Source organism: Ictalurus furcatus, chromosome 7 (genome assembly GCF_023375685.1).
Source record: "Ictalurus furcatus strain D&B chromosome 7, Billie_1.0, whole genome shotgun sequence".
Taxonomy (NCBI): Eukaryota; Metazoa; Chordata; class Actinopteri; order Siluriformes; family Ictaluridae; genus Ictalurus; species Ictalurus furcatus.
This window is the reverse complement of record NC_071261.1, coordinates 25,482,156-25,599,075: the sequence shown is the minus strand read 5'-3', so window position 1 is coordinate 25,599,075 and position 116,920 is coordinate 25,482,156. Positions and strand designations below refer to the sequence as shown.

The 116,920-nt window shown below is 38.5% G+C and overlaps 7 protein-coding genes and 2 long non-coding RNA genes across 10 annotated transcripts in view; 6 read left to right on the top strand and 3 right to left on the bottom strand.

The window, feature by feature from the left end:
• The window catches only part of LOC128610711 (butyrophilin subfamily 1 member A1-like), a 16,965-nt gene extending 1,078 nt beyond the window's left edge, over positions 1 to 15,887 (top strand). Inside the window, exons 2-6 of the mRNA XM_053630130.1 lie at positions 1 to 9; positions 2,252 to 2,278; positions 14,639 to 14,778; positions 15,061 to 15,087; positions 15,816 to 15,887. The exon at positions 1 to 9 is cut by the window's left edge and continues 93 nt beyond it. Coding sequence (XP_053486105.1) covers positions 1 to 9; positions 2,252 to 2,278; positions 14,639 to 14,778; positions 15,061 to 15,087; positions 15,816 to 15,887 — 275 coding nt within the window. The remainder of the gene's footprint in view (positions 10 to 2,251; positions 2,279 to 14,638; positions 14,779 to 15,060; positions 15,088 to 15,815) is intronic.
• A 3,719-nt stretch (positions 15,888 to 19,606) lies between these two features.
• Positions 19,607 to 20,675, top strand: LOC128610277 (E3 ubiquitin-protein ligase TRIM39-like; the record flags this gene model as incomplete). The annotated part of the gene is made up of 1 exon (XM_053629508.1): positions 19,607 to 20,675. A coding segment is annotated over one exon (594 nt), but the record flags the coding sequence as incomplete, so codon positions are not given.
• Positions 20,676 to 39,520: 18,845 nt separating this feature from the next.
• On the top strand, positions 39,521 to 57,696 carry LOC128610259 (butyrophilin subfamily 1 member A1). Of its 2 annotated transcripts, XM_053629461.1 has the most exons (10): positions 39,521 to 39,615; positions 39,736 to 39,795; positions 51,241 to 51,600; positions 54,067 to 54,345; positions 54,610 to 54,720; positions 55,975 to 56,007; positions 56,465 to 56,491; positions 56,822 to 56,845; positions 56,988 to 57,014; positions 57,138 to 57,696. In XM_053629461.1, the coding sequence occupies exons 2-10, from the start codon at positions 39,738 to 39,740 to the stop codon at positions 57,677 to 57,679; spliced, it is 1,461 nt and encodes a 486-aa protein (XP_053485436.1). In that variant the 5' UTR covers positions 39,521 to 39,615; positions 39,736 to 39,737; the 3' UTR covers positions 57,680 to 57,696. The 2 variants fall into 2 exon arrangements, with proteins under 2 accessions (XP_053485436.1, XP_053485437.1); XM_053629462.1 differs by lacking the exon at positions 56,988 to 57,014.
• LOC128610279 (uncharacterized) lies at positions 45,427 to 49,073 on the top strand. The gene is made up of 3 exons (XR_008386326.1): positions 45,427 to 45,536; positions 46,950 to 47,295; positions 48,560 to 49,073. It is a non-coding gene; the product is annotated as an uncharacterized LOC128610279 (long non-coding RNA).
• A 10,172-nt stretch (positions 57,697 to 67,868) lies between the features above and the next one.
• On the top strand, positions 67,869 to 82,219 carry LOC128610262 (butyrophilin subfamily 1 member A1). The gene is made up of 10 exons (XM_053629468.1): positions 67,869 to 67,927; positions 69,567 to 69,878; positions 71,764 to 72,042; positions 72,194 to 72,301; positions 72,580 to 72,606; positions 75,443 to 75,469; positions 75,561 to 79,277; positions 79,373 to 79,659; positions 79,743 to 79,893; positions 81,743 to 82,219. The coding sequence occupies exons 1-7, from the start codon at positions 67,870 to 67,872 to the stop codon at positions 76,103 to 76,105; spliced, it is 1,356 nt and encodes a 451-aa protein (XP_053485443.1). The 5' UTR covers position 67,869; the 3' UTR covers positions 76,106 to 79,277; positions 79,373 to 79,659; positions 79,743 to 79,893; positions 81,743 to 82,219.
• On the bottom strand, positions 68,186 to 69,463 carry LOC128610281 (uncharacterized). Its single transcript, XR_008386328.1, has 2 exons — positions 69,083 to 69,463; positions 68,186 to 68,973 (listed from the first exon to the last, which is right to left on the bottom strand). It is a non-coding gene; the product is annotated as an uncharacterized LOC128610281 (long non-coding RNA).
• On the bottom strand, positions 80,372 to 85,685 carry LOC128610710 (ciliated left-right organizer metallopeptidase). Its single transcript, XM_053630129.1, has 11 exons — positions 85,262 to 85,685; positions 84,580 to 84,673; positions 84,250 to 84,301; positions 84,022 to 84,171; positions 82,909 to 83,034; positions 82,733 to 82,817; positions 82,450 to 82,592; positions 82,174 to 82,357; positions 81,765 to 81,837; positions 81,200 to 81,389; positions 80,372 to 81,005 (listed from the first exon to the last, which is right to left on the bottom strand). The coding sequence occupies exons 1-11, from the start codon at positions 85,683 to 85,685 to the stop codon at positions 80,808 to 80,810; spliced, it is 1,719 nt and encodes a 572-aa protein (XP_053486104.1). The 3' UTR covers positions 80,372 to 80,807.
• Positions 85,686 to 87,724: 2,039 nt separating this feature from the next.
• On the bottom strand, positions 87,725 to 97,530 carry lrp10 (low density lipoprotein receptor-related protein 10). Its single transcript, XM_053629438.1, has 10 exons — positions 97,420 to 97,530; positions 96,678 to 96,882; positions 95,299 to 95,331; positions 94,617 to 94,752; positions 93,596 to 93,786; positions 93,015 to 93,493; positions 91,099 to 91,526; positions 90,375 to 90,569; positions 90,061 to 90,190; positions 87,725 to 89,908 (listed from the first exon to the last, which is right to left on the bottom strand). Exons 2-10 carry the CDS (start codon positions 96,724 to 96,726, stop codon positions 89,258 to 89,260), a joined length of 2,292 nt encoding a protein of 763 aa, XP_053485413.1. The 5' UTR covers positions 96,727 to 96,882; positions 97,420 to 97,530; the 3' UTR covers positions 87,725 to 89,257.
• A 3,377-nt stretch (positions 97,531 to 100,907) lies between these two features.
• Positions 100,908 to 113,621, top strand: mmp14a (matrix metallopeptidase 14a (membrane-inserted)). The gene is made up of 10 exons (XM_053629449.1): positions 100,908 to 101,411; positions 108,456 to 108,604; positions 108,791 to 108,913; positions 109,039 to 109,343; positions 109,443 to 109,604; positions 109,985 to 110,124; positions 110,307 to 110,445; positions 110,532 to 110,682; positions 110,904 to 111,019; positions 111,687 to 113,621. The coding sequence occupies exons 1-10, from the start codon at positions 101,334 to 101,336 to the stop codon at positions 112,013 to 112,015; spliced, it is 1,692 nt and encodes a 563-aa protein (XP_053485424.1). The 5' UTR covers positions 100,908 to 101,333; the 3' UTR covers positions 112,016 to 113,621.
• The last annotated feature ends 3,299 nt before the right edge of the window (positions 113,622 to 116,920 follow it).

The window sequence follows — 116,920 nt, the reverse complement described above, 5'->3', positions numbered from 1 at the left end:
ACAAGAAAGGTAATCTTTAAATCATCTTCCTTCATAATATCTCCAGCTTAAATTATATTGAAGTTTATACCATAGCTTTAGTCCACAGTTTCCCAACTCTGGTCCTGGAGATCCCCATGTCCTACACATTTTAGTGTTTTTCCTGCTAATCAGGGGTGAATGAATAGTGCTACATTAACAGTTCTACATCAGTTAGTTCCAGTCCACTAATGCACTGGGACATTTCACTGTTTGTATCACTCCACTTGTCTGTGTTTGCTACATAATAAAACAGTTCTATCAATAGTCCGTCACATTGAAACAGTTACTGCACTTACTACGACCTGTCAGTTAGTCTGTGTGTTACTATGGCAACACACCACTCAGTCCAGCTGTGGCTTCTTTGGGAACTATTTTCGTTGATGGCACTTTTTTATTGTGTCTGAAATGTCAGTTGATTGATATGTATTTCTAATTTTAAAAAACTGTCTAAAATCATAATCACACGATGATCATGCTGTTGTAAAGAATATACGGCACTCTGCGTGTAGCTGAAACTAGGAAACCATATGTTAAGTGATTATCTATTTACTGTTACTGTGCATAAAGTAGGTAGTTGGTACTGTGTCATATTCATTTATTTTATGATATTCGGTCATATTCAGCAGTAGTAAGGCACCGTATGATATTAAATGTGAATTTTGCTGAGCTGACATTAACACTGACTCAGTAATGATTATCAAACCCTCCCCTCAGTACTCATGACTTACAGACACAATGTAAGATGGTGAAGGTTCATGAGAAAGTGTAGATCAGGGCAAAGGGCAGAATTTACAGCTCCTTCTCATGTTTACTCAAACTAATAATGCCAAATTACACACACATCAGGTTTATACAGATTTGAACATTTATTGGGAAGTACACAAGGAGTAAGAAGATTAGAAATGCAAACACATCAGTCACAATATATTATATCACTTATTGTGAAATTTATTTATTTATTTATTTATTTATTTATTTATTAAACCAGTTTATCTGTTTTGTCCTCAGAGCTTCAAAGGCAGAAGCAAAAAGCAGGTAACAATTAACTTTTTGTCCTCTTAAAATCATACTATTTAAATAAATGGAGTAAATTAAACAGACGATATGACTCTGATCAAATATAATCACAAAGATAACTGCGAGGTTGTTAGACTGTTTGTGCGTCTTTAACTCAGAGACACAATTTAACATGGTGATGCTTTACAAGAAGGTGTAGATCGGGGCAGAGGGCAGAAATTACAGCTCCTTCTCATGTTTGTTTAAATAAATGCTTTTAAATTATGGGCAGCTCAAGTCATGTATCCAGATTTGGACAACAGGAAGTAAACAGAACGGAGTGTTGTGGAGTGAAATCAGAGTCAGCAAAACCTCATCCTGAATTTGTCATGCTTGTAAAAATAACGTGTAAATGTGATGTTATTGAAAATTGACAATTTGAATCTTTAATTTAAAAGTATTGGTTTTGAATTAAACTATATGAAATTCGAGTATTAATATTTTCAATTTAAAAAATATCGGGTGATAAAAATTCATGTTAAAAAGTTCAATGTTCAAAAATTCAGGAAAAAATAATCAGGTAGTAAAACTAATTCAGGTTCAAACAATTCTACCAGAGAAAACATCTGGTGTGTTGTGATTGGTCAGGACTGAGTTAAATGAGTTGGCTCATTTGCTCTTTTTCTGAGAATCCCAGATGTTTTCTCTGGATTTTTGACTTCTTGAAATTTTTTATCTTTTAAACAGCTTTTTATTACCTGGATTTTTTTAAACTAAATATTAAAAACCTGAATTTCAGATGGATTTAATTCAGAATAATTACATTCAGATATCTTAAGATTCACACTGACAATTTTCAGAAACCACATTTACACATTTCTTTTTAGGCATTACACATTCAGGTTCAGGTTCTGCTGGCTCTGATTTCACTCCATAGAGGGTTCTGTTAGAAGAGTAGAGATATAAACACATCACTCACAATACATTAAATTACTTTTTTTTCTATATCAGTCATAACTGAGCTGTAACATCATGTTCCACTTTGTGAAGTGTGCTCAATCATTTAACAAATAAATAACATCAGAGAACAATTACATTTCATAACTGCAATCTGATTTGTGTTGTCCATTTACCTTATCACTATATTACATTGCTAAATCTATTTATACTTTAATTTATATAGAATTTACACACAGTACTCAAAACAATTTTATCTGTTATCTTTTAGCCTCAGAGCTTCAGAAGGAGAAGGAAAATGCAGGTGAGAATGAACTTTTTGTTCTTTAAAATTTTAGTGATTATTTAATTGGAGCAAACTTAACAGACAATATCACCCTGTTAAAATGTAATCATAAAGGTAATTGGGACATTTATTAGATTGTTTGGACCTCTTTAACTTAGAGACACAATTTAACATGGTGAAGGTTCACAAGATTGGGGCAGATCGGGGCAGAGGGCAGAAATTACAGCTCCTTCTCATGTTTATTTAAATGAATGCTACTAAATTATGGGCAGCTCTGGTCATATATCCAGATTTGTACAACAGGAAGTAAAGAGGAAGAAGGCTTATGGAGTGAAATCAGAGTCAGAAGAACTCAAACCTGAATTTGTAATGTTTGCACAAATTATTTGTGTAAATGTGATGTTATTGAAAATTGTCAAAGTGAATCTAAATATCCATCCATCCATGTTCTGTACTGCTTATCCTTACTGGGTTGCGGGGAACCTAGAGCCTATCCTAGGGATCATGGGGCGGGGGACACCCTGGACCGGGTGCCAGTCCATCACAGGGCACAATCACACACATACACATGGACGCTTTTCAACTTAATAAATAGCCTACAATGCATGTCTTTGGACTCCGGGAGGAAACCACAGTACCCAGAGGAAACCCCCGATGAAGCACGTGGAGAACATGCAAACTCTGCACACACAGGACCACAGCAAGAATCAAACCCTGAACCCTGGAGGTGTAAGGCTAACGTGCTAACCACTAAGCCACCGTGCCCCTGAAGCTAAATATATTTGAATGTATTGGTTTTGAATTAAACTATGTGAAATTCAGGTTTTGAAAATTTAGATAAAAAAAATCAGATAATAAAAATTCATGTTAAAAAATTCAAGGTATCAAAAATTCAGGAAAAAATAAACAGGTAGTAAAACTAATTCAGGTTCAAACAGTCAAAAATTCAGAGAAAACATCTGGTGTGTTGTGATTGGTCAGGACTGAGTTTGATTAGAGTCTGGCTCATTTGCTCTTTCTGAGTATCCCAGATGTTTTCTCTGGATTTTTGACTTCTTGAAATTTTTAATACCTGTTTTTTATTTTAACTCCAATTACTGAAATCTTGAATCTTTTAAACAGCTTTTTATTACCTGAATTTATTAAACTAAATATTAAAAACCTGAATTTCAGAATAATATATTCAAATAACTTAAGATTCACACTGATAATTTGTCAATACCCACATTTACACATTTCTTTTTAAGCATTAGACATTCAGGTTCAGGTTCTGCTGATTCTGATTTCACTCCATAGAGGGTTCTGTAAGAAGAGTAGGGATACAAACACATCACTCACAATACATTATAATAAATATATATATATATATATATATATATATATATATATATATATATATATATATATATATGTATGTATGTATGTATGTATGTATGTATGTATGTATGTATGTAACTGACCTGTAACATCATGTTCCACTTTGTGAAGTGTACGCAATTATTTAACAAATAAATAACATCAGAGAACAATTACATTTCATAACTGTAATCTGATTTGTGTTGTCCATTTACCTTATCACTATATTACACTGCTTAATCTATTTATACTTTAATTTATATAGAATTTACACAAAATACTCAAGACAGTTTGATCTGTTTTAGCCTCAGAGCTTCAGATGGAGAAGGAATACGCAGGTGAGAATGAACTTTTTGTGGTTTTAAAATCATGCTGAATATTTTAATTGGAGGAGGCAATATCACCTTGTTGAAATGTAAGATAATAAAGCACTGTCTACACCAGGGGTGTCCAATCTTATCCGGAAAGGGCCAGTGTGAGTGCAGGTTTTCATTCCAACCGAGCAGAAGCCACACCCGAGTCTATTGAAAGCCAAGATCAACTGATTAAACAGGTGGAATCAGGTGTGGCTCCGGCTTGGTTGGAATGAAAACCTGCACCCACACCGGCCCTTCCGGATAAGATTGGACACCCCTGGTCTACACAGTCTAGACCAGTGTTTCCCAACCCTGGTGTGCTGTCTGGACCGGGTGCCAGTCCATCACAGGGCACAATCACACACATACACATGGACGCTTTTCAACTTAATAAATAGCCTACAATGCATGTCTTTGGACTCAGGAAGGAAACTGCAGTACCCAGAGGAAACCCCCGAAGCATGTGGAGAACATGCAAACTCTGCACACACAGGACCACAGCGAGAATAAAACCCTTACTCTTTGAGTTGCTTTCACATTGTGGACAACTCGGTGGGAAACACTGCTGTCTCCCTTGTTTTATGGAGACTTTGGGTGTGTGTTGGGGGGGGTTAGGGGGAGGTCCCACTTTGGCTCTAATTGGCTATTTATATTCCTATGGTTTACTTTATTTAAATGGTTAGTAGTAATATGGATCCCAGCATAGCTGGGGCAGGCACGCCTTTAAGATTTATTAGTTGGAACGTCAGAGGTATGGATAATCCTGTCAAGAAATCTAAGGTTTTTACACATTTGAAACGTTTAAACTCCAATATAGTATTTTTACAGGAGACGCACCTACGTATTAAAAATCATCAAAGGTTACACTGCCCTTGGGTGAGTCAAGTCTTCCACTCGAACTTTAATTCAAATGCAAGAGGGGTCGCTATTTTAATTGACAAAAGGTTAAAGTTTTCGTCCACTAACGTTATCGTTAATGCGAACGGTAGATATATTATAGTTGCTGGTACTCTAATGCAAAGACAGGTATTATTGGTAAATGTATACGCCCCAAACTTTGATGATGTGGAATTTGCTAATAGATTGTTGAGCAATCTCCCTTTCTTAAATACTCACCCGTTGATTTTCGGTGGAGATTTAAACTGTGTAATTGACCCAAACTTAGATCGGTCTAATCCCCGTACTCTGAATCAATCTGCAATGTCTAAAACATTTTCCGATTTTATGTGTCAGAATGGTCTCGTTGATCCCTGGAGATCCCGTAACCCCTTTCTTAAAAAGTTTTCTTTCTTCTCCCAGGTGCATCATTCCTATTCGAGGATTGATTATTTTTTTTATAGACAGCACTCTTGATTCTTGTGTAGTTTCTTCTGACTATTTGGGAATTGTAATTTCTGACCATGTGCCTCTACAATTAGATATTCATCTTTCTATTTATAAACGTAGCCCACCGCATTGGAGATTTAATTCTCTTCTCTTGGCAGACAGTGGATTCTGTGAGTTCATTTCTACTTCTATTGATGACTTTCTTTTCTTCAATCAGAATGACTCCACCTCTTATTCATTGTTATGGGAGACACTTAAATCCTATATTAGAGGGCAGATCATTTCTTATTCTGCTCGCTGTAATAAAAAACGCACTGCTAGGGTTAATGAACTTACATCTGCGATCAGTAACCTCGATCAAAGATGTGCATTGAACCCCTCTCCAGAACTTCTTAAACAGCGTCTTGACTTGCAGGCAGAATTTAATCTTATTTCGACTAAAGAGGCGGAATGCTTATTGTTACGTACTCGTGGTTCATATTATGAACATGGCGACAAACCGAGTCGTTTACTGGCACATCTGCTACGGCGACAGGCCAATTCCTGTCTCATACCTAGTATAAAAAACACTTATAATATTGTCACTACAGATCCCATGGAAATTAATGCTACTTTTAAATCGTTTTACTTTTCGCTTTATAAGTCCGAATTTCCAACAGACAATACTAAAGTGAATGCATTTCTTCAAAATCTTTGTAACCCTGTTATTGATTCGAATACTGCTATGCAACTGGACTCCCCACTCTCTCTTGAAGAAATTTTAATTTCAGTTAAACTATGCAATCTAACAAAGCTCCTGGCCCGGATGGGTTTCCAATTGAATTTTTTAAAACGTTTATTGGAAAATTAGCTCCATTGCTTTTGGCTATGTTCAACGAATCTTTGGAATGTGGGTCTTTGCCTCCAACGTTGACACAGGCCACGATAGCTCTGCTTCTTAAGGAGGGTAAGGATCCATCCTCCTGCGGTTCTTATAGACCGCTGTCTCTGCTTAATACAGATGTAAAGGTGTTGGCGAAAGTAATGGCATCTCGTTTAGAGAATGTACTCCCTTATATTATATTTGAAGAGCAGAACGGTTTTATAAAGGGACGTCAATTGTTTTTTAATACCCGTACACTCTTTAATATAATTTATTCAAAGCATTCGTTTGTGCTCCCTGAGATTGTGATTTCATTAGATGCTGAAAAAGCATTTGATGGGGTTGAGTGGGAGTATTTGTTTGCAGTCTTGAGGAAGTTCGGATTTGGGGATAAGTTTATTTCTTGGATTAGCCTCCTTTACTCATCCCCTAATGCCAGGGTTCAGACAAACGATATTTATTCGGATTATTTTGCTCTCGGACGAGGGTGTCGTCAAGGTTGTCCTTTATCCCCTCTGCTTTTTGCTGTTGCTATCGAGCCGCTGTCTATTGCACTAAAATCTTCTCCCTTGTTTAAAGGAATAGTTCGAAACGGTGTAGAATACAAATTGTTGCTATATGCTGATGATTTGTTATTGTATGTAACCGATCCTATTGCCTCTATGCCAGCTGTCTTGGGTGTTCTGGAGTCCTTCGGTGTTGTCTCTGGTTATAAATTAAATTTAGATAAAAGCGACTGTTTTCCTGTCAATACTGCAGCATTTTCTCTCCAACAGTCACATTTACCGTTTCGATCTAGTCAGTCAGGTTTTAAATACCCAGGTATCAACGTGACACGTTCTTTATCTAATCTTTTATCAGCTAACTTCACTCCCCTTATCTCAAAGGTTAAATCTAACATTCAGAGTTGGGGTAACTTACCCCTTTCTCTAATTGGCAGGATCAATGTCATCAAAATGAATATATTACCGAAGTTTCGTTTCTTGTTCCAGCAAGTGCCTCTTTCTCTGCCAAAATCATTCTTCGATTCATTAGATAAGATAATTAGTACGTTTATTTGGGGAGGGAAGCCACCAAGGGTTAGTAAATCTTTATTGCAGAAATGTAGACTTAGTGGAGGACTTGCATTACCCAATTTTCAGTTCTATTACTGGGCTGCGCACATTCATAAACTTTGCTACTGGGTTAAATCTCCTGGATCTTCTTGGTCTAAATTGGAACTATCTTCTTGTAGGGAATCCTCTTTACCTGCTTTGCTTTACTCCTCGTTACCTACAAAACTCTCCCTATATACTGATAATCTAGTTGTCCTCAACACACTTATGACTTGGTATCAATTTAGATGGCGCTTTAAATTTGTAGGTGCATCCTCTTTGGGTCCTTTAGTCAACAACCATCTATTTCTTCCATCGTGTTTGGACTCCACATTTTCAGTATGGTATGAGAAGGGTATTAAACAAGTAAGAGATTTGTATGCTGATGGTGTGTTTGATAGCTTTGCCAATCTGGCATCCACTTATGACCTCCCTGTGACGCATTTTTTTCGGTATTTTCAAATTCGGAATTTCGTTTCTAGATGTTTTCCTGATTTCCCCTCTGCGCCTCCTGAACAGGTTTGGGAAAGCTTGTTTTCAAACAATCCGCATCAGAGAGGAATGATTTCTAGGATTTATGATTTTATTCTGGCGCTAGGTAGTGAGTCGAGTAACAAAATTAGGAATGCGTGGGAAACAGAGTTAGGAGTACAGATAATTTAGGAGTGTTGGGAACGTGCTATAGGGAGGGTACAGTCTACCACTTCTTGTGCTCGTCTTGGACTTATACAGTTCAAAGTTTTAAATAGAGTCCATCTGTCCAAGTCGAGACTTTCTGTGATGTATCCGGACGTAGAGGACAAGTGTGATAAATGCCATGCCTCTCCCTGCCATCTTGGCCATATGTTTTTCTTCTGCCCTGATCTATATGGTTTTTGGTCTGGTTTTTTTACCATCATGTCCACTATTCTCAAGGTAGATTTAAAACCTTGCCCATTGATTGCTGTATTTGGGATTCCTGATGACTCAGTTCCATTGAGCTCGATACAAAAGGATGTTATTGCTTTCACATCCCTTATAGCAAGACTACTGTTGCATTGGAAGTCTGCTAAATACCCATCTATCTTCCAGTGGCTAAAGGACGTGATGTTTTTTCTAAAACTCGAGAAAATAAGGTATACGATGAAGGGTTGTACAGAAAAGTTTTTTTTTTTTTATAAATGGCATCCCTTTATATATATTTGGGAGGGGAGGAGAGAAGAGAATAAAACCCTGAACCCTGGAGGTGTAAGGCTAACATGCTAACCACTAAGCCACCATGCCCCTGAATCTAAATATATTTGAATGTATTGGTTTTGAATTAAACTATGTGAAATTCAGGTTTTGAAAATTTAGATTAAAAAATCAGATAATAAAAATTCATGTTAAAAAATTCAAGGTATCAAAAATTCAGGAAAAAATAAACAGGTAGTAAAACTAATTCAGGTTCAAACAGTTAAAAATTCAGAGGAAATATCTGGTGTGTTGTGATTGGTCAGGACTGAGTTTGATTAGAGTCTGGCTCATTTGCTCTTTCTGAGTATCCCAAATGTTTTCTCTGGATTTTTGACTTGTTTAAATTTTTACTAAATATTTTTTAAACCCCAATTTCAGAAACCTTGAATTTTTTTAACTAGCTTGATTTTTTTATTACCTGATTTTCTTAACCTAAATGTTCAATACCTGCATTTCACCTGGTTTCATTCAGAACCAATATATTCAAATATCTTAAAATTCACACTGATAATTTGTCAAGAACCACATTTACACATTTCTTTTCAAGCATTACACATTCAGGTTCAGGTTCTGCTGGCTCTGATTTCACTCCGTAGAGGGTTCTGTTAGAAGAGTAGAGATATAAACACATCACTCACAATACAGTAAATTACTTGTTTTCTATATCACTCATAACTGACCTGTAACATCATGTTCCACTTTGTGAAGTGTGCTCAATCATTTAACAAATAAATAACATCAGAGAACAATTACATTTCATAACTGCAATCTGATTTGTGTTGTCCATTTACCGTATCACTATATTACATTGCTAAATCTATTTATACTTTAATTTATATAGAATTTACACACAATACTCAAAACAATTTTATCTGTTATCTTTTAGCCTCAGAGCTTCAGAAGGAGAAGGAAAATGCAGGTGAGAATGAACTTTTTGTTCTTTAAAGTTTTAGTGATTATTTAATTGGAGCAAACTTAACTGACAATATCACCCTGTTAAAATGTAATCATAAAGGTAATTGGGACATTTATTAGATTGTTTGGACCTCTTTAACTTAGAGACACAATTTAACATGGTGAAGGTTCACAAGATTGGGGCAGATCGGGGCAGAGGGCAGAAATTACAGCTCCTTCTCATGTTTATTTAAATGAATGCTACTAAATTATGGGCAGTTCTGGTCATGTATCCAGATTTGTACAACAGGAAGTAAAGAGGAAGAAGGCTTATGGAGTGAAATCAGAGTCAGAAGAACTCAAACCTGAATTTGTAATGTTTGTACAAATTATTTGTTTAAATGTGATGTTATTGAAAATTGTCAAAGTGAATCTAAATATCCATCCGTCCATGTTCTGTACTGCTTATCCTTACTGGGTTGCGGGGAACCTAGAGCCTATCCTAGGGATCATGGGGCGGGGGACACCCTGGACCGGGTGCCAGTCCATCACAGGGCACAATCACACACATACACATGGACGCTTTTCAACTTAATAAATAGCCTACAATGCATGTCTTTGGACTCCGGGAGGAAACCGCAGTACCCAGAGGAAACCCCCGATGAAGCACGTGGAGAACATGCAAACTCTGCACACACAGGACCACAGCAAGAATCAAACCCTGAACCCTGGAGGTGTAAGGCTAACGTGCTAACCACTAAGCCACCATGCCCCTGAATCTAAATATATTTGAATGTATTGGTTTTGAATTAAACTATGTGAAATTCAGGTTTTGAAAATTTAGATAAAAAAAATCAGATAATAAAAATTCATGTTAAAAAATTCAAGGTATCAAAAATTCAGGAAAAAATAAACAGGTAGTAAAACTAATTCAGGTTCAAACAGTCAAAAATTCAGAGAAAACATCTGGTGTGTTGTGATTGGTCAGGACTGAGTTTGATTAGAGTCTGGCTCATTTGCTCTTTCTGAGTATCCCAGATGTTTTCTCTGGATTTTTGACTTCTTGAAATTTTTAATACCTGTTTTTTATTTTAACTCCAATTACTGAAATCTTGAATCTTTTAAACAGCTTTTTATTACCTGAATTTATTAAACTAAATATTAAAAACCTGAATTTCAGAATAATATATTCAAATAACTTAAGATTCACACTGATAATTTGTCAATACCCACATTTACACATTTCTTTTTAAGCATTAGACATTCAGGTTCAGGTTCTGCTGATTCTGATTTCACTCCATAGAGGGTTCTGTAAGAAGAGTAGGGATACAAACACATCACTCACAATACATTATAATAAATATATATATATATATATATATGTATGTATGTATGTATGTATGTATGTATGTATGTATGTATGTATGTAACTGACCTGTAACATCATGTTCCACTTTGTGAAGTGTACGCAATCATTTAACAAATAAATAACATCAGAGAAAAATTACATTTCATAACTGCAATCTGATTTGTGTTGTCCATTTACCGTATCACTATATTACACTGCTTAATCTATTTATACTTTAGTTTATATAGAATTTACACAAAATCCTCAAAACAGTTTGATCTGTTTTAGCCTCAGAGCTTCAGAAGGAGAAGGAATACGCAGGTGAGAATGAACTTTTTGTGGTTTTAAAATCATGCTGAATATTTTATTTGGAGGAGGCAATATCACCTTGTTGAAATGTAAGATAATAAAGCACTGTCTACACCAGGGGTGTCCAATCTTATACGGAAAGGGCCGGTGTGAGTGCAGGTTTTCATTCCAACCGAGCAGAAGCCACACCCGAGTCTATTGAAAGCCAAGATCAACTGATTAAACAGGTGGAATCAGGTGTGGCTCCAGCTTGGTTGGAATGAAAACCTGCACCCACACCGGCCCTTCCGGATAAGATTGGACACCCCTGGTCTACACAGTCTAGACCAGTGTTTCCCAACCCTGGTGTGCTGTCTGATGAGAGCAGGAGTATAGTGCAAAAAGCCTTCAAACATTTCTAAAATGCTAAAATGTGTATAAAACATTTAATATATATGATAAATATCTGATGTCTGAAATAATAACACAGACACAGAAATAATAAGACAGACAAACACACGCATAACAATAATAATAAAAATTATATATAAAAAAAAATTGCCTCCCCCTCCACCCCTTTGCTGACCCGTCAGCAGCACTTTAACATCAGTATGCGTAACGTATGCGTGTGTTTTATCATAATAATTAGCGTGTGACGATGTGTGTGTAGTGCAAAAGAATATGGACAGTATTCTTTAAAGAAAAGCTCCAGATGCTTCTGAACCATCAACTTCATCCCCATTTAGATAAAAAAAAAAGCCTTGTTTATGCTGTATCCTCGCTCCACACTGCGAGCCTCCACTGATTGCGCACGCACCTCCCCAAACGTACGAGACATTTATACTTGACGCGCTCGCCGTTATAATGTGTTTGTTGTTGATGTTTGTTTTCAGTACGTCACTAAAACCCACAGTATGAAAAAAGAGCAAAGAATCATATAAGAATTATATAAAACACAGTAAACCTTGAGTTTATCACTTGTCTCATTACAACAAAATATAGCTATAAATATGAGACCATCTATAAAACTAAATTGAACAACCTCGATTTTTTTTTATTATTATTCATTTCATTAAAATTTTTATTAAACCTGGACCTTTGCTTTCATTAAATAGACTTATTATTTATTGTAGGTTTATTTTGTAAATGTTAGCAATTATTGTAGACATAAGCAAAATGTGTGAGCTTCCTGCAAATGTTATTGCTCACTAGAGATGCACCGATGTATCGGACAATAATTGGTATTGACCGAAAAAGACAGTTTTTCAAGATATTTGCCATCGTCCAATGTTTAAAAACATCCGATGATTAGGGCCGATTATATCCTGTCAATCAAAAGAGGGCAGGAAAACACATGGAGTTTGTGCTGTGTGTAAAGATGATGTCTCTTGTGTGGAATGGTGACAAAACTGCAGTCTGTAAGCTCTGCACTGCTAAAATTTTACACTGGACGTTGCAGCAGTGAAGCGGGAGTTTCAGCATCGAGTGAATTATTTTTTTATTTTATTTTTTTGCCGAGCTGCTTTTGTTTGTGGTGAGTGAATGTGAAGCCTAACAGGAGTTTTTTTTTTAGAATTCAGACAATTAATTCTGCTAATATGAATTAATAACATTTAATAAGTTAAGAAATCTTACTTTAATCTTCAGAATTTAGTTCATGTGTTAATGTTAATTTGAGTAATGTGTTTTCTGTTTATGAGACCAGTTAGTGTGAAACAACTTGTTGAAATGGAGTGAATAAAGTTTTTATTTGCATTTCTGACTGTATATTGTAAAGATACTGATGAATGAAAACATGGTGCACCCCCAAAAAACTTTCAGCTTTGGCTTTATTTCAACAGTATGTACAAAGCAAATCGAAATCACAATTTTTAAAAACGTTTCCATGAATTTTGTGCCATCTGGCTATCTCTATGGTCCCGCATGGATGGATCGTAGAGATGCCTGTACAATCGTACCTTTTGGCAAGAGTTGAAGTCATTCCTTTTCGGATGTGGCGCCGTGTGGTAAGTTACAAAAAATACCGTGCAAACCGAATGAGGCCTTTTGCACTCAACGTGCTCGACCGCCCACTCCGCGATGACATCATTTTTGCCATGCTCCCTCGTGCTATTGCGGACGTGTCGCGTATAAACCAGGTTTAACTCTGTCTAGCATTAGTATTTGTGTAGGGTGGCACAAATCTTTTACAATTTTCAAAGGGTGCCCTGACTGAAAAAAGGTTGGGAAACACTTGTGTGGACACAAAAAGAAATGCTGTGTGTGTGTGTGTGTGTGTGTGTGTGTGTGTGTGTGTGTGTGTGTGTGTGTGTGTGGTCTGAAATGAATTACAGTAAATACACATGAATTGCTGTTATGAATTAACATCTTTACATGTGACATTAGCTCTAATATACACTGCATGGCCAAAAGTATGTGGACACCCCTCCTAATTACTGAGTTCACGTGTTTCAGTCACACTCATTACTAACAGGTGAATAAAATCAAGCACGTAGCTTTACAATCTCCTTAGACAATCACTTCCAGTAGAATGGACTAAAGAGCTCAATGACTTTAAACGTGGTACAGTCAGTGTGTCATCTTTACCACACGTCAGTTTCTGAAATTTCTGCCCCCTTAGATCTGCCTTGTTAACTGTAAAGATTCGTTCACACTAGAGAGTGACAGGCAACAATTCACATTCTATATACACATGACACAGATGATTTCAATATCAGTGACAGCACAACAAGCAACATGCGAGCTGAGATTTTCTCAACTTCATGTAAATTAGGTATGATGTAGCTCAGTGGTTAAGACACTGGATTACTGATTGGAAGATGATGAGTTCAAACCCCAACACCATCAAGCTGCCAATGTAGGGCCTTTGAGCAAGGCCCTTAACTAACCCTCAACTGCTCAGCTGTATAAATGAGATAAATGTAAGCCGCTCTGGATAAGGGCATCTACCAAAGCCATAAATGTAAATGACATGGTAAATCCAAACGATTGCTCAAATCGTTCCTTGAATTAATTGTATGGTGCACATGAAACAACATTTAGTTCCTACCTACAAAGTAGGTAGTATCATGTACTGCTTAACTAAAAAATGAAATAAAACTCATAACCATGGTTTCATTGTATCCTGTCATATATGACTTCTCATTAAACCTGTATAGAGACATTACAAAGAAAAATAGCTAGTACAGTTAGCTTGTGCTACTAATAGCTAATACGAATACGTTATGTAACGAACATCAAACAACAGATTTTTCACACGTTTTCCACTTTAATAAAATGTTACAATTCAAAGTGCATTTTAAAGATAAATAAATAACATACTGTAGTTAACTGTGTGCTGTAAGCTACATTTTGGTCATGACTCTCACTGGAGCTGAATGGACGGTACACACCCACACGCAACAGCAGCAGCACTCGCTCCACGCCCACAAGAGACAAACTACAAGTGACATGAGCGACATGTCGTGTGCGAGTGTGAACATGGTGTGAGTGCTGTTATTGTGAAATGGAAGTGTTTATGAGCAACAACAGCTCAGCCATGAAGTGTTGGTCCACACAAACTCTCAGAACAGGGCCGCTGAGTGCTGAAGCTCGTAGTGCGTAAAAATCACCTTTCCTCTGTTGTATCACTCACTACAGAGATCCAAACTGCCAATGGAAGCAACATCAGCACAAGAAGTGTGCATCAGGAGCTTCATGAAATAGGTTTCCATGGCCAAGCAGCTGCACACAAGCCTAAGATCACTATGTGCAATGCCAACTCCATATTAATGCCCATGGTTTTGGAATGAGATTTCCAACAAGCTCATATAGGTGTGATGGTCAGGTGTCCGCATACTTTTGTCCATATAGTGTATATAATATTATACATACGACCTCATGCATGTGTTAAACGCCACATTTCTACTGTCTATAAAATGTATTATAGAAACAAAGTTAAATAAAGTCAACTTGTTGGTTTTATTCAACACACAACTCACACAATGGAGAATAATAAGTGTATTAAACATTAGCCTACAAGTATGTTTAATCTCTAATATGAACTTTTTTTCTCTTTTTAGAGCTGCAGAGACAGAGAGTGGAATACGGTAATTACATCTGAGTTTGTGACACTTTAAGGACTTAAAATTTGAGTTTTACTATTTACACGAGGTTAAAGTGCACATACTCTTTAATAATGAGTATTTTTTATACCCCTGAGTTTTACCATGTGTAAATAACAGCACTCAGAATTCATTGTGCTCCTGCCATCAGCAGTTACATTATCAGTGAAGATGAGTGAGCCAGTACCTGAGGCAGTCGTACAGGACCATGTTTTACAGATGAGGTGGTATGCTTTGGATCTTGTCCAGTCCCTTTTCACCTCCACACTCTGCTCTTGCCATCGCTCTAATACAAGTTCATCTTGGTCTTATCTGTCCACAAGACCTTTTTCCAGAACTCTGCAGGCTCCTTTAAGTACTTTTTAGTAAACTATCCTGTCCATCCTGTTTTTGTGGAGAACTAATGGTCTGCATCTTACAATGTAGCCTCTGTATTTCTGTTCATGAAGTCTTCTGCAGACATTATTCACTGACAAATCCACACCTGCCTCCTGAAGCGTGTTTCTGATCTGTCAGACAGGTGTATGAGGATTTTTCTTCATTATGGTGAGAATCTTCTGTTATCAGCTGTGGAGATCTTCTTTGGCCTACCAGACCCTTTATAGTTACTAAGCTCACCCGTTCTCTCTTTCTTCTTAATAATGTTCCACACAGTTGATATTTTTGTAAGCCTAAAGTTTGGCAGATGTCTCTGTTTTATTCTTGTCTCTCAGCCTTATAATGTGTCCTTGACTTTCACCGGCACTCTGGTCCTCATGTTGATGAACAGTAAAAGAAGACTCTAAAGGTGACCAAAAGCCTGGAATAAAGACTAGATGCTGAAATCTCTCTCATACCTGCACTAATGAAGCAATTAAACACACCTGAATAATCACGAACACCTGTGAAGCTCAATGTCCCAAATATTATGATACCATGAAATGGAGGCTGTGTATAAAAAGTATTGTAATTTCTACATGTTCAGAAATGTATAAAAATACACTTTATTAAAATCTGAGGATGTGCACTTTAACCACATGTGATATGTTTGAGTACAAATTTAAAACAGATGCAAATTTTAAAAAATGCCTTTATGGACGGAGCGGTATATATTTAGGAAGAGGAACAGATTCTTAGATTTATATTTCTCTCCTTTCTTTACATTTCTCTATTTTTAGGCAAAAAAAAAATCTACTGATGGCAATAAATTTGTTTTTGGTGTTTTAAATATTGATTTATTTTTTATTTGGTTTATGGGGGCAAGGGGGATTAGTGATTAGCACGTTTACCTCACATCTCCGGGGTTGGGGGTTCAAATCCCACCTTTGCCCTGTGTGCACATGTTCTCCCTGCGCTTCAGGGGTTTCCTCCCCTAGTCCAAACACATGTGTTTTGGGCTGACTGGCGTTTCCAAATTGTCTGTAGTGTGTGTGATTGTGCCCTGCAGTGGGTTGGCCCCCGTCCAGGGCGTCCCCTGCTTTTTGCCCCGCTATCCCGGGGACAGACTCCAGGCTCCCTGCGACCCTGTGTAGGATAAGCGGTATAGAAAATGGGTGGATGGATTTAGTTTGTGCTTTTGGTCTGTGGGGTAAATATGATTCAAATATTAATTATTTTATTATGTTTTGTTGAACTAATTGTATTTTGATAAATTCATATAAAATATTGATTCATGTTTCACAGAGTTTATAAAGAGGAAGAAGTTTGCAGGTAAGAACAATTTTATCTTCAGTACAGTTACATCAGAGTCTCTGCTGTATTTGTGTGTGTGTGTGTGTGTGTGTGTGTGTGTGTGCGCGCGCGCGCGCGCGCGCCTAACCTCAGGCACTAAAAAAAAATCTGTCTCTTACAGTTTTTTTCACGTAAAAGATTCAGCGCGCTCTCTCACACACACACTCACACACACACTCACACACACACTCACACGTCATAACGGAAACATTCAGATAAGGAAATGCAAAGGCAGTCATTTCTAACCTATGTCAAAATAAAAGTATCCAGCACAGAACAAAAATGTTTCCATCATTAAAATTCTGAGGAATTCTGATAGATTTTAAAATTGACTAATCAGTTTAGTCTGTTAGCTGTTGTATAAACATATACAAACGTTACATTTTCTTAATCTTTTTTTAAAATGGGATTTTCCTTTATTTATTTATTTATTTATTTATTATTAATCCATTAGTAAATGATTGATTGTTTATTTTGCAGTGATTATTTTCTTTAAGGAGTGTGTAAGTGTATAGTGTTGTGGTCTTTCACTGCCATCTAGCGGACAAATAATAGAACAACTTCATAAAACTTTACAATTTTCTCTGTCGAGATGAAAACTCCTCACTACTGGATAATATCCATCATTTACATTAAAAACAGAGAAACACGAAACAAACACAAACCCCGAGAGGAACTGAGAAAAATGTGTTTAAATGACTTTAAAACGATGGGAGAAATTAAATCTGATAATAAATGTAAATTTCTATCAGGTGAAACCATACACACCTGTGACTGTAAGTAAAGAGCTACAGTAAGTACAGACTGTAAATAAATTCACTGGCGTCCTGCTGCTTATTGATTAAACCTGATGATTTGATTTTGAAAAAGACCAGAAAACAAAACAGTAAATAGTATGATTGACATAAACATAGAGGAGAAATGATTTTATTTAAAGTGCTGGTAGAAGATCGGGTGTAGAGGAGAAGATATTTAAGTAAACGTTACACTAGCTACTTTTATTTTGGAGTGAGTTTGAAAATGTCTCTGTTCTGTTTCTTTATCGAAATTTTCTCATGAAGTGAGAAGCTCTGTGTGTCTGTGTATGGGAGTGAAAAACTGACATACAGTCATAATATTGAAATATATAATGTTGTAAACCACAGATCTGTATTTGTTTATTTAATTAATTGTTTATTTAAATTAAAATGCTTGAAATTCAAGTTTTATTTTTTTCAGTGTTCATGTAACTGGTTGTACGCTGTGTTGTGTCTTTTATTTTATCCCAAAAAAAATAAATAAATAAAAAAATAGGCAGACTGCAACTGGGTCAACTCTTCATTTATTCTGATGACACAAACAAGCAGTCTCCCTGAGTGAATCGCCCTTAAACTGTGCTCTATAAAATAAACATAATGTGTGATGGTCACATGTTGAAACAAAATACAAAAAAATCAATCAAAAAGCAGGCTAAAACAACAAAAATAATCACACAGATAAATAAAACAACACTATACACACAAATTAAAATGGGTATATATGTATATAAATGATAATTAAATAAAGATGAAACAAGATTATTGAGAACTCAAAATTAAATTTACCTTGGAGGAGCCAAAACAGGAAATTACACAGACCAGTGACATCATGACAATTAAAAGGGAAAGTACTCACACAAGTAGACAGCTACATCAGAAACACATTCCCTTTTGTGTAATTCTACACATTAAATGTATGGAATATTTTCCATACCCGTTACATTAAAGATTACTGTTTTAAAATCGGGTTTAAATTCAGATTGAATAATTCAGTTGTCAGATATTCAGAAGTCTGTATTCAGGTCGATAATTTCAGAGCTCAAATTCAACCCGGAAATAACTGAAGTTGAACATCCGAGTTACTCAGGGTTCGGCAAAGGCAATCGAGCTCCTACCATTAAACCCCTCCCCCTCTCGGGAGCGCGCCTGTATCACTATAGCAACAGAACACTGCGAAAGCAATCGTGGATTTGAATCAGATTAATAAATAAAAGTGTTTTATAACTATCGTGTTATTTCTTTATCCGGAGTCTGCAGCGGGAGTGTGGGGGAATTAGCGAGTTATAACGGAGCATATCTGTTTATCTGTTTATACTTTTTATTTATTGATATCTGTTTATACTTTTTATTTATTCATTCAGAGGAGAGAGGAAGGAGAGAAACAGATTAACATCAACTCATTATAGATCAGACTCATTTATCCTGTGGAGATCAGACATTTTAACAAGCTTCACTTGTGAAAATGAAAGATTATAATGTTAGTAAAACATTGTGTGGAAATAATGTATTATTGTGAAAGAATGATGTGTTACAGCATGTATGTGGAAAAGTGATGAGTATAAAACTCTTTGCCTGTCAGAGGTGAATGTTGTTGTTGTGCTGAATAAAGAAGTCGGAGAGATTTATAATCATGCAGTTAAAAAGAATTTAAAAATGCAGTTTGTCTCCATCATGGACTTTAGAGTCAGGTGTTTTCTTCCAAAAACTAAAACTTACCAGATATTTATCACTAGAGACTCGCTGAACTTATTTTCTCCATCAGGATCAAGTTTTTCCTCAAATGTTTTTCTCTCATCTTCTGTGACTCTTCCTATGTTTTTCCTGAAGCACAAAAATTTCAGAAGGAAAACATTTTATATTTCTCATCTTTGACAGGCTCCTACCATCAACTGTACAAGTTTTCTCTTTACAAGAGATCATTTAAAAATGTTTCATTATTTAATCTTCTACAAATCCTCTTATAAATCCTAATGAATCTGATCCACTGATGATGACTTCATATTTTTTACCTGCAAACTCACATCTCACTCTGTGTGTTTCTCTCAGTGGATGTGACTCCGGATCCTGATACAGCTCATCCCAATCTCATCCTGTCTGCGGATGGAAAACAAGTGACACATGGAGACACACGACAGAATCTCCCTGATACACCACAGAGGTTTAATAAACATGTTTCTGTTCTGGGAAAGCAGAGTTTCTCCTCAGGGAGATTTTATTATGAGGTGCAGGTCAGAGGGAAAACTGAGTGGGATCTCGGAGTCGCCACAGAGTCCATTAACAGGAAAGGAGACATTATACCGATTCCTCAGGGTGGGTTCTGGACTGTGGGGCTGATTGAGAATTGTTATGTGGCATTTGCTGATCCCCCTGTCCGCCTCACACTGAGAGAGAAGGTGGAGAAGGTGGGGGTGTTTGTGGATTATGAGGAGGGTCTGGTCTCCTTTTATGATGTGAAGTCCAGCTGTCATATCTACTCTTTCACTGGTCAGTCTTTCACTGAGAAACTCTATCCTTACTTCAGTCCTGATTTAAATTATAGTGGTAAAAATTCAGCACCACTGATCATCACTCCTGTATTTAACACTGAATGAATTTTCACCTCACAGATTTAATCATTTATTAAATGGTGAGAATAAATTTTTTTTTTTCTGGTAAATTTTAGAAATGCAAATTTCCTTTTAAAGTGCTGTACAGTTTATTTCAATACCTGGGGTTTGTGTTTTGCATAAACAAATAATTTTAATCCTACAGTCTGTTTTTTACATGTTATGATTGTGGAATTTTGTAACTACAAATCAAATATGAATAAAGATCAGTTACAGTTCACACTGAGTTTTACTGCAGAATTTAATATGATCAAAAAAATGTATGAAATTCAGCTGCTGATGTCTGTGTAGATAAAACCGAACACCACTGTGCTTCTCCTTCAAACTTCATCAAACACAAACACAATCACATTCATCTTTTATTTAGAAATAAACATGTCAGTGTTATTGTGTTCTTAAGAAAGAAATGAATGAATGAATCAGCATGAATATAACATAACTAACAAGCTACTATAACATTGGGGTGTCTGATCGTGAAGTGGTAAAATGAGGATATCCATTTTATTCCTTATTACACATGTAACAAAGAATAAAATTCCTTATTGTAGGAAGTGAGCTATTTTTTAGCTATCTTTCAGTGTATTCATCCCTTCTTTCCTCAATCTTTAAAACTGATATAGGCAGAAGACATGGTCTTGCCAATTTATAAATATTGAAAATAACATATTTTATATTTTAAGAATAGGAAATGTTACTACAATTAGTAAGACTTCATACATATTATACCTGTGTCACGTGTAACACTATAGCTGTGATCAGCAGCAGTGTCCTCTATGTGTATAGGTCCAGGGGTGCATCGTGGTGCAGGTCCCTCCTAATTTTGACCACAGAGATGGTGTGAATAACATCTGGTCTCAGCCTAGTCTTGGCCTTTTTGGTCCTGACAAACTGATCTGCCTCAAAATGTGTCCTAGTCCTGGGGGGTTCACATAAATTAAGCATTCTGCCGGCATTTTAGCATATGGATTTTTAGAAAAACATAATTAATTAGCAAAAAGTACAAAACAAAACTTTCTTAGCCATAACTTCATGCAGCGTTTTGGGGGCCTTTGGTAGCTCAGGGTACAAGGCAATTGCCGACCTTTGCCTAACGGTAAGTCCGCCTCAGTTCCTGGGTTGGATGCTTTTATTTTGACATGGGATGGAAATGACAGCCTTTGCATTTCCTCAACTGAATGTTTTCGTTATAACGAGTGAGAGAGAGAGAGAAATGTTATGCAGGTTTATATCTGATAATGAGGTGAGGTTACATTTAGTACTGTTAATTTTCTTCTTAATTTGACCTCAGTTCTTAGTGAATGTTATTAATTGGATGATTGGATGTGTACATGTATTTGGATTTATTTATGTATTTATTTTTGCATAATCATTTGTGAAATTTTTCATTTTGTGAATTTACTTAATTCTGTTTGACAGTCTTGTTAATGCTGACATTCCTGTTATGTGAATAAAACTTTGGAACAACTGATTTATTGTTACACTGTGTTCATGTGTCATGGAAATAGCGGAAAAGGGACGAGACTATGCCCATCAGCCAATGCACCTCACCTGTCCATGTCACATGACTGTCTGCACCTGCTCTCAATTTCACACTCATTACTGTGCACCAATATAAGCCCCATTCTGTCACTGCATCCCTGCCAAGTAATTGCGCAGTTTCTGGTGTGTTCTGTCATTACAAAGCCTTGTTTCCCGTATTGCTATTCTGGGTTTTTGTACTTTGGATACTTTGATATCCTGTTTACTGATCACCTGACCCTTTGCCTGTCTTGACTTTAAGTCTGCCTTACGTATTGGATTTGTTTGCTGGACTTTATATATATATTAAAGCTGCTTACACTGCATTTGCATCAAATTTGGCCTATGATCAGACAATCTGTAATGCAGTAAGCAGCATTAGCAGCCAGAGACAGAACAGCTACAATCGCACTGGGATTTTTTTGTCAGGACAAAGTGACCGTCGTGTTTAAAAGTGTCGTCTCATCACCCTCACATGAAACCCCACACTGAGAGGTGTTGTCTTGTCTAATACAGACTGTGTAACTAACACTCTCCCTCAACAAACACATTCTGAGTTACAATCTTTTTGTGATTGTAGGAACTTTCACCTGGACACACATAATTCCTGTACTGTCTCCAATATCAACACCACCTTCTACACTGTTTCTCATGATGAACACCGTTACACAGGTCAATAAATACAGGACTTTTATACATTGTATTTATTTGGTATCTTCCTAAGGGGTCTCTGTCTTACCACAGGCTGAAAAGAAAATATCATTTATACTAATTATTTTTGTTGGAGAAAAAATTATTTTTTGCCTATTCATATGCCAATAATACTAAAATATTATTCAAAAAGAAACTTTAGATGCCAATATTAACTAAAAAAAGTAGCTCCTGCCTGATTCTCCACACTGATTCTCTAACAGTAAAAGTGTAAACTCAGAGGAAAGGTGAAAGTTAATCAGTTCATTTAAATACATTAATCCTGGGATTTTGGGAGACAAAATCAGTTTTCCTTCACTTTATCATAAAATCAATAGTTAACACTTAATCACTAAAATTAATACTTGCATTGTGAGATTAAAGCCATTATTGGATTTCTACAAATTCTAAGGACATAGGGATGTCAGTGCAGTTACTGGATTATTCACTGTTTGTGTACCATTATTCTGATTTCTATTAGAAACTCTGAAAGCCGAAACATCACAAACTTAACAGCCCAGAAAAGGACGGAGGTTTGTGTCATTTCTAACCATAAAGAAAACATTCATCTGCCTGTGTGTCTGGAAAAATGTCAAAGTTTTAATTTTAGGAGACATTCTTCTTCATTCAGGTGTTTCATAAGAAAAGGTAGAAAAGCTCATGAAGCTGAGTCAGACACCTCAGTAACACCGGTATCTTGGAGAGGACAATTTTCCAGATTCAGTTCTTTAACTTGAGCTTTAACTACAATATTCTCCAACATTAAGAATTACTAGCATTTAAAATCGAGAGGAAAATAGCTCTCTCTCTCTCACGCTCTCTCTCTCTCTCTCTCTCTCTCTTTGTGTGTGTGTGTTCATTTTATAAGACAAAATCAAGACTCCTTTATTTTTTAATATGATTATACTGATTTGTATTTGCATTATGTTATTGAAGTACTTGTATGAAATAAATGAAATACCTAAAAACCTGTTAAACTCCTGAAGGTGTTCACATGCAGGTGGTTCAGCAATTACATTAAATTGACTTTTATATTCACACTAAGAAAATACACTAATATTTACTTTAGTTCATGTACAGGATGTTCTTGCCTGATGTGTAACTCCTGCCACAGCCACAGACAGAGAACATACACTTTCTAATCATTTTCTCCACCTCCGTCTCCTCTGACCCCAGATTTAGTGCTCGAGTTGAAGAGGGATGCGAGATGGCATCACCCTTGTTGAAAAAAATGACAAAAAGCATCCACTCTGTCAAACCACCATCTCCCTTACCATCCCCTGTAGATTAATAGTGTTGTGTATTATGTAAAGCCTATATTAAAATATTAAATATTAAAATTCTCAACTTATTATAATTTATAAACTATAAATATTTGTTCAGCAATGGCTCAGTGATGGTTCAGTGTTTAAAGGTTCTGGATTACTGGTCAGGACTTCAAGCTACCACTGTTGGGCTCTTTGGCAAGGCCTTAACCCTCAATTGCTCAGTTGTATAAATGAAATAAATGTAAGTCGCCCTGGATAAGGGCGTCTGCCAAATGCCATAAATGTAATGTAATGTAAATAATGCCAATTGTCCAATCTGAGTGACTCTGAGGGACTGAGAGAGAGAGAGGATGTGTTCTATTGAGAAATGGTCACTCTATTCCCTTCGAACTCTTTACCATTCACTGTGAGAGCTTTGGAGCTCTGAAAAGTGTGGGGCTCAAAAATGTAATTCATTTGGAATTCACTTTTAGAGTAGTTTTTATTAAAATATTCTGATTAGAATGACTTTATAGCATCATGATAATGATTCGACTATAAAACCTTCACAGTGCCTCAAATACATTGTTCAGGTCATTTGGTATGCAAGGAGAGAGAGAGAGAGAGAGAGAGAGAGAGAGCGAGAGAGAGTGTGATTGAAAGAGTGAGAGACTTTTGACTTTTAAGACACCTTTAATGTATTCAATTTTGGTATATTTACATTTTTTAAATAATTATTTTAATTTTAAAAAAGAAAAAAGAAAGAACCCCCTCAGACCCTCCACCCACACCCTCAACCCAGAAACCCCAACCCTTTCAGTTCTACTACAAGTCCATTGTAGTCATATACAGTGAGGGAAAAAAGTATTTGATCCCCTGCTGATTTTGTACGTTTGCCCACTGACAAAGAAATGATCATTCTATAATTTTAATGTTAGATTTATTTGAACAGTGAGAGACAGAATAACAACAAAAAAATCCAGAAATACGCATGTCAAAAATGTTATAAATTGATTTGCATTTTAATGAGGGAAATAAGTATTTGACCCCCTCTCAATCAGAAAGATTTCTGTCTCCCAGGTGTCTTTTATACAGGTAACGAGCTGAGATTAGGAGCACACTCTTAAAGGGAGTGCTCCTAATCTCAGCTTGTTACCTGTATAAAAGATACCTGTCCACAGAAGCAATCAATCAATCAGATTCCAAACTCTCCACCATGGCCAAGACCAAAGAGCTCTCCAAGGATGTCAGGGACAAGACTGTAGACCTACACAAGTCTGGAATGGGCTACAAGACCATTGCCAAGCAGCTTGGTGAGAAGGTGACAACAGTTGGTGCGATTATTCGAAATGGAAGAAACACAAATGAACTGTCAATCTCCCTCGGCCTGGGGCTCCATGCAAGATCTCACCTCGTGGAGTTGCAATGATCATGAGAACAGTGAGGAATCAGCCCAGAACTACACGGGAGGATCTTGTCAATGATCTCAAGGCAGCTGGGACCATAGTCACCAAGAAAACAATTGGTAACACACTACGCCGTGAAGGACTGAAATCCTGCATCGCCGCAAGGTCCCCCTGCTCAAGAAAGCACATATACATGCCCGTCTGAAGTTTGCCAATGAATATCTGAATGATTCAGAGGACAACTGGGTGAAAGTGTTGTGGTCAGATGAGACCAAAATAGAGCTCTTTGGCATCAACTCAACTCGCCGTGTTTGGAGGAGGAGGAATGCTGCCTATGACCCCAAGAACACCATCCCCACCGTCAAACATGGAGGTGGAAACATTATGCTTTGGGGGTGTTTTTCTGCTAAGGGGACAGGACAACTTCACTGCATCAAAGGGACGATGGACGGGGCCATGTACCATCAAATCTTGGGTGAGAACCTCCTTCCCTCAGCCAGGGCATTGAAAATGGGTCGTGGATGGGTATTCCAGCATGACAATGACCCAAAACACACGGCCAAGGCAACTAAGGAGTGGCTCAAGAAGAAGCACATTAAGGTCCTGGAGTGGCCTAGCCAGTCTCCAGACCTTAATCCCATAGAAAATCTGTGGAGGGAGCTGAAGGTTCGAGTTGCCAAATGTCAGCCTCGAAACCTTAATGACTTGGTGAAGATCTGCAAAGAGGAGTGGGACAAAATCCCTCCTGAGATGTGTGCAAACCTGGTGGCCAACTACAAGAAACGTCTGACCTCTGTGATTGCCAACAAGGGTTTTGCCACCAAGTACTAAGTCATGTTTTGCAGAGGGGTCAAATACTTATTTCCCTCATTAAAATGCAAATCAATTTATAACATTTTTGACGTGTTTTTCTGGAATTTTTTGTTGTTATTCTGTCTCTCACTGTTCAAAAAAATCTACCATTAAAATTATAGAATGATCATTTCTTTGTCAGTGGGCAAACGTACAAAATCAGCAGGGGATCAAATACTTTTTTCCCTCACTGTAGTGTGCAAAAGTCCACAGTGCTGTTTATATTAAGGCTTTTCTTGCGGCTAATGTCCTTTTTCTCAGTCTGAACCGTCTCCGTGGTGACAGCACACCAAGGGTCTCACTTTTTATTGCTTGTTGTGTAGATTGAATTAATTTTTTTTCTGTCCGAGAAGTAGTTAGTCAGCAAGACGTTACGTTTTCCTTTTGTTAGTTCTAAAAAACAGTTTAACTCTTCTGTGGTGTACAGTTCTTCAGGTTGTTCTGAAAAATTTGTAGTAGGTGGGTTACCTGATCTTGCTTCACTCTCCTCCTCTCTCCTTGCTTCTGATGCCCACATCCTCAGTCCAAAGTGTCTCTTTGGTGACAGCACGTTCAGATTTTCACCTGTTGTTGTGTGCTGTGCAGATTTTATGGATTTTTCCCTGTCCGGGAAGTAGTTTTTTAGTAAGACACCACTTTGTCCTAAAGTCTGCTCCAAAAACCAGTTTAGCTGTTCTGCGGTTTAAAATTGTTCTGGCTCTACTCTACTCTCTTCTTCTCTACTAGCTCCTGCGCCGCACTCTGGGCCCGAGTCCTCCTGCATTGTACTGCGGCTCTTTGTACGATTCCTCCACCTTGTCCATCTTCTCTCCTGTTGTTTTCAGCTCAGCTGTCGCATGGGCACGGGTGTCAGTGCTATCGCTGGGTGCTGTGTCTGATTCGGTGTTGTTGTTTTGTTCTTTACGGACCTCTTCTAGCTGTGACCTCTGTGTCAATGCCCCCATCTGCCCCAGGCTCCTGTTCTCCGGTGTTCTCCCGCTGGTTGTCACCCCGGCGCACCCCGGCTGCACCGCTCTGCATGGGCAGCTCAGCCGTTTATGCCCGATTTCCCCACACTCGAAACATCTCAGGCGTTCGGTGGTGGCAACGACAGTGTAGCTGCTGTCACCGACTTTACACTTAAAGTTGACATCCAGTGTTTGGTCGCGGTTGTTAATAAACATATACACCTGTTTCCGGAAAGACCGGACGTGTTTCACCGCGGGGTTCTTACAACCGAGCGGAATATCCGTCATGGGGCTGGCGAACTTTCCGAAGTGGGCCAGCTCCTTCATTATCAGCTCGTCTTTAATGAAAGGGGGCACGTTAGAGACCCGCGTCGCAGGGGCAGAAAGAGGGATAACAAGTAGCATGACATATTTTAGCCATATTCCTTTTTCGATTAGCGTTTTGGCGGCTCTCTCTTTTTTTTTTCAGGAAAACTACTACAGCTTTGTTCATTCGGGAGGCAGAGTAGATGTTCTCGCACCTGACCTGCTCTCCCACCGCTAGCAGAATCTCCATTCTCCGGTACACACCTGACACCATGGCGGAGAGACAGCATCTCCCCTCCGGCCTCAGAGGCCATGGCGTCCCGCTCCCTCTCACCCACTCTCAACTTTTACCGGTCATTGATACTCACATAACCTACACATTCAATAAATTACATTAATGAAAAGAAAAAGAAAACAAACTCGCATAAAAGACGCCAAACTGCTCTCACACACCACGTTCACTCCTCTACCGCGCATGCACAGAGAGAGAGAGACTTGACTTTACAATCTTTTATTTTTAACAAAAGGTCACATTATACACATTAAAGTCAAATGTGACTCAATATAAAATTAATAAATATTTAGAGAGCATTAAAAAAACCATAAATATATAGGTAATAAATTAGGTAAATAAAATAAATCAGCACAACAAAAGGCTAGTCGTTAAGAACATTATCAGCCTAATGCTGGTGTAAAACAAAGTTCTCCCTCCACTACAGAACACAGAGCCTCCTCGCAACACCACACTGCCTTGAACATCTCCAAGTCTCCCATACTATTGTAAAAGTTAAAATCGATCAGAATCCGTGATTTGATCAGTCTAGAGAGAATTTTTCTGGCATCGCAGTCTGTGTTCTGTGCCACTTTGTTTTTCCTGCTTAGGTATATCGACATTTTTGCCTGACCAAAGATAAAATTGATCAGCTGACACTTAAACCTGTTCTTTCTGACGTATTTAAAACCCAAGATAAAAATCTGAAAAGTAAAATCCACATAAAATGACCTCAGGTTGTTTTTTAAAAACACAAACAATGGCTGCAACCTGGAGCAATGTATAAAAGCATAAAAAACAGTCTCTCTCTGTGAACAGAATGGACATTCCTGTGTGACCTCAGGGTTTAAAACGGAGATAAAAGAATTCACAGAAACAATTCCATGTAAAATCCTCCATTGGAGGTCAGCAAATTTTTTAGTTAAGGGTGGTTTGTAAAGTGCCCTCCACTCTGGTTTAACATCATCATTAAAACCCAGTACAGCTCGCCATGGGGTGTCCACTCTCCCATTCAGTTTTTTCTTATTTAAAACTTTCACGCAGGCTTTGTAAAGGAGCTTGCCAGTCACTGTCTCAATGTTCATGTCACTGTTGAACTCCAGGAGGGGGCCACCACACCCATCTAGATCTGGAGCGATGCCCAGCTGGGGAAAAGGTTCCTCCTCTGTAGGTCTAGTCTTGCTTGTTTCATTGTCCATTAGCTGAGCACGCTCCTCTGACATTAGGGTGGACCTCCAGCAATGTAGGAGCTTGTTCACAACACGTAGGGACCGTAGTCCTAGGCGCGCTGTTAAGTCCTCAGCCCGTGACAGGTCCGTTCCTGTGATGTTCACCAGCTGCCGGAGTGTCACAATCCCCGATGAGACCAGAACTCTGGATAATGATGGGGTGGTCACACCAGAGATATCTAATCTCCCACCATTCACCAGGGGTTCCTCCAGCAGCCAGTATGGTGTTCTGCACCCCTTGATTTGTTTTTTAAAAAAGTCCATATTTTAAAAAGCCCACGATAAAAAACTGGTAATCCAACAAGGTCTAACGTTTTTGTGTCCATTAAAAACAAAGTTCTGTCTAATCCCAGTCCTCCTACTGTGTGTAACAGCCTATAAGCTGCTGCTCTCCATACCAATCTCTCAGGTCCAGTGAGGAGTCTCTGGATAAACTGGAGTCGGAAGGTTGCAGTTCTGCTGGCTATGTGGACCAGCCCCTGCCCCCCCTCCTCCTTGGGCAGGTGAAGGACACTTTGAGGGATCCAGTGTTGTTTGTCCCAGAAGAAGTCCACTAGCAGGGCCTGGATGTTCGAGAGCAGGTTTGGTGGCGGATCCACACATGCCAGCTTGTGCCACAGGGTTGATGCTGCCAGGTTGTTGATGACCAGCGTGCGTCCCCTGTAAGACCAACCACTTCCACCTGCTCAACCTGCCCTTCACCTTCGCAAAGACACCTTCCCAATTCTTATTTAAAAACTCAGTGCTGCCTAGATAAACACCCAAGTACTTAAAACCACCCTTTTTCCACACCAAACCAGCTGGTAATGTGGGCTGCCCACCACCCCACTCTCCAACTAAAATGGCTTCACTTTTGGCCCAGTTGACCTTGGCAGATGATAAAATCTCAAAATCTTTTAAAACATCAATTAAAATATTCACATCAGTTTGTGTTCCCAGCATTATGACTAAGTCATCTGCATATGCTGAGAGACACAGAGAAGCGCTGGATTGAGATATCTTAAAACCAGAAAGTTGATTTCTCAGTTTACATAAAAGAGGTTCAAACGCTAGGGTATACAGCATGCCTGACAGAGAACAGCCTTGTCTAATACCTCTGTAGACTCTAAAAGGGGCACACAAACCACCATTAACCTTCAGTACACTCTCAATTTCACTGTACAAAGTCTTGATCATGGCTATGAAACCTGGGTTGAAACCAAAGGTTTCCAGCACCTTCCACAAGTATTCATGTTCAACCCGGTCAAAAGCCTTTTCCTGATCTAGAAAAATAAGGCCAGTCTTTAATCCCAATAGCCTGGAGACGTCCAAAATGTCACGAATTAAATGTATATTATCAAATATAGACCTGCCGGGCACACAGTACGTCTGGTCAAGGTGAGTGATGTGCTCCATTACCTTAGTCAGTCTTGAAGCTAGTGCTTTTGAGAGCAGTTTGTAGTCAGTGCACAACAGTGAGACCGGGCGCCAGTTCTTCAAATGCGTCAGGTCTCCCTTTTTGGGCAGGAGGGTCAGGACGGCTCTCCTGCAGCTCAATGGGAGTTCACCTCCCTTCACACTGCCTAGCAACACTTCTAGCACATCCTGCCCTATAACTGTCCAGAAGGCTTTGTAGAACTCTACAGGGAGACCGTCTATGCCTGGCGCCCTTCCATTCTCCATCCCTTGGAGAGCTTCATAGAGCTCTGCTAGAGTTAGCTCTATGTCCAGATCGCTGGCCACATGCTCTGGGAGTTTTGGCAGGTCTTTAAGGAAGCTCTCTTCCACTGTCTGTGCCCCTGACTGCTCACTGCTGTACAGCTTCGAGTAGAAGCTAACTGTCTGCTTGCGAATTTCAGCGGGATCTGACAGAAGATCTCCTGATTCTGTTCGCACAGCATGTATGAATCTTTTCTGTCCATTCTTCTGCTCTAGACCAAAAAAGAACTTAGATGGAGCATCCATCTCATTCATGCTTTTAAAGCGTGAGCGGACCAGCGCCCCCTGTGCTGTGATGCCCAACAGGCCATTCATTATAGCTTTTTTACTTTTGAGGGCTTCAATCTGCCCTCGATCTCCTGTGGTCTCCAAACACTGGAGTTCCACTATTCCAGTCTCCAGAGCTTTCAGAGATCTGACAATGTCTCTTGTGACATTAAGAGTGTACTGTTGACAAAATGCTTTAATTTGAGCTTTGGCCACATCCCACCACTGTTGTATAGAACTAAAAGCCATCTTTTCATATTTAAAAACATTCCAGAAATAAATAAAAGATTCTCTAAAATTAGTATCCTCTAAAAGTGCAGTATTAAAATGCCAGTAAGCACTTTTTGGTTTTACATTTTCTTTACTGACAATACACTGCACCATACTGTGATCAGAGAGGCCTACTGGAACAATAAAACATTTAGTAAAAAGTGTCAGCTGATGTTTAAAACCATAAAAGCGATCTAGTCTTGCCAGGGAGAGTGTGTTGTCTATGGAGTGGGCCCACGTGTACTGCCTCTGGTTTCTATTTAAGTTTCTCCAAATATCAATCAGTTCGTGAGCCTCCATCATCTCCCACAGGCGCTTACGGGAGGCTACATGAGGTTCTGTGTGGTTCCTGTCCAAGTTATCTGTTGCGCAGTTAAAATCCCCACCCAGAATTAAAATATCGGCAGTGTTGCAGTCAGCAATGACATTGTCTAGTTTATTTAACAAAACCATTCTCTCCACTGCACTGGTGGGAGCGTACACACAAATAAAAACAAAGCTCTCATTCTCATAGATAGCTCTTACTTTTAAAAGCCTCCCATTTAAAACCTCAACTACTGTATAAGAACTGGGAGTAAAATTGCGAGCAAACAGTAGGGCAACCCCACCACTAATTGATGTATTGTGACTTAAAATTGCCAGCCCACCCCACTCCTTCATCCAGCTAGTAGCATTGTTAACATTACTATGTGTTTCTTGCAACATCGCTACATCAATACGCTTCTGCTTTAGTAACTCATATAGTTTTACACGTTTTTCGTGTTCTCTTGCCCCGTTAACGTTTACACTTGCAATACGAATCCCAGTCATAAGAACAAGGTGTAGATAAAACAAGCAGATGATAAAACCCATTTTAATATAAAACACACCAAACACTCTACTGGTCATCATCAGAAGTTTCTTTGCTGACTTTAGTAATTAATTTCTTCAGACGATAGATCTCAGTGTCAATAAAAGCTCCTTCTCTTCTAAAATGTTTGACATCATGGATAAACTGCTTCAGATCTGGGAAGTGCTCTTCTACTACAACGTTCTTTTGCCATTTAGTATTCCGTAAGAACTCCTTAATGTTCTCAGCACGGTATACAACTTCTCGCTTTTCTTCCTGAGAGCCAAAGTTAAAAACAGAATCTGACATGTAATCATCACTGTCTGTTTCTTTTTCGTCTACTTTAGTGTCTCTTTTGGCCTGTTTGCTCCCTTGTCCCTTACCTCGTTTTTTCCGCTTGTTCGGTACTTTAAACATGGGTTCGTCCTCCATCTCCACGTCTCCCCCATCCCCCGGCGTAGTGTCTGGTGCTTCTGAGCGACTGCTCTGCACCCCTGTACCTGCCTCTGCCAGCGCAGGTATCTCCAGCTCTGCACCAGAATCCACTGCGTCTTTATCGGTCAAACAAGGATTCTCTAGTTCAGGCAAGCAGGACTTCTCTGGAGCCACTTCAGTCAAGCAGGGCTTCTCTGGGGTTGGTATATCCTTCATGGGTTCCTGGGCTACAGGCTGAGATTGAGGTTCGCTCTCACTAGGCTCTGGTGCAGTAGCAACTCCGGGGCTTTCAGCAGCGGGCTGAGCTGCAGCCGCAGGGGGAACGGCTCCAGAAGGCCCAGCTACTTCCTGCCCCGGTCGCTCAGAAACACCAGGGTCACTCTGTCTCTCAGGACAGGCCTGGACAAGATGTCCTATTTTGCCACATTTAAAACATTTTATGTCTGTGTCTGTAGATACAAAAATGCTGTAGCCATAGCCTTCTACACTGAATTTAAACACTAGGTTCAATTCCTCTACACCATCTTTCAGAATCATAAAAACCATTCTTCTAAAAGACACCAAGTGCTTAACTAGTGGGGACTTACAGCCAAGGGGGATTTTCTTTATGGGGGAGACCAACCGCCCGTATCTAGACAGTTCTTTGGTTATTATCTCATCGGAGATGAAGGGAGGGACATTAGACAGTATAACCTTTTTGGATGGGGAACTTAGGGAAGAGACCATCGTAAGCTCATTATTAAGTACAATTCCTTTCTGGACTAGCTTGTTTGCCCTATCAACGTCATTCACAAAGACTACAATTGCATTGTTCATGCGGGAGGCAGAGACAATGTTCTCATGTCCCACCACTTCTCCTATCGCTAACACACACTCCTCCACACTCGCCCTGCACGCCACCCTCACACCGTGCCGGCGAGTCAAACTCTCACACAGCCGCGTGTTTGGAGCCGCCATGCTCCTCCACCGCGACACGCACACGCACACACACACACACACACACACTTACTCGCTTTCACACTCGTTCACACACACACACACACACACACACACACACACACAAATAATTGATCCGAGATGTTTACACGGAAAAAAAATTGCATCAAATGCCGAAAAAAGCTGGCGAAACGCCAACCGCTCTCACACGCTCAACACGCCACACTCGCTCCACTACCGCGCATGCGCAGAGAGAGAGAGAGAGCGAGAGAGAGAGAGAGAGAGAGAGAGAGAGCGAGAGAGACTTTTTACAATACACAGAGTTGGGTGTAACACGTTACTGTAATCTAATGACTTTTTCTGGTAACACGGTAATGTAACGCATTACATTTTAAATTTACGTAATTTGATTACAGTTACTGATATCAATAAAATTACATCACTTGCGTTACAAATTTATTGTTAGGAAAACAATATTAAGTAAAATGCATTTAATTTTAAATAAACCACCTCTGCCAGAGGAGTAACCTGGCCTGGGCATTAGAGGCTGTAACCCAGAAGATTTTTTCTTTAGCCCTGAATAATTCTCCACTTGGAGCGGTTTGTCACTACGTAACTGAACGTCAGTAAAAGAAGCTGGCGGTGTTGTAATTTTATACTTTCAGTGAACGGAGGTGAGACCAATCAGACAGGGTTTACAGGAAAATACGTTGAAACACTCGTGTCTTATTCGCTGACTGTCTCTCAATTCTGCCAAACGCTAGCTCACAGTCAGTTAGTGTGAGGGGAAAATGGAAATACACCGATTTATATTTAACAGTAAAGGGGTTGAAACTGAAACAGTAACATCCTCTCATGCTGAGCAGGAAAACAAGGTGTGTAAATGTCTGTATGAGTTTGTGAATATGTATAAGTTATGTGAACATGATATGAGAAGAGCATAAGGAAAGATAATGTATTTTGCATGGCACTGTAGCAGCTAAACCCATACAATAATAGCTTAGCTGTGCCTCCCCTTGGCTAGCGACACCAAACTAGTCTAGTTAGAAAAGTTTTATATTTTATGGGTCTGGTAGTCCTACAAACAGTGACAACACCCGAGGCAAGTTTTATGATAAATCCAACTTTTTCTGATCGAGTCATACATCGATGCACGCTAGAATTACTGAAAGAACTATGAGTTTCACTTTGTAGTGTATTTTTGTAGTTTTGATTGGTTTTGAAAGTAACATGAAAGTAAAGTAATTAGTAATCTGATTACTTTTTACATGCAGTAATCAATAATGTAATCAGATTACAATTTTAAAGTAGTAATTACTCATCTGTCACAGTCACTGATGGCAGGAAAATCAGTCCAATCGAGTAACAATACAATCAATCAAGTTAAACAGTAAGTTAGAGATACATGAAGGAGCTGCATCTTTCTGTTCAAGTGTTGATTTGAACCTGGCTGATGCTGTTTTACTCGTTTTTTCTTTAAAAATTTAGAAATGTCCATTTGAAATATTTCGATTGTCTTCATGCACACCTGCAAACTGTCTATCTGAGACAGTCGAGATAATCCAGTCCAAAAGTCAAGTTTAAAGTATGTAACATCTTTTTTTTGATGGTTGGCTAGTTTACAGGTCGGTTACTTTCCAGCTCTTCCACTGGAGTTGAATTTAGAGCGTTAACTAACATTTTTTCAACACTAAGAATCCCCACTTATTATATGGTGAGGTCTGACATTAAGCAGCAGAACAGCTTTGCACTGTTGAAGCCATTGTTTCCCTGCATTCCATACAGCAAGGGTCCCCCGTGTGTGTGTGTGTTTGTGTGTGTGTGTGTGTGTGTGTGTGTGTGTGTTTTAAGAGGAATTCTATGGCAGGTATATAGCTGTTAATGAGGTGTGTTTACAGTTTAGGATATTGGTTAGTTATTTTCTCCTGAACATGATGTCAGTTCTTAGTGAATGTTCTTAATATTTGGTAAATGTTCAGTAAGGTTTGTTTTGTGATTGGATGTGTAGATGGATTTGAATAATTTTTTTGTATTTTTACATAATCATATATGAAATTGATTTACTGTTATAAGGCAATGATTACAGTTATTTTAATATGTGGAGTAATCAATCATAACAAAAGAATCTCAGTTTATAATAATTTCTGTTCAACTGAACAAAGCCTCAGTGATAAAACTTCCAGGATTTTAACTCAGTCAAATTATTAACAGTATCTGTGTTTACATTACCTGTGATCTGCAGGCACTGATGATGGCTGCAACACAGAGAATTTTGTGGAAATTGGTTTGATTTGATCAGTTTAGACCTGCATCTCTTCATAGACCTGCAGTTTTAATATGGAGGATGCACTGACATACACTGATCAGCCATGACATGACATTTTATCATGGTGTGTGAAATGTTTCAGAAATCTGCAAATAAATGCAGACCATTCCACAAATGCCACATAATGCATAAATACACAGAGCGATTTAGAAAAAAAGAAAAACATTTTCAGTGGTTTCTCCATCCATCCATCCATCCATCTTCTATACCGCTTTATCCTTTTCAGGGTCACGGGGAACCTGGAGCCCATCCCAGGGAGCATCGTGCGCAAGGCGGGGTACACCCTGCACAGGGTGCCAATCCATCGCAGGGCACAATCACATACACATTCACACACCCATTCATACACTACGGACATTTTGGACATGCCAATCAACCTACCATGCATGTCTTTGGACCGGGGGAGGAAACCGGAGTACCCGGAGGAAACCCCCGCAGCACGGGGAGAACATGCAAACTCCCATTGGTTTCTCAGAAATTACTAATTACATACACTATTTTCTCTAAACACTGCACAAACAAGCTTCTAAACAAAATGTCCATGTTTTCAAAACAGTCACACAGCCACCTAAACCCATGATACAGAAATCCAGATGTTAAGTAACATTCTGATTGTGTTTACACAAATCACAAACATATCTCTGCCTTTTCTCCAAAGACAACAAACAAAACATCGCTTTAAGTTCAAAATTCATTCAATTTGCAATATTTATGGATTCACATAACATTCACATTTACAGTCTGATGTACACTGGGTTATTAACACACAACAAAGCACCTCCAAGTTCCTTAATTGCTCACACAGGAGTCGGCATGTGCTGTGTATATAAGAGGGTCAGGTGTGAAAGCTCTGAAACTGGCATATGTTACAGTAAATAATGGAGGTACTTAGACAAAGTGGAAGAAGACTAGTGAGAGGTAGAGGAGTCGAGAGAGAAAGAGGAGTAGAGAGGGAGAGAGGAGAGAGGAGGAGATAGAGGACAGGCAGTAGGAAGAGAGAAGAGGAGGAGGAAGAAGAGTATACAGAGGAAGAGTACACAGAAGAAGGATATTAAATGAGATGAGAGCCGCCCTAACTGACCATGATCTCAATCACATTGTCTCTCTGAGAGAAGCTGGACAAAGAGTTCAGTCTGTTGTAAACAAATCTACTGTTGCTTTAATCATTTGCCCATTCCAGTGAGAAAACAGGTAAGTGCTCTGTGCTTACTACATTTCTGTATATCTCTGGGTATTATGGCATGAAGTAGGATGTAATGATGGTCCAATCCAGTTTGTCATCCAAATGCACCCCCAGCTGCTTGCATGTTCTCACTACCTCCACATCCTCTCCATCAGTGGTGACAGGTGGGGTCTGGACCAACTACAGCCCACCTTGGACCACTCCTGGACAACCCAGGAAAATGCTGAGATTGGCATGCAAACCACGGAATTGGGTGGATGCCCAGTGCAGGATATTTTGCTTACAACCTACATTGGCAATGCTAGCTCACAAATTCAAATGATAAAATCAATTAAGCTATCTGACTTATTCTTTAGATAAATAAAACAGTCGAACTCATGAAGACTGGATTCAGACGGAGAAGGTTTATTAGCAGTCAGCAAGATAGCAAATAAACCATACTGGTACCAGGGATACACGCCACATGGAGATGTAGCCTGCACCGAGGTTCTGTTGGTTACAATGTTCTTTATATTGACTTCAGGCATGGCACCATATTCCATGTTCCCCGTCTTGTACATCCAATCACAATCTTCCACACGTATCCCAATCACGTAATTTCCCATTATCTCTAAGAGACCTTAGGTTTAGTTTATACAGTAGGGTCTATTATCTTTTCTAGCAGTTAGTTCCTTATCTACTTTTTAGCTATTTCTACCACGATTAAGCAACAGACATGCCAGGCATGAGTGAACATTCTAATGCTTATCTGAACGGTACAATTGTTCCTATTTTTAGTTGGCTGTTTCCTCTATCTTTGCTCCTTGTCTTATCCTTGGTAGGGTCAGACTTGTGCTTGTAATTTATTTTTTATATTTTATTCGTTCTTCTGACATATGGTCAAATATCAGCCCTGGGCCTTCCGAGGCGAACCCTGGACCTCCCAAGAGGGTTGATTCAAACAAATCCACTATGACATTTTCCCACTTTTCTCCAGATGTTCCTCTCTTTTGCACCTAAGTGCATTGCAAACTTTACAATGGCCTTTGTGTTAATAATAATAATGTGCCCAATACACATACTGTGACACTTTATTCTGTGAAAGCAAAGAGTAATGTTTCTTTTTTTATTAATGTTAAATGTTAGTAACCTAAATTTCCTCTCTGAGTGTGTGTGAATGTTTCACTTGTGCCTGGGTACTTCCCGCTTCAACAGTCCATCTGTCAGAACTTCCTTGTTCTCGTGCTGGTGTGCTGTTACACAAATACCACATTGTCTAGTGTCAAAAACCAGCTGTCTTTAGGGTTTAAGATTTCACTTGACTCTTCAGTATTAATTATCTATATTTTATTCAGTAGGTTATATACTTTGATATCTTATGTTATCCCAAATTTCCTACACCAGCTTCTGTCTCCAGGGATGTAGGGAGGTGTTTTACATTGGGGTGCTGGGTTTATATTAATGTGCTCCTTTTTATATGTTATCATTTCTATAGTAACAGCGCATGCACCAGGATTTGCCCCACATAATCTAAGACTAGTGTATAATCACTGACATGGTGAAGTTTTCAGTTAGGAGACATTTATTTAACATTTATAGAAGGAGTGTCAGTGCTTTGTAACAGTAACAGTCAGTAAGTTTCCAGACACGGGTGTTAGTTCCTGTTATCACTGTTATCCTGTTATCACAAAAAGCATGATGTGATTAATAAATTAAACACTGTAATCAGCTAATCAATGTGGAATAAGAGGAATGTTATCTCTGACATACAATATCAAAATGACTCCAAATACTCTTTTTAAAATTTGCTATTTGTTTATCTATATATTATTATTCATGCATTTTCAGGTAAAGGAATCCTGAATGTAAGCTCTTTATTTTGAAGAACGTCTTTGTTTGACGTTCTTTGAACTATATTTGATTTGCTGTGTTGTGTTATGGACACGTGTGGGGGCGGACTTTGTGATGTTGGGTGGACTGTTGGCAGGTCTGAATGATGGTCAGGGTAAGACCATCAAGAAAAAGGACAAAAAGAACAAACTGTTCCACAGCATGAGCTCCGATACGGCCATGAAGAAGCACACAGAAGGAGTAGCAGAGTACAAGTGAGAGAAAGACTGGCAGAGTACTGAGTACAGGAGAGAAAAATCAGGATGTAGTCATTACACCATGTTTTAACATGTGTAATGTTATCAGACAGGATATCAGGCATAATGCAGTACAGATATATTCTATTATTCCTGTTGTCTTGGATACCAGTTCCTGAAAATGATTTTCAGTCCTGACTAAGAGCAGCTCTTGTTTTAATAGATATAGTGTAGAAAACAAAACAACACTCACATAATTGGTCACACCAGAGTGTAATTTTGTTATCTAGAATAAGTTGTGTTCTACTTTAAAGTTGTGATGTTTTTGTGTCCAGAGAGTTATGTAAGTTTAGTGGTGTTATAAAAGATGTTTTCGAGAGAACTCTCACAGCTTTTCCTGCAGCAGAGAAATTCACCTGATTAGCCATCATATAAAGACTTAACTGTACAGTTTGGTTTGAAAATGACTTAAGGATTTTATATATATATATATATATATATATATATATATACACACACACACATACACACACACACACACACACACACACACACACACACACACACACACATATATATATATATATATATATATATATATATATATATATATATATATATATTAATTAGTAGTGTTCCTCAAATTTAATTCTCAAGAACATATTCAAGATGGATTGAATGATTGTTTTAGGTTCAGCATTTTAAATTTGCACCTTTGTAACTTCATCTGAAATTAGTCACCTCAAAGACACTGCCTCCATTTTTAGCATGTTTCCTTAAAAAAAAAAAAACAAAGTTTTAGTTCCTCATTTAGAACGAGGCTACACAGCTTACATAAACGAAAGTACACTAAACTGAAATTGTGAACCTTTTGACAGACATTTTAGTGTCTTCTTACTCAGAAAATTATAACTTTAAAAAGGAGTGAGTATTTAGATTTTTTGGTAGAATATATGTGCATTAAATTGTGCACCTAGAGTAATTCATAAAATGTTATTTATCTTGTAAAACAGACTGAAGCAATAACGATAAACTGTCTTTCAGGGATGATGTTTTTCTGTGTGACTCTCCTGATTCTCTTCAGCTTCATGAAATTTCAATCAGGTATGGAGAAAAACTATTCCCTCTGTGTGTGTGTGTGTGTGTGTGTGTGTGTGTGTGTGTGTGTGTGTGTGTCTTTACTGTGAATTCAAAGGTTGTGATGTTTTTGTGCCCAGAGTTCTGTAAGTTTTAAAGAGTTATAAAAGCTGTTTTTGAGAGAACTGATCTCTGAGACCTGTTTCACAAAGCGAATTGAAGAAACTCTCTGCAGTGTCAGAGTTAGAGTAAGTTTTGAGTTGACAAAACCAAGCAAATCAAACCGGGTTAATTAACCCTCTTACCCAGTATGGCCAAAAAACTGGCTTACCCATCTTTGATCTATTCTCGTAAGGACGATATACCGGCTTGGTCGTCTATGCCAAATCCCCGTAAGGCCGATATAGAGGATTTACAGTGTAAACGTTATCCCCGTAAGGCCGGTGTACCGGCATTACTCTGCTATGATTCCTTACTTATTTAATTATTATTTTTTAACCCGGAAGGTTGATGACGTCATGACGTCACGACGTGATTACGTTATTACGCCGGCATTACGATGAAGATCCAAGCGTGAATATTGGTGTAATAGTAGAAGTGAACTAAAAACGCCAAAGCGAAAAGCTAATCATGTTCCAGCTAAAGTCACACCTACAGTGAACACAGGTACATCTAAAACAGTAAAAAAAATAAATAATAAAACATACACAGTCACACAGGCGAGAGCGAGGATTCTAGATACTGACAGCAGTGAAAGTTCAGGTGATGTTGAAACCGAAACTGATAGAGACGCAAACTCTCCTGATTCAGACCCTGATAAGTCTTCATCTTCAGCATCAACCAGTGCGACTGACACTGCAGGGGTCTGGAGTCATAACAGGACCATTTCTGTGCATTCGTGAAAACACTACCTGCTGGTCTGATTATCACCAGAAACTTGACTTTTGGCGCTAAAATGCATTTATTTATTTATTTATTATTTACTTGAATTTATTCAAAGGCATTGACCACGCTGATGCTGGTATGGTACTTCTAAATGAGTAGAAGGATTTTAGCGAGCATTTTTCGTCATTTCTCTAGTTAAGAATTGTGCTCTAAGTGGAGTAAAAACACTGAACTGCTTAATTTTCAAAGTAATATTACACAAATACATTATTATAAGTTGTTTCAAGGCCTAAAAATGTTCAAATTAAAATGTTGATTTTGGGGCCAATTTTGGCCTGGGAACTCAGGGTTGGCGTGCTGTTTCTATGGGGAATATAGGGTTGTGGGACATAATACTGTGGGAACTAAGGGGTAAGAGGGTTAAGCTTAACAGGTTTCATGATTCTGGTTATCAACTTTCTCAGTCAACCCAAGTTGAATTTAAACCTACGCTAACCACAAAAATCACACCGTTGTGACTGCCAAAGCTTGGGAATATTGCTGATTGTGTAAATGCCTAAGTTTACTTTACAGGCTCACAATAAGAATAAACAGATTGAAAACTTATAACCCCAACACATTTCATGTACTAACCCCATTTCCATAAAAGTTGGGATTTTTTCTAAAATGCAATAACAACAAAAATCTGTGATTTGTCAAGTCTTTTGAAACTTTAATTAAATGACAAAAGTACAAAGAAAATATATTCAATATTTTCACTGACCAACTTAATTTTTTGTAAATATGAACACATTTAGAATTTGATGCCTTCAACACACTCAATAAAGAACACCCTTCCTTTTAATTACACTTTTTAATTGTTTGGGAACTAAGAATACTAATTGTTGCAGATTTGCAACTGGAACAGCCATGCTGTTGTAGCATGTGCAGAATGAGGCCTGGAATTGTACTGCAGAAATATCCATGGACTTCCTGGGAAAAGACTTCCTGGGAAAAGCCATGGGCACTGATGCACTCCCATACCATCACAGATGCTGGCATTTGCACCTTTCACTTCTTACAGTCTGGTTGGTCTTTTCCCACTTTGGCACGGAGAGCTTGATGTCGGTTTTTCCCAAAATCAAACTGAAACGTGGACTCATCTGACCACAGCACACGTTTCCACTGGCTTTCAGTCCATCTGAGGTGAGCTCTGGCCCAGAGAACTCAGTGGCATTTCTGCATAGAGTTGATGTGTGGCTTCCTCCTTGCGTAATAGCATTTTGGGTTGCACTTTTGGATGCAGCGGCGGACTGTGTTAAGTGACAATGGTTTTCTGAAGTACTCCCAAGCCCATGTGGTTATATTTACACAGTAACTTGACAATTTCTCAGGCAGTGCCTCCTGAGGGCTCAAAGGTCACGCACATTCAACAGTGGTTTCCGGCCTTGCCATTTACACAATGAGATTTCTCTGGATTTCCTGAATCTTTTCACAATATTATACACTGTAGATTTTTGACAGACCTAAATTATTTGCAATCTTGCGTTTAGCAATGTTCTTTTTGAACTGACTGACAATTCTCTCATGAAGTGGTGAGCCTCAACCCATCCATACTTGCAAAGACTGAGTTTTTGGTGGCTGCTCCTTTTATGCCCAGTTCTGATACCCTCTCCTCTTACCAATTAACCTGATCCTCCAAAAATGGTGTTACTTGAATATTCTATAAACTTTCTGTCTTATTTTGCCTCTAGCCCATCTTTTTTTTAGTGTTGAAGGAATCATATTCTAAATTTGTTTATGCTTACAAAATACAATCAATATCATGATGTTTGGGCTTGGCCATGTCTAGTGGTCGGATGTTATACACAGCAGCTAAAAAAATTAAAAATCTTCATAAAAATGTTAGTTAACATGAAAAGCAATTGGATATTAAGACTTTTGTGTATTTTTTCATAAATCTTCTCAATGAAAAATGAAATATATTTAATCCTCTGCAGTTTGGTTCTCAAATTAATTGATGCATTGTTAAAGATGTTTATAAATTTTTACTGAAATACAAAACAAATACACTGATTATAGCTCAAGTGCAGTGTCACAATATGAAGTGATTTTGATGTTGACTTGAGCTGATATGTTAGCTAAAAAATATATACAAAAAATTGGGGTTACGCATGTAACCCTGTTCCCTGAACGAGACGTTGCATTTAGCATAACAGTATGGGAAGCGCCTTGTGCGCATGACCGGTATCTGAAGTTTGTGTAAAATCATGCCTCTACTTATAGGTATGACAGAGCTATGCAACGTCTCGTTCCCTTCTCAGGGAACAGGGTTACATGTGTAACCCCGACGTTCCCTTTCAAAGGTACGGCCTGTTCAAAAAGACCCAAGACCGAGGGTCACTGCAAGACACTCGAGCCCGGGGTGGAATGAATATCCACGGATAGCCAGAGCAGTGGACGTAAGTACAGAGAGCCCTTACTGGACACAGCAGGTGCATCCTCTCTTGTTCCAGTGTGAGGAACAGAGGAGGGCAGAAAGCCTGCATCACCACAGGGTGGGCAGCCGATGTAGGCACTTTAGGAATATAATCCGGCGTAGGCCTTGGCTAATCCAGGTTCAAAGTCAAGACAAGAAGGGGCAACAGAGAGAGCTTGTAGACCTCCCACTCGCTTGAGAGATGTCAGGGCCGGTAGAAGAGCTACCTTTAGAGTCAGAAGCTTCTCAGAGGCTGACTTTAAGGGCTCAAATGGGGCCCCTGACAGACCTTCCAAGACCACAGAAAGGTCCCAGGAAGGTATGCGCGGCCTGCAGATGCGCCACAGCCGCCTGACACCACGCATGAACTTCGAAGTTAGAGGATGTTGCCCCACAGAGGCTCCATCAACCGGGGCATGGCTAGCCGAAACAGCGGCCAAGTAACCCTGATTGTAGAAGGAGACAACCCTGCTGAGAAATGTTCTTGTAAAAACTCCAGGACTGTAGCTATTGCGCAGTTCACTGGATCTAGCTGACGTTCCTTACATCACAAGACAAAAAGCCGCCACTTGAGCATATACAATTTCCTTGTGGATGGTGCTCTAGCGTTTAACATGGTCTCTACAACCTCAGTTGTGAGACCAGAATCTATGAGCTGGTGCCCCTCAGGGGTCAGACCCACAGTTTCCATAGTTCTGGCCGAGGGTGATAAATCAGCCCTCCGGCTTGAGACAGTAGATCCCTGCGGATGGGAATCTCCCAAGGAGTACAGTTAGTTTAGTACCCGGATGCCCTGGAGTCGCAAGGGAGCCAGAGCAGCATCCATGCACTTTGTGAAGGTGCGAGGGGATAAAGCTAGCCCGAAGGGAAGAACCCGAATTTGGTATGTGTTGTCTCCAAATGCAAACCTCAGGATCTTCCTGTGTCTGGGCAATATTTCTATGTGGAAATATGCATCTTTCAGATCTATCATCACAAACCAGTCCTCGAACTGAATCTGTGGCACGATAAGTTTGAGCGTCAGCATCTTGAACCTGTATGTCCGAAGAGTATGGTTCAGATGACGCAGATCTAAAATTGGCCGCATACTCCCATCTTTTTTGCGGACCAGGAAATAACAGCTGTAAAAACCTCCCTCCCTTAGGGAACGGGGTACATGTTCTATGGCCCCATTGTCCAAAAGGGAACTTACTTCCTTCGCTAACATCAGGCTCTGGTCTGTGCTGACTACTGTGGTGAGCACACCTCTGAACCGGGGGGGGTGGTCGAGCTATAAACTGGTCCCGGTAACCCTTTTCTATGGTAGACAGAACCCATGGAGACACATTTGGCAGTAGTTTCCACGCTGCCCAATGGTCTTTTAGTGACATTAACTATTCCACATTTTACTGGAGGGAAAGCATCAGATTTTCATTGCCCTGTGACAGCTCGCTGACCAGAGAACACTGAAAACTTGGGGACCGCCTTGGCTAGGGGAGGCCTTACAGTAGCACTGGGGGCTACCTACCCTAACAACCTCATGTCCCCTGATACGTCCCTTCACGGCCCCTCAGGACCGCTCTTCTTTGCCTGCTTGGCCTTTATGACCATTCTCAGATCAGGCCTAGTAGCAGACCGCGACTGTGGCTGCCCGGTTCCCCTGGCTTTCTGCGGGGGTTGGAGGGCTGCCATACTCACCTTCTGTGTCTCCCTCGCACTAGTGCTGGCCCAGGCTTCACTCGTGGATGCCAGGGTGAGCTCGAGACAACAGGGAAGGAACTGGCTTTTTTGAATTCCGCCATATGTCGAACTCACTCAGCAGGTCTGCTTGGTAGGCCTGCAACACTGTCATTGTCTGCAGTGACCCACAAGCAAGACTACTACCTCATAGGCCATGCCCACCATTGCCACGGTGGCCTTACACAGTGGTTTGGATGGCAGAGCCAGCCCCCCTAATTACCTGCCATCGATGGAGAGAGGTAGCTCGCAAGCGCCTCCTCCATCTTCAGCATAGTTAAATAGCCATGCCGTTCATTCCCCACAATGACCGAATAATCCAACATTGTGGGTTTATAAATATGGCTTATGCATGGTTTTCCCCCAGAAGCCTGATATTTTGTCATGCACTTCTGGAAGAAAGGGGAGTTTCTGCAGTGTGAGGGATTTACTTTCACTGGGGAGAAAAAGGCTCATCCAGCCTTAGTAATCACTTCAAGCAGCTCTTTATATGCTGCTCTCCGTTTTTAACACATCCTTCTGGCTCCTCGGAGTCAGAGAGGAATTGTTACTATTATTTTTGTGTGTGTGGTTTTTTTTTTCCCCCTTTTGGACTTTCCATAGCGGAAGGAGGAGTCGCGACGCGAGCTCCAAAATCCAGCGGAGAGACGAACCCGGAAGACAGAGCAAGAGATAGAGCAGCGCTCATCAGCGCTGATTAAAGCAAAGAGTAATGTTTCTTTTAATTAATGTTAAATGTTAGTAACCTAAATTTCCTCTGTGTGTCTGTGTGAATGTTTCACGTGTGCCTGGGTACTTTCCACTTCAACAGTCCGTCTGCCAGAACTTCCTCAATCTCATGCTGGTGTGCTCTTACACAACCACATTTTCTCGTGTCAACTATCGGAACTTCCTTGTTCTCGTGCTGTTGTGTTCTTATGCAACTACCACACTGTCTAGTTTTAAAAACCAGCTGTCTTTAGGGTTTAAAATTTCACTTGACTCTTCACTATTAATTATTTATATTTTATTCATTAGTTTATATACTTTATATTTTATTTTATCCCAAATGTCCTATACTTTTGAATAGGCTCACTGTCTGAGCTTGCCAGTGGAGTGTTTTGGAACAAGATTCAAGATTTCTATTTGTCATATACACAATTATATACAGTGGTGCTTGAAAGCTTAAGATCCTTTAGAATTTTCTATATAGCTGCATAAATGTGACCTAAAATATAATCTGATTTTCACACAAGTCCTAAAAGCAGACAAAGAGAACCCAATTAAACAAATGAGACAAAATATTATAGTCATTTGAATTATTTTTTCCCCTCAAAAATCTGCAGAAAATCTGCGTTCTAAATGAAAAAAAAATGCTAAATTAGTACGAAATTAAGCTCAGTTGAATCCCCCTTTCTTTGTTCTTCAGATGTTTATATAACTTGATTTAACATTCAGTCAATTGTACATGAGTTAGAAAGCCATGCTTCTGTTAACAATAAAGCCCCGTAGCTGACAGTGCAGGTAAGAGCAAAACATGAGCCAATAACACAGAATTGTAAATCAGTAGACCATAAAGACAGGATTGCGTAAAGACAAATCTGGGGAAGGGCTACAGCTTTATGGTCCTAGAGAACATAACGACATCCATCATTCTTAAATGAAAGAACCTCAGAACTTGGCTTAGCACCAACGCCAAGCTGAACTCTGCAAGTACAGGGACATGAGCTTTAGTCTGTCCTAACCTATGAGCCTAACCATAAAGGAAATGAAGACATTATGGAGAACCTGTAGGATTTGGTAAAATATTTATATTATTTGAATATTTGAAACTTGTTCTGCTCATGTGAAAGGCAGATCTGAGTCTCAAATTCATAGAGCTACAATTAACAGGAAAACATTCACTCTTAGAAAAGTTTAACTAGTACCCATAAAGTTCCAAAATTCATGCAATATACAATACAAAATGTTCATTACACTGTGCAAAACCTTATGATCTATTTTAGATCCAATCCATCAGAATGTCATCTGAACACGTGCTTCAACAGAATAGGCATGAGGAAAATCTGACCTTTTGTACAAAGCAACAGTTAACATGGTCAATATAAATATTGTGTATGTCCCCCTTGTGCCACCAAAACAGCTCTGGCCTTTCGGTCATGGACTACACAAAACCTCTGAAGGTGTGCTGTGGTATCTGGCACCAAGACGTTAGCAGCAGACCCTTTAAGTCCGGCAAGTTGTGAGGTGGAGCTTCCAGGGATCAGACTTGTTTGCCCACCACATCCCACAGATGCGCGATCGGATTGAGATCTGGGGAAATTAGAGGCCAAGTCAACAAACATCTTGAACTCCTTGTCATGTTTCTCGAAGCATTCCTGAACAATGTTTGCAGTTTGGCAGGGCACATTATTATGCTGAAAGAGGTCACTGCCATTAGGGAATACCATTGCCATAAAGGGGTGTACTTGGTCTGTAACAATTTTTAGGTAGGTGATACGTGTCAAAGTAGCTTCCACATAATTACCAGGACCCAAGTTTTCCCAGCAGAACATTGCCCAGAGCATCGCACTTCCTCTGCCAGCTTACCTTCTTCCCATACTGTAGTGCATCCTGGTGCCATCTCTTCCTCTTGTAAGCGATGCACATGCACCCAGCCATCCATATTATTTAAAAGAAAATGTGATTCATCAGACAGGTCACCGTCTTCCATTGCTCCATGGTCCAGTTCTGATGCTCACGTTATCATTTCTGGGTGCTTTCAGCGGTGGGCAGGGGTCAGCATGGGCACACTGACAACTTTCTATTATAGCCAGCATTAACTTTTTCAGCAATTCGTGCTACAGTAACTCATCTGTGGAATCGGATCAGATGAGCTAGGTTACACTCCCCACACACATCAATTAGCCTTGGGTGCCCATGACCCTATTGCCAATTCACTGGCTGTCTTTCCTTGGACCACTTTTGGTAGGTACTAACCACTGCATACTTGGAACAGCCCACAAGACCTGCTGTTTTGGAACTTTGAGAACTGACTTTTCACTTGCTGCCTAAGATATCCCACCCTTTGACAGATGCCACTGTAATGAGATAATCAGTGTTACTCATGTCACTTGTCAGTGGTTTTAATGTTATGGCTGATTGGTGTATACACACCCCCACCCCCACACACACACACATAGACACATGACATGGTGTACTTATTTAAAAAAAAAACTACGTGTCTTAACTAAATTAGATAGGTACAGCAATTAAAGCATTACCCTACCTTCTAGGTTCAAATGAGGATTTCAGACAGCAAACCACACAAATCTTAAGAAAAAAGTAACACTATATTAAATTGTTTCAGGTTTGTGCAGAATAAGAGGGAAATATAAAAATATACAATAAGCCTGTATATGGGGGAAAAAACTCCCCAAGTTCAAAGAGCTCTTTAAAAAAACAAAATCTGTCCTTTACATCCAAAAAAAAATTACTACCCAGATAGTTTTAAATCTTGTGATTATTGAAATGACAAAAAGTGTCTGTGTGTTGTCTCATAAATCTTTTATCTGTTCTCCAAGTACTTCTTGTAATCTGGATGGAAAAAAATTCCAGCCCACTTGGTGGCATGCTGTAATGTAATGTGCTGTAAAGGATCTCGATGGCTCACATTTTCTGGAATTGGCATACATCAAATGGAAGCACACTCAAAAAAAAATGTACTCAGTTTAGGTGTTTAACTGTCAGTTTAGGTGTCTAACAGATATACAGGGTTTTGAGATCTCTTCTGATTATTACTTGTGGCTGCTTGTTCAACACATCCAAAATGTGGGAACCACACATTTAACAACGCAAAATATATCTCATTTACAAAATACTCATGCATATTACTGATGTATGATTAACCAGTCATTATTAGCAGATTAAAACATGTTTCCCACATTAAAGTTAATGATATTTCAATGTAATGACCAACACAGTGCCTAATAACCATGTCCATAATGCATATTAATGAGCAAGGATTTCAACGTTGGTTGTTTTTTTGTTGTTGTTGTTGTTGTTGTTTTAATAAAATAGTTTTATAAATGTTTCACAATGTACATAGTTCAATATTTTTAACATAAATCCATGTTAATATAAAATATTTTAGTCACAAAATGTTAATTAGGCACATGAGGTACTATAAAAGATGAACTCAAATAAAACAAACTCATCAGTTATCCAAAGCAAAATACTAAATGAAAGGGAACTCTTTTCACAATTTCTCTGAAAATAAACAATTTCAAAACACACACACACACACACACACATATATATATATATATATATATATATATATATATATATATATATATATATATATATATATATATATGCCTCTGCTGCCTCTGTTGAATTATTTTTATCAAAATGTAACCACCCCCCCACCCCCCCCCCCCCACCCACAGTGATTAATGCTACTTCGCCAATACACCATATAAAATACCTAAAATAAGGATATTTTTAGAATAAAGCTAAGTAATACACTGCAACAGAGTATGTGAGCAAAGTAGAGTGGTGTGACAATCCAATCAATATTCCATTCTATGCGCATGTGCTCCACTCGTATCTCTCACGCTTACTGGTAAAACTAAGTTTGCTCAAATCCCGCTCCGACATGAAATTTCTTTGCAGTATACTTGTTTCTGTTTGCAATACATTGCTTGAATAAAAGTCTTTAAAAGATATTTGTGTGTGACATTCTGTTTTATACATTTATTTTAATTTATTACATTAAATTTATTCATTTAATCAGGGGCATTAGCTGGACTGTTAATCATCCAGGTCTTCTTTTTAAAGATTCTTTAACAGCTGCAAGAAATAGTAGTCTATAAAGGCCCACTTTCGTTAGTGATTGATTTTCATGAATAAAGACATTTCAAAAACATCCCCCTCTGATTTTTTCATAAATCGCACCCTGTATAAATAAGTACACCCCATGCAAATTGTTTTTTTTATTTGGACAAGGAAACATTTGATCCTCTTTGAAACAGTGCCCATTAATAAAGGTAATACACTCTATCAAATGACACAAAATTGACATTTTGTTTTAATTTTCATAATTTAAATTAACAAAAAATAAAAAGCAGATCAGTCACATTTACATTTATCACACCTTCAAATCCATAAAATTAGAATCAGGTGTTCAAGATGGGATGTCGGTGATTAGAACCTGCTTAGGGAGTGCAGGTGGAACCTGTCTTATTTATACCCCTCTCATATCTAGTGGCTGGTGTTCCTTTTGCTAATGAGGTGTTTGGTATCACAGGCCTTCAGGAAAAAAGTTTGTGGATGCCTATGAGTCTGGCAAGGGATTTTAAAAGATCTTCAATTTATTTGAAATACATCATTCCACTGTAAGGAAAATAATTTATAAATGGTGCAGATTTCAAATGACTGCCAATTTGTCCAGGACTGGCCGTCCCAGCAAATTCAGCCCAAGAGCAGACCGTCTGATGCAAAAAGAACTATCCAAGAACCCCAAAATTTCCCAAAATCAGAGGATCTGCTAGTAACTCTTGCAGTTGTTGATGTGAATGTGCATGCTTCTACAATCAGAGAGAGATTACACAATTTGACCTGCATGGGAGGCATGCCCGGAAAAAGCCTTCGCAAGACTTTGCCAATATATAGGCAAAGACCAGGCCTTTTGGAATAATGTGCTCCCGACATGTTTGGTAAAGACCAAAGACAGCGCCTCATTCCAAATGTGAAGTATGGTGGTGGAAATGTTATGGTTTGGGGTTGCTTCACTTCCTCAGGGACTGGAAAGTTTGCATCCATTGATTCAATTATAAATTCTGCATCATATCAAAGAGTGCTTGAAGATAATGTGAGGCCATCTGTCCAAAAGTTGAAGGTGAACTGAAATTGCACCTTTCAACAGGATAATGATCCTAAGTTCATTAGCAAATTCACCAAGAAATGGCTCACAAAGAAGAAATGGAGCGTTATGGAATAGTCAATGTTTAGTCAAAGCCTGGCTTTCAATCTCATTCAAATGTTTGGGGGGGATTTGAAACAGACAGTACATGTAGGAAAACCCTCACACATCTTGCAACTGAAAGAATATTGCATGGAAGAGTGGTCAAAAATTCTAGCAAGCCTCAATGTCAATTATGCAAAAAGCCTACAACAAGTAATTTCTGCTAAAGGGGGCAACACTAGCTTCTTAGGCCAAGGGTGTACTTACTTTTTCAACTGAAGAATATCACATCTATTTATATTTCTGTTGAATAAATGATTGAAAAAGCTATATTAATAACTTTATTAATAGGCACTGTGTCAAAGATGATCAAATGTTTGCTTGTCCAAATATGTCACAAAAGCCAACAATTTCCATGGGTTGTACTTATTTTTTCACATGACTGTATATACTGTATATCAAAATACATTATTTTGTTTATTTTCAGAAAGCACAGAGCGATTAAATGTCATTGGTCCAGATGTTCCCCTTGTTGCTGTGGCTGGTGAAGATCTGGTTCTGCCCTGTTTTATCAAACCCATTACCAGCGCTGTGCACATGAAAGTGGAGTGGTTGAGACTAGAGAGAGGGGTTTTATTAGTGCATATGTATGAGGATCTTGAAGACAGAAATGAAAAGCAGGCTCAGTCCTTCAAAGGAAGAACATCACTGTTCAAAGAGGAGCTACAGAAAGGCAACGCTTCACTCAAACTCTCAGCTCTCCAAGTCTCTGATGAAGGAGATTACAAGTGTCTTATTGAGGACAAATCCTGGTATGATGACATCACTGTTCACGTAACTGTTGAGGGTAAGGTCCATTTCTCCATTGAAAGTTTATACAGTGAACTATTTATTTATTTGTGTGAGTTTTTGTATGGGAGTTAACAAACTGATTGATTAATCACAGATTTGAGTGTTTGAGTGTTTGAGGCTTTTTGGTTCAAACATAAATCTCATGATGCACTTAGACACATCATCTCTTAATCACCAAGACATCATCACATCATCTAAAATCATCTCTTTGCAACCTGGGGTCACCCTTGCCCAGGTTACCCAGTTGGGGATGATCAGGCCCTGGCTTGTGTCCAAGTAGTATAAATTCTTTGACTTACCCATTCATCTTTCAGCATTGCCAACATGTGCAATGCAATACACACCTCCCCACTGACTAAGGCTGTAGCAAGACCCACTGGCACTGTTAATGCATGCTCAATGCCACTGGTTCCATATGGATTCCTTACATTACACCTAACACCACTCAGACATGTCCATTTAACACAACCAGAGCTATACAGACCTCCCCAATGACTAAGGTTTTAGCAAGCCATACTGGCACCATTAATGCATGCTCAGTGCCACTGGTTCCACATGTATACCGTATACCCCACAAATATGTATATCTAAAACAACCAGAACCGTCCATGCACAATAAAATCCTCTGTGCTAAATTAACACTGCTCGGTGTCTATATGAATCCATTCTACAGTGTAAAACGTAACCCTGAAACAGTGTTGCAGTTAATTACATAATTAAGTGATTAATTAAGTGATTATTGACCATTAGTGATGACACCTGCTGTTAACAAGCAGAATCAGTGAAGGAAAGATTAAGGTTTAATTTAACACCGAGGATTTTTCTGTGTGCATTGACACTGTGTACAATGACACACCAGCACACATCTCACCCGTATGTATGTAGCATGTGTGCAATGATCATTCCCTTTGATCCACAACCATTTAGATAAATTCTCGGCTGCCACTGTGATGGTTGGTTCTGATGTCTTTCCTCTTCTGCATGCCTGTGATGTCCAGGTGGTGTTAAGTAGAAAGTATGCTTCACTTTTTACACGTACGCTAGAAGCAGCGTACAGAACGCATGATGGAAATTTCGTCACCAGCAGAGTACGCACGCCGCCTGATTTTTCTAACCGGTCGCACATGCGCATTTAATTCTTTTGCACTATTTAGTTGTTCCACAAGGTGTCAACAGTGACCCAGGGCCATTGATTCTCAAGGTAGTTGAAGGAAAAATGGAATAAATGGAAGAGACGGAAATGAGTGCAGGTTAGAAAATACCCGCACTTGTATAATTCTAGCCTTAAACTGTATACAGTTTTGTATATGGGTGCTAATCGTGGCTAGAGATTACCGAAGCATTGTTCTTCGTGTTGTTGTGATTCTTCTTCATTGTCGTCCTTCACACCAAAAGACCTGCTTTACTGCTCTTCACTGATGCTAGGCCAGGGGTAGTACAAGTTGTCATAATGCGCATGCATCAACCACCTGTGTACATGTACATGTCAAATGGAGTATACTTTGAAAGGCTATGCTTATGACTGTGCGCATACACTAGCATATGTGTAAAAAAAAAAAAAAAAAAAAAACGGAGTATAGTAGAGGCTTTAAGCCTTCACATAAACTGAGCTGCAAAGCTTCTGCAGCCCTCACCAGTGGGCTTGCACTGTGCTTACCACCGCTGTCTGCACACTTTTCCACCAAGTCTACATACTTGGCTTTGACATAGGAGGCCTTTCATTGGCCTCCTCCATCTGCTCCTCCCAGGGCACTGTAAGCTCTAGCATGAGCACCTGTTTTGATGTTTCTGAATGCAGCACTATGTCTGGTCTCGAGGGGATTTCTGTGATGTTTTTGGGAAACTGAGCTGCTTCTCCAGGTCCACCCTTATTTGCCAGTCATGTGCTGTTCCAAAGAGCTCTGCTGCTGCTTTAAGCTGGAGCTTCTTTCATGCTTTGACGAAGGCAATTGCCTGCCTTGCTGGTTGGAGGTACTTGCATTGGTCTCTGGTATTGCAGATGGTGTCAGCATTTGCCTTCAGCACCTGGTCATGCAGCCAACAGTAGCGACCTTCACTTGGGCCTTTGGGGCAGCAGCTGAGAATGTGCTACAGTGTTCCTCTTCTGAGGCACAAAGGACATTGTGGTGATTCAACCTTTCCCCAGCTGAAGATGGTGGATGGACTTGGTAGGATGTCAAACATGGACTGGATTAGGAACTTGATGAGGAAAGGTTCAGCCTGCCACAACTCGGACCAGAAGATCTTCCAATCTAATGCCTGTTTCCATTTGGTCCATGCACCTTGTTGACGCATACCCACTATCTTTCTAGCATGCAGCTTCTTAACCCCAGCTCTTACCTCAGCAGGGAATAATAACCTATATTGTGAAAGTTACATTACTTGCTTTTTTATTTTTAAGTTAACATTTTAATTTGATTCCACTATATTTAAGACAATAATTTTTGGTTATTGACTGTAGTTCTGGGAAGCCACCCAGTGATCACGATGGAGAGTTATGATCACTCAGGAGGGATTAATCTAGTGTGTGAGTCCAGAGGCTGGAAACCTGAACCTGCGGTTCTGTGGATGAACAGAGAAGGAGACACTCTGCCTGCTGAAGATACACAGATACACAGAGACACTGAGGGCTTCAGTGTGAAACGCCGCGTCACTGTTTATGATTATAGCGACTCCAACAAGTTTTACTGCAGACTTCAACAAAAACATCACATGGTGGAGTCAGAGGTTATCATTAATAGTAAGTGTCTATGATTTAAAAAATAAAACACTTCAACTTAGATTTAGACTGTAATATTCTACTGTAACCATTATAGATGATGTAATTAATAATGAAACATGATCATTATGAACACACTATTTTTGCAGCAGAGCTTATATATTATTTTTATTATATTTATTAGTAATTTTTCTTCAGTTCTCTCTGTAAGAGTGTGTTTTGCAGATATTAATAGTTCTTGCACAGTTTCCTGAAAAACTAACACTAAACTTGGTTTCATTTTAGGAACAGTCTTTGATGCTTTGAAGCCTGATGTCAGAATTCCAATCTTAGCAGTTTTTATTATTGTTGCATTGATGACTGTTATAGTACTAATAGTCATCTGTCACAAGAAAGGTAATAGTTAAATAATTTTCCTTCATAAAATCTCTAGCTTAAATTATACTGCAGTTTATACCATAGCTATAGACTAAATATTCTCAACTCTGTTCCCAGAGAACCCCCTGTCCTGCATTTATTTTATTTATTTTTTTGGTGTGTTTTCCCTTCTCTATTTTCAATTAATAGGAATTTGCAATATTCTTATTAGCATTGAGTTATGTAAACACCACAAACAGATTGTCTTTTTCAGATTAAGAAAATATTCTGATTCCCCAAATTCTGATTCCCACCCTTGGAATTGGCCTGTTTTAATGGGAAATTGTTTCATGTAAACAGCTTATTCATAAAATCCACTGCAAGGATATATATGTGCATGCTCAGTCCACAAGGAATTGTTGGTAGCAGTGGCAGCATCTTGAACAACAACAATGTATACAGGAATATTCCAATGTCTGGAACATGCCTGCAACCTGAATATAGACCTTAAACAAAATTTGATGTGCATGTATATGTATTCACTGACTTAGTAGTGTTTTGCTCAAACTCTTCCCCTCGGGACCCATGATTTAGAGACTCAATTTAACATGGTGAATTTCACAAGAAGGACTTGCTGTCCAGCGCACAGCTGGCAGGATTCATTGATGGAAATAAGTCAGAATTCAAGCAGTTGATTCTCGTTTCTAAAGACAGCTAATTAAACACGTAACACTGAATTTAAACTGGATTTTTTATAAATCGCACAAGCAACTTCAAATTGAAAAACCGCCACAGGGTTGATCCTACCTATAGCACCATGCATAGTCATCAAATTACTTTTCAACTGCTTGACTTATTTGAATTTCTTAACCTACATTTTTAAGACCTGAATTTCAGATTCATTCAGAACTATTATATTAAAATTAAGATTCACATTGAAAATGTTCAATAACCACATTTATACCCCAACCCCCCAGCATTACACATTCAGGTTCAGGTTCTTCTGACTCTCATTTCACTGCATAGAGGGTTCTGTAAGAAGAGTAGAGATACAAACACATCACTCACAATACATTTAATTACTTGTTTTCCATACGGCTCATAACTGACCTGTAACTGGAAGTGTGCTCAATAATTTAACAAATAAATAACATCAGACAGTTACATTTCATAACTGCAGTCTGATTTGTGTTGTCCATTTACATTATCAATATATTACACTGCTAAATCTATTTATACTTTTATTTATATAGAATTAATACTAAATACTCAAAACAGTTTTCTCTGTTTTAGCCTCAGAGCTTCGGAAGGAGAAGAGATACGCAGGTGAGAATGAACTTTCTGTGCTTTTAAAATCATACTGATTATGAATTAAGTTATAATTAGTTACTAATTAAGTTAGGTATCATCAGTAAATATCACCCTGTTAAAATGTATTCGATAAGGTAACTGGGAGGTACAGGCTGCTGTAGTGATGTACCTTTGACCCCAAAAGTAATGAAATGCTTGTATGTATTCTGATAAATTGTTTAGTCTAATTTTCTAAAGCATAAGATAATAAAGCACAGTGTAAGGTCTAAACATGAAATGAATTCTGCTACTGTCTATAAAACTGTATATTATAGGAGTAGAAATAGTTAAATAATAATCATAAAGTTAATAATGTGAACATGTGTGGTTTTATCCAGCACACATAATGTTTGAATGAAAAATAGTTTATTAAACAATATCCTACAAGCGTCTTGATCCAGACTAATATGATTTTTTTTCTGCCTCTTTTTAGAGCTGCAGAGACAGAGAGTGGAAGATGGTACTTACACCTGAGTTTGTAAAACTTTTAGAACCTTTTTAACTGAATTAGTGAAGAACTTTGAATAGATAAATTAGATATGTATTTATAAAGAAGAACAGATAATTAGATTTATATTTCTTTCCTTTCATTACATTTCTCTATTTGGGGGAAAATCTATGAAACTATACTTGTTTTTGGTATTTTAAATATTGATTTATTTTATTTTTGTTTGTACTTTTGGTCTGTAGTGTACATATTTTTTCAATATTAATTATTGTATTTTATCTATTTTATTAAATCTTACTGTATTTGAATAAACTAATACAAATATTGTTTCATGTTTTACAGAGTTTATAAAGAAGAGGTTGGCAAGTAAGAACAAGTTATCTTCAGATGAATGTTTGAGTGTGTGAGTGTGCATATGTGTGAATGCATGTGGGGTTTTTTTGTTTTGGTTTTTGTTTGTTGTTTTTTTTACCTCAGAAACTAAAAATAAATCTTTTGTCTCTTACAGTTTTTAAAAACCCCCAGAAAAGCTGTGGTACACACACATGCGTGCACACACACACACACACACACACACACACACACACACACACACACACACACACACACAAAGTGTCTCTGAATGATTAATTGGTGTGTGTGTGTGTGTTTCTCTCAGTGGATGTGACTCTGGATCCTGATACAGCTCATCCTGAACTCATCCTGTCTGCTGATGGAAAACAAGTGACACATGGAGACGAGCGACAGCATCTCCCTGATACACCACAGAGGTTTAATACATGTGCTTGTGTTGTAGGACATCAGAGTTTCTCCTCAGGGAGATTTTATTATGAGGTCCAGGTCAGAGGGAAAACTGCGTGGACATTAGGAGTCGCGAGAGAGAACATTAACAGGAAGACGCGTATTAAGGCAAATCCCAACAATGGATTCTGGATTGTTGAACTGAGGAATGAGAATGACTACCTGGCTCATGATGATCTTGATGTCCGCCTCACACTGAGAGAGAAGGTGGAGAAGGTGGGGGTGTTTGTGGATTATGAGGAGGGTCTGGTCTCCTTTTATGATGTGAAGTCCAGCTCTCATATCTACTCTTTCACTGCTCAGTCTTTCACTGAGAAACTCTATCCTTACTTCAGTCCTTGTAATAATAAAGGAGGTAAAAATTCATCACCACTGATCATCACTGCTCTTAATGAATAAATTTGTTTTATATCCCATTTTCATGATTTTTACTTTTGTCAACAGTTGGCTATAATCCTCAATAATTTGTGATTTTAGACTAAACTTTTTTAAATAAATACTGTAAAATGTTTAAATATGTAGATTGTAAAATGAAGTGTGTTCGAGATATCATCATTATCTTACTTCAGCAGTTAAAATCCGATTGAAGCCATTTTTAGAAATTCTATGAAGACACAAAGATGTCAGCCCAGTTACTGGATTATTCATTCTTTGTGTGATGTTAATCTGATTTTGTTTAGAAACTTTGTTTATAAAGCACAAACCTTACAAACTTAACAGCTCAGTGAATGACAGCACTCTGTCATTTCTAACCATAAAGCACAGTAAAGTGACTCCATGTGGGGGAAAGTGTCAGAAAGAGTGAATTAAATGAGTCATTGTTCTTCATGGGTTTAGACTTTAGGCTGTTGTTTGGTGCTATTTATTTTCTACTTAACTTGACCTCTTCTAAGCAAATATTTTTAATATTTTTTTTAGAATGTATAAAGCTCAGTAAAATCAATTATTGATTAGATGTGTAGGAATGTAATTCAGCGAAAGTTAATGTTAGGCTTGTGAAACTAAAACCTAATAAAAAAGGGGATTTTTTTTTTATTGCCTAACGAGTGTCAAGCACAAAGATGGAATGTTTGAGGTAAGTGAGTAATTTAATGTGTGTGTAGGCTGTCAAATAGACCGTATTAAATTACTCATGGACTCATGATGTACTGGCAATTCATCCAGGGTGAATTCTCTCTCAATTCACACAGTGTTACTGGGAATGTCTACGGATCCACCATGACCAGGATAAAGTGCTTACTGGAGATGAATGAATGAAATGAAATAACTCGCTTGCCTAAAGTCCTCCATGTTAATTTCTCACAGCAATCTCATTTCTAACACAAGCTAACAAAGAAATTTAATCACTGACTGGCACAAAGCTCCTCATTCTGAAAAGTATTTGGGAGAAACTCCATTTGGAAATATATCAGTCTTAAACGCAAGCAAGCGAGAAAGAAAGAAAAACTGTAAAATTGCTATTTTGAAAGACAGAATTTTAATATAAAATGTACAACCACAATTCCAAAAAAGCTGGGATGCCATGCAAGCTGAACTGGCAGGTCAGTTCAGCACCCGGACTCTTCTACTATGAAGCCATGCTGTTGTAATAGATGCAGTGTGTGGTTTAGCATTGTCTTGCTGAAATATGTAAGGCCTTCCCTGAAAAAGACATCATCTGGATGGAAGCATATGTTGCTCTAAAACCTGTATATACCTTTCAGCATTGATGGTGCTGTTCCAGATGTGCAAGCTGCCTATTCCATTGGCACTAATGCACTCCATACCATCAGAGATGCAGGCTTTTCATCTGAGAGCTGATAAAAGGCCAGATAGTCCTTTTCCTCTTTAGTCCTCTGTAGTTTAGAGGATGCGGCTTCCATGGTATCCAAAAAGAATTTAAAATTTTGATTCATCTGAATACAGAACAGTTTTCCACTTTGCTGCAGTCCATTTTAAATGAGCTTGGGCCCAGAGAAGACGGCGGCGTTTCTGGATCATGTTCACATATGGCTTCTTCTTTGCATGATAGAGCTTTAACCAGAATTTGTGGATGGCACACGAACTGTGTTCAGAGACACTGAGTTCTGGAGGTGTTTCTGAACCCATGCAGTGATTTCCATTACAGAATCATGCCTGTTTTTAATGCAGTGTCGCCTGAGGACCCGAAGATCACGGGCATGCAATATTGATTTTCACCCTTGACCCTTGCGCATACAGAGTTCTCCAGATGCATGTATGATGAGATTTACATTGAGGAGTATTATTCTGAAATTTCTCCATAATTTGTGGGCGCAGTTTTTCGCAGATTGGTGCCCATCTTTACTTCTGAGAAATTCTCTAAGATATTCTTTTTATACCAAATCATGTTACTGACCAATTAACCTAATTAGTTGCAAAATGTTCCTCCAGCTGTTTCTTTTTAGTAACACTTATTTTTCCAGCCTTTTGGTGACCGTCCCAAGTTTTTTGAGACATGTTGAGGCCATCAAGTTTAAAATTACCTTACTTTACATTACATTTACATTTATTCACTTAGCAGACGCTTTTATCCAAAGCGACTTACAAATGAGAAAAATACAAGCAAAGCGATATATCAAGCGGAGAACAATACAAGTAGTGCTACTATACAAGATCCATTAATTGAGTTCCAGAAGAAGCAAAGTGCACAGAGTTTTTTTATGAGTTGGTTAGGTGTTCACGGAAGAGGTGGGTCTTTAGCTGTTTTTTGAAGATGGTAGAGATGGTAGAGATTACTCATTTGATAAATAACATTTAATATGTTTTCTATGTTCTATTGTGAATAACATATGCGGTTATGAGATTTGCAAATCATTGCATTCTGTTTTTATTTACATTTTACAGTGTCACAACTTTTTTAGAATTTGGGTTGTACATGGAAAATTTTACACATGATTTGACACATGCATCTATGATGTCATAGATGACACCTACAAGAACACTTTACAGTTGGTATTGTGTCTGTAAGTCATTCCTTTAAAATGCTATTGAGCTTTACATTAGGGTCTATTTTGTGTATGAGACCATTTGGTAGTGACATACATGACAATATTTACATATGACCTGATATGATCTGATAGTTTATTTTATTAAATATCAAAAATCTAAAACTTGTGCATTATAGCTGTCACCTACATGAACACTTTACAGTTGGTTTTATGACTGTAAGTCATTATCTTCAAATGCTGTTGAAATTAGAAATGGGTATACCAATGTCGTATGTAACTTTAGAGACGGTCCCTTAATTTCCGCATATCTGCAAACATTGAACGTCCAATGTCAAGCCAACTTTATGCCAGTTTTACAACAACCACTTCTCTCCCTCATTTTGAACTACTACGACTCCCACAGTCCCCCCAATTCAGCACTGGGTTATCTGACAGCGTGGGCTTTCCACACCTGTGCTTGACTAATTATCATTCTGTTTAGATTTTTAAAATATCAGTGTGCTTTTTATTGGTTATACATGGTGTCATTATCTGAAGGCAGCGGCTATTTACACTAAGTGAAAATAAATAGCGATATTTTCTATTTACACTAAGTGACAATAGCGTTACATTCTATTTACACTAAGTGACAATAGCGATATTTTCTATTTACACTAAGTGACAATAGCGATATTTTCTATTTACACTAAGTGACTAGCGATATATTCTATTTACACTAAGTGACAATAGCGATATATTCTATTTACACTAAGTGACTAGCAATATATTCTATTTACACTAAGTGACTAGCGATATATTCTATTTACACTAAGTGACTAGCGATATATTCTTTGTACACTAAGTGACTAGCGATATATTCTATTTACACTAAGTGACAATAGCGATATTTTCTATTTACACTAAGTGACAATGGCGATATTTTCTATTTACACTAAGTGACAATAGCGATATTTTCTATTTACACTAAGTGACAATAGCGATATATTCTATTTACACTAAGTGACTAGCGATATATTCTTTGTACACTAAGTGACTAGCGATATATTCTATTTACACTAAGTGACAATAGCGATATTTTCTATTTACACTAAGTGACAATAGCGATATTTTCTATTTACACTAAGTGACAATAGCGATATATTCTGTTTACACTAAGTGACAATAGTGATATTTTCTATTTACACTAAGTGACAATAGCGATATATTCTATTTACACTAAGTGACAATAGCATTATATTCTATTTACACTAAGTGACTAGCGATATATTCTTTGTACACTAAGTGATTAGTGATATATTCTTTGTACACTAAGTGACAATAGCGATATATTCTATTTACACTAACTGACAATAGCGTTATATTCTATTTACACTAAGTGACTAGCGATATATTCTATCTACACTAAGTGACAATAGCGATATATTCTTTGTACACTAAGTGATTAGCGATATATTCTTTGTACACTAAGTGACAATAGCGATATATTCTATTTACACTAAGTGACAATAGCGATATATTCTATTTACACTGACAATAGCAGCATCTTCTTAGCGATATGCTATTTAGCGATATATTCTATTTACACTATATAAAAGCAGCAGTTCTTTGTGGAAATAATTGTTTGATGCTATTTATACTTGTGACAGATATTATTTGCACATCAGTATTATTCTACATTAACAGGATGCAGTAATAACAGAGTGTAAATGACTATATTTCTTAAAATTATTAAATGGATGCCACCTCACTGGGACAATAAAGCCCTCCCTACACCTACCTCTAACCGATAAACACTTTATTATTAAACAGTCGTTAGGCACTTTATTTCCACTTTTCAAATATTTTCTTTATATTTATTGAAAATAAATGTCTTTCCAACCTCATATGTGATGGAAAAGGGAGAAGAGTGAGTTCGGTAAAAGGCAGATTCCAGCTCGGGTTGAACACGTCAAAAGCTACTTTCAGACACCACACATCCTACAGACTACTCCACTGTAGACGTTATGTGGAGTGAGTCTTATTTAATCTTGTGTGGCCCAACCAGACATTGCCCTCCATTTCGGCAATGTAAAAAAAAAAAAAAGAAAACGAAAGAATTTTTTTTTCTTCCCCTCGCTTGGGCCCCAAGTGCACATGGGCCCCTGACACCCATTGGATAATCCAGCCCAGCTAGAGAGTTAATCAAGATTCAAGAAATTTATTGTCATATGCACAAGGTTCAATGTATAATGATATTCTTCGTTTGCACAGGTGCAGAAAATAATAAAGAAAGGAATATAATAATAATAATAATAATAATAATAATAATAATAATGTTTACAATAAATGAAAAGCAAATAATAAATTTTAAAACAATTTAAAAGTATAAATGTATAAAGAATAAAAGATAATAAATAAAATACAGTGGTTTTAAGATTGCAGACTGAAACAGTATGACAGGATAGAAGACGTGTGTGTGTGTCTGTGCGTGTGTGTGTGTTCAGAATTCTTCTTCTATACAGTCATCCTATTTCAGTCTGCACTACATCATAAAACCACTGAATTATTTATTATTTTTATTCTTTATACTTTTATACTTTTAAGTCTACTGTAAGTACAGAATTTTGCTTACATTTTAAACTGCGTGTTTCTAGTGTGTGTGTGTGTGCGTGTGTGTGTGTGTGTGTGTAACCTCAGGAACTAAAAATGAAAACTTTGTCTCTTACTTTTTTCACATAAAAGCTGCAGCTTGCTCTCGCTCGCTCGCTCGCTCTCTCTCTCTCTCTCTCTCTCTCTCTCTCTCTCTCTCTCTCTCACTCAGACAAGGAAATGCAGTGGCAGTCATTTCTAACCCATGTCACAATAAAAATATCCAACACATTAAAAAAAACATTATTTAGGCTACCATCATTAAAATTCTGAGGAAATTATCAGTTTAATCTATTAGCTAGTGTATAAACATATACATGCTTTTATATCTTCTCTTTTTTTAGCCATACTGAGTAAATGGGGAAACGGCTTTTCTGCCAAGAGCTCACACAGCTGATTTAAAACTTTTTTCCATGGGATTTGCCTTTTATTATTATTATTTTTATCTTTATTATTAATTTATTAGTAAAATATTGATTTGTTTATTTTGCAGTGATTGTTTTCAGATAGGAGTGTGTAAGTGTATAGTGTTGTGGTCTTTCACTGCCATCTAGCGGACAAATAATATAACAACTTCATAAAACTTTACAATTTATTCTGTAGAGATGAAAACTCCTCACTGCTGGATAATATCCATCATTTACACTAAAAACAGAGAAACACGAAACAAACACAAACCCCGAGAGGAACTGATAAAAATGTGGTTATATCTCTACACACAGTGGATGAGTGTTTATTTGGTCATTTTAAAATGACTTTAAAACGATGGGATAAATTAAATCTGATAATAAAGTTAATTTACTATCAGGTGAAACAATACACACCTGTCGAGCTCATCATACATTTCACTGAATTCATATTTTTTTTTCACAAGAGTCATTTTGAGTAAACTGTAAGTAAAGTAAAGAGCTACAGTAAGTACAGACTGTAAATAAATTCACTGGCGTCCTGCTGCTTATTGAATAATCCTGATTATTTGATGTTGGAAAAACCCCAGAAAACAAAACAGTAACTAGTATGATTGAGAAATGATTTTATTTAAAGTGCTGGTAGAAGTTCGGATGTAGAGGAAAATATATTTTAAGTAAACGTTACACTAGCTACTTTTATTTTGGTGTGAGTTTGAAAATGTCTCTGTTCTGTTTCTTTATCGAAATTTTCTCATGAAGTGAGAAGTTCTGTGTGTTCGTGTATGGGAGTGAAAAACTGATAGACATTTATAATATTGAAATATATAAGGTTGAAAATCACACATCTGTATTTATTTATTTATTAACATGCTTGAAATTCAAGTTTTCTTTTTTTCAGTGTTTAGATTCATGTCTTAATATCCTGGTTTAAATTCAGATTGAATAATTCAGTTGTCAGATATTCAGAAGTCTGTATTCAGGTCGATAATTTCAGAGCTCAAATTCTACCAGTCAAATTCAGCTGCATAATTCAACACGGAAATAACTGAAGTTAATTGAACATCCGGGTTACTCAGGGTTCGGCAAAGGCAATCGAGCTCCTACCATTAAACCCCTCCCCCTCTCGGGAGCGCGCCTGTATCACTATAGCAACAGAACACTGCGAAGGCAATCGTGGATTTGAATCAGATTAATAAAGAAAAGTGTTTTATAACTATCGTGTTATTTCTTTAACCGGAGTCTGCAGCGGGAGTGTGGGGGGAATTAGTGAATTATAACGGAGCACCTGATATCTGTGTATACTTTTTATTCATTCATTCAGAGGAGAGAGGAAGGAGAGAAACAGATTAACATCAACTCATTATAGATCAGACTCATTTATCCTGTGGAGATCAGACATTTTAACAAGCTTCACTTGTGAAAATGAAAGATTATAATTTTAGTAAAACATTGTGTGGAAATAATGTATTATTGTGAAAGAATGATGTGTTACAGCATGTATGTGGAAAAGTGATGAGTATAAAACTCTTTGCCTGTCAATGGTGAATGTTGTTGTTGTGGTGGACAAAGAAGTCGAAGAGATTTATAATCATGCAGTTAAAAAGAATTTAAAAATGCAGTTTGTCTCCATCATGGACTTTAGAGTCACGTGCTTTCTTCCAAAAACTAAAACTTACCAGATATTTATCACAAGAGACTCGCTGAACTTATTTTCTCCATCAGGATCAAGTATTCCTCAAATGTTTTTCTCTCATCTTCTGTGACTCTCTCTATGTTTTTCCTGAAGAACAAAAATTACAAACACAAATAAATGACTAACGTTTCAGAAGGAAAACATTTTATATATCTTTGACTGGCTCCTACCATCAACTGTACAAGTTTTCTCTTTTTACAAGAGATCATTTAAAATATTTAATTATTTAATCTTCTACAAATCCTCTTATAAATCCTAATGAATCCGATCCACTGATGATGATTTAATATTTTTTACCTGCAAACTCACATCTCACTCTGTGTGTTTCTCTAAGTGGATGTGACTCTGGATCCTGATACAGCTCATCCTGATCTCATCCTGTCTGCTGATGGAAAACAAGTGACAGATGGAGACATACAACAGAGGTTTAATAAATATCCTGATGTTCTGGGAAAGCAGAGTTTCTCCTCAGGGAGATTTTATTATGAGGTGCAGGTCAGAGGAAAAACTGCGTGGGATCTTGGAGTCGCGAGAGAGAACATTAACAGGAAGGGAGACATTAAACTGAAACCTCAGAATGGATTGAGGACTGTGTGGCTGAGGAATGAGGATGAGTATAGGGCTTGTGCTGATTCTGATGTCCCCCTCACACTGAGAGAGAAGGTGGAGAAGGTGGAGGTGTTTGTGGTTTATGAGGAGGGTCTGGTCTCCTTTTATGATGTGAAGTCCAGCTCTCATATCTACTCTTTCACTGGTCAGTCTTTCACTGAGAAACTCTATCCATTCTTCAGTCCTTGTTCTAATGCAGGAGGTAAAAATTCAGCACCACTGATCATCTCTCCTGTAGTTAACACTGAATGAATTTTCATCACACAGATTCAATCATCTATTAAATTGTGAGAATAAAAAGTTAATATTTTACTTTTTCTGGTAAATTTTAAAAATGTATATTCCCTTTTAAATTGCTGTAAAGTTTATTTTAATACCTTGGGGGGGGGGGGGTTGTTTTGTTTTTTGCACAAACAAATAATTTTAATCCTTACGTTTTTTGTACACATTATGGGTGGGTTACACCAATAAGGATTAAGCTTAAATCTAGATTAAATCAAGCTTTATCTAATAATTCTGTTGCAACAAACTTTAAACCTTGTTTAAAAGTAAGTAGGTTTACATTTAAACCATAATTTTAATCCTGGATTTAATTTCACAATAAACCAGGATTAACTATAATCTTGTTGCTTCATCACTTTAAACTCAGATTTAAATTTCAGTTAGGGATTAAATTTAAACTTGCTGTTGAGGAGGTTTAAATTGTCAAAATGGCAGCACTTATTGGTAGATTGGAGAAAATGAGTTCCTCACAGAAAAATAAGGCACCGTCTCAACCCTGTTGAGTTTTATGATGGTGCTGAATTTTCAAACAAGTACCGATTCAGCAAGGAAACGTGTGATTAGATTAAACCAAACAATTGAACCTGCAATTAGACATGGAAGTGACCAAAATGCAGCCAGAGCTGCTCCATCTCTGATGCTTTTACATGGACAGCAGTAATCTAATTATTGACTTTACTCTGATTAAGATAATATTGTGATTAAGGTGTTTACATGAGTCGCTTTTAGAATACTCCTGTCATGTTCCCGTTTTACATGTTATAGAACATAATTAGATTAACAGCCCGCGTCATTACGTCACCGCGCCACGCCGTCCGACGTCCCTAGAGAATTTCACGTATCAACATACAGTTTGTCTTCGTTATGGTACCGTATACAGTTTTGGGTGTTTTTATTTAATTTTTTTACGAACGCTTTAAGTGCAGTTAATTATTTGTCCCTTCTCTCATGTGCTGCATCTTTTTTCACTTTCACTTTGAGGTTTTATCAGCAGGCTTTCAGATTATTAACATCTCGCTTGTCTTTAATCAGTGGCTAGCTGGACCCAGGCGTCTAATTTCTTTTTAATTGTGAAGCTATGTCCTTTTGTCTTCAATTTTGTTCCATATTGCTCCATTAATTGATATGATAAAAAATTTTCATGGCTTGTAAAATGTGAGCTTCTAATGCAACGCGCCATTTTCTCGGCCTGTTTCAGTTATGTGAATGAGCGGTTAATAACGGCAGTTGAATTTTATTTTAAAGTTTCAAGTACCTTTACTTTCACGAGTACTTTGTAGTCACTCAGGTGGTAGTGAAAGAGTAACATTGTTGCTGTTTATTTACACTGGAGAATTGGCTCATGAAATCCACATGCGCTGACACAATGTTGTCAATGACGAATCCATCGTGGCGGAGAAAATTACTCATAAATGGAGATTTTAATTCTAATACCCAATTTGTTAATCAGTGTTTAAAATTAAATGGTGCAACACAAAATACAATTTAAAATAAATCCCAGATCAACAAATCCTAGATTAGCACTGAACTGTGCTTAATTTAATTCTAAATGGTGCAACCCACCCTATGATTGTGGAACTTTATTCATATTTGATTTGTAATGATGACAAAGATCATTTACAGTTCACATGGAGTTTTACTGCAGAATTTAATATGATCAATAAAATGTATGAAGTTCAGCTGATGTCTGTATAGATACAACCGAACAGACTAAGTGACAATTTAAAAGTATAAAGAAAAAATAATCAATAAAATACAGTGGTTTTAAGCTGTAGTGCAGACTGAAACAGAATGGCAGAATAGAAGGGATGTGTGTGTGTTCAACTAGTTTGACTGGTTTCCCTACCTCTGGACAAAGTAAAAAGAATGCGGATTTAAACCTTGATGGTAGCGAGAAAGGACTTTAATACTTTGTTAAATATGGTGCAGCATGTTGTATGATACACAAGTGAATTTAATGAGAAGAGTTTTATATGCCATTTAATTTGTGAAATGTACTGTAACAATTACAGAACAGGGATGATGTTCCTGTGTATGTCTCTACTGCTTCTCTTCAGCTTTATGGAATCTCAAGCAGGTATAAATCCACCTTTTGTGTTTGTGTGTGTATATGCATGCACTCTTGCTCCATGTACATATTTTTTTTTTATTAATGTTCACCTTTATTAGTTTATGTATTTCATGTTTTCTACAAAACAATAAATTTGTGTAAATGAATCTTCACATATTCTAGCCATGTTAGATTTGTGTATAATTATTACAGATACACATTATTATAATGTAATATATCTGTGTCATGAATCGTGACGGAGCAGAGATAGGACGGATGCAAGTGCAGGATGAACAGTTGTTTATTTGAAAGAGAGACAGGCAGACAAATCCAAAACGTAATCCATAAACATGCAAGAGGTCAGGCGATTGGCAAACAGGCATGCATGGGGCAAGGCAGGAATCTAGGTCGTGGTCACGGAAAACAGGGTCGATAAACAAAACAAGAAACGAACTATGACGAGAGACTGGAAGCGGATAATCCAGCGCGAACTAACTCTAAACATGGACCGTGACTATGACTACGATACGAACTAATCTAACTATATGGCATTAGTCTTCGGCCTTGTGTGCCGGGAGGCGCGTGGTATGCGGACATGATCAGCGTCTAAACTGCTAGCAGCTGAGAGCAATACAGACCCACGTGAAATCCCAGCCAATGACAGAACAGGGAGGAGACATGACGGAAACAAACAAAACACGTGTCCAGATGTAATTACGGTCAACAACGGAAAAACAGGTGCTTGCGCATTCGCGCTTAGAGCACGCTGCTTCAAGGGGGAATCATGACAGAACCCCCCCAAAGGCACTCCTCCCGGAGTGCCATGAGTCATCCCATTTAATTGGCCCCCTGGGCTGAATGTCCCAAGCAGAGCCAGGAAACTGCACGGTGTTCTTGGCGGCGCAGGGAAGCGAAGCGACGTTCATAGCAGGGCTGGCAGACTGAGCGAAGTCCTCAGCGGAGCATGAAAGCGGAGCGACGTCCTCGGCTGAACAAGGAGGCTGAGCGACATCCACAGCCGGGCAGGCAGGCTGAGCGAAGTCCTCGGCGGAGCATGAAAGCGGAGCGACGTCCTGCAAGTGCAGGATGAACAGTTGTTTATTTGAAAGAGAGACAGGCAGACAAATCCAAAACGTAATCCATAAACATGCAAAAGGTCAGGCGATTGGCAAACAGGCATACAAGGGGCAAGGCAGGAATCTAGGTCGTGGTCACGGAAAACAGGGTCGATAAACAAAACAAGAAACGAACTATGACGAGGGACTGGAAGCGGATAATCCAGCGCGAACTAACTCTAAACATGGACAGGGACAGTGACTATGACTACGATACGAACTGAACTAACTCTAAACATGGACCGTGACTATGACTACGATACGAACTAATCTAACTCTATGGTATTAATCTTCCGCGTTGTGTGCTGGGAGGCGCGCGGTATATATGCGGACATGATCAGCGTCTAAACTGCTAGCAGCTGAAAGCAATACAGACCCACGTGAAATCCCAGCCAATGACAGAACAGGGAGGAGACATGACAAAACAAAACACACGTGTCCAGATGTCATTACGGTCAACAACGGAAAAGCAGGTGCTCGCGCATTCGCGCTTAGAGCACGCTGCTTCAAGGGGGAATCATGACAATCTGATGTCTTTTTTCACATTACAGAGCGATTAGAGGTGGTTGGTCCAGAAGCTCCTCTTGTTGCTGTAGCTGGTGAAGATCTGGTTCTTCCCTGTTTTATCAAACCCAACACCAGCGCTGTGCACATGAGTGGAGTGGTTCAGACTAGATGTAGAAGACTCATTAGTGCATCTCTAAAGATCATGAAGACAAATATGAAAAGCAGGCACAGTCCTACAGAGGAAGAACTTCACTATTTAAACAGGAGCTACAGAAAGGCAACGCTTCACTCAAACTCTCATCTCTCCAAGTCTCTGATGAAGGAAAATACAAGTGTCTTGTTGAGGAAAACTCATGGTATGACGACATCACTGTTCATGTCACTGTCGAAGGAAAGATCTATTGCTCTGTTCAAAGTTTATTCCCTGAGAACTCAGTTCAGAACAATTTTTAGATTTATTCTGCATGTGGTGGAAATATGTTTACAAGGCTTGAATGAAAGGTACTTGTCTTCTTATTAAAGTTTGAATGCAAGATAATTCATAATCTAATCTCTGCATTACAACTGACCATTTATAGATTTCATCACTTATAAAGTGTCTTTAAGCACTAGACCACAGGTTCCCAGGTCTAGTCCTTGAGTATCCTGTCCTGCACATTCTACAGTTTTCCCTGCTCTGAACACACCTGATTCAGATCATCAGCAAATTTACAGCCCTGCCTGGGTTGAACAGGATGTGTTAAAGCAGGAAAAACAATCAAATAATGCCAGGATTTGTTGCCCTTTGTGTAAAATCAACATTAACAGACTTAGTGCTATAACATTGTCATTACAAGAGACACTACAAAACACAGAAGAAGCCAATTTCTAGACATTATTCAATCTTAAAAATGTTATTCTACTGCCAGATAAATTCACTTCTTTCTATTAATAAACACTTGAAATTAGTAAAATTATCTGTCAATAAAATGAGAACATTTTAAGCTTGAGCTGAAAAAAATATCTAGAAATAGGCTTAATAACCTTGTTTATAAACAGTCTAATGAATAGAAGTGTTGAATTTGAACCACTCATTCACTTATCCTATGCATTACCTATGCATGCCAGCCTTCAGTTCCGGACTGGGCAGCGTGACTGGATCTTTAGCAGGGCAGCATGGTGGAGCGTTGTTCCGCTCCACGGGACGGGGGCGAAGCGCTTTCTCCACGCCGCGAAGCAGCGGATTTATTTCTTCCACCCGCTGCTTCCACCAGCTGCTTCCACCCGCTGGTACCACCCAAACCCCCCATTCACACGCATAGCTAAACCTATACTCGTTAACCACTACTAACGTTACAAACTATAATACTGCGAAGGGCGTAGCCACACGCGGGTTTTAAATAACCAACATAATTAAACTAAAGCATAGACACCTGGGGAAATAAAGACACACCCTCGAACATAAGCCAATACCTGAACAGGAAGTAAATCTAAACAAACGAGCCGCGCGTGTCCATATGTCCGAGTCTCGTGCACGCGCGCTCTGCAGCAGTCTTTGCGCTTCGACGGCGCAGCGCCATCCACCGGCGGAAGCGTAACAACCTATATGACCGCTATAAAAATCACATGGACTTTTTTTCTAGTTGTGAAACCTTGCAGTTTGCCTGTCATTCTTGTAGGTGCTGGGCTGTATTACAAATGTTATCTTGCCTTGTCTTGCCATGTTTTTGCCCTTGACTAGTCCCTTGATTTGGATGCTAACTCTGATATCTTTTGACCCTGCTGTACTTTGACCTTGTTTTGGATTACATTTTGGGTTTGTGATTTGAGTGTTTTTGGCATTGTCGCCTACATGTGGTGATCTTTACCACAAAGTTACACGGTGGCCATTCAGGTATGATGCTTTTAAACACTGTTGTTCATGGCCATCGTTCCCTGGAGTTTTCTTGTCGACCTTACTTAACACAAATGACATGGTGTATGTGGCAAGGCATTCAGGCCATGTTTGGCTACAACACTACATTATATATCTGTGATGATGAATGACGAATGTGGCTTGGCTGGTTATTCTCCTCTGGCCAGAACACTTACTGTATGAACTGTAAGTGTTCTGTAATTACAGATTACAGTGTTGCTATAATGTCAACTGGAGGATAAAATTTAAAAGAAATGTATAGTGTCATCTATAGCTTCTAACGCTGTCATGTATCAAGATGTGTCAAGATAATACCTTGTAATACCTGTTGTTGATGATTATTGTAGTTCTGGGAAGCCATCCAGTGATCACGATGGAGAGTTATGATCATTCAGGTGGGATTAATCTAGTGTGTGAGTCCAGAGGCTGGAACCCTGAACCTGAGGTTCTGTGGATGAACAGAGAAGGAGACACTCTGCCTGCTGAAGATACACAGATACACAGAGACACTGAGGGCTTCAGTGTGAAACGCCACATCACTGTTTATGATTATAGCGACTCCAACAAGTTTTACTGCAGACTTCTACAAAAACATCACATGATGGAGACAGAGGTCAACATTAATAGTAAGTGCCTATTTCACACTTTGCATTTAAGTCATTAGTAATAATCCTTAACCATCAACATTTCTATAAACATAATGTCTAGCATAAATAAAACAAATCAAAGAAAGTTACACAGGATCAATACTTTTAAATTGCATTTCTTGTATTTCAGGTGAAGTATTTGAAGCGTGGAAGGGCGTTGTCATCAGTATTATAATTTTAGGGTTGATAACTACAGCTGGATTCATTTTAACCACTACATGTGTCTATCAAAAGACAGGTAATGTCTTTAATGAGTCAAAGACCAACAATAGTGATTTTTTTGTTTGTTTGTTTTTATTATTGGTAGATTAACTTCCAGTCCTTTTAGAGTTGCAGATTTTAGAGCTGTGGAAGATCTGACTAAATTATAAACTAAACATCATATTAGTATGTTTAATTCTGTTATGTTATATGCTTAATCATAAAGCAATGAAATGTGGTGACATTTCTTTTAATATTTTGTATGGTGTCAGCTTAATGCTTTCAAAATAAATGAATCATTGTTTTTCTTTTTAGTAACTCTGAGAATAATGGAAAAGCAAGGTACATTTTCATTTTTCAAGCACCAGAAAAAACACTCACACCTTATAGAATCCAATAAAATTGCACTTAAAATGTTCAGAGCCAATGACAAGTCAGAAAAGGCTCCCTAGTTCAGTGTTTAATAATCTGAAAGACTCATTTCTTTATGTACCATTGTTTGCCCTTGATATTAACAGTTTGGTTTTGTCTGTTTTCAGAGATTCAGGGAAAAACTCTTGACTGAAAACTATAACTTTTCTTAAAAGACCACACTTTAGTCACCCTTTATTGTACATTTCTAATTCTTTATAATTGGCCTTTTTTATCATTTAGTTAGATTGTCCATCAAGTATAGTCACAGTTACTGAGCACTGAGTCCAGAGTCCAGGCTTCTCTATGCATGCTTGAATTTCTTTCCTACAATTTCCTTTGGGAGAATTTCCCATGACAGTTAATCATGGCTAGCAATACTGATACATAGCTGTGCATGTTTGGACAAGAATGAGATCCAACTTCTTAATATCATGCATATTAAATGGATTTAAAATAGAAAGGGTTTCAGTTGACTACAATGTTTTCCTACAATAACATCTTTCTAGGTATAGAACCATATATAAACATACTATACTAAATCTTAAATGTCCTTGTTGATGTGGTCTGTTCTAAGTCCAATATAACATATATGTTACATTTGTGTTCAATATTTGCCAATATGTTCAATATTAACATTTAATTGCTTTAAGTCAGTATGGCATTACTTTGTATTGTCTGTTAGAGACTTTTCTCCTCCACAATTATTGTTGCAATTCATGAAATTGGTCAAAAATGTATTTAAAAAAAGATACAGTATCTCACAAAAGTGAGTACACCACTCACATTTTTGTAAATATTTGATTATAACTTTTCATGTGACAACACTGAAGAAATGACACTCTGCTACAATGTAAAGTAGTGAGTGTACAGCTTGTGTAACAGTGTAAATTTGCTGTCCCCTCAAAATAACTCAACACACAGCCATTAATGTCAAAACCACTGGCAACAAAAGTGAGTACACCCCTAAGTGAAAAGTGTCCAAATTGGGCCCAATTAGCCATTTCCCTCCCCAGTGTCATGTGACTTGTTAGCGTTACAAGGTCTCAGGTGTGAATGGGGAGCAGGTGTGTTAAATTTGGTGTCATCGCTCTCACACTCCCTCATACTGGTCACTGGAAGTTCAACATGGCACCTCATGGCAAAGAACTCTCTGAGGATCTGAAAAAAAGAATTGTTGTTCTACATAAAGATGGCCTAGGCTATAAGAAGATTGCCAAGACCCTGACACTGAGCTGCAGCACGGTGGCCAAGACCATACAGCGGTTTAACAGGACAGGTTCCACTCAGAACAGGCCTCGCCATGGTCAGCCAAAGAAGTTGAGTGCACGTGCTCAGCGTCATAGCCAGAGGTTGTCTTTGGGAAATAGACGTATGAGTGCTGCCAGCATTGCTGCAGAGGTTGAAGGGGTGGGGGGTCAGCCTGTCAGTGCTCAGACCATACGCCACACACTGCATCAAATTTGTCTGCATGGCTGTCGTCCCAGAAGGAAGCCTCTTCTAAAGATGATGCACAAGAAAGCCCACAAACAGTTTGCTGAAGACAAATAGACTAAGGACATGGATTACTGGAACCATGTCCTGTGGTCTGATGAGACCAAGATAAACTTATTTGGTTCAGATGGTGTCAAGCGTGTGGTGGCAACCAGGTTAGGAGTACAAAGACAAGTGTGTCTTTCTTACAGTCAAGCATGGTGGTGGGAGTGCCATGGTCTGGGGCTGCATGAGCGCTGCCGGCACTGGGGAGCTACAGTTCATTGAGGGAACCATGAATGCCAACATGTACTGTGACATAGTGAAGCAGAGCATGATCAGTATGCAGTATTCCAGCATGATAATGACCTCAAACACACCTCCAAGACGACCACTGCCTTGCTAAAGAAGCTAAGGGTGAAGGTGATGGACTGGCCAAGCATGTCTCCAGACCTAAACCCTATTGAGCATCTGTGGGGCATCCTCAAACGGAAGGTGGAGGAGCACAAGGTCTTTAACATCCACCAGCTCCGTGATGTCGTCATGGAGGAGTGGAAGAGGACTCCAGTGGCAACCTGTGAACTCCATGCCCAAGAGGGTTAAGGCAGTGCTGGAAAATGATGGTGGCCACACAAAATATTGACACTTTGTGCTCAGTTTGGACATTTTCACTTAGGGGTGTATTCACTTTTGTTTCCAGCGGTTTAGACATTAATGGCTGTGTGTTGAGTTATTTTGAGGGGACAGAAAATTTAGACTGTTACACAAGCTATACACTCACTACTTTACATTGTAGAAAATCGTCATTTCTTCAGTGTTGTCACATGAAAAGATATAATCAAATATTTACAAAAATATGAGATGTGTACTCACTTTTGTGAGATACTGTATCATATGCAAAAAATTATTTTTTTAACGGTACATGTCACTGTGTACAAGGACATATACAGTGACAGTTTTGTATAGATCTATTTAAAGATTTTGTATGTATGGCAATTCTAATATCAGCTCTCTCACCATTTATATTTTGTGACTAATATTCTAGTATTATATATTCTGTTTTATATCTATATATAACATATATTATTATATATTATTACTTTAGTTGCTGTTTTGTGAGATGCTTGCAACGCTACCAGTTTGATGTGCCATTTAACATTTTATACTTGACAACCACAAGAATCAACAAAAATGTAGTGTGTGTGTGTGTGTGTGTGAGTTAGTCACATTGATCTAATTTTATTTAATACTTTTACAACAAAAATTTGATTGAACAAATTATTTCTGTTTTTAGAGTTTGAAAAGAAAATTAAATATGCAGGTAAGGATGTCTTTTTGGCCTTTTGCACTGAAAAGCATGTTGATCTACATGATTTACTTTACATTCTTTACAAAAAATATCTGCCTTTCACTGGATGTGACTCTGGATCCTGATACAGCAAGTCCCAAACTCATCCTGTCTAATGATAGAAAACAAGTCACACATGAAGACACAAAACAAGATCTCCCTGATACCCCACAGAGGTTTGATTACAGCCCCTGTGTACTAGGGAAGCAAAGTTTCTCTTCAGGGAGATTTTATTATGAGGTGCAGGTCAGAGGGAAAACTAAGTGGGATCTTGGAGTGGCCACAGAGTCCATTAACAGGAAGGGGAAGATTACACTGACTCCTCAGAATGGATTCTGGGCTGTGGTACTGAGGAAGGGGAATCAGTATAAGGCTTGCGCCGGTCCCTCTGTCCCCCTCACACTGAGAGAGAATGTGGAGAAGGTGGGGGTGTTTGTGGATTATGAGGAGGGTCTGGTCTCCTTTTATGATGTGATGGCAAGGTCTCATATCTACTCTTTCACTGGCCAGTCTTTCACTCAGAAACTATATCCTTTCTTCAGTCCTTGTAATAACAAAAAAGGTCTAAATTCAATTCCACTGATTATCCAAAGTGACTTTGCAGTTTAGGCTTAAAGGGAGTTGCTCAAGGGGCCAAACTGAGACAGCTTGGTGCAGCTGAGATTTAAAATTAAACCTTGAGATCAATAGCCCAGAACCTTAACCACATTCATTCACACAATTGCCTTTTGCTACTGAAGTTCAACATAGGATATAACTGTAATGTATAAAAACATATTGCTAGGTGTCCCAAACACCTGTATATATTTTTAATGAATACATTTTATCAGGATCTATACTTGTTCTAATTTATATCTTTAAATTAATCAGTAAATGCCTTTTACACCCGCTCCAGTTCTGGCCTGATCACTTTCCCTGTTACACTCAGACCTCTGCCCCGGATACAGAAGAAAACAGAACAAAACTGTACCTTTCCTTGTCATTTGAAATGACAATGAAACACACACATATTTTGTACCTTTTAATATGTATTTTGTAATATGTTGTAAATACAATTTCCCCACAGATGCTTCCAGGCAATGCTGTGCTGCCTGCATTGTGACCAGGTTCCATTATTTGACTCAATGCAATGACTGACTTAGATTATCTTTTTTAATTTAGTTTTAGTTTAGCTTGCTTTGTAATAAGTGTACCAAGTGTACAACAATATATATATCGGTAACCTGAAACGTTAGCTATGTAAAGGGTCCTGGAGTTTTCTGTTCTTAATTCTAAAGACAAACTGCCATAACTAGTTCTGAATGGATAACTACAATATGGACACAACTCAGACGTTACTTCCATATCTCTCATTGCCAAGTTATCACATCTCAGCAATATGCTGAGCCTTATATTTGTAAAATCACTTAGTTGTCCTTAGCCCAAATGTAGTGTAAAGGAACAAAATGCTGTGCAACTTTCCTCACTTTCACTCGCATTTATAACAGTCTGTCACAACGTGAGGGTTCACAACAAACTCAGCGGGAGGATATGCAAGTGAATGTAACGTTAATGGTCAAAAACTGGAGCTGATGTTAGCCTAGCCTACTTCATGGGTGTGCAAATATCAACAGTTAATTGACGTTCTTAAGAACAAACCAAGCAATGGTTTGATGCCCTCTATACTAAGCTAAGGTTACCTACTCTTTAGGTATCTAGTTACTTACTGTCCGGAAAAAAAGCTTGTATGTTCTGCTGCACTTTTCTACGCTTGGCTGCTGTCTCCATTTCTTACAGACTGAGCTGCTAAAATATACCAACCAATTTGCGTTGAGTATGGGCGCAAACAAGTGTACAATTGGAGGGGAGCACACACCTGTTTTCCTTAACAAACGGAAATATATTAAAAAGGAATGTACATAAATAAATTGAATAAATGAAGAAAAGACAGATCCGTTGGCAGGGTTCATTAAAGGGGGACATATAGAAAATATTTTGTACTGTATATTGGGGGGACAGATTGTTATTTCTTCAACATTCGGGAGGGCATGTTTGTTAAATATTATTATTTGATTATCTAGCACTTCCACCATACAAGTCCCTAAATCATAACCAAGGAATGATAACAGGATTTCATTATTAGTAGTAGTAGTAGTCGTAGTAGTAGTATTGCATTAATTTAAATGTGTGATTTTAATTGCAACTGGAACTACTATAGCCCTGATAGCAGCCCTTGCTGTTACAGAAAATGAATTAACGCCTTCTGACCAATCAGATTCAAGATTTCAACAGCACTTGTATGCAAAGTTTGTCTTTGGTAATGCTGAAATGATACACCATCACACACGTGACGTATTTTTATCTTTCACCCATCAGAGAGACCGATAGGGGGAACTGTTGTAACATTTTTAGTGAAACGAAAGTGAAACTGATTTGAATTACAAACATTTTTGTCGGTTCCTTGGGCTAAAGGTTTCACTACTACTACTTACTGTTGCATTCTGGGACCCCAAACAAACATACTAAGGTAAGTTACTGATGGAGGCTACTGTTTAATGGATGTGATACTTGAACACAAATTAAGTAAGCTAAGCTTCAAGTTCTGGATTAATCTTGAAAATTCAGGGACACTTGGCATAGACATAAATGCATAATGTTTACATAGAGAAATGTAAAGTTATATGCAGTAATTCTATGTATTTCAATAATTATATGGTCTGTTGTTTCATTTGGCAAGTTAATGTTAAAGGAATACTTTTCTCCAAAAACAGACTCAACAGGAAGAATGTTTTTAGGAGGGTATTTTCACAGCTAGAAACCTCTTTAAATGTAATAATAATAATAATAATAATAATAATAATAATAATTTCTTTTTTCCATACTTTTCATAGACCCTCTCCCAAACATAATCAAACTATTCAAATTTTATGCTTATTATTTAATGTGTAATATAATAATTTGGGTATTTATTGCAGCCATTGACGTTTTATTTCTGAAATATTCCACAGGCTAATATAAGAACTCAATAACAAATACAGTCATTTTGATAATAATAGTGGTGAATGATATCCACCTCTGTAGCAAATTATTTTTTTTACATTTCACAGACCACTGGACCGCATTTTTTAAACCAACTAGTGTTCAAATGAATTAAGGTAGAGGAGAAGGAAAACAAACTGGCACAACATGTGCATAAGGACTACTTACTCTTGATCCATTTTACTTATAATAATCAAACAAATAACTTCAGGTTACAACAAAAAAATAAACCAGATTTCAATATGTAGTCAAGATGTGGTTGTAGATGTTACTGAATTATAGGGTGCATTATTTTTTTCCGACCTGAATGTTGGTTTACATTTTGGTAAAAAAAAAAAAAACAACAATAATAATAATAATAATAATAATAATAATAATAATAATAATTAATTAATTAATTAATTAATTAATAAACAAATTTAATTTAAAAAAAAAAGGTTACATATTGAAATCTGTTGTTTTTGTTGTCACCTGAGGTTATTTATCTGGTGAGGACCACACTATTGTTATTTAGGCCCTGATAAATAAAAACATAGAACTGAAAGAGGCTGTACTTTTATTTTCCCCATGACTGTACAATTTCATTCTCAGGATTCTTGTTGGCTAAACATTCAAATGTCTATAAAATAATTTCTGTATACAGACTTGCTTGAAGAAAACAAACAGATGTGCAGCAAATGATCTGGGAGAGGTCTGCTAGAGATAATAGCTATGCAACTTGATCCCTTTCAGTAGAAAAGCACAGAGGAACAGATTTCACAAGGTGTTGAAGTCTTCACTGCTCTGATTTGCTAAACATTTTGATTTGCAAGACACTGCTAAACATTCAAATGTCTATAAAATAATTTCTGTATACAGACTTGCTTGAAGAAAACAAACAGATGTGTGGCAAATGATCTGGGAGAGGTCTGCTAGAGATAATAGCTAGCTAACTTCACATGGTATTGAAGTCTTCACTGCTCTGATTTGCTCCACTGAGAGAAGTCAGGCTGAGCTGCTCGAGGTGATGGAGGAGAAGCAGAAAGCAGCAGAGAGGCAGGCTGAAGGACTCATTAAAGAGCTGGAGCAGGAAATCACTATGCTAAAGAGGAAAGATTTACAGTTGGACCAGCATTCAAATGCTGAAAAATCTCCAAAATATTCAGGTCAGTATTCTTTATTTTATTGAATGGCAACTATAGAACACTGGAATGCTGAGGGATTTCTCCTCCCTCCTGCTCTACTGTAGATTTACTTCTCCATGTGCAGCCCTCCACACACCAAAAACTGGACTGAGATCAGTATTAAGTCTGATCTCGGTAGGGAGACTCTGGGAACATCTCTGTCTCATCTTCACAAAGAGCTCAACAATGAAATGGATAGAGAAATGCAAAGGTTAAGTAAGTTAACACTATTGGTGTAAGTTTCATGTCAATGTTGGTGGTGGGGATATACAGTATACCAAGCATTGTACCTCACCCATTGTATGATTTGGTGTTGGAAGGCAGTGAATAAAAAGATTTGCGATTCTTAAAAAATTTCAAAAATGTTCCCAAAAACGTCAATATAGCTAAATTAAATCTGCCATTCTGCAATATTTCAAACAGAAAAAAAAACGCGATGTCAGACAAAAGTCTATTAACAGCTGTGCAAATACTGTGTGTATACAGCAGAACATTCAGAGGCAATGGGCTACACCTGAAGTGTATAAGGCAACTGTATGAGAGCGTGTACTCGGAGCCTGGATGGGCAGCACTTCCTGTAAATTATCACTAGGGAGCTCAAGAAAAAGAGCACAGCACTGACACCCACTACTGTCATTATACTCATCTCTGAGAAGGGAAGCGCAGAGTCAAACTTCAGGCCAGTTATGGGTCCTCGTGTCAAGGATTGATCCCTACAGATGATAAATGATGACGATTTATATAGATGTATGTAGAGAAAATAAATTTAGGAATTATAAAAGAACTGTTTTTATGTGTTACACAATACTGACCTGGATGGGGGTGCAGTGAGAAGCAGAAATGAGGGGAGGGGCTTGTGTAGTGAAGTGGGAGGAGCTATATCATGGTGATAACATAATCGCTTGCCAGGGCAGAAAACGGCACCCCGATATCCAAACACCTTAAGAAATAAAAGAACATGCAAACAAATGTACGAATGTCACAGACATCATTGTCAACAAGGGACAAAACAAGTTTTTAGGAATTTGCCTAAAAATGTTAACAAGACTTTCTATGTATGACAGCTACCAGGGCTGTGTTAACTTTATAGCTAGACACATTATCATTTTGGCTGACCTGTTCTTTGAAGATCAGCTCTGAAAATTAATCATTGCGCTTGAAAAAAAAAGTTTCATATTCTGATAAGACTTTGAAAATACCTTGATGCTCCTCCCAGGAGGGCAGTCCAGCCAATCAGAACCCATCACCTGGATCTGGTACCTGTTCTTTCCAATGCACCTGTGCCTGTAACAGCGGCCTGATACAGAGGCATTGAAGGAGAAATGATCCTATAAAATGAATTACATAATAAATGTTAACGTAAGACATTAGTTTCAATGTTAAATACAAGTTAGCTTTGAAAAGATGCCTTTGTACCTCTCTGATAATGTTTGAGAGAAAACAACGGCTGTCTGAGTGAAAAATTTCTCCACTCAACACCTCTGGTCCACTCCCTGTCTCATTCTCTTCTTTCCAGCATTCACTCTGTTGGAGAGAAAGAAGAGCAGGAGTCAAGTGTAAAAGTAAATAGAGCTTTAAAAATGGTAACAAAGACAAAGAGGTGTAGAAGACTTACACCATTGGCTAAAGGTTTGTAAATTCGACAGCCCTCCAGATACTCATCACTCTGGCACACCGCCTTGTGGAGGTGAAGATAATGGCAACCAAATCCACTGAGAGCAAAAGACAGTTATTAAATATCCATACCTTATACAGTATACTGTATGTATATAAGATTACAGTGTGACTGAATCATTTCAATTCAGCTCAGCTATAGTAGAATCCCTAGATAAACAGATACAGTATCAGTACAGAATCGCTGAAGAAAGTAAAAGTACCTGCCAGTACAGAAGAAGGGCGAGGACCTCTTACAGGTGGAAACAGACCCAAAGAAAGCACCTTCATCTACCAACCAAGCAAATACATAGCTTTTGAGATCTTTTTTTTTTTTACTTACATATATGCAGTGCAGATCATAAATAATTCTATCTTTTTTATTTTATTTATTCCTTAATCTACATGTCAGCAATTTGCTGTTAGCTAATTGCCAGGGGGAGATCTGGGAGCAGCCTGGGAGAGTGGGGCCTGCTTCTTCTAAGACACATAAAGCCACCATATCTGCTGCTCATTAAACAACACAGGACAGCTGGATGCACGTATGGGAGACTCTTTACACACTATTCCAGCACATGATAATTTGAACAATATTATATCCATTTTTGAAAATATTCTTCCGTCAGAGGCGGAAAAAAAGACATGATATTTGGTATGTGGGTTCTATATAATTCCCTAATGTAAATACCCCCAAAATAAATGACAATCTCATTTTAACCTCTTAGTGAATGAGCCAGAAACAAAACTACAAAAATTCTGCCACTGTCCAGTTGTGTACAGATTGCATTATCCGTTCTTGTGGGTTCTTCTCTATGCCCATAATAGATACTAAGCCAGTCTTACTCTCTCCCCAAAGCAAGTTCTGGGCTTGGCTGAGGTTTACTGAGTACCAGCCGGTGTCCTGGAGGGCCGAGAGAGTGATCACGTCAATCCGGACCAGAGCCGGTTCTGCCAACATTGCTGTCATAATGGACCCCTGCAGAACTCGAGCCTCCCAATGTGAGGAGAAACCATGAGAATCAGCATCCTGGGCATGATTTCACAAACATGAGGTAGTTTAAACTATGCCTTATTCCTTATTCAATATCTTAGCTTAAATGGTATGTGTGTATGTTATACCTGATTTTCTAGTGGAGCTCCCAGGTTATGTGTGGTGTTGAGGTGTGTGTGTAGAGCCTTATTCACATTAGGAGTGTAGAGCCTCATCTGTCCAGACTCATCAGTGTAAATCACCTGACCATGAGAGGAGGAGTCCATGCCCACTACACAGCCCCAACACACTATTACTGCTACACACACACAGCATTCACTACTGTACAAAGTAGGAACAGTAACCACTAAAATACATTTACTAAATAATATGCACTGTAGTGAGTTAATAATCAGTATTTTAAAAAGTTACTCTGGGAGGAGAGGGAACGGTCTGTCCACTTGCTGAAGAGTTCTTTACTGAAACCCAGCACATGCAACAACTCATGGATCACAGTCTGTCAACAATGTAGGGAAAAACATTAAACACAACTTGCTCATTATTCTGATTCTCATTTATGTCACCCACACATTCACATACACAGATACCTGCACCATGTGTTCATGACTGAATCCCTCAATACTGAGTGGCTCCCTGCAGATGACCATAACGCCAGCCAATGGTCGCCCCTCTGAGTCGCTCTGACAATGAGCTGAATAGGCCAGCACGCTAGACTAAGAGCAATAATTAATCATTAATTAATGTCATCAGAACTCATGATGTACCAACTTTGCTCATGACAAATCTATTATTTCATATTTTAATTATAATTAGGCACCCTATTTTTTTGTACAAACTTATAGTTATAGGGGTTTTTTTTAGATTTCTCAACATTAGCTTTCCAGCCAAAAATTACATGCTACCGAAAAATGTTTGTATGTCAGTAAAGAAAGAAGAATATTATGTAAGAGACCACTTTTCAGAGTAAAGCATGATGAAGGCTGCTGGGTTTTGCTGCAAAAATAAGAAGCGAGTGCAACAGTCAAAGTTTCCAGAAGAACCGTGTCTGTTTCTGCAAGATGTTCAATAAAACTTACAGCTCATTTCCTTATAAAACTGCACTAATTCTACCTGAAACTACTTTTTGTTAAGCAAAGGGTCATCACACCAAAATATTTACTTTTGTTTTTCAGACAAGCCATAATAAAGGTTTACTGTTGTAAGCTGTTTTCGTGTGTATTTAAACCGTGGAAGTCATTCTGAACCCATAACATAATGGATGTAACTTTTTTTTCCAACATAATAGGAGCGTTAAAACACAGGGATCTCTGGTCCCTCCACCTAACCCCATCTTTCAGCCCCCTAATCTTCTCACTATGAACACTACAGATTTTAGGGGTGATATGAGGAAAAATATCTTCTTCAACTGAGTAGCCAATAATCCTTAGGATTAACAGTAAACCTGCCTTACCTACGTGCTTGGTATAGACTACAGTGTTTCAAGTCTTCAGCAAATAATGATACATGTTTTATAACCTAACAACAGATTACCTACACACTTGGTATAGGCTATAGTGTTTCAAGTCTTCAGCAAATAATGATACATGTTTTATAACCTAAAATCATAATTTTACTTTTATACTAGTAAAATACACCTTAATCATTACACAAAGAAAGATTATCTTGGCCTTAGTCCAATATAAAACACCACCACTGCTTACATCAGCTCTGCATTTATCAGTGCTTTCAGCTTTCACGTAAAGTAGGACATCCGTGTCAGCAAGTCCAGCCCCATCTGGTTTTATCACCTTCAGGTCTGGCTGTTCAGGATGAGGGTAAACAACACAGCCACTCAGGTGGTCATCTGGGATCTGTCAGTCAACACATGGAGTAAGGCCTGAGCACACAGTTTCTATGAACAAAATAATATGTATAAAATGCTGACTTACAGTCACACCTAGACAACTCTCAGTCTGGTAGTTATCACTGGCTTTGCCACACCTGAGGAGTGTGATACAATGCACAGGGTAATTATATATATTTTTTTAAATCTGAGAAATGTCGTTTAAATATGGAATGCAACTTTCATTTACATAGTAAAGACCATATAGCACAATAAAAGAACAAATGTAAAATATTCTATGTAATTCAGAGTATATTTACTGTATATTAAAATACTGAAACAGAGAAAGGCAATCAACAGCAGATGTTCTTTGAAATAAATCATAAACCAAAACAGACAATATTAATTAGAGACAGAAAAGGAGAAGAAAATTGACTTGTTGAAGTTGGCAGAGCTGCTGTTCCTCCAGATGAAGCGGCAGTACTTATTGATATCTCTGTTCAGCAGCAGCTTCTTGCTGGCCCTCCATACTGTAGACCAATCAATAACACTCATGTAAAAATTAATTAAAAGCTCTGTAATTGCACATGTGCTGTTTAAATACTAAACTAAACTGTTCTTTTTAATTTCAATAAGAACAACTTAACTGGTCCAACCAGGTACTATATGCAACTATGTACAATGTGTAGTTGAAAAGTGATGATTGATGATTAAATAAAAACAAAATCTGGAAGTGAAAGGACTCCAGTTAGGCATTGAGCAAACTCTACTCAAAAGTTGAGTTGCTCATTATCTTAAACTGGATTGTTTTTAACAAGCTCTTATCTATAAAGATACACAAAAATATATAATAGATTGTAGCAGCCATCTTAAAACCAAATTAATTTGTATTTATTCATATATGTACACATTTTTAATATGGTCATTATGCTATCTTCTATAAGTGTGTATGAGCAAACACATCTCTCTTTCGATGTGAGTGTGTAATGAATTGAAACTAACTCTGAACATATAAGCTTCTATTCCTTGTGAGCTAAAACAGTTTTGTGTGTGTGTGTGTGTGTGTGTTTGTGTAAATGACTGCTTTAAATCTAGATATAGACACACAGAAGCAATACCTGAGAGTAATTTGGACACCGTGCTGATTGCATCTCTGACAGCTGCTTCTAGTCTCTCCATTTCCCACTGTGAGAGGATGGGGCTCTCTCTAGGAGTCCATGTCTTAATCCTAATTGGCTGTGGGTTATCAGTGACTTTAATCCTATCCCTAGCCATCCTTTTAGATCTTTGAGGTGGAGAATATTGTGATATGACATTCTGATGGTTCTGGATCTGGACACGAGTCAGCCAATCTTCTTGTTCATTGACAGAAACCTCACTCTTCACATCATCTTCTATGAAGGCCCAATCAGATGTGCGTGGTTGATTGTCTGGTGGAGACAGCACCTGGATCGAACTTTGCACCTCATCAAAGATGCACTTTCCCCACACACACAGCACCAACAGCAGAAGAAAAAGAATGGGCTTTGGAAAATACGTCATCTGGAAGCTTTGTATAATGTGCAGACGTTTAAACTGTAACTCTGGTGAAGTGGTCTTGCACTCATTAAATTCATCATCCAGGTTGTAAATCCCTATTCAGAAGCATGAAGCAATCAAATCTATTAAAGAAAATCACAATGTTGAGCATTTTTATGCATATTTTAAACAATAATAAGCATAAATAAGCACATAATTAGTACCAACTCAGTAGTTTCTTGCCAACAAATATCTAAATAATGTGATTAAAATAAGTTATTTTCTGTCTCTGCTCTGGCACTTAAATAAACTAATTGCAATTACATGGCCAGTTACTACATTTTCATCATTCTTTCTTATTTTTGAAATTAATGTGCTATCAAAATAACTAAAGTTAAGCAAAGATTAATGACAGTAAATCTTGTATCAAACATATACAGTTGTGCCCAAAAGTTTGTATATAGTCCACAAGATAAGATTAAACAAAATTTATAAAAATGAATCATTCAAAAGTTTACATACCCTTGATTCTTAATACTGTGTGTCATTACCTGGATGATCCACGACTGTTTTTTTTTTGTGTTGTGATAGTTGTGCCAACAGCAGCTATATGATGTTGAGATCCATCTTTTCACACTGAGGACAACTGAGGGACTCGTACACAACTATTACATGAGGTGCAAACATTCACTCATGCTCAAGAAGGCAACACGATACATTAAGAGCCATGGCGTGTAAACTTTTTAACAGAATGATCAGTGTAAATTGTTAGTATTTTGTCTTCTGGGAGACATGTAAATATCTTATTTAGTATCTGAAGAGCAGTACTAAATGAAAAAATAAGCTCTTAAAACAAAATAATAACAATTTACACTGATCAAAAAGTTTACACCCCCCTGGCACTTAATGTATCGTGTTGCCTTCTTGAGCATTAGTGAATGTTTGCACCTTATGTAATAGTTGTGTATGAGTCCCTCAGTTGTCCTCAGTGTGAAAAGATGGATCTCAACATCAATTTGGAAAGGGGTCAAATATGCAGAAGATGCTGGAAAAGTAAAGAATGTGCATGACCTGTAGGATTTTTCTGAAGAACACTGGGCAGTTTAACTGCTCAGGACAAACAAGGGACTCATGAACAACTATCACAAAACATAAACACAGTTGTGGATCATCCAGGTAACGTCACACAGTATTAATAATCAAGGGTATGCAAACTTTTGAACGGAGTAATTTTTATAAATTCAGCTATTATCTTTATCTTTTATAATCTGTAAACTTCTGTTATGTGAAACAGCTTATTCAGGACAGAACTAAATAAAAAATAACATGGGATTTTTATGATCCCTTTTATTTTGTTAACAGTAACTGAGCATTTAACAGTTGCCTTGACTGAATTATTCTTTGCAGTATTAAAACTGAAACATTTTTTTGTAAATGTTTTTTTGCAGTGTGAAACTGTACTGCATCATCCTTATTATTGTCATCATTATGCCATGCTATGATTTACATTTGTCTCAAACTGTAGTACTGGAGCTTAGCCCTGCTGTCCTTTAACCCCTGTCAACCCTTGTACCCACCACTATTCACAACTGATGTTTCCTTATTGTTTCACAAACTCATACACAGAAACAGCCTGAACGCCTAAGACATAACATGTCGATTTTAAAATGCCGGTACATTTAAAATATACTTTGATAAGTAAATCATAAGAACAGATGGAGCTGACCTGTATCGGACGTCCTCGTTTAAAATCACTGGAAACTCCACCATGTGTTTTCATTCCTCTTGTATCCTCTCTCTTTATCATTGTATGCTTCGTCTGGATCACTGCTGTTCTTGACCAAGGTGTGAGAAAGAAAATCTGACAGAGAGCACAAGGACAATAGAGGCTTTGATGTGTAAATAACACATTACAACACCTCTTCACTAGTTTCAGTGGAACTGACCCTCTCAGTGCTTCTTTAATTGAAAATCCTCCCAATCATGCCAGGAAAAAGTTCAAAAGCACAAAAGGAGCTATAAACAGAATTCACTAAACACATAATAATGACAACACAGTCATAAAAGTGCAAATGATTTATTCATTGTGGTTTTTCTAGATCTTTCAGCATATATACAGTGAAACACATCCTAAGAAATTCATCAAAATCTTTCTCTTTTTTTTTTCCATTCCAAACCACAAATTTCTATTGCAATCACCACTGGCGAGAAACGTTACACAGCTAGCCGCTTCAATACATTCAGTAATTAAAAACAATATCAACATGATAAAAAGAGGAGGGGGGGATTCATAAGAGCAAGTGCAAAAGATGATTATAGTTATGGCACTCATGTTTCTTTCACTGTTTGCTGAGCCAAAAGCTGAAATTAGAAGAACAAATAGAAGAAATTGTTTTAATTGTCATTAAAGTAAGGTGAAGTATTTCAGGTCAGTGGTGCGAATAACTGCCTCAGGCACCAAGAAGGATTGTCTCAACTGACTGACTACATTCACACACACACACACACACACACACACACACACGTGTTCTTGCCATGCAATAATCTATACATGGCCTGGATAAATTTAAAATCAAACTGAGGCGTAAACGTTTGCATGTGTGTGTTTGGCCTTCATGTGCAAGTACATACAGTCACATAGTTTCTAGTGATCTATAGGAAGCTCTATCAAAGGCACTTCTAAAGAATACACACAGCAATGTGTATAGCAGTATCACACACACACACACATATACAAATATATACATACATACAAATGTTAACTAATTGTGAAGAATAAGCCATATAGCATGGTGCTGTATATTTTGCAGAGGGTAAAACACAGGACATGCCGTTTCAATGAGTGTGTTTACATGTACTGATAATTGCAAAAAAAAAAAAAAGAATGATTTGCAAGTTCTTAAGTAATTTGATAATCTGAAAAATAGCAATAGGTCTGTACGAGTCACTAAATAACAGAATTTATTTTACTAGCATGGCTATAAGCAGTGACTCTTAATACCAGTAACAAGCATTTATTTTGGAGTTCATAACGTTGCAAATGTCACAGTCCTTGTTGTCAGTCCTTGAGCTGTTTCCATTTTCAGTCAAAAGGTACATGCATCATCTCCTAAACCTAACAGTTTCCACACATACCCATGTAGAAAAATAAAAGATATCAGCTTAATGGTATACATGCTCTATATAACAGACTAATGGGCTAAAATCCAGGCATAGATGTCCTCTTGAATCTAATTTATGATAGTGTAGTGTGCTGTCTGCACATCCACTTAAATATGCTGAAACAAGATGACGTCGGCTTGTGCATGTAAACACACTCATTAAAGAGAGGCCAAGGAAGATTTTCTGTGCAACATTTTCTTCCATCTCTGAGTAAGTGCACATCTAACAAGCACAGAGACTAAAGTCTTTGACACATTCATCCAATACTTGACACATTTAAGTCAGGAAAATTAACCTATCCGTGTGAAATAAGGCACCTTGCCAGCACAGACTGCAGACACGATGCCGCTTACATGCTGAGATCATAATTTAGAGGTGAAAAAACAGGGAGGAAGTGAGAAAGACGAGAAAAGTGAAAGAGAGTGCAGTTCATTTCAGGTCAGCATGGGCACATCATCCTCAGAGGTCGTGTCATCGGAAAGAGGGATCAGTAGCACTTCGTCTTCTGAGGAAGAGGAGGAAAAAGACGGGGAAGATGAGAGAGGAAGTGCGGTAGGGGAAGACAAATGTCTGAAACGAGAGATACTTAGCCCCAGAGAATGGAAGAGAGAGGCCAAGGAGGGGCTGCTGGGGGCAACAGCAACAGGTGGGATCTGACGTGTTTCTGGAGGATCAGCTGGCTGGAGGGAAGGTGGAGTTGTGGGAAGTGTCGTAGGAAGAGGTGGAGGAGGAGGAGGAGGGGGCGGGGTAAGAGGAGGTGGTGCATCCGCTTGTTGTTGTTGTTGCTCTGTTTGTTGGGACAACCCCAACTTTTGTGGCAAAGGCTGATCAGAGGTTTCTCTGGGCACCGCAGAGCCTGGAGGGCCGGACTGTCTGGACTCCTGGCCTGTAGGAGCAGCTTCTGTCTGCTGAGTGGTGGAGCTCGTTGTCTGGGAAGATCTAGAGGATGGTCTAGAAATTAGGCCCCACCTACGCAAGCGGCGTATCGCTCGGCGGACAAACCGTGGTCTGCGTCTTCGCCGTGGGGAGGAGATGTTGTCCTGTCTGATGAGCTGAAGCAGTCCTCTCAGAGAAAGTGATGTGGGCTGGGAACGGGAAGAAGAAAAAAATAACAAATCAGATAAACAAATGTAAAAAAAACACAAACACCAACCAGAAGCAACAAAGTACATATTATAAAAAAAACTCAAACAAGAATTAATATAATTTCATAGACAGTTCCTATTTAAATTCATACCTCATTTGGGTTCTCAGTAGGGAAATCCTCTACAGGAGGAATAATTCCCTGAGCAATCAGCTGACCATAGGAGGGCGGAGCTTGCTGCTGGATAAACTCTGCCTCTTGACGGCTGATTGGAGCAAACAAGCTAGAGAGAGAACAATCATACAGAGCGAGATGTTACAATGAGCAAGTCATCTTACTTAAGCTTTGTCTGTCTATGACTAATATTTTATCTGTTGCCTACACAGTAACCACAAAATAAAACTAAATCTAAAATATATATATACACAATATGAAAAAAATGTTTTAAAAATGAACGTGGGGTTCACCTGTATTCTCGAGTGCGTAGTGAGTACAGTTTGCAGGTGCAGCCCATTGCAATGACCAGCAGCAGACCACACACCAGGCTGCCCACAGTCGCCGCGGTGATGACTTTTCGAGGCAGAGTCACAGTGCAGTTTAGTTCATCGGTGCCATCCTTACAATCGACCTGTCCGTCACAGCGCCAGCTCTCAAACACACACCTGCAGCACCACAGGGCTGGAATATTAGACTCATACACAAACACACCTCTACTGCACCAGAATTCATAAACAGGATGTTATGCTCAAATCACCCAACCTACACATCTGCACCTTGAAATAAGTGGTAAATGAACGTGTTCATGCATGAAACCCATTTATTCCCAGTTGTTTCATGCATTTGTTAAGACTTTACCCACAAGCCCTTATACTTGAAAGCAAGTGCACTGCTGATGAGCCAGAATGAAATCCAATTGAATCCAATGAAAATCAGATCATAACACAACGACCAACTTTGTGCGCTGTCCCTTGCTTCCAGCTGTTCTATGCAGAACATGTTCTGTGTTGCATTAAAAATGGATGTTTTGCGTGCGGTTTTTATTTCCCTGCCAGTCAAAGATGTTTAACCTGATTAAACTGCAGCGGGTTTAGTGAGGTTGCAGTAAATGCTGGTATGTGCCACAGATCATAAACAGATTAAGTATAAAAAGGTCAATGAGCCTGACTAAAGCAGTTGTTCACACACACACACCTGTCACTGTCGCAGTGGAATGTGCCAGGCTGACACACTTTGCACTCTCTCTCGTCACTCCCATCAGCGCAGTTCAGCTGGTAGTTGCACCTCTCTTTGATGGAATAACAGGCAGGCCGGCCCAGGTGCCCCACCCTCTGTAGAGCCAGTGTCCCGCAGGGGAAGTAGCCGGCTGGGCATCCGCCACAGCCGTCCTCATCCAGACCAGTCTCTGCGCAGTCCCAGTGACCATCACAGCGCTGCTTCTGCGTGTAGCAGCCTCCCTCTGAGCCCTTACAAAGACCTTCCCAGGGCAGGCAGTAATCAGCGATGCGGTATGTGGCATTGAAGCCCCGCCCCTCAAAGGGCTCCTGTGCACGATAGGTTAGTGACAGCAGACCAGTAGGGGACTCCACCTCCACTGTTTTGTCAGTAGATGTATATGTGACCTGTTATAAAAACAAAGAAAAGAATTACTCCATTAGTCTCCCCATCACACAACAGCTACCTGAGAGGGTAAAATCTAGCACATGCTTTTTCTGAGACATATCACGCCAGCCACCTGCCACTCATACAAAGCTACAGGGCAGCTGAACATACCTGGAGGAGACGCTACCTGCATATGTGAGCTCATCAGTCTCATTGAGAGAGGAGTCAATGATTTTTACCCTTATTTACTTCACAGGGTGTCCAAAAAGTCAGGAACTAATGACAGTAAAACTACATACAGTCATGGCCAAAAGTTTGCGATCACCAACAATTTCATGCAATTTTTCGTAGTTAATTAGGTTTAGCTCTGTTTGGGTCCATTTGTGCCTCTTTCACCAAATATTGCATGGTAGTCGTGGTGTCTGTTGTGAAAGTTGTGTTTATTTTAAATAATAATTTATAGTTCTTCGCTGTAACAAATCTTGCAAGGTGAGTTGGTCTCTTGTGATTTCTTTTTGTTTTACTGATCTTGCAATTTGATATGCTGTTGTAATTTTATGCCGAATGAGCGATAACTGACAAACATTGACGTGGGTACTGCACATGCACACTGAATACTGCTTTTAATGACTCTGTTATCGCTTTCTTGTTTGCAGATTTGATCATGGTTCGAGGAAAGGAACTGTCGTCAGAGAAGCGTGCGCAATTCTTCATTTTGCACAAACAGCAGATGTCTAGTAGGGAAATTGCCAAAAAACTGAACGTGGCGCAGTCCACTGTTGTCACCACAGTCAAAAGAGCAACTGAACTTGGTAGTTTCAAGTCACACAAATGTATAGTGATCGCAAACTTTTGGCCATGACTGTATACTTCATATATTATTTACAACACGTACTCTACATGTTCACCCTTACACGTGACGCAGTTTTCCTCAACTGCTGAATCATGTTTTTGCACATTTTGCTCAACATATTTCAGAGTGCCATATTTGCTCTACATATTCCCATTCATTCCTGACTTGTCACACACACTGTATCGTGCATTATTTGGGGTAATAGTGTTGTCTGAATTCAATGGACAAATTATATTTCCTGAATAGGACACTATATTACCTATATTGCAACTTCTGCACCACCACATTGCATAGCAATTTCTTTCAGCCCGAAATGTACTTGTTAGTATGGATAACAGATCAGCTTAACACTATTACAACCAACTTTAACTTAAAAAAATCATTTTAATGTTTCTGTTTAATATTTTGTAGTTTTGTGTTGCTAGATAATCTGTAATATCTTAATTGTTGTATGTAACAAGTCACATTGACATGCATCCAAAGCACTCACTAATAAGCACTGTCTGAATTGTGTGCTTTCTATAGAACAGTGTACAGTATATAGTGAATACTGAACAATGAGGGCACACTACATTCGAGTTCTGACCACAGATGACTGTGGTATTATAAGGATTCAAGCTTTTATTTACCCACATTTATGCACCCATATACTCACAGCTGTAATGACATTGCCACCCCCGGCAGGCTGGTCAGTGATGATAAGGCTGTCTTTAGGGCCAAGTACCAGCTGCTGCAGCTCCAACTTGAGAGGTCGGGAGTCCTGTGGGTCCACTGACCACACACACTCCATTGATGCCCCCGTCAGCACAGGAGGCACAAAAGAGCCATAAAAGGCATGCAGATTACCCCCACAGGGCCCACCCTGGGCTGGAGAGGAGAGATCAGGCACCCCATGTGGCAGATTTCCTATCTCCATGTTCGAGTTAACAGCTGAGCTTGCTGGGATTTCAGTTGGGAATGGTGAGGCCTCATTGTCCGGATGAGGTTGAGGTTCGATAGGGTCACAGTCCTCCTCGTCCGAGCCGAGCTCATCACCTTCCCCGAGGCACTCCACCTGGCCATTGCAGCGCCAGGACATGGGAAGACAGCGCTCACTGTAACACTCGAACTCGCCCGGGTAACACGGACCGCTGTCTGGACAGAGAAATACAACAATATGTTATGATATGATATCGCCATTCACCTGCATGTTGGGAGGAATAATACTACTATAACTCACAACGGTATCTGCGCTACCTTTAATGTATGAAAGGTGGAACCCTGAAACTGAGTAGAAGTGCGGAACAAAGTGGTGTGTCACTGTAATGTTTCCCTCAGAGAACTCCATTGGCTTAGGCAGCTCGTATCCACAGAGCGACACGGGCTGGCCTGTAACGGTTGTCAAGCTTAGCCAGCTCCAGCCACATTTGATGAAAAACTCAGAGAAACTTAAAAAAAAAAAAAAAAGAAAAAAGAAAAAAGAAAAGAAAAAAAGAAGTAGACAGAGAGAAGAATGAGGAATTAAAACTTCAAACATATTTAAAAACACAACAAATTTAAAAAAGACACAACATGTTAATTGGTGGACTGGCTACTCTAAATTGCCCCATTGGTGTGAACGACTGTGTGCATGGTGCCCTGTGATAAACTGGCATCCTATCTTGGGTGACTTCCCAGTGGTCCAGCAATAGGCAGAATAAATCAGTTATTGAAGATGAATGAATAAATGATGCACACATCTTGATGATGCACAGTCACCATTTTAAGAGAAAAGTTTGCAATAAAGTAAAACTGAACAAAAACAAGACTCCTGAAAACCGACTTCAGGTTTTGTTCCCCTTTGGTTGCATAGCATTTTAAATTTCCCTGATCTTAATGGAAAGCCACAGCTTCAACAGTCACAGACCACGGCCGTCATGTCATAATGTAGGTGGATTTTCATCCAAAAGTATTAACATCTGGATAAAATGTGTCTCAGACTTCCTGAAGTGATTTAAGTGATCGCATTTAAACCTATTTTAAATGCATCTTGCTTGCTTGGACAACTGCATGTTGGTTTAGATAATCCCTATCTGGATATAATCCTGATATGCAAGATAGATGAACGGACCGGGCGTAAACATTGATTAAATAGTCCATAAACTCTTTCACTTCCTCATTGTGAGGCTGTAAATGTCGTCGCTGTTTTGTAACATCACCTTTTAAAAGTTCACTCAGATTGCCTAAGTTAACGATATCAAACTTTTCGAATGTGAAATGCGTCTGTATCTCACCGTACCTGAGAATCACACGCTCTCCCACTGGGGAAGTGATTACCCAGCTGCAGTTCACAGGGCCGGGAGGGCCATAGCGGCTGGAACCACGGACTTCTCCTTGTCTTGACTGTAATATTTTTGGTGGTTTGAAACAATGTGCTGCAAGAAAACATAATATCAATAGTTTGATTATAGCGCATCATAAACATTTATTTCACAACTGTCCTACCAGCTAAGCACTATGAAATTAACAACAAAATGGACATGGTGTCTGGGATATAAACCAGCCTATATACGTATGCATATTGCACAGGATCATATTTACTAATTTAATCTTTGGCATAAGAGGAAGGAAGTCATGTTTACAACCCCAAAAGTTGGGACGCTGTGTAAAATGTAAATAAAAACAGAATGCAAATCTCATAAACCTGTATGTTCTGTTTTTAGTTACGTTTCACACAGCGTCCCAACTTTTTTGGAATAGGCTTTGTATTTAGTGTTGGAACTTGCCTACAGTGAATAACCATATTACAGACACAAGATACAAAGGCATATAATTCAGTAAGTACTACCATAAACCTACACTGGACTATAATTCATTGTATAAAACAATGAGTCATCTGTCCAGAACAACCTTAATCAAATCAAGAACTGTACAAGATGTCTGAATGAGATGACTTTTAGCAATGAAATCGTTTCACTCACCTGAACTGGAGGCCAGCTCCAGATTGCAGTGGACTGGAAGGAGATAACAACAAAAAAATCGACATGGATGTTAGATTAAGAATTAAAACAGTCACTGAGATTATTATAGATAAAAGATAGCTACAGATGTGGGAGTAACATCCTACACCAAATGAAAATGGATGAACTCTATATGTGGTGAAGTGTGACAGGTTGTGACAAGTAAAGCTTGCTTTATTTCAAAATGTATATCAAATCAGTTATCACACACACACCAATCACAGGTAGTCAATACTACTGAAATGTAATGAGCTTAAAGTTCTTTAACTACTGCACTGGTTCCCACGCCTGGTCCTGGAGTAGCTCTGCTATTCCTTTAGTCTGTCCAGCTCTCTCAGATCCTCATCCTCACACTCCGCTCAAACAGATCAGCTTCCAAAGCTTGTAATATCAGGCTAATACCACCGTCAACACCAGTGTGCTTGTCTTCTCGTATTATAATCGATTATTAACTAGTTGATCCGAGTCTTTGCCTTAACACGGTCCAACTACTTTGTATAGGTTCAATGCATTGTGACTCCAGCGTTTCCTGTTTCCACTACTTCTACTTAATTTGACATTGAACATCACTGGAAAATGTGTGTGTGTGTGTGTGTGTGTTTGTATGAGCTAACAGCAAAGCCTGACTGTTACCACTCATGTTTGAGATTGTTTAAATATTTTCTTATGTTAAACACCATTGTAACTGCACTAGCAATTAGAGATGGGCGATATGGACTCAAAACTCTCTCAAGATATTTTCTGGTATTTATTGCGATAACGATATCAGTGACGATATAAATATAGTACCATGCACCACTGTTTTTAACTACAAGTGACAGCTGCATGCAGTCTTGAGAGCCTCAAAAACACAAACATAGATCTTAAAGTCAAACTAATTTTCTGTAACTGAACCAGTTCCAGATTGTAGAGGTACAGTAGCTCCTCGTTCAGCGGTAAACTCATCCTCAGCTTCACGTCTGCCTTCCGCTGTACTTGTTTTCGATCTGCACGTGAGCTGCGAACAGGTCGCAGACTGTCGCACAGGGAAATACGTCATCAACTAGGCTTTATCGTTATTATCACGGGAAGACTCATTCTTATTGTGGGGAGAATTTCTACCGGTGTATCGCAAACGATAAGATATTGCCCACTCCTACTAGCAATGTTTCCCTGTAAAGTCGACACTGACAAATCATACCAGAATCACTAAGAGCATCACAAATACTAATATATATAGTTTATATATATATATATATATAAAATGTGTTTGTCAGTGTGGGTGTTTGAGCAAGGACAACACTACACTAATGGAGCTATTACAACACATACTGTGTGTTTAGGGGCAAATGCATCCTTACCTGTTAAAAATAAAAGGCTAAAAATCCACAGGCTGTAGAGGGCATCCATGTTGCTTTTCTTCCCACAGAGATCTAAAATGTTTCTATCTACCGAAAACTAAACTAAATCACAGTCCATGGTATAAATACTTCATGTCAGTAGATCCATGAGCTCTCCGCCGCACAGGATATCAGAGACAGGAAACCTCGTGTGTGATGATTTTATCTGTAAATGAGAAACATGAAAAATCACTCAACTGAAACAGAAAGATCTGCTTCCTAACCTGTTATCCCGAACTGTAATTTTAACCGTATACCAAGAGGAAGATACACAGCGACGGTAGAAACAACGCTCACACAAACACAGTCGTGAACTGGCTCCCTTTCTGCTTCCGTTCCCAGCAATGACGTAACGCTCGCGCTAGGTTTCGACGCAAACACTAAAATGTCCGGAAGTCCGTGAACAAATACTAAAACGTTCCGTCAGATACAGAGACAGTCTGCGTTTCTCTAGTCCTCATATGAAAGTTTCGTTTTTGACCTGACAAGCCGGAGGAACAGCTGTCGATCACACTCCTTCGACTTTGTTAGCCAGTGAAGCTAATGCTAACCGACAGCTGCCCACTCTCTTTACTTTCCGTCCTGTCTTTCTTCAGCCGACTGTTGTCTTAAAAAATTAAAACACCACACTGTTGTAATCAATTTCACCACTTTACCGAAGACTGATTCGGTTTATATAGCACGAACAATACACTTAACCTACCTTTTCTCCGTCTTCTTTTTGTTTTGTTGACATTCGCTCTCTTCGCTTCCGTATTGTCCGATACAGCTCTGCGTCCGCCCACGCCAACTGCAGTGACGCAATCACGTATATTACGCCCTTGGATTGTGGCGTGTGTAATTTTATATTTTCGCCAGCAGAGGGCGACATTGACCCATTGCAGTCTGCTCATTAGAAATTGATTTTAACTCTTCTTCAAGAAGTGACTGAAGAGGCTACAAAATGTTATTATAAATTTATTAGAGTAGCATATCCTGCTTCCCCATAAACTAACCTAAGAGATATAAAACAATATTCTTTGACCCAGAACTGTTCACTACGTCGTTGCTATTAAAGTGCTACTGTTTGTCAGTTCAGCCGGTGCTTTCTGTAAAAAAAATTAAATTAAATAAATAAATAAATAAATAAAGGCTGTCCAGGGGGAGGGCGAGACTTCCTTCTCAATGCCGCACAAGAAAGAAGCACATCAGTGCCTGGCGACTCTCAAACGATTCGTTCATTTTGAATCGAGAGAATCAGTTCTCAAGCAAAAAGACAGAAAACAAAGCTCATAAGAAGGCTGTGTTCCTGTGCCATGCCCTCCCAACTAACACTGCGTTATCAAAACATTCAGTAAAGTATGATATACAGGATGTACAAAAGTTCTGCTGTAACATTACAACATAAAACCAAAGATGGATACACAGTGTTATTACAAAAGTTACTGACACAATGTTCTCAGGTAGGCAAGAACTAATATTAACTTTTTATTAGTGTTATCCTTCCTGAAAATATTTTTGAAGCAACAGTTGAAGCAACACATTATAAACATCATAAAATGTATATCATATCATATCTATGCCTATTAATTAAACATTATACATTACAGTTGTGCTTGGAAGTTTGTTAAACTTTTCTATATATCTGAATATAATGTATATGAGATAGAACGTCATCAGATTTCCACACAAGTCCTAAAAGTAGACAATTAAACAACTGAGACATACATATTATGGTTTTGTAAAATTTCCCAGCCTGATGACTATTAACATCTTTTTTTCTGAGCTGCTCTGAAATCTCCTTTGTACGTTCCACAAACACATGTTGTGAAGATTAGACTTTGATAGATCCCTGTTCTTTAAATAAAACAGGGCATTCACTCATCCCATTGATTGAAATCGCCTGACTCTAATTTCACATAGAAATTAGACTGCTAATCCAAGAGGTTCACATACTTGTGCCACTTACAGGTATGTAATATTGGATCATTTTCCTCAATAAGTAGATGCCCAAGTATAATATTTTTTTTATCTCATTTGTTTAATTGGGTTCTCTTAACTAATTAATTAATTGGGACTTGTGTGAAAATCTGATTATGTTTTAGGTCATATTTATATAGATATATAGAAAGTTCTGAAAGGTTCACAAACTTTCAAGCACCACTGTACGTGAAAGTCTTCTAAAGCACTGAAAACAACAACTGGCTTCTAAAAACCAACCTCAGTGTTCTGAAAATATTCTGCTAACCACAGATTGTTAGCTGGGCTATTGTTAAATTTATTTATTTATTTATTTATTTATTTGTCACATTTGATCATTTTGTCTTAATGATTCACTTCTCCATTTCTTGTGTCATAAAATGCAGGGTGTAAAGTTATTTGCAGTAACTTTCTAAATCCATAATGTCATTCAAAAGATCCATGTTGGTCATGCACAACAATAAATAAATAAATAAATAAATAAATAAATAAATAAATAACACCACATTGTAAGACAAGGCTGAAACACTAAGATGACTGAACTAGATGCACAAGACTTCATTACTCAGTTTATTTGCTCAAGTAATTGCTGTTCTCAAAGTTAGCCATTGATGGCATGTTTGGGACAGGGAACAGCAACGCTGATTATTTGCACATACACAGTGTGATATAATTAATCAAATGTAATAAAAAAAAAAGTTTTTTTAATCATAAATTACAACCTGCAGTAACACAGTGGTATATTTCTGCAGCATAGCTCCAGAGTGCCAGGTTCAATCCTGAGCTTGGGTTACTGTCTGGATGGAGTCCTGCATGTTCTCCACATGTTGGTGTGGGTTTCCTCAGGGTTCTCCGGTTTCCTCCCACCTCCCGAATACATGCCGGTTGGTGGATTAACCCCTGGTTGTGAATGAGTGTATTAATGTATATTTTGACTGTGCCCTGGGGTATAGTCTCCCATCATGCCTAGTTTTCCCAGGATTAGCTCCAGATTCACCAGGGTAAAATGGTTACTGAACATGAATGAATGAATGAATGAATGAATGAATGATGATCTAACCATTCTCATTATAGCCATGTATCCAGTCTGGAACTATGAAAATGTCCCAAATTTGTGTTGACATGATCAAGTTTTTACGCAGCTATGAAAGAAAAAAATTCTGCCACAATTAATCCTATAATCAAACTTGTGCAGCTTCATCTCTGTAATGTGAATATCGACCAGGGGATGTTCAGGCTGTGTAAGTCTTTGACTGTGTTCCCTACCTGGCTTTTGGTTCTCTATCACTGCTCAACTTTGCTGCATGTGTGTGACTTGAGTCTCTTTTAGCCATAGACTTCATAATACGCTGACGATATGTTTACTGTTGATTTACTCTGAAATTGAATAAAAGTAAATAAAATGTGATAAAAGTGACACAAATAAATGAGTGAATTATTTTCAAAGACAACACAGTGGGACTAAATGCAACTATGAAGAAAGCTTAAAATACCCCTGTTGTATAGCTGTTGTATGACAGTTGTACAGTGTTGTGTAGCACATCCCGTTACGTAGACTTAAATATCTTATTGTTCAGTATTTATTCAAACAAGAAGCATGGACATATTTTCCCAGAAGTGTGAAGGTAAACTATGGTAACTGTTCTCACGTAAATGAAATTTCTTACTTATTCATAGTCAGTGATTCGAAGCATCTTTCTACAGAGCACTCTGATGCTTTTGTCTGTGCTCATCTCCACAACCCTTTATCCATTTTTTGTACCTCTTATCCTACACAGGGTCGCATGGAGCCTGGAGCCTATCCCAGGGAACTCAGGGCACAAGGTGAGGGAAACCCTGGACGGGGTACCAACCCACCGCAGGGCACAATCGCACAAACACTTCAGACAATTTGAAAATGCCAATCAGCCTACAGCACACATCTTTGGACTGTGGAAGGTAACCAGATCACCTGGAGGAAGTTCTCCCCATGAAGCATGGGGGAAGAATATGCAAAGGCCAGGAATCGAACCCTCAACCCCAGAGGTGCGAGGCAAAGACCTGGAGTTTACCAGTTATTAAATTTTACTTGAGGTCATAAAAAACAATTCAAATTACTGCATCCCCCTGCAGTTTTATACAAACGCCTACAGAGCAGCCTGTTCAAGTTTTTCAGTGGCGAGTCAAATGTTTGATTCACTCTGGACAGAATCGGTTCCGTGAAGTGACTCGTGATGGCTTCATCACTACAGGAGAACCACGTCTGCATCTCCTCATATAACTTGGCTACAAGAGCGAGAGATCAGTTCCGGAGGACAAAAGAGAAAAATGCAGACAAGATGAGACACGATCGCTTTTAGACTATAGACCAACATGTTTTCGCAGATCTCCGCTAGTGATATTGTGTTTTTCCTGAAAGTGGTTTTGTACACAGCGTTTTAAGGCACGATTATTACTGAAGTCTGTAGATTCTCTTCTTTCCAGCCTTGGGGCATTCCTCCAGAGTTTTCACTTTTGGACAAACGAGGACGATTTTCAAAACTTTGAAAAATTCCAAGTTTTGGAATTATCAGTCTCAGGAAAACCAGAAGTCGGAAGAGGAAAGGGGGATTTAGGCAGGGCACAGGGTGCTGGTGGCAGTTATAGTGGTAGTTATTGTGTCTTTTTTGGAGGCTCGGGATGGAGGTCACTTGGTCAGTGCTTTGGCTGGCGCTCATTGCTCTGGGTGTGAGCAGTGACAAAGAAGTCCGACCAGAGGTGAGGATTCTGTCAAACACACACACACACACACACACACACACACACATTGCAAACAGTTAGAATTGCACACTACATTGTGAGGTGATGAGGTCGCATGTGTTTTAATCTTGACTTGTCATTAAAGTACATCAAATGTGTACATCATGTACAATATACATGAACATATTTTTTTCCCCCAAGATTATATTTAATATTTTTTGACAATGTAATATGATGTAATAATGTAGACTAGTCTATACTCTTTTTTTTTTTCCTTTTTTTTTTGGAGTAATGAACTACACATCAGTTCATCGTAAGATTAGGAATAAAATCATACTTATTTAAGTGGCAATAAATTTTTGTGTCCTATTCAATAGCTACGGTTACGTTTAAGTTTAGGCTTACATTTTGTGTGGGTTTGTGATACAGGAGTGTAAGCACACACTTTGGAGTTAAAGTTGGGCTGTGTGTTAAGTCATGGAGAGGTTCTGGAAGAATGTCTGGTTTGTCAGGTAGCTGGAGGATTAAAGAGTTTAGTTATATAAACCTGTGTAGCTGTTGTTTTGAGTATTACTGTTAATCTTAGGCAGAATCATGTGCTGCCTCCTTCAGATCAATTTTTTTTAAAGCACTATACAAGTGATAGTCCAGTCCAAGAGCTAAACAGCTGAGGGTCCAACAGGGTTTCCTTTTCATAAAAGTTTCCAAATGGAGCCTCGAGAAAGCTATTGGTCATTAGCACATCACTGATACTAAATGACCCAGACTTTAGGTATTCAGAAGATCCTTGTCAGCCACTGACTAGTCTATACTTGAGAAAGAGGCCTTCAGAGAAGCAGGACATCTCGAGCTGACACCAATTGTGTATATTTGAGCTACATGCAACATCTGATCATCCAGCAGTAGAGATGACTGTCTGGCAGATACACAGAGGTTGGATGAGCAGGAAAAAAAATTAAAGAGCAGGGATAGGGATGGAGAGAAAAATTCAGTAAACAAGTAAGTAAGAGTTTTGGAACATCTGACTCAAATGCAAGCCAGGGCATTAATCTAGGTAAAATAAACACTCGACAGATCAGAAGGATTGCATGAGCATCTAAATCTCTGAGCATCTCTTCATCCTGCCTCCTCTTTCCATTCTTCACATTGTGATAGTCAGCCAAGGCTAGCAGTGGAAAATTCAGCCTAGCTGGCTGAAACAAGGCTGTTCCAGGTTTCCACAGACGATAACAGTCTCTCTGCCTGGAGTCACGAGGGAGTCATGTGATCCAAATGAAAGGTCACAGTGGAGGTTAATTCCCATATGTTAAAACCACATCTGCACCCCGTCTGGCTTAAATGTATATAGGATAAAAGGAATTTGCTGAACTAGTGTTGGCTGTAGTACAACAGTCTATAAACAGTTCCGTTGAAAACGAATACCAGGTATTTAATGGTATAATGTGCTTTGAAAAGTCAAGCTGGTGTAATGTTAAGTCAGCCAGTCTTTAGTTCTTACTGGCTAAACTGTAAATAAAAACACCCAAAGTCTGCTTTTCTTTTTCATTATAATTGAGGTCATTATGCATCATTTTTTAATCATGTTCAATCATGTTCAACCATAATGTATAGTTCAGTATTTAAAGCTAGAGTCCCATGGTCCAACATTGGTGTTGTTACAGGTGCTGGTAACATTTTATTAAAAAAGAAAAAGAAAAGAACTATAAACCATTGAAAATGGTTGGATGGTTTTCTCTTTCTTTCTTTTTTTCTTTCTTTCTTGCTTGCTTTCTTGCCTTCTTGCCTTCTTGCTTTCTTGTTTTTTTCTCCACCTCCACAGTCTGCAGCTCACAGAGAGCCGATTCCCCTAGTATTTACTCTAAGTAGTATTTCAGATGTAATGCAATCAATTCCTCACCGACATTTCATTTTTTGTGAGTAGCGATGAGGCTGGATGTGTCTGTAAATGTGCATTCTCACATCCAAACACTGCTACAAGTCAAAATAATAAATAGAATCTCTCAAATCTGACAACTACTATGTTTAAATATGCTGAAAGTAAATAACTGTCAATCATGATGATCAAGCACTTTTTATGAGTGCAATTTATGACCTCCAGATTTAGACTGGAGAGTGTACAGAGCATGTACTTTATTTAATATAATTTCCTGGACTTCACTCACTTTCTGAATGTGATAGCTTGTGAAACTGGGCTGAAACTGTTGCTGTGGTTTGAGCCAGTGATCAGGTGAGTTTGACACTAAATAGGTCAGTGATCCGAGCCACCATTTGGCTGTTTGAGACCAAATCTCAGGCACTGATGACCACAATTCCCTGTTTTTTCCGCTGGCAGAAGTCTGAGGGGAACAACTGAGTCGGTCTGTCTCTTTCCAAGTCAAATTCAGCAAACTTCTGCCCCCGCTGCCTCTTTTCCTCATTTCGTTGTAGGTTCTGCTTTGTTTTCAGGAATCTGCTAGCGTTTTAAGCCTTTGTTTTTGTTTATTTGCATCCGATTGCTTCCAATAACCCCTCTTTCTCTTTCTCTCTAATTTAAAAAACGAGTTTCCTATCATTTATGTATGCTTGTGCAATCTTAAGTACTTCAAGCAGGTCTGTTTCTCTCTCTCTCTCTCTCTCTCTCTCTCTCTCTCTCTCTCTCTCACTCATAATTCAAAGTCCAAATATTCTATTAATTCAAACACCAACTGTAACTGAGTTTCAGGCTTTAAACTCGTTCTGCAATGTTTTCTTCCTTCAGAACACTCTGTCAGCAGTTTTTTCAATTAAACAAGGCACTCGGATGGCTCATTTCCATATCGTGTCATTAGTAAGGACATGTCCAAGATGTTGCAACACTGCAAGACTGTTTTTCGGGAAAACAAAGTTCTCAGAACATCTTGGAGCTCTTGGAAAATGCAATATGTGTTTGTCTTATTATAATCAGTGTGAGTGAAATGTAAATGTAATTTAAATGTACATTGGGCTAATTTTACTGCATTAAGTCAGCAATCAGAGAGTGGCAGAGCACAGGAGGAGGTCTCTTTCAGCTTAAGAGAAGGCATATGTTTACCGCCCTGGCATGTCTGTAGGTGAGGTCATAGCATATGGCTGCGCTTAGCATCAGAGGTGGCATTTACTGTAAGTTTTCCCCTTCAATTAGAACCAGGTCATGATGGGGAGTCATCTTTATATTTATAAGACAATTAATTAAGTGTACAGTTTACTAACAGATAATATAGTTAAAAGTGAAAAAGATTTTTTTAAAGTGAAAGATTTGTTTTTGCTTTTTTAGTCGAATCTATTTGTATGTTTTACATACATTTACTCTGCAGGTGAAACTCAGGAACTGTCATTGTATTGTAATGATGTTACAGCAGATTAACATCTACTTTGCCAAGCTCTTTCAGCTTCCCCAGTTTACTATCTTTTTTTTACTTGATGTGTGGTCGTTTAAGTATGAATAACTTAACCTCCATGTCTAAGCAATGCACTTATCCTGATGTGAGTGATGTTTCTGTCATAAATAAAGCCTCGCCAGACTGACTGGGGTGCAGGAGACTTAATAAAGCCTACCTGTCTGTGTCGTAGAGGCCAACACGCTGACTCTTCCCCAGTCAGAGGAGTCAGTAAAGGCTTCTAAATAGAACCTTTGACGCTCACTGCTGGGTGTTCCAGAGGCCTGGTGCATGCTGGGATTGCTGGCAGCAGTAAGAAGCGACCTGAGGCCTCGTGAGTCAGAAGTGAGAGAGGTCTTCTGACAGAGAGAAAAAACATGAATATAGGAAAGAGGAGAGGAGAAACAGTTTGGGAAAAGAGGGATGAAAGGATACATATTGAACAAAGAAGGAAGAGTGGAGGAAGACAAAGAGAAGTAGAGGAAGGGGTAGCTAGCTAAATGAGATGAAGAGAGAGGAGGAAAGGAGGAGGAGGGGGGGACTTTTTCATCCCTCTGAGCTGGAGTGTGTTTTTTCCCAGCATTGGGAAAAAAGACCACAGCGTAGCGGCAACACACAGGGAGCAGTCAGAGAGTGGGAGGAATGGAGCAAGAGAGAGAGAGAAAGAAAAACGAAGTATACTGACCAGATTAAGGCTAAAATATAGTGCAGCACTCTGTACTTACTTATGCAACATTAAACATGAACCATTCCCTCCTTCGAAAAGTTCAGAATATCATAGCTTCAACAGAATAGTGTGTGCAGTGATGTTTAGTCTGTAAAAGTGGAATTTGATCACAAATGTGACTTTTCTTTTGATAATTTTGTGGGACAGAGTAATGCAATCGTTTACTAAAGCCCTTAACAAGAGTTAATTTCCAGACACATAACACAACCAGGAAGTGGTGACTCTGTCATATGTGAGTTACTTTACAATGCTATTGAGGCTGATTGTGCAAGCCATTCAAAATTACTTCAGTAGGTCTGATATGTAGGATTTGGATATATGCAATTTTTAGCCTAACTGTTCGACTAATTATGTGTTTGGAATGACTACGCATTGAGCTCATAGACGTTAAAACTGTCTTAAGCTCTTGGAAATCTCTAGTCTCCTCCTATATTACTGTCTCACCCTGACTCCCTTTTGCTGAGTGTGTGTACAATATGTCCTACAAACTTCTCATCTTTTGTTTTCATTTAAAACACAATGCACACACACACACACACACACACACACACACACACACACACATACATATATATATATATATATATATATATATATATATATATATATATATATTTATATATATATATTTATATATATATATATATGTGTGTGTGTATATATATATATACACATATATACATACAGGGTTAGAAGGGTTACTTTAAAAATGTATTCTATTACAGTTACAAATTACTTCATAGAAAATGTATTCAGTAACGTAATCCAAGTATCACAATATAAAAGTAATGTAATCTGATTAGTTTTGGATTACTTCAAGGTCACATATGTAAATAAAGTCAAGAAAAAAGCAATATGATCTAAAATACTGTTATTTACAGCATATTTTAGAGCTTAAGACATATTCAATGTTTAGATTTGTTTAAAGAAAATAAATAAATGAATAAATAAAAATTTACATCACAAAAGTTAGGGAGATCATATTCTGGTTTTCCAAAGAGAGGTCACCTTTATTTCCCTGTGTTTTAATAGCATTCAGAACAGTGTTACTATGAATGCAGATTTGAATCCACTGAAAATGACACACTATTAGCATCACATAAATATATACATGTATAAATTCCTACATTCTTTTGAATGTCCATGGGATAAAATAAAATATTAGATGCCACAAGTGTATCTTCTGCCTTCATTTACACATTTGAATGACCATTTAATATGAAGCAATGTGATAACATGAAATTAAAAATGACCTTATATGGTCATGGGCATTGCTTTGACTCAGGACAGCTGTCATTTGCTGCTATTGTCAAGCTATTGTTTGACGCAGTACACAAAAGCGCTTCACTTTCACGTGTTGAGAATAGGCTAATGGTTGAGAGGCAGGAATTTGGCCAATAGTTTCTGCAAGCCTTTTATAATCGACCAACTGGTGTGCGAGAAGGTGGGAATTACAGAGAGGGGTTAAAGCAACGCAAATGTGCGTACACACATAATGCAGTATTAGACCATAAGCACATCATAATGAAATTAAATGACATGAAATTTTTCTCAAATTTAGAAATCCCGGCGCTTTTTTAAGGTCTGAAAAAGAGGACGTATGGTCACCCTAACAAAAGATTCATAATATATATATATATATATATATATATATATATATATATATATATATATATATATATATATATATATCCTTTATTAATACACCAATGGTGTTTTTAAGTGGTTCCCCAGTGAACCTTAATAAGCTTGTGGAGGTGGATATGAGATAAATGCTACAAGATAGATGGGAGAAATAAGAGGAAGGGAGCAGTTTTGAGGTTTGGGGTCTGAAGTATTACTCAAGAATTCTTTGTAATTTTTCTGACTGAGTTTGTGGTCAAAGTGGAGACAGACATTGTCTGAAGCATTAACCGAAGCTACAGTCACACTTCCTTCTGCATCCTAATGGAAATACTACTGAAAATTCTAAGGCATTCATGCTCACTAGCCTGTTTTTGGTGCAGTCTGCATATCTCTTGACCTAGATATGACCCAGGACGACATTTAGGGGCGTTGATCTTTTTTTACCGCGCCCTGAGTCTAGGTCTTTATGGTCTTTCTGGCTGAATAAGTGAATGCTCTGTGTGTTAAGGGTGTAGTGTTTCCCAGGCTACTGATTTTGAACAGACCAGCCATTTTTGTGACGTCTCTCTTCAATTTCACTGAAACTTTTGCTAAACATCAGTGCCATAGTAGAGATAGAGTGGCTAGATTAGACCATTTCTTTAGGCTGAATGGCCTAAAACAGACGTCTGTGTGTCTGATGGGCTATTAAAGGGAGTGTGTATTTGAGTTAAGAGACTTGTTTAGTTTTGCTCTCGTCACACACAAAACGAAGCGCTGTTTATGAGGGTGTGATCCTTTGAAGCTCTATGAGCAGACTCCGTGCACTGAGTATATACTGAGTGTATGTAGTAATTAGTTTTTATGCATTTTATTTTGTTGGGTTTTCCTTGATCCTCTTTTCATTCTCTCTCTTTCACTGAAATGTTTATATTTGTCATTTGTTTCTTGCTAACACATGCTGTTTCTGGAAGAAAGTCAGCTTGGCGTCATTCTACACAAGTTCAATGAAGGCCACACACAGACGAGGAACACTCCTACACATTCTGGTTCCTCTGTGTTCAAAAGAAGACAAACATACTTCTCTTCAAGCTCATATATAGTAAAGAGCTGACACACACATCTTTTCTTTACCACTGATTTATCATGCTGATTCTGGCTGTTTGAGTTAATTTCCCTATATTCATTTCAAGGAATTGTGTGAGGTTGGGATGTTGAAGTAATCGGAAGAGTGGTTCAGCAGCTGTAGATAGAATAATGTAGGTTCTGAACTAATTATGTTTGATGACCGTAATTACATGACATCATGTATCTTCCTCTCTCTTTTTTGTTCTTGCACTTTGGTCTCCCTCTCAGATATGGCTACAGCAGTATGGATACCTTCCTCCTGGTGATGTGCGTGCTCAGGCTATACGCTCCCCTAAGGCTATCGCCTCTGCTATCTCCGCCATGCAGAAGTTCTATGGCCTCACCATCACAGGAACCATGGACTCTGAAACAATCGAGTAGGTCTTAGTCTCAAAAGATCCCATCAAAGAACAGGCTACTGGTGGTAAAATAATAAACTGATCAACAACCAATGAGAAAATGGCATTTCCACAAACAGACATGTTTCATACACATGAGCATATATCCAGGCTACTGTCTGAAGAAGGCTAATGTGAAGTATAAATGTGTGATCCTGTTTTCAGAGCAATGCAGCGACCACGCTGTGGGGTTCCAGATAAATTTGGCAGTGAGCAGAAGAGCAACCTGAGGAAGAGACGCTACGTCATTCAGGGTCAGAAGTGGAACAAAGCAGAGGTCACCTTCAGGTGAGACACAGCCATTAGCATTCAAATAACATTAAAGGAGCATTTATTATTCACACTAATTTTTCTTCTGATTTTAATTTTGGGTATGAATTGTATTAATATTGATTCACTGGTGTATTGAACAGCATCCAGAACTACACTCCTAAAGTGGGTGAACGTGCTACTTATGAGGCCATCCGGAAGGCCTTCAAGGTTTGGGAGTCGGTCACACCATTAAAGTTTCGGGAAATTCCATACTACCAGATCAGAGACCGGCCAGAGAGGTTCGCTGACATCATGCTTTCCTTCGCTGAGGGCTACCATGGTGATAGCACGCCATTTGATGGGGAAGGAGGCTTCCTGGCCCACGCTTACTTCCCTGGTCCAGCGATCGGAGGTGATACGCACTTTGACGCAGCAGAGCCTTGGACAACTGACAATAGGGAAGAAGGTAAACATGGGGGATGTAGGAAAGAGGATGGATTACCTCATCAGATTTGTCAGTGATGTTCCACATTATCTTTGGTTCTCATTTCCTTCCCCTTTTCAGGGAACAATGTTTTCCTGGTAGCAGTGCATGAGCTGGGTCATGCGCTGGGTTTAGAGCACTCTGGGGATCCTTCTGCCATCATGGCCCCGTTCTACCAGTGGGTGGATACAGAGAATTTTGTGCTTCCTGATGATGACAGACGTGGAATACAGCAGATTTACGGTTCGTCTGTTTTACATAAGGGCCCAGTACACTTTAACTCATGGCTCCAGTGAATAGAAATAAACAAGGAGGCCTTCTTTCTGCACGCAGTCCTGTCCTGTCAACTCATGATAAATTTTTATGTATTTTTATATTAATCTTTGAACCAGATTGTTTAGGAGCCAACGTACAAGCATAACTTCGTAACTTTTCACTGAATTTATAAAGAAAAGTGTAACATCATGTACAATTAACTCGGACAGAACTTGCTACCATTATATTTTATGTATAAGTTTAATAAGCTCTGTTTGAGCAGATTTTGAAAACAGAATATATATCAAAATGCACACTTATGTAAATGAAGTTTTTTTTAAATAAACCTTGAAATAATCCATCTGCAGGTTCTCGGTCAGGAGAGGTGCCGAACCCCCCTGACCCGCAGCCCACACGCAAATCTGACAGACCCTCAGCTGGGCCTGATATCTGTAAAGGCCACTTTGACACCATCGCCATCCTTCGGGGAGAGATGTTTGTCTTTAAGGTTAGTACTGACGCCAGTTGAGGGGATTGTGAATGCTGTGCAGAACAGAGATTGTGTGGAATTCCTGTAGCATTCAAGCTCTCTACCATACTATATCAAATGCATAGTGTACCGGTGACACACTGTATACTGTATATTAAAAATCATTAATCAGCTTCAGTCTTTTCTCTCTCCCCCTACAGGAAAAGTGGTTCTGGCGAATGCGGGATGGTAAACCTCTGCAGGGTTACCCCATGCCCATCGCACACTTCTGGAAAGGCCTGCCGAACTCTATCAACGCTGCGTATGAGCGAGCGGATGGGAAATTTGTCTTCTTTAAAGGTACAGCCACAGTTCTGGTCCTGTAGTATTCAGTTCATGTTTACATCAGTGGATACATTTCTCTCTGTTTTTCTCTAATTCTGTAGCCGATAAGTACTGGGTGTATAGCGAGGCCACTTTGGATCATGGATATCCTAAAACCTTCAAGGAGCTGGGCACAGGCCTTCCTAAAGACAGAATAGATGCTGCTCTCTTCTACACCCCAAATGGAAACACCTACTTTTTCAGAGGAAGCAAGTGAGTGTCTGTGTTTAGGAACTGTCATTGTATCAGGAGTCTAAGAAAAGCCTGACATTTTCTTAGTAATTGTAACGTGATGTTAGTTGTAACATCATTTGGCATCATTTCCCTATAATGTTGGTTCCGCTTCTAATTTTGTCACCTCTTTTTTTTTTCTTCTCCAAGAAAAGAAAGATTCTCTTCCCTTTTTGATCTTTCGTCTTCGTTTCTATTTTCAGATATTACCGCTTCAATGAGAACACACGCTCTGTGGATTCAGAGTACCCCAAACCCATCAATACATGGAGTGGAGTGCCCGATGATATCAAAGGAGCCATTATAAATGAGGATAGAGGTACATGAGTATACATGTTTACATGTTGTGTGGATGAGGGTGGGAGGGTGGAGGAGAGCAGGTGCCACCTCAGATGTAACCAGCTGTATTGTGTGAAGTTCATTAGGAGGATATGACTAGGCTACAAATTCTGATTCAGCAATGTGGTTCCTTCCTTGTGTACACTTTATACCATGAGCACAGGAAATAACTTTCTTTCTCTTTGTCTGAGAGATGTGCATTAATTCAATGTAGATCGGGTTAAAAATTCTAACCCCAGTCCTGAATCAATATTACTGACAGCCTACTATGTAATCATGTTGGAATGTTACCATAATAACAAGTGTAAATAATCATGTTCAGCATCGTGCTGCAAAAAAAGATGAATGATTTGAACCTAAGTTATTTGGAGTGAAAAAATCTCAAGAAATGAGAGGCAAGAAAGTTAGAGTTTGGCATAATGGTAGTATTATGGCTTCTGGAGGTGAGACCTAGAAAGTTATTTAAACTGACAAGGAATTTTGTTACTTTCATTTAATGCTGTAGTAAGTAAGCATAAGTATATACACGTTTTTATTTGTACATACTAGTACATAGCCATGATATAATCAAGTTAACACCCCTAAAACTGTCCCTGTGATATATATTGTAAAAATCTGATTAGAAGTTCCTGTCCTGTTCTTTCCAGCCTACACCTACTTCTACAAAGCTAACAAATATTGGAAGTTCAACAACAAGCAGATGAAGGTAGAGTCTGGATACCCCAAGTCTGTCCTGACGGACTGGATGGGCTGTGAGCGTGAAGATTCTACAAAGCCGGACGGAACTGATGAGGAAGTCATCATCATCGAGGTGAACAAGTCAGACGGTTTCCCTGGAGGAGCGGCAGTCATAGTGCTCCCTCTCTTCCTGTTGGCCTGTGTGCTCATGGTTCTGGGAGCATTGCTGTTCTTCCGGCGCTACGGTACCCCACGACGCCTCCTCTACTGCCACCGCTCTCTGCTGGACAAGGTTTAAAGTTTAAGGGATAGAAACCGAGAAGAGATAGGGATGGAGGGGCAATAACAGGGGTGAAGAGAAAGGGTGTGGGGAGGGGGATATTGGTAGGCTTTGCTCAGATGGAGATGATAAGGACTTTGAGATTGTTTACAGAACAGCAAGGAGGAAAAGAAGGAGGAGGAGGGAAGGAAGGATGAAGAAGTGAAGTGACAGAAAAGGGAACAATGCGTATTGTTTTGGTAGTTACTTGTACATCTCTGCCATAATGAATAGAACCATGAAGGAGAGAGAACACTACAGAGAAAAAGAGGGAGCTCACTGAAAAAAAAAAAAAAAGCATTTTTATTAAATACATTAAAAGAAAGTAAAGCACTTTTTATTGTATCAGCCCTCCCTCTTCCTCTCTTGTAGTCTGTCTCTCCCAAATCCAACGACTCCAGCCACAGTGCTGTATGATTAATGCCTTTGTTTCTGCTTTCGTAAAATTTCCATCTCACCTCTGGTTTTAGCTCTTAAATTTAGCCACAATTTTTTTTTGATTTCTCCCAAAACCCTTATATCCTTATATTCCCTTCAGTGCCTTGAAACGCTCAGGTAACGTTCATTACCTGCATCCTGGAAGATTTCATCCAAATTAAAACCAACATTTCAATTTACAGATGAATTTATAACCAAACGAATCCGTATTTCCACAAACACGCTTGCGTTTGGATTAAAAATATTAACCCCTAGTGAAAGATGTCTTCAAAACATACAGTATGTCTCAACAGTAGAGACTGCTGTATTTGAAAGGGTAAAGGTGAAAGGTCAAAGTTCAGGGAGGACGTGTGGCTCAGGCTCCTGAAAGGAGGCCGGTCTTTATTTACACCCCGAGAGAAGAGCTGTCTTGCAGGTACATCTCCAGATATTAATTTTATAAAGTGTTTGTTACCATGTATTGTTATTAATGTAATTAATGATTGCGCTTGTAGTTATTATTATAACTATGGTTATTGTTATTATTGTTCTCCGTATTTAGTCCTTTTTAAAAAAAAAAAATTCGTAGTCATTTCAAGTCCTGCTGGACAGAGGCAGAATGTGACTGATATTAAAATGACTCTCAATTTATTTGAATGTTAAAAACATCAGGTTGTTCCACAGGAAATAAACATACTTGTATGAAAGATTTGAAATAATGTTGAGGAATTCTAGAAATGGTTTGGGAGAAGATCAGAAAAAATACGTATAAACACCAGCCCTGTTGACAGGCCAAAGTTGCTGCGTGTTGTTTTTGCAATAATGTTTATGTGCCTTTATATGAAAAAGAGAGAAAAAAAAAAACCTCACTGGATTTATTGTATTTGGATGGTTCTGTGGAGAAAACCTTGTTCTTTTGGGTGGAGCAAACGTTTTCAGAGAGGAATAAACCTGATTATGGAAAAACATAATGGTGCTATGTATTTTATTGAATACACACATACACATCAAAATGTTTCATAAATGTAGTCTTAACAATGATAATAATAATGATATTTATAATGATGATGATTTACTGTAAATGGAAGGGAATGTGATTCTAGCTTGTTTCTTTTTTTTTTTGTATTGCAGGAATGAACAATGAAATAAAAGTATTTTGTGAAATGTTCTTTTGCCTTTTCCTTGTTTTTTTTCTGCTTAATCCTCTTTATGTCTAATCTAAATCTTTCTTCTACTAGTCTTAGTTTGAAGGTTAACCAGGAATGCTGATTATGCTAAAACAACTGTGTGTGTGTGTGTGTGTGGTGTTTTCTCATGTTCCTGCACTGAACAGAATGAGAAGAAACCCGTTTGTGGTTTGTCAGGAATGGGGAGTGTTTCGTGGATCTTGTGTATATGAAAGAACGCGTGTGTTTCCCTTTTCAGACTTTGCAAAGCTCGACATGTACTTTTGCTGAAAAGTTTGCTGCAGGTTCTCCTGCTTCCCAAGATTCCCTAAACTACTTTTTCAAACTTCTCTGCCATTTCATTTCCTTTCTGCCTGCTCGTCTTTTCCCCCCGCCTTCTCTCTCTGACTCTGACTCTCCAATTTCTCCTCTTGCTGCAAAATTGTTCTCTTTTATGAGGCTCTTAACTGAAACCAGTCCTCCCCTTACCACAAATATCTCTCTATCTGTTTTTCCTCTCTTTCTCCTTCCTGCCATTCCTTAAGGATCTCTTTCATGCGCGCACACACACACACACACACACACACACACACACACACACACACACACACACACACACCATCTGTTCATTTACTTTCTTTTCTGTTTTCTCTGTCTTCACTGGTGAAGTTACAGTATATTGATGAAATCATCAGGCTTCCTGTCCGTTTCTGTCCTTTATTTTTGGTATCACATTCCCACACTGACATCTAATTACTACTGACATGTTATGGGAACCTAGAAACATGTTTACACCATTTTTGTTCCACACTTGTTTTCACTTCACATTCACATTGTTCCAGTGGAGGGATGAATCTGACGTGTACAGGAGGGTTTGCTGGTACAGACGGTGGGAAGGCTCTGACATTGTTTGGCATCTCCAATCTCTGCAACCCAGAAAGCCTCCATACTCCTTCTCTCTGTCCTTCTCTCTCTCTCTCTCTCTCTCTCCCTCTCTGTCTTTCTCTTTCTCTCAATCCCTCTCATTCTTTGTCTCTCTGACACACACAGCTGGAGAGTGGAAAAAAGAGTCCTAAACAGCTGTTTGCAGTTTTAACCTGTATCTCATCAAATAGCCCTGCACTCTAAACACTTATAAACATGTGTGTGTGTTTTTGTGCGAGCGTGCATGCATGGTGCCCTGTGATGGATGGGTGCATCATTCAGGGTCTATTCCCAAGCAAGTAATCAAGAGAAATATTACAACTGAGAGGCTCCATAATTTGTTCAGGCAAAGAAAAGGATATACAGCGGGATACAAAAGTCTGAAGCAGCATTGAAAATCCATGATTTTATTTTTCATTTAAAATTGGAAATAAACAGGAGGTTTTAGAAATTTGAAATGTTTAAAACAAAGAAAGTCAATGTTCAATATCTGGAATATTTAATATTCAAGATTCTACACTATTTCTAGGTCTGTATTTAAATGGAAGCAAATGTGTGATATTGACCAGGTTAACTGCTTTGTACAAAAGCTCAGATTTTTCTCACGCTTAATGACTTCTAGTGAAATGTGTTTAGACAACACTGATGGATTTGATCTAAAACGGAAGCTCTGAAATTCATGTAACTATTTCAAAGATTCCACTTTTCATTCAAGTTGACATCAATAATATAATTTATAATGATCATTGATGTATTCAGTTATTAAAAGAATGCAAGATAGAAGCATTTTCACTAGTGCTCTCAGACTTTTGGACCAGATTGTATATTTACAGTTCCTACATGTGATCATGCACATGGTTTACAAACCTATACTCCTACAAATCACCCAACTAATCCAGCGAATAGGATCCGAAGGTGATGAAACAGATTAGATTAAGTCTATAGATGAGCTATAGTTTAAAAGATTTTTAAAAGATGTTTGCAGGACTAAAAGACCGATAAAATATCCAACTTTCTGGCTATCTAACACGAGGCTAGGCTAGTTTGGTGTCGCTAGCCAAGAAGTGGCACAACTAAGCTATCACTGTATGAGTTTAGCTGCTAAAGTACCATGCAAAGTACATTAGATGTCCTTATGCTCTGCTCATATCATGTTCACGTAAACTGGAACTCATATAGACACCTTGTGTTCCTGCTCAGCATCAAAGGATGTTAGTGTTTCAGTTAGCAAAACCCTCTGTCTGCAGTTCTCTGTATAAATGTAAGTAAGTGTCCTGTCTCTCACATCACAACAACCAATAGGGCTTCATCCACAACCTCTTTTGTTTCACTGTTTTCATCTTTTCGGATGATGAACGACACGTAAAGGCACTAGTAATTGTAAAAATTTGATCATCTATCTTTCAACCAGTCTGACTGTCTGTAAAAAAAAAGTTTGTTGGTGTCTGTTGGGGCCGTGTGAACATGACTGTTGTGTTTCCCAGCATTCTAAATCCAACAGCCAACTTTTAAAAGATGGTGATTGTCGGCATTGTTTGGCGTCTGTCTGTGCGGTGTGAACTGGGCTTAAGGGGTATACTGGACAGTACAGACACAATTAACAATTTCCAACCTTTTTCTTTATGATGAGAAAACTTGGGCACTTAAATGGTCAGTTAAACGGCAGAGTTGTTCAGAGAGCAGCTGTAATGTTCTGAAAATGCAACAGACTTTTCTCTATACTGAAAATACAATAATATAGAAAATAAACTAATGCAAAAGCATTTTAATTTATATTGATTTGATAATCAAATTACAAAAAAAAGTGTTCTGTATTTTACATAGCAGAAATACTGTTCCTCCTTGACTGGTGTAAAATAGCATTTTAACTAGTAATATATACAGTAAGTGGGGGCACGGTGGTTAATACGTGTGCCTCACACCTCCAGGGATGGGGGTTCGAATCCCACGAGTTTGCATGTTCTTCCTGTGCTTTGGGGGTTTCCTCTGGGTACTCAGGTTTCCTCCTCTAATCCTAAGACATGCATTGTAGGTTAATTGGCATTTCCATATTGTCCGTCGTGTGTGAATGTGTGTGCGATTGTGCCCTGCAATGGGTTGGCACCCTGTCCAGGGTGTCCCCTGCCTTGTGCTCCACATCCCCTGTGATAGGCTCCAGGCGACCCTGCGTAGGATAAGTATTAAAGAAAATAGATGGATGGATACACAGTCAGTATGAGGCTTTATTCTGCTTTTTAGTGCATTTTTAAAATTATTATTTATTTACTTATTTTACAATGTTTTGGCATTTGCCAGCAAACTAAGCTAAATCTGAAACTGCACTATTCACTCCTCACGCACAGTCAGCCTACGCTCAGAGTTTTACGTATAAGTGTGG

Coding starts and splice junctions, on each gene's coding strand:
- LOC128610259 (XM_053629461.1), top strand. CDS start 39,738: ATGATGTTTTTCTGTGTGACTCTCCTGATTCTCTTCAGCTTCATGAAA. Junction 56,846..56,987: donor TATAAAGAAGAGGTTGGCAA/GTAAGAACAAGT, acceptor TGTCTCTTACAG/TTTTTAAAAACCCCCAGAAA. Junction 57,015..57,137: donor AAACCCCCAGAAAAGCTGTG/GTACACACACAT, acceptor TGTTTCTCTCAG/TGGATGTGACTCTGGATCCT.
- LOC128610262 (XM_053629468.1), top strand. CDS start 67,870: ATGATGTTCCTGTGTATGTCTCTACTGCTTCTCTTCAGCTTTATGGAA. Junction 69,879..71,763: donor CTTGTTGAGGAAAACTCATG/GTATGACGACAT, acceptor TGATTATTGTAG/TTCTGGGAAGCCATCCAGTG. Junction 72,302..72,579: donor ATGTGTCTATCAAAAGACAG/GTAATGTCTTTA, acceptor TTTTCTTTTTAG/TAACTCTGAGAATAATGGAA.
- LOC128610710 (XM_053630129.1), bottom strand. CDS start 85,685: ATGACGTATTTTCCAAAGCCCATTCTTTTTCTTCTGCTGTTGGTGCTG. Junction 84,674..85,261: donor GGTGTCCAAATTACTCTCAG/GTATTGCTTCTG, acceptor ATTGGTCTACAG/TATGGAGGGCCAGCAAGAAG. Junction 82,818..82,908: donor GTCATGAACACATGGTGCAG/GTATCTGTGTAT, acceptor CATTGTTGACAG/ACTGTGATCCATGAGTTGTT.
- mmp14a (XM_053629449.1), top strand. CDS start 101,334: ATGGAGGTCACTTGGTCAGTGCTTTGGCTGGCGCTCATTGCTCTGGGT. Junction 108,914..109,038: donor AAAGCAGAGGTCACCTTCAG/GTGAGACACAGC, acceptor TGTATTGAACAG/CATCCAGAACTACACTCCTA. Junction 110,446..110,531: donor GAAATTTGTCTTCTTTAAAG/GTACAGCCACAG, acceptor CTAATTCTGTAG/CCGATAAGTACTGGGTGTAT.
- lrp10 (XM_053629438.1), bottom strand. CDS start 96,726: ATGGATGCCCTCTACAGCCTGTGGATTTTTAGCCTTTTATTTTTAACA. Junction 95,332..96,677: donor TAGCCTTTTATTTTTAACAG/GTAAGGATGCAT, acceptor ATCTCCTTCCAG/TCCACTGCAATCTGGAGCTG. Junction 90,570..91,098: donor TTCCACTGCGACAGTGACAG/GTGTGTGTGTGT, acceptor GTGGTGCTGCAG/GTGTGTGTTTGAGAGCTGGC.